Here is a 144,179-nt window from a genome sequence, read left to right on the forward strand (position 1 = left end):
ACTGCAGTGTCATACACAAAATCAATTGTGAGCAGAAAGCATGGTTTAAAAAAATAATAGTTAGTTGAGGTAGGGCCTAAATGTGACCTGGATGTGTCAATGAAATCTAGAATTGTGGTGTCTGTGTTGTCTCCAGTTAATTCAATGACATTTGTATTTTTTACTTTAGAGGATGTAACGTGGCATTTATCTTTTTCTTTTCTTTTCTTTTCTTTTCTTTTCTTTTCTTTTCTTTTCTTTTCTTTTCTTTTCTTTTCTTTTCTTTTCTTTTCTTTTCTTTTCTTTTCTTTTCTTTTCTTTGCAAGTCAGGTATTGCTGATATTGGACTTTCAATCTATTTGGAATAAGTGAGGTAAAGCTTAAAGAATGATCGATATTTTTACTATCAGACTGGTTAATATAATTGGCCAAAAAAAAGCAACAAACCTTCAGGCACATAAGCCCTTCTTCCTGAGATACAGAAAAGGATTTGGGGACCTAAGAGTGTCTCATTTTTTTCTTTTCTTCCTAATATGAAGAGGTGTAGCAAGTCATTGCCTCTTCGGATACCTGGCCTCACTTATATCCTTAGGCCATCAGGCTATGGGCTAAGCACAGGCCAATTCTACCCCCTGATCAGTGCTTGGAGGGTGACGCTGCTGGGTGATCAGGCTTTCCTTTTGTTCCTCTCCTGGCAAATAGCTTTGGGATACAAATCATAGAAAAATTTAGCAGCAAAGTAATGAAGTAACAGAGCAGGAAGCTGATATTCGACATGTTTGGCAGGGGAGGGATATTTTCCAGGCATCTTTCATCCTTTCTTCCTCAGTGCACTGCTTGTCTTCACCAGTAGTTTTCCCTACTCCCTTGGACTCCTTCCAGCCCCTTTTAAGCCACCACCACTATTACAGAGCCCAAGCCCTTTTCTGGGTGGCAGCACTAGCAGTGACAGCAGATGAAGTGTCTGGGATATAGTTATTCCTACTTGGCATGTTCATCTTACCTCCTTGTCACTGACTCTGCTGGACAACCTCAGAAACTGGTGTAAGGCTGCAGCCAGAATTGTCCTCAATCCACTCATTTCTGGCATAATTCCCACTTCATCTTCCCAACCCCATTCGTGGCATTGGTCACTGCTGAGTGCAGAGTGCCCTCCGAGCTGCGGTCATTAAGCCAGGGTCATGCTGCATGCTTCAAGTGTAAGGTTAGGAAGATGCATAATGTTTTGTAAGATGGGAACCTAGAAGGAATTTCAAAGAAGTGAATGCAGGCAAGTGACCAGGAATTACTATCCTAGATATGTTACAGCTTGAAAACAAAGAAGCCTGAATAATAACCAGTGACATGCTGCATGCAGTTTTTAAATGACCAGGATGGTGTAAGTCCCCACTGCTAATACCTCCTTCCACCTCTATTCCCCCTGAACACACACACACACATGCACATGCACACATGTACACATACATACCTACATTTATAATCCCATTTGATTTACTACTAGTATGTCTTTTGGGAAAGATCTTCCCCCAAAAGGCTCAAGATCTGATACTCTGCATTTGTTGAGAGTTGACAAGCTCCAAAACAATCTGCTACATGAGTGAGTCACGTTGCCCTAGAATACAGTTATGAACTCGATACCCTATCCAGAAATGAGACCACAGTGAAATGAGGTGATGTGCTGTTTATGTGAAAGAATATTTGTACTAGATACCTGTTTTGTTTTGTTTTGGTTTTTTTACTTTATAATCAGTCTTAATAGATCATTATCAGGCTAAAGTAAACCTCTTAAATGCTCAATTTGTGTGCGTGTAAATGAAGCTATGCAGAAAGACCTCAGGACAGAATGAAGTTTATGAGATTGTAAGCAAGCTCTATTTATAAAACTGTTTGGAAATGAAACAAAGAGTTGTTCATGGCTCGCTGTATACACACCATCATCTCTAACAAGCAGCCTGGGACACTGTACATTTGGGATTTCCTAGTTCAGAAGGCTGGAAATATACAGACCAGCATTTCAATACAAACAGTGATTTTCTGGCAAGTAGTCTGATTTTAAAATATACTGGAATAGAATAGATGGGAAGCGTAAAAGAATAGCGCATTTACTTCAGTTTGTGTCAGGAAGCAAATGTTAGTGAGAAAATCCATGTTGTGTTTTAACAGATCTGTGTCTCTGTTTTTTCGGCTGCAGTGTCTGGTGGATATTGGAGATTACTGGGAGTGTTTTGCAGTTTCTTTCAGAATTCCAGGCCTGACTCCACTGTAGTTACCAAGCACTAAGTAAAATACTGTATGTTTATCACTCGATCTTCATGGGATCATAGAATCATTTAGGTTGGAGAAGACCTCTAAGATCACCATGTCTAACCATAAACCTAGCACTGCCAAGTCTACCACTAAACCATGTCCCGAAGCATCATATATACATATCTTTTGAATACCTCCGGGGCGGTGACTCAACTCCTTCCCTGGGCAGCCTGTTCCAATTCCTCACAACCCTTCCAGTGAGGAAATTTTTCCTAAAATCTAACCTAAACCTCCCCTGTAGCATTGCATGGGGTTCTTGTGCCCCAAGTGCAGGACCCAGCACTTAGCCTTGTTGAACCTCAAACTGTTGGCCTTTGCCCATTCATCCAGCCTATTCAGATCCCTCTGCAGAGCCCTCCCGCCCTTAAGCAGATCAATGCTCCTGCCCAACTTGGTGTCCTCTGCAAACTTACTGAAGGGTGTAATTAATCCCCTTGTCCAGATAATTGATAATGATATTTGTGTTCTTGTGTACATGCATAAATTTGTTGATAGAGAATTTCTGTCAGAAATTAACATTCAGAGGATCCAAGCAATGTTTCTTTGTAGAATACCAGTAGCTGTGCATTATAGTCACTGTTTCTTTCATTTTGTTTATATGGAGTGGATCATATAATATTTAAAAGAAGGTAATTGGACTAATTTTTTATTTGTGGTCTTGAGGAGTAATGTGCAAGTCTTTCTGGGCATTAATCTGCCTTGTTAATATCCATTCTTTCAGCCCTGAGAAATTTTTTGCCTGGTTCCATATTTATAAGCTGAGCAACACTACAGTGCCTCTGTGACAGCAGGATCTGATGAGGAAAATTATCAAAATAAGACATTCTGGTGACACAGTTATTTTTGTCTTTATAGTTTGCACCTGTTGAACTGTTGGCGAAAATTCAGTTATGATTCAAATTAGAAAAAAAAAAAAATATGTGCCACAGATGTAGCTTGGTGGGGCTGGGGCTAAGGGGTTGGGAACAAAGAAGACTGGTATTTAACCTTTAGAAATTGTATTCTAGCTTACATAAAGCATCCTTTAGCCTCCCATTTAACTTTTATAGATGTCTTTATTAGTAGGCATGCTCTTTGGAAAAATCCCAGGAAGTGCTCCTGCTGGGTCTCCCCAGCTGCCCCAAGGTACCGATCCCCTCAGCTGCATGCAAGGGGTGAAGCACAACCTCGCTTCCCCAAAATTACTGTCCCACATCGTGGTTGTTCAGAAACTGCCCGGGATGTCAAAAGGTGTTGGACCAGGACAGCGAGGTCTGGAGCCAAATCTCTCTCAGCTGCGGATGCAGTGGCACAAAGGAAAAAGCAGGAGGGATGTCCTCACCGCTTCTTCGCAAATGGTCGGATATGTTGCCTTCTATACAGCAATGCAAACTGAACACAAAGCTAGAGGCTTGTTGCACAATAAATGAAGCTTGCCATATATCCTAAAAATTATGGCTTTTTCACTTTGGCAAACAGAATGCAGACACTCTTATTATAAGCTGAATAATTATTTCTATTAAAAAATAGAAAACTTTTCATCTGAGTGGATAAATTGCACCTCATGACTGCAAAAAATGCAGTTTCTGTCTTAAGACAATATTTTGGGGGGGGGGGGGGGGGGTTCCTCTCATTAGCTGGCATGTTGCACCATGCAAACTGTTTGAGCAAATTTTTAATTAGGTAAATAGAGCATTAGTGTTAGAGCAAGAAGGGTTGGTCAAGCAATCATGACTCAAGACAATCTCTGAGACACTCTGACTAGAAAGGAAATACAGCTTTGTGTGGGTGAATGAAAAATGAGACCTTTTATATGCATTATTATTTATTGTTCTATTCGAAGTTTGGATAACAATTGTAAACCGCATGTGTGCATGTATGTGCATGGACTTAGAATAAATAGTTAATGAAATCTGGAGCACAAATCTGGGTACAAATGTCTTTGCTGATCTCCTTCTATATATGTATATATATATATATAATGGACCCAGCCAAAACACAATCCCCAGGTTTTCCAGACCTGGATCTAAATCCAAATGTCGTGGCTCATGCCCACCCCTACTTCTTTTCAAGGAACTCATTCATCAGTGGTGTGGACATTTCCCTGGACTTTATTTTAGCTGCCAGAGATTTTTTGGCATTTTATAATACAACTAATTGCAGTGCATGTGAGCCCCAAGGAATGAAGACGCTTCTCTGCTTTAAAATTAGTAGCTGTGACTGTCAATGTGACATGCAGAAATATTCTGGAGGGCAGATAGAAAACTTGATGAGAGTTTCCAAGGCCACACAACAGAGTGCTGACTTTTTCAACTCAACAAATATAGTTTTTCAAAATACTTGCCTTCCTTTTATTCCTATGGGGCACTGCAACTAAAAGAAGTAGAGCTCGCAATTTTTGGACTGAACCACTTAATTTCCCCTCTGATGAGCTTTCATCTCACTCTTACTGCACAAAGCTATTCTCTTCCTGGCTGCTTTGAATATTGGTTCCTTGGCTAATAAAATTTTACAAGTGATTTTGAAAACAAACAATACTATATTATCCTTTTTTTTTTTTTTTTTAACTCATGAAATAAACGTTCCATCAAAGAGACTTTTATGTTTCACAGTGGCAGTTCTCAAATGACCATCATGGTATCATGTTCAAAACCGGGCACGGTCCATTTTTACAGTAGATTTACTCAATCACAGTTACTAATCGGATTAGTACTGCTTTTATGTCTGACAAATTTTTAAAAGTTGGGGGTCATTAAAGCACTTGCATATAAAGAGCTTGTGGTGCTGCGTTGTGTTTTTCTAGTTAACCATTTCTGCTTTGAAACAAATCAGACAAACTTTTTTTATTTATTTTTTAATGCATATAGAAGCTAAGTTGTTCTTGTAGATTTCAGTGCCACCAAGCATTTAAATCCATCACCACTGAGCAAAGCACATGCTCATGTATTCAGTTAAGAAAGAATATCCACTTAAACAATAGGAGAAGGCTGAGTGCTAGGGAAGGACTCATACATGCTACTACCCAAAGGGAAAATATTTCCTCACACCTTGATCTTCCTCCTTGATCATATGCAAGACCTAACCCTTACCATCCATACGAGTCACAGATTTCAATATTATTCTCTCATGATTGATCAAGTTGTTCAAAATTCTAATAAAAACATTACAGTTAGAATTGGCAGTCATGACACTGCCAGTGATTTTGTTAAGGACTTAAGAGGAAAATACCTGCACCTCCAAAGGGAGAATTGGCCACCAAAAGGCTAAGTTTTTCTCAGGAGGCTGAACTCTAAAAAAGTCAGGGGGTTGTTCCATATCTTGTGCACATATAATGCAGGCCTTGTTTGGATGCTAAGTGTGTATCTCCTTCTACTTTGGCTGTTCTTAGAAATTGCACAGGAAAACGAGAAACATTTTACTCATAAGACTATAGGAGGGTCCAATGTACTCCAGCAGAAAGTTAGTTTAAGGCTCAAGCAGAATCAATCCTGTCTGAAAGAGAAAGCAGACAAAGCAGATAAAAAGGGTAGAAAATGAAATTTAATCTTTTATTTCTACTGGAAATTCCCTCCTGGATTAGGGGGAAGAAAGCAGGGGGCGTGTGATAACCATTAAATAACTATTGCAGCATTAAAACGGTAGGAGTGGTTCTGAATGGCTCATTGCTGAACAGGCAGAAATAGGATGTAAAATTTGTAAAGGATCTAGAAAATATCCCAGGTGTCATACAACACCCAAAGCAACTAACAGGATCTGCTTTTTTTGAAAGTCAACTCTATTTTAGTTTGAAAAGACTGTTACCAAAAGGATGTCTTGCTAAAATCACCACAGATGCTGATATCTGCAAATGGTTCCGCTGCTGCCTCCCCTATATGCATGCAAAAAAGTAACTTTCATACAGCTGTTATGCTATATGCTAGAAAGCCTCTACTTGCTTTATTTCATTAAGTCTGGAGTGTATGAGCAAAGATTAGATTTCTTAATGGATAAAGAAAAATAGTATTTTTTTAACATGAATCAATTATACCCATAGATTTTCAGGAGAAATGAATGTAATAGAATATGAAATAGCTAAAATATATATATATAGTCTATTTTTGTATATACTCTCCATAAATACTAACATTACAAGAAAGTGAACAGGTTAGTATCAGCCAAGCACGAGTCAGGAAATGATCAAATTAAATTTACACAGTGAAGCTTAGATTTTGTCCCCTGTGTATGTGCATTGCTGTGGGATCTGTGACATTAATATATGTAATTTTTCCAAGCAATAAAGTTCAGTACCATATATCTACTACAGAGTAGTACTCTGTACAACAGAGTCCAGCTGTCTGTGTGCCAACTCCCTCTTTTGGGAGAGAAGAATGAAATAAAGATAAAACCTAAAAACAAAAACCTTGTCCCCTCCACACGACTGCAAAGCTCTGTTGAGCTGTAGAGTAACAACAGTATGGGAATATAAATCTATCTAGCTGTTTGTTAACAGAGCTAAGAGCTAGTCTGAGGTGGAGATTGTTAATGCAAGTCTTTCTCCTTTTTGTGTTCAGGGAGGAGTTTCGTCTCCCAGTGGAAAGCAGGAGAGGAGTGTTTCCTTTGTTCTACCCAAAATCATTAGCTTCTCAAGAGTCTCAGAGATTAACAACCCCTGATAAACCCTGCACTGGGACTGTGCAACTATTGTTAATTCCTCAGCACCTCACAAATTAGCACAAATAAGCTATTCAGAGCAACACACTGACAGAGTCAATCAATTTATTATTAATATGCCTATTATATTAATATGTCTATTAACATAAGGCTGCTACTGTGAAAACACAGTTGACAGAATAATATGTATGATATGAATAAACCTAAGAAAGTATTCTAGTGACATTAAGACTCAATAAATTTTTGGCATTCCTCGGTGGTAATGATTGAATTAACATACTGTGACTAGAAGAACAAACTGACCCAAATGAGTAGCCCATAATCTGGGGCATGTTGAGAAACACTAATAGAACTACTGAAGATTCAGAAACTCTTACATAGGGGCATGAAGAGTAAGTTCCACACAGAAAGCCACCAAAATTATAGTCTTCTGTAAGCCAGGCCATCTTAAATTTCCAGAGTAATCAATAGAGACCTAGTGAATACAGTCAATAAAGCGAAATGAGAAATTCAGTTTATCCTAAGCTAGACAACTAAAAGAGGCATTCAGTTTCCTAAAGAGAGGTGTCTAGGGCCATTTGAGATGCTTTAGGTTACCCACAACAGAACCACATGAGGCTGGGCACAAGATCTATGCCCTTCAAGAACAACAAGTAGTTGCCAGAAGAAATATCCTGGGGCATCAAGAAAGTCACTAGATGTATGTGATTAGGCAGCTGAATCCCATCTGTACTGGATAGTCAGCTGAAGAGCTTCCTAATGACAGACAGCTAGTGCACATATACATTCACTCCTAAATTTAGGTAGACACCTAAACCCTACATGTTGTGTCAGTTCCATAGTTCCTAGCTATGAGACGGATGAGTGCATGGAACACTGAGAGCAGAGCATAGGACAGTCTTAGGAGGAGTTCCTTGCTGAACACCATACAGTGATGATCCTCAGAGAAGAAAAACATTAAAAGTGCTGACATACTGGTAATGGCATTTTATGTGTTCTCTTGGCATGTAGTTAGTCCCACTGTCACAGTATGTTTATTCTTCTTATGGGAAAATAAAATAAAATAAAATAAAATAAAATAAAATAAAATAAAATAAAATAAAATACAGATCCCCAAGGCTTTGACAAGAAGACACTCCTAGTATTTATTCATTTCCACAAATAGATGTAGTAAAACTTTTGCCAATAAAAGTTCACAATAAAGATAGTCGAACAATATGGGGAGAAAGAATTACCATAGGGAGGCCACAGTTCCAGGTTCATTTGCTAGGCTTCCTTTAACGTGGACCATCAAGCCCTACAGTAGCACAACATTTCTCCCATCGGCAGGTCAGGAGGAAAGGCGTATTTCATGCTCACGTTGCTGACCCAGACCTCTGGCCAAAAGAGAGTGATATTGATGTGCTCTGGAGCAGGTTTATCTGACTCTTAATCAGAGCGCCATTAGCCTGACACAAGGGTCAAAGTAGAGAGTATAAAATGCACTGATATAGGAGGATAGAGAGTCTGTGGCACTTCCTCTAATTATTTTTATTACCGTGTTGGACTTCAAAACAGCAGCTTAGGAAAAGAAATGGCAAGGTAAAACCCTGACCCCACTGAGAGCAATGGGAATTTTATTATTGACCTCACTGTGACAAAACCTGATTTTTCCCTAAGTTTAAAGAGTAGGTATTTGTTTTAAGAATATTAGTATTGCGAGACAGACAGGGATTTCAGTGAGACTGAGAAACTTCCTGGTGATTTTCAGTGCAAACCAGAGACCGTCAAATCCAAAAACTTGGTTTCTCTCTTTCCTGCTGGGTATGATTCGCTAGTATCTGTCAGGGCCCTGATTGCACTAATTGGCTTTAATTGCCCAGGCCAGCCTCACCTGGAACCTGGAAACTGCCTATGGGCCCAATAATTATTGGGTGGTTTTCCTGGATAGATAGTGAGCCTGTGTTGTAGGTAGCTTTCTTTCCATCTTCTGGATAGGCATCAGACCTATGCTGTAGTCCTGTTTGTGGTCCTTCATCCAGTGTTCCTGAATGGTGTCTCTAGCTGGACAATGAACCTAATCATTACTTTGTTGTTTGTTTTTTTTTAGAGACTGTCATTTGACAGTTTGTGATCATTATCACCAACACAACCCTGTTCAGTTACTGTGTGACTGTACCCAGTTAGAAGGTTCACCCCATGCTCCTGGCTGGTCTTTTCGTGTAGCGCACTTCTGTTCCTGCTGCTCTCTGGTAACGTTCCTCTCCAAAATGAAGCACCCAGTGGAAGGTGATGCTACTGAAAGTGGAAACCCCATGCTAGTAAGAAATCCCTTATTCATGAAGGAAAACATGTTAAAGAAAAATATTGTTCAAGTCTTTCCATTTCTGCTCTGTTAATGTTTTATTAAACTGCATTATTGATAGGGCCAGTGGCCTCTTCTATTACTTCAGAGAGAAAATTAAAACTGAAGACTCCTAACGTACTTTCACTAGACTAGTGATAACTTTCTATATATATAACTTTCTATATATATATATATATATATCGCACTAGACTAGTGATAACTTTCTATATATATAACTTTCTATATATATATATCGGAATTAACTGTTATCTGGAAGCCTTTGGTGACAACAAATTCATTTTATAAATTGAGTCATATTGTTGGCCACTTTTCTTACTTAGATCAATAAGCCTTATTTTTGCTGCTTACCTCATTTTTAACAACAAAACAATTATGCCTCAGAAAATACAGAGGTTTGGGGAAAACAAATAAACTTTACAGGAAACAGCTGCATCAGCAGGCAGACATGCTCCTTGTCAGAGTGTTATTTGTTATGCTTTACCATTTAAAGAATTTCAAAAATAAATGTGCATGGAGGGATGAAAGTGTGTAGCAGAAAACTGATAATTGGCTACGGAGGTTCTTCACTATTCCTGTAGGCTAACAATTACAAATCCAGGTCAGTAGACTCCAATCTATTTCAACATTGCTGCTTTTTAAATTAGTTGACTTAGTGAGTGACTCCACTATTCCATGGAGTATATCTGCCTTTAGAGGCTTGTACACTCTTCCTGAGTTTGTAGTAGTCTACATCTGCCTAACTCTTTCTTGTATGCACGTGTCAGTGCTCTGAAGACACTCACGTGTATAAATCCATAAAAGTCTTTTCTTCAAGTCTATGAAAGCTTCTCAGGTACGGTTCTATTGAAGGTGAGCTACTATTTCATCATTGTCAGCCCATAGTTCCCAGGGCTTCTCTTATTTCCTTTATGTACATCAGAGCAATATTTAATTTATTAATTACAGTCTATTTTGCCCAGCTCTTCTAAGCGGCCTTAGAAAATGCATAACCAGAATTCAGATAAACACCTCCAGATTCTGGCTTATATTCAATGTAAATATAGGAGGGAGCCTAGTTCAAAGGAGAAATCAACTACAGAATTCCTGGGTTATCTGCCAGGAATGTTCATGATGGTGGGGATGCAAGAGATGGTTGGGCAGTTCAAGGAGCGCCTTAAAAGTACACCACAAGGGTGGCAGCTTGATCCCAATGTAAGTTTGAACCACCCTTTGCCATGAATGCATCAGAGACTCCAGTTCTGAATGACAGGCAAGAGCAGAAGTAGTGTGTGTGCTACGTGTGTGTTTGTGTGTTCAGCCTGGAGAAGAGAAGGCTCTGGGGAGGCCTTACAGCTGCCTTCCATGGGCCTACAGGAAAGCTGGGGAGGGACTCTTTGTTAGGAAGTGTACTGACAGAACAAGGGGGAATGGCTTTAAACTAAAAGAGGGCAGATTTAGATTGGATATCAGGAAGAAATTCTTTACTGTGGGGGTGGTGAGGCAGTGGCACAGGTTGCCCCATCCCTGGAGGTGTTCAAGGCCAGGCTGGATGGGGCTTCGGGCAGCCTGGTCTGGTGGGAAGTGTCCCTGCCCATGGCAGGGGGTTGGAATTATATTATCTTTAAGGTCCCTTCCAATCCGAACAAGGTTCTAAAACAACTATTGTTACAGAGGATACTACAGAAAATGGAAGACTTAATTTTCAGGAAGGGAGGAAGAGGCACCAGTTATGTAATTCCTCCACTCACCATTGCTACAGCCACTTTTGATCAAAGCATTCCATGAGATGAAACTACATATGTAACAAACAACAACAATGGCCTGTTTTCTAGGGAAGGCAAGAGTAGCCATTGTTGCTTCTCTGCTGATCTTTTTAATTTCCATTTCCTTAATATGATACCATGAAAGTTAGATTCAGTAGTGTCAGTTCATTAATTGGAACTGAAGTATTCAAGCCACTGTATTTTTTCCTTAGGAGAAAAGAATAATAATTGTTTGGTTGTTTGCTTTTTTTTGCCATCTTTTTAACACTGACAGTGTATTCACTACCACTGTAGGTGGTAGTGTGATATCTTAGCTGTCCTTAAAGCTGCTAGCATGCCTGTAAGAATCCATTCCTATTAATATTTTAAAGTAATTATTAACAAATTACAACTGCATGCTTAAGATATAGATTTCTGTATATGCAGTTTTCTGCCACAGTGCAACACAGCATATCAAAGTCTGGACTATAAATTCCAATAGCTACCTTATATGAAAAAAACAGTGACAGTGCTCAGTCTCCAGGTCCTGTTCTACTATACCCTATGCTTGTACAGTACTGCAAGTAAGGGCGTCTTATACTGGAGAGGAAATGGGACAAGTTCCTGACAAAACCATCTATATGTAATAAGCCCTTAAAGAATTCCTCTTCTGTATCTTTTACCCAGTGGCTGAGTAAACTCGTACAATCTTTTTAACATCCACTGTATTTTATGGCAAGATGTTTCACAGAATAGAAAAGTCTCTCCTTTTGTTTTGAAAATGGCACATCTGTTTTATTTAATGTCTTCATGTTCTCCTATCATAAGAGATAGGCAAATAGGGAGTGGTTATTTGCTTTTCCATGTCAGAAGCAATTTTATAGACCTATAGTATATTATCTTTCAGTTCACTCTAGTCAGAAGTTTTGATATAGTCTGTTCTTTTGTGTGAACATTGTAATATATCTTTGGCTGTGCTCATCTCCCTGTAGGTATATTTTGCAATCACACTGTATTTTTCTGAGATGAGAAATAAGAACAGTATTTGAGGTCAGCACACTGCAGAGATGTAGAATCACATAATATTCGTGCAATATTCGTGCAAAAACAGTCCCTTCACAAAAAGATTGAGAAATAAAATGTTATGCCAGTTTCAAGTTCAAGTGCAGTTCTTCTGGTTTAAAGGGAGGCCAGACCTACAATTCATCTACCTAGGCAGGGGGTTTACTCGGTAACACAGTAATCTTAAACAACCATCACTTAAATGATTATTCTGTTCAAACAACTGATCTGTGCTTGATCATACCAAAGCCAAGCCTTGGGTAACAGAGGACTGAAACATCCTTCTCTAATAATCCAGAGATGCTTACATAACCCTAGAATAACTCTCTAATTTTTCAGGTAAATCAATATCCTTCAACCTGTATTTATGTACTGAACCTTTATGCTTAGCTAAGGTTGCGTTCAAGCCCCATGAGTCAAGTACCTCACTAGAACCTTGCTGCCTTCTTGTTTGTGGCAGTGAAATTCTCATCTGGGGTAACGAGATATTTAACCACAGAATCAAGACAAAATAAACTAATAATTCCTTATTTCACACTAACTGACATAAGTAATACTGATGCTACTTGCCAGATAGAAACTCTTCTACTAGTTTTTAACATTCAGGTTCATGCTACCTAATGTTTTTTCAGGCTAACGTTAATTAAATGAAGAGTCTGACTTGATAGGACTGTGTGGGTTGAAAACTTCCATTACTTGTGTTGTAAACTTTTGTGAATAAAAAGAGAAACTCTACCCCTGGCATTGTCAGCCTCCCATCTTTGTACACCAGAAAAAAAAAAATATATATATATATATACACACATATATCCCTGACAGTTAGAGGGGGAGTAGGGAATAGAATCACGATCCAAAATGTTACTTTAAAAGTCTGTGAAAATTTCATCCCTTTTACTACATTCCTTTCTTTAATAATCACTTAGTCAGCTAAGTCTCCAAAATGGAGAATACTTTCTTCACTGACTGAACTTCTGACATTATTACCATGCAAGGAAATCATTACACCATGCCCCAATGCCTATTTGAAAGATTGCAAAGTCTTTTTGGTAATTCTGCTAAGAATGTGTTTCTAATGGAAACTGTTTTCCAAATGAAAATAGTGTCTAGATAAAGACAGTCAACTGCATAATGAATGTTATAACTGCTGATTAATAGTTTACGCATGAAGTAGATTAGTTGGTAGGCAACAGAGCAAGGATGACAAGGAAGACTTAGGAAAATGAAAAGCAGCCCCCACACTTATGGTTGCTTATAGAGTAAACAAAACTGCCCCTCCCAGCACAGCAATAACCATCTGTTTTCATAACATATATGAATATCTTGTGGTACTTCCTGCTGTTCTGGTTAGTATCATGTTTGCTTTGTCTGTACACCAGAAGACAGACACTGGCAGAGATGCTCTTTTTGCAGTCAGCTGTATTGCCTAGAGTAAAGGGGGGTGGAGGGGGATATGTAAAAGACTTAAGCTAAAACTAGCACAGATCATCCCAAGCTGTGGGAACGAATGGCTAAGTTAAAAAGAGGCCAGTGATTCTGGATTTACTGACTCAATATAGTATATCTGCGTGGATCAGTGAAGCACTGTGGGGGTATTTTAGCTGAAGCCTGGAAGCCCTTATTTATACACAGCACTGTACCCCAGCAAACAAACTCTCTGAGTCCCAGGGGTTCGCTATCCATCTCTCTGCAGTGTGCTTCTTAATGGCCCCCTTTGCAGGGGATTTAGAGCTCGTCTCCATGCCCCTGCCTTCACAGTGCAGTCAGTCTGCAGCTCCTGTGGACACTTTCCATTTGTGGAAACAATGAAGGTGTGAATATTTGACCTTACTTCATAGGTATGGGAACAGCAATCTTCGAAAGGATTCTGTGGTATTGGAACAATGTTTAGACCACAATTTTTCACAACATATACATGAGGAAGACTACAACAGGTATTTTTATTAATATTTAGGTGTTGAAAACTTTGCAAAAGGTATATGTCTTTCTGGAAATTGGGTCCATATTATGTTTTCAAATCTTACTGAAAGATGCTAAGTACTGTAGCCTGCTTCTGGGCTGCAATGATATTTCAAGGTCTGTTTGTTTGGTTGGTTGGTTGGTTGGTTGGTTTTCATGCTGTGCTTCTTCCTTTTTTCTTTTTTTTTTTTTTTTTTTCCCCGGGTTCTCCCAGCTCAAAATGACATTTTGAGAGGATATTTTTCGCATGATAGTCTCTGGCAATGAGGAAGTGTACGTAAGAATTGCATTTCTTCGTATTTCCTGGTTAATCGAAACATATGTGATTGTTATGTGATCAGAATGATTTTTTTTCAAAGACTGAATTTTTTCTTTTCTGTTGTTAAGTAAATTCCTCAGATATCATCCTGTTATGGCTGTAACATACAACAATGTTCCTGGCTTGGGAGCCATGTTGCTATCTGAAAATGCTTCCTCTTAACTTGTCACCAGTACCCTTCCAAGATCATTGTTGCCAAAATGAGTTTTTTCAAATGTTCCTATTTTTGTTTTGTTTGCTGACCTGCAGTTGACTCGATGCCACTTGTGTCCGTCCAGATGCAGCGTGCTAATTTCTGAATGTCACAGCTGGCTGTGCCTTGAGGTTCAGATGACAGAAGACAACCCCTCTTAGCTGGGGAGAATTCAGATGGATATGAAAGAAGGTGGCAGGACAGATGAAGAGCTTTGTTTCTGTTCAGATAAGCCACTAATTCGACCACACCTGCAAATGAGTGCGGCTCTAAGAATAGCAGGCAGGACTAACTAGCATGTCCCAACACAGTACACCTTATCTCATCTTTACTTACTGATGCCCCAAGTCAGCTGACAGGAACCCCATGAAGCCCAACAAGAGGAAGTGCACAACCCTGCACCTGGGGAGAAACAACCCCAGGCAAGTTGGAAAGCAGCCTGGCAGGAAAGGCCCTGGGAATCCCGGTGGACACCGACATGAGTCAGCAACGTGCCCTTGCTGCTGAGGTGGGTAACGGTATCCTGGGCTGCATGAGGTACAGTGCTGCCAGGTGTTCCCTTCCCCCCTGCTCAGCACTGGTGAGGCCACACCTGGCATACTGCTTCCAGTTCGGGCTGCCCAGTACCTGAAGTGGACAGCCACTAAGGGGGTGAGGGGACTGGAGCACCTCTCCTGTGAGGAGAGGCTGAGAGCCAGGACTGCTCAGCCTGCAGGAGAGAAAGATGGTGCAGGGGAAATACCCCATCAGTGTCTATAAATAAGTGAAAGGAAGGTGCAAAACAGATGGAGCCAGGCTCTGTTCAGTGGTGCCTGTGGGCAGGACAAGAGACAATGGGCACAAACCGGCACACTTTCCCCCTGCACGGGAGTGAGGCTTCTGCCATGTCCATAGCCACCAGAGAAGGTCTAGTGGAGGCTGAGCTGGAACAGGGGCTCTAGGCTGGGACTGGGCAGGGACTAACCTGCCTCTTCCTTCTCTTTCCCATATTCCTATGTATTTCTTAGGCTATATACAAAATCATGCTGCCATTTGGTCTCCCTATGTATGGGCTGTCTGGGTATTACACAAAGGTGCTTATCAATGGACAGTAGCAGCAGCAGAGAACTCCTGAAGCAGCACCAGGTAGGACCTCAGAAAATAGAGAAGTGAGAATGGACAAAGGGACAAGCTATAGGCAATTTTCTTCTGCAATTTTTCTAACTGCTTGCCATTTCAAGGTATACCTTGATATAAGATGGATGTTGTATTTGTATTATCAAGCTGTGCTCATGCTGCTATATGATAGAGCAGTGGTGAATTACACCTGCTGAGAACCTGCTTCTAGAGCAAGTAGTAGGAAACTGTAACTGCTGTTAATGAATGGCTGTGACCTTTAAGGCCTGCTGGTGGAGATCCCAGTCTTCCAAAAATTATGAAACAGGTTTTTTTTGTTTTTTTTTTTTTGTTTGTTTGTTTGTTTGTTTTAACATGGTACCATCCTGAGTTGAGTGGTTTATTTCACTGAGCAACATCCATTAGCTTGCTGAGATTAGCTACAGCAAACCATATCAGTAACTATGGGTTCTCTCTAATCTGCTAAGAAAAAAAATAATAATAAAGTCAGCTAGAGATCTTAAATATGTAGAATTTTTTGCTCAGTGCATGGCTTTCTGACACATACATAAGCTACCACTGGCACAATATTAATGGGACTCCTGTGAACAGCAAATAAACCATTGCTTTGACAATCATGTGTTTGCACATTTTATTAATAAAAGGAAGCTGTAAATGGAAGGCTTAGTATTTTGGTGGGATTCTGTTTAAGTGGTTGAGCTGAAAACTTGCCTCATCCTTTCCCAAGATACCCAAGCATAGTTAGCCATATAACAGCAAACAAAGGGCCATCCTTCTTACATGTGGAGTGTGTTAACTGCTGAACTTCAGAGGCCCAGCCATGTTTGGTGGGCTGAAAAGTTATTGCCCATGACAAGGCCAGTGAGTTATTCCTTTTATTCTCTCATGCACAAGCCCTCATTACCAAAAAATATTACTTGAGCTTGTTTTGTTTTTTTCTTTCTGAGGAAAGTCACGCCCAGCTGCTTTAATTATAATGCTAAGTACATACATATAAACATTATTTCTTTGGCTGGGAGAACATAAGCTAGAGGGGGCTTTGGAGCTTTTCATTTTTCAAAGAAAGACATAAATTAGTTACTGATAGCTACAATTGTTGCTGCAGACTGATTATAATTATAGGCATTAAATCACTAATTATAACTTGATATTTGCTTTTTACACACAGTAGTTTGAAACTTCCATGCTTATTTATTTTTATAAAATTCACCAGAATTTTTAAGAGAATAGTAGAAGTAGACAGTAAACTTGAAAAATAACTTTGCTTATATTATGCTTTTTTTAAAAAGCTGTTGATTATGATAAGTGGTTGCCAGAGCCCAAGCTCTTTAGCTTATGCAGATTCTGATATTTTCATTTAAGAATTTGTTATTAAGAGACTTTTTCTATGCTGTGGCATGTCTTCCCCTGTGTCTGTGTAACTGTCTTTTAGCTTTGCAAGCTGTTTAGGTCACACTTGGTTGAGATCATGTAGTTGGTGCCATGGTGGAGAACCAAGGGCAAATTCTCTAAGGTTAAATTCCTTTTAATTTTTTTCCTCAGCTGAGAAAATATGACAGGGTAATATCATCAATTTATGCCTAAGCAAAACCTAGTAAAAGTTAATACTCATTTAACTTTAAAATACTTGATGGTTCTTTATTACCGTGGAAACATTAAGACTAAGTTTCCAAGGAAGGTTGCCTATTTCAACATTATCTTCAGAAATGGTGTGAAGGATTTAATGAGGCAATCTGAAATACTAAATACAACCCATTATGCAGAAGCAGCAGGTGAGATTCAAGGGATCTCAGAAAAGTCTGTCTATAGGAGAAAGATGTACTCCCATCATTCAGTTTTAAGCTTTTCAATAGTAAAAATAATCAACTGATATCCCTATGCTCCTTATGTAGACAACTTGCTGACAATTTACTGCAGTTCTGCTATTTGTAGTAGAGCTACGAAGAGTAAGTTATGTCACCTAACTTTACCCACCTAAACTGTGCCCTTTCAAAGCTAGTGGTCAACAACTCCTCTGTAGTTAATGAGAAAGGGCTTTTCTAAAGGAGGTTGATCCAATCTTAGACAGGTGGCAGGGTAGACAAAATGACTGTCATTTGGGTGTGGTTTTTCTCTATGTAGAGGACCCAAGACAACTTAATGTCCAAACTGAATTAGCCATCTATGGCAGAAAACAGAAATCCCAGCCTACAACCAGCATCACCCCGATAATGCTGCTGCATGCTTGTGACTGGCAAATCAGTACACAGCTATGTGAGGCAGTGCTGTGCTGCTTTGGATTGCAGACAAAAGCAAATGAGAGTTGAATAAGATTTACCCTTTTAATTCTAAGTTTGGGAATGACTTTAGCACTGCAAAACAACCTAGAACAGCATAGAAGAGACCTGCAGTATGTAATCTTCTCGGGTTCAGTTGTACCTGACACCCTTATCCAGAGCCCAGATTACAAAAGTACTTGTTCTTCTTACTATGCATTTTCATTCAGTTCAAACAGTAGAAGACCCGATGGTTAACAAAACTATCAACAGAATACAGTCTCTGTATTGGCATACACAGCATAACATAAACCAGGTAAATTCAGTTTTCAGATGAATAATGTTCACTAAAGATGTAGTGGTCACTGGTTCTATGTCCAGGTGGAAGCCGCTGATGAGCAGTGTCCCTCAGGGTTCTGTCTTGGGACTGGTGCTTTTCAATATCTTCATCAATGGCATAGATTATGGGATTGAGTGCACCCTCAGCAAGTTTGCAGATGACACCAAGCTGAGTGGTGCAGTTGATGCAACAGAAGGAGGTGGTGCCGTTCAAAGGGACCTGGACAGGCTGGAGAAGTGGGCCCACATGAACCGTGTGAGGTTCAGCAAGTCCAAGTGCAAGGTGTTGCACCTGGGTCAGGGCAATCCCAGACATGAGCACAGGCTGGGAGAAGAACTCACCGAGTTCTCTCGCCCTGCAGAGAAGGACATGGGGGTTGTGGTGGATGAAAAGCTCAACATGAGCCAGCAATGCGTGCTTAAAGCCCAGAAGGCCAACTGTGTCCTGGGCTGCATCAAGAGAGGTGTGACCAGCAGGTTGAGGGAGGTGACTGTCCCCCTCTGCTCTGCCCTAGTGAGGCTGTACCTGGAGTGCTGCATCCAAGTCTGGGGCCACCAGCACAAGAAATGTGTGGACATGTTAGAACGAGTCCAGAAGAAGGCTACAAAGATGATCAGAGGGCTGGAGCAATTCTCCTATGAGGAAAGGCTGAGAGAGCTCATCAAGTTCAGCCTGAAGAAGAGAAGGCTCTGGGGAAACCTCATCGCGGCCTTTCAGTACTTAAAGGGGTCCTATAAAAAGGATGGAAAAAGACTCTTTACTCAGGTAGATAATGATAGGACAAGGGGGAGATGACCTTAAACTAAGAGGACAGACTTAGATTAGACATTAGGAGGAAATTCTTCACTGTAAGGGTGATGAGGTACTGGCACAGGTTGCCCAGAGAAGCTGTGGATGCTCCATCCCTGGAGGTGTTCAAGGCCAGGCTGGATGGGGCTTTGAACAACCTGACCTAGTGGGTGGCATCCCTGCCTATGACAGAGGGTTTGGAGTTAGATGGTCTTTAAGGTCCCTTTCAACCTAAGCCATTCTATGATTAAAAAGACAAAAGCTGGAATTATCATGTAAAATAGGAATATAGCACGTGGGCATAAGTAATGTATGTGATATATTCAGCAGCACTAGACTACTGCAGAATTGTTGGTGCTGCATTTCAGGGGGGAAATGGATCAACTGGCAGAGAAAGCAGCAGGAAGGACTGGCAGTCTAGAAGATAAGATGTACACAATTAAGTGGCTTTGTGTTTTTGGCACTTAGAGAAGCCTGAGAATGTGATAATGATCTTATATATAAATATGTAAAATACTGTTTTTCAGAAGAAGGAAACCGTCTGCTCTGCAAGGCAGGGAGGGCAACAAGGGGCTCAGACTGCAGTAAAGAGTCTGGACATAGCAGGTTTCTGGCCAACAAGGCTGTGAAGATCTGTGAGAGATTGCCTGGGATGTTGTATTTTTCAGAACAAGTTAGAAAGTTTCTGCCAGGAATGACACAGTAGTGTTCCTCTAAGACAAACAAACTACAGTATGACATCTGAGGTCCCTTTCTGCTCTGTTACAGTACAACAGACATTAAGTTTGATCTAGTATGTGGAGTGTGCTATGTGGAAAAAGATTGAAAAGCGCTAGCTCAAACTGTCTCGCTTTTCTGTCTTCCTCACCATCATCATGCATTCATCTTTGCAAGTGACCTTCAAACCTGTAGCTTTGTCATTTACTTTCTCTATCACAGCAACCAGGAATTGTCCAGGGACATTTATACCTTGATTCTCAGCAGTTGACCTACTCCCAAATGGGTAAACATCTCTTTTCCAAGATGTCTCTAGGCCGCCGTTTAAAAAAAAAAAAAAAAAAAAAAAACTGTGCTTAATCAAAGAGACTTAAGATCACTTATAAGTGTTGAGAAGGCAAATTACAAAAGGGCTTTACTACCAACTTTTTGTTTTATTTGTGTTCCAATAGATATACATTCTTCCACGTATTGTCATCCTGGACTTCTGGACAAAGAGACAGTAATAGTAACAATAATAGCAATAAAGATCAAAACCTCTTACTGAGATTAGCAAAATCAATTAAATGAGAGTTTCCGAGGCATGAAAGTACCTCAGAATGTGCCTTACTATTCTTTCTCACTCTGCTCTACTATTTACAGCTGTATGCACTCAAAAAATAAAAAGTTAACTGAAAACAGAAACAGATATATAACCCAGAATCAACATGTAATCACCAGAAGGCCAGTGCAGTTTGTAGATTCAACAGGTGTTAACAGGTTAAGGTAAGTTTAAAACATCATTGCTTATCCCACCAAGGTACGTATATCACTAAACTAATGAATGTAAGACCTCCACAGTGGGGATCTTCACCATGACTCCTATTTGTTATATGCTAGATAATTGGAGGCAAAATATTTTATTTTTTTCTGGTGACGATGCATCCCAATGGGCCATCTTTACTTCACTCATATATCACTTGTACAGCCCAGTTACTTTGCTATTCTGTTAAAAATCTGTAAATTAAAGCTAAAGTTCTAGGAAATACAGAAGAGCACAGAGAGACAGAACAGGAAAATTCTTCAGCTGGAATGAATGACAAGTACATGTACTGGCTCAGGTTCAGACAAGATAAGTTGTTTAACCTCCAGAAGCTTATCTTTTTTCAGAAAAATATGTACATGGCAAAAATTTTGGGCAGACTATAGGCAATTCTAAAACCAGCTACCTTTGAGATGTTTGCATGCTTCTACACTACATAATAAAAATGAGAGCTCTTAGCTTTGAAACAGTCTTTGAGATGTAAAACTCTACGGTAAAAAGAGAGCTGACACTTTAATATATAAATATACAAAGGTTAATGTCTGGGCTCTGGACTTTTAGGAAGAAGTATGCATACTCCGAGTAACAAGCAAGAGGTGGGACTCAGCACTCTGAAGGGTTAAAGTGAACTTTAGTCTTCCACTGATCACCCTCTGGTACTGTGTCTTCATAAATTTCCTCCATTTATGGAGTGTTTTTGATGGCAGGCAATTCTTTGTTGAAAGTTAAGTGCTCTTTTATATGAATAAATAAAGAAGGCTTTGGTTTGAATGAATACATTATTTTGACAAATGTTTATTGGAAACCCAATTATGGCTTCATAAATCAGTGCTATCTGTGCTACATCAGGTGAGCTCACCAATGCCATCAAATGGCACATTGAATATTAGTAGGATAATTAAAACAATTCTGTTGAATGTTGTCCCTCTTACCCAGGTCTGACAGTAGTCAAAACAGGAAGAAACTGTTTATTATTTTTATTTAACTTATTAAAATACTTCTTGTAAGATGTAATGGACATACAAAACAAAACAAAACAAAAAGAAAAAAAAACATTTGTTTTCAATTTGCAGTTAGATTAAAATGACAAGGTCAGGCACAATGCATGAGCTGAGTGGCAGCTGAAGTTTAAGAGTAGTCAGGGAACAGAAAGAACATATAAAAATCTATTGTTTGAACTTTACACCTAGGTGAAGTGGGGGTTTGTTTGTTTTGTCTGAAGTGGCCTGTGATGGTATGAAATGTGTCTATAATCAATTCATATGCTTCCCTGCATCTCCCACCCCCTGCTACAGTGGGTTAGAATGACCAAATGAGTGAGAACCCATTTTCATAACTATAATCAAGAGAGTATCTTCAACAAGAAAGAGAGGATGTTTGAATTGGGGGAAAAAAATAGAAGTCTACAAGTTAAGAAGGGGACAAGCTAACAGGAATTCACTTCTCTTGAAGGCTCTCTGACTGATGGCAAAACAGAGAGGTTCACAGTATCTGTGGCAGGGTACTGAAGATCTGCTTAAGCTTTATGAAAATAATCTATGTGACTTCCCAAAGGATCCATTCCAAGATTTAGAATAAGGCTGAATTTATATCCACTAGAATTTACTGGCATAAAATGGGAAATGAAACTTAAGTAATTAGGTTTGTGTGTGTTTGTATTAGTGTAATATAAAGAGCCACAGATGCCTTTGTTGCCAACTCATCTTCCATGTAGCTTTCTTCTTCCATAGCACAGAAGAGGGAATGATAAGACATAAGAAGAAAGCAAAAGGAGAACAACAAAAGGCAGCACAATATGCAGTTTTTCTCTCATGAAAGAAAATGAGGGCTAAGAGTTGGGCAGAGATACAACAAAGAAATACTTTTAGTTGGAATTTGTCAGTTCGGTGAGAGGAAAAGAAAAAAAAAAAAGTCATCAAAACAAATTTGTTTTGTTTCACCAGAAACTAATCTTCCTCCAGCACAACTCACGCTCCAGATTCCTGGCATCTGGCAGGCAGGCAGACAACCTGGAGGCCCTGGGGCTGAAAGTCCGATGCTCAGGCTTCTCAGAAGCTCATATTTCCCCAGAGATCTGCTTCCAAGATAATGTGCAAAGTTTGAGGTCTTCTTCCAAATAATAGTTAGAAAAAAAAAATGTAATTTTCTTCAAGATAGAGATAATACTCTTCCACCCTGCCTTCCCCTAGTCCCTTCTCAGGATTTCAGATGAACAAACAATGAAAGTGTAGGAAGCAATAAAGGGATTTTAGTCTTGAATATTTAGGATCCTATTTTCTCATAGAAAACTGAGAGTATATTCAGTCTAAAACCATGCATTTTACTGCCAAAAGCACCAGCACCAGTAATAAATACACTGTAGATAAAGGAGAACTTGGGACTATCATGATGTATAAAGAAGGATGGAGCCTTGTGCTCTTTCTCTTATTTTTGTAGCCTTTGCAAGGCAAATAAATCTTTTTTTTTTTTTTGCCAGAGTAAAGAGAAATAAAATGCTCTTTTATGTACTCATTTGAGGAAAAATATTGCTCAAGTCTCATGGATTGTGCTTTTTTTTTTTTTAAATCTCTTTCTCATGGATTGTGATTTTTTTCTCTACCTTCTGGACTGATATCCTAGTCACCCCTAGTGGAAATGAGGGATTTTAGAAGTAAATTCTTCTTACTATATTGTTTTTTCTCATGTATGCTCAGAAAGACAGACCATGAAGTCCAAGCTATGCACCTAGCAATTAATTTCCTTGAGTGGGATTAAGGAGATGTAAATGATGATTGGTTTGGTGAAGAGAAGTGTGGAAGCAATCGGTTTGACAATGCACCAGGAAAGAAGCACATTCAGAAAATTCACTGAGCTCTGCTCAGGCTAGAAGGGTAACAATCAAAAGGTGGTCTGCAGTCCGTGGACTTGACACAAAAGGCACAGAAATCAGCTCTTCAGCAACCTATCAACCAGAGCATCAGCCCTTCCCCCAAAGTGTCAGGGATGTTTGCTGTCAATCAATAATGCTAACAGATTTTGTTCCTGGCAAAGTTTATCAGCTGTGCTTATCTCTAGTCTCTTTTCTCAAGCCCCATTTCCTCCCTTTGCCTGTGGCTATTCTAGTTGCAAATGTGAATTATTGGAAGAGAAAAGAAGGAGAAAGAAGGAGGCCCACTTTCCGTAACTCAGCTGTAAAACCAGCAGCTCTGAAAGACTCTTCACTTTAGGTTTTGATTCTGATGAAATAGTGGCTATGAATTTTATTTTATTGTACAGCATTTACTGCTGTTGATTTAGCATTTGAAAATTGGACTGAAATGCTGTCTAGTTTCACTCTTGCCTTCTATCAAAAAGTTTTGATGCACAAACTGGTTATTCCATAACTTCTCAGCCCTACTCACTGTCACCTCCTGCAAGTGTAATGTATGAAAAAGAACAGTTGGTGCCCTTTCCACTTTTCTCTAGTGACAAAGACAAAAGAAGCTGTACCACTGCATGCCTAGCCTCCTCTTCTTTCAGTGGAAACCAGCATTTAATTTCTAGAGCTTGAAGGAGAGGAAAGCTTCAAGGAAGATTCTTCCTTTATATCTGAGAATCCTGTTGCTATCAATAAATCATTCAGGCGGCTATTATAATCCAGAACAATAAACTGGCATCACTCCTGAACACAAAAGCATGTGTGAAAGACTGGCAGAACAAAAGCAATAAAGGAGTCATTAAAACACCTAGAAGATAAAGTGCTTTAAAATATCTCCCCAAATTTCCTTGTGGCAAGAGAGTGATTGGACCATAAATCAAAACTATTCTTCTTTAGGGAAAATTTAAGGAAAAGTTAGTGAGTTTTGTAGCTATTCTCATCTAAAGAAAAACTGCAGGTTTTACAGTAATGGGAAAAAGCAGACAGCTAACAGATTTCTGCCCCTGATTATTTCAAATGCACTCCTCTTTCCTTCCAGCAACAATAGTAAGCCTTGTTTTTAACAGAAGCAACACAAACAGAATACACCGGTAATGACAGCTTTCTATACTCTTCATTGCATTATGAAATTCTGAAATCTACCAGCTTCCACATTGTCTCTTGCCTCTGTATCAACTTCATCAAAACGTGTCTGTTGTTTGCAATAAACAGTGGGATGAAAGAGCCTGTAATAAACAACAAGAAAAATAATACCTAACACCAGACTGAGAATAGTTAAGATGCCCACAATTGTAAAATGTATTTCCTTGACAACAGAGGGTTTCCAAACCCAATATACAAGCAAAATGCCTACAGTTACAACTGTGTGAGTAGCATAATAAATAGAAATGGGAACTTTTGTTTTTCTCCCCTTTATGTTAAAAAAGGTAAAAAGTAGGATGATTCCAACAACAGTTCTGTACAGATATTCCATCTCCTTAGACTTGCAAAATGTTGTATGTTGTTTCAAAGTCCAGGCAAAGCCACAGCTCCAAAGAAGTATCAGCAGAATTACAGAACTTCTAGCACTTAGTAGAGTGACCAGTGAAATACTGAGTATCCAAGAAGTGATGGTAAGCAATTTATAGAAGAGATACACCAACTTGGAAAGTACATGAAATCTGTCTTTATCAGGCAGAGATTTTCGTAATGATATCTGATAATCAACCGTTGAAAAGGAGATACCACAGAAAGACATAATAATGGCGGCATCTAAACAAAACAAAAGGATAACTGTTAGACCTAATAAATATATTTATTTTACATTACAATTTTTGACATTTTGGACAAGTTCAGGCTTTGTTTGCGCTTTCCTTGTACCTACTTGATATTTCCTCCATGTTCCTGAACAAGTCACCTTAATTTTAAGGCTCAGTTTAGTTACCTAAATCTAGGCATCTATTGCCATTTGGGATCTCTTGCTGTTGCTGTTTTCACCAAAGTTGTGTACATGGGTGACTTAGAACCTCCCAAGGTGTTGCAAAAAAAGACCATGAAAACATAGGTTTCAGAAACTGATATTGAGGCTGGGATGTTTATAATGTAGGTACCTATAACTGAGACTTGACCCTTCACATGGTCATATTTAAGATGAGGTTCATCTAACCATTGTATCTGAGTACTTATCAACTCCATGAAAAAACACTAGACAACGATGTAGGTTTCTCCATTTGGTTAGATAAAATCCAGCCGTGAGCAGGTCAATGTCTTGCCCATACTGCTGCTAGTTTCAGAGCTGAAAATAGTGTACCTGCTCTCTTGCTTCTGAGAGTTAAACCAATATCTCTTCCTCATATGGCATTCTGCAGTGCTGGCATATCCTTTTTTTTATGACTCTGTCCCTTACCTGTAAAGTGTGGATGAGGGTAGTGACCAAGTCACAGGGCTGCTCTTGATACATTACCAATTTCAAGATGTCCAGTTAGCCATTTTAAAAGAACTGTAATTATGTGCACACTAATGGTTCCGAAATGCATACGCTAATGACATTCAACAGCTTATTCTCAAATGATGTACCATGCTTATATTAATGACTTGGTACAGTGAAACCTTCTTCCCATGAATTTAGCAGAATGGATCATCTACTAGACAGAAATTATAACTAGATGCAAAGCAATTATACAACACAGTGTGTGTTTTCCAAGGTACATTTAAATTTTTATACAACAACATCAGTTATATCTTTTGGTAAAAGACTCAACTTTCAAATCATAGAGAAAGAAAGACTCACATTGAGAGAAATTATGGTTGTTGTGTTCCATGAGTACATAAATCTGGACAAAAAGCTGTGGTGTGGTCTCCAGAAAAGTCTTGAATATCCTGAGCATGTTAATATCAGTCATTACATCAATGGCTTGTTTTTGAATGAAGTTGGGATGGTCTGTTTCTGATACATCTCCACTGCTCTTTTGTTTAAATGCGGCTTGGCAGCCATACTTCAAAGCAAACCAATACCTATTGAAAAGAGAGACTTGATTAGGCAGTGTTTTTTGAAAGCACGACTCTATAAAGTTATATAGGCTAACAAAGACTTTTCCCATTTCATTTTGATTCAATTTTTTTCTTTGAATGTAGTCCAGCACCTTCTGCTAAGATAAAATCTAGTCTGGTATCTGTCTGGTATCAGTGATATCAGATTATCGTTTATGCCCACTGATACTGATGCAATGTAAAAACTACTAGAAGAGAATGAGACTTGCCTGAATAAAGATTACAAGTGTTATTTTGTTAGTTTTTTATTTCTTGAAAGGTAACACATTTCTGAAAATTCCCTCAGCATCTCTTCTCAGTCTCTATGAGATACTCATTTACCTTTTTTCTATCCTTTTAAGGGAATTAGTGAATATCCAGCTGTGAATATCCAACTCCATATAAGACTATAACCCCCAAGGATAGCAACTGATGAACTGCAAACATACAACAGGATTTTTGAAAAAAAAAAGTCACTCAAATGTTCTTTTCTAAATACTCAGGAAGACTTTAATTTCAGAAAATTTATTTCAAGACACAGATCTCCTGGGACTACAGATTCTTTTATCTGAGTAATTTTACAAGAACAAGCTATTTCCCTTAGCAAATGAGCGCACCTGAATGACTTTTAGAACAGTTATGGTTTATTTTCAATTAAGACTAAATTAAAATTTCCTCTAAAAGAGCAGAAAATGTGAAGATACACAGAATTAGTTAGTGAGTTGGCTGTGATGCATTATGTCTAGTAAAGAACTTTTTCTGATCAGGATGTCTCTAATGCCATGCTTAGAGATAAATAATCTCTAGCTTTTATTCCCATTTTCAAGGCCTTTGCTTCAGGCCTGAAGGAGGACATAGCACCTCACAAGGAAGAGAACAAATAAGTTTTAATCAAAAACCATTTTGATAGCTAAGAGAGGAACTAGCTTTTGTTCATGGTAATTTTTACAAGCCTTGTTTAGGAAAACAGGACCAGAACTACAGCTGCTGCAAATTATGGTATTTCTACTGTCCCTCATGGACTCACACACACACTAAGCCATGGGGAATTCTGTGGTTCATTGCACTAGTGCTTTGGAAACCAAGGGCAGTATGTAATGCTCTGTCTATAGTAGATGAAATTGAGGCAACTCCACAGGAACAGATTCTCACAGCTAACGAACTCTTGCCAGCTGAACTGTTCTCATCCTGAAGCAAAGCAACGCTTGCTCTCTTCTGCCAGTTACCTCATTTCAAGTGGTTAGTAGCACTGGCTGTGAAGGTTGTAGACTAGACCTCGTAACTGAAGCACTGTAATAGTCACTGCCATTGCTAGTAATAGGACATAAGCTTTGTACTGACTTTGCAAGGCCTCAGGACTCATGCTTGTCAGGCTTGTTCTGTTTGAAGTTTTCTTGACTTGCCTGCAATTTTGTTTTACTTGTTTTAGCTACACCAACCTTGGTTTAGCTTGTATTTTTCACAGGAAATTAATACTACTACTACTAATAATAATAATTAATAATAATAATAATAATAAATCTAATAGAACAGTTGGCTCTTTTGTTTGTTTTTGTGTGGTCCAGTCATACTTTCATATGGGTTACAGTTACAAGCAGATACTCTATCTTGAATGATATATACATTACTAACATGATGACATGGAACCATGGAATCATTAAGGTTGGAAAAGACCCCCAAGATCATCTAGTCCAATCATCCCCCTACCACCAATAGACATGTCAGAGTACAGGCAAGTATAGAGAGTGGAGTAATATAGAGAAATATAATTCTGGTTTGATAGCAGAGGCCCTGAGATGCAGTGCAGAATAGTAATGCATAGCATGGCTTGGCATTGGAGACAACAAGGCTGTAAACTACTCATTAAAGCTCACATTCTGAAGTGCTGACCTAGTGACAGATGAAAGTGGTTTTAGGGGTAAAAAAGACAGCAACAGCATCTAACATGAGTAAAAGGAACCATAGGTACTAAATTTTGATGCATAATAAGCTGCAGATAAATTAAGAGAAAGCAAAGTCCAAATGCAAATATCCAAAAAAGTCCCAAAGAGAGTCCTAGCGTGAAGAAGCCATCAACATGAACCTCATATTCCTTCCAACAAGACTCCAGAAACTGATAACTGTAACGCCCCCTTACACCAGAATGAAACTGCTGAGCTCAGAGGAGCAGAGGACAGGTGAGCAAAACAACAGGAAAGGGAATAGGAAGCAAGAAATATGTATAACAACTCTAAATGGATTACTACTACTGAAACTTTTTATGCATAGAAGCATTTTTTCATATCTAGTAATAAATGGATGCAGACTAATAATGATTCTTGGAATAAACTACGGAGATTTTAATTATATAATAATTTATTGGCTTTACAAGTAATATATTTGCCCATAAATAGAGTTTTGAGCCTAACAGCCTTCAGACATCACTTTCAACCTTATTTCTGCCTTTGCATTTCCCAGATCACTTGAGCTTTTAATATTCTTCTCCAATGAACCCATTTGGGCTACATCCAACAACAAAAGCCATCCTTCCTCAAGAAAATTCACTGTTATTCAGCCAACTTTTCTAACATCATAAACATTGCTAAAGGTCTTCCCTCTTGACAGAAGAATTTAGTCATCTAGATTATGAAGACTGCATCATTCATTAGGATTTGTTTTTAGGAGAAATCAAGCAGAACATCACAGACCATCACTAAGTTATCTCACACATTTATGCAAGTCTGCAAACATGCAGGCTGAGAAAGTCAAGGCCCTATGCCCTTAGCCTGGCCCCTACTTCCATTCCTTGAGGCTGCATCCTAGATGACTTCAAGATTCATGCTAAAGTGCTGTAGATTCCCAATTCCCTGGTTGTTCACAGGAAAATATACACTATGAATCCCATGAAACCTGTGCAGTTGCATTTCCTTTATATAGAAAACTGTGCGCAGGAGATCATTTGACACCCCGATCTCATCCCAATTTGGCACTGAAACACAGTCCCCTTTGCTTACTGCTCGGACAGTAAGCTCAGCTCGGTACCTCAGTATTGAGTACTCAGTACCTCAGCTTCCTGGAGAAGCTCAGACAGATTCCTGGTTCCTCCAGATGTTAGAAGTTTAACACCTTCATCATCTTTAAAGACCAAATCCCTTGACCCCAAGGGACACGGTGACAGGGGCCTTTCTGCTGCTACAAGTGAAAGAGTCAGGATTTGCAGGTCCTGGGTTAAGTGCATACTAGAGGAATCATGATTTATTTCCTGGAATATTAAGCGTGTTATATGTAAAAGCGAGAATGTCCAGGCTTGCAACCTGGAAGCATCAGCAGAAGGCGTGGGGCAGTTATGCCACTACTGAGGAGCCTTAGAGGAAGATCTTTTGTCCTTCTCCTAACAGAGACTCTACAGACTGCAGCCCTGACACTCAGGCTGCACACTGATTCCATGAGCTGGCTCTAAATCCATTATTTACTCCCAAAGGAAACTGTTTTCTAGTTTTATGCTTTTGTGTATTTATTTTACTGTTTTCTGAGTAATCTCCCATAAGCAAAGAACTAAACTGCTTGGCAAGCCATCTATAGCTTTTTCAGTTTATAAAACAATTAGGATACCAAAGCATCTGGTTCTTGCATTGGAGATGTAAACATCTGGAGAGTTTATAATGTTTTCAAGAAAAAACAGTTGGGTAGACCAATCTGTTAGTTGTCCGTGGACTCATTCACCAGAGCCTGTGTTTGGCCAAGCAGCAAGAAGTGGAAACCAGCTGCATAAATTTTGAGCTGCAGAGCTCACAGCTGAGAGAGCAAATGATATGAAAGGCAAAGAGCAGACACATTGTAAAAGGAATATTTCAGTTGGATGCACACCTGAAATCACCTGTCAGTTTTCAGAAGTGTATTCCTTCTAAGCCTAGCATGGTATACTAGGTTTCTATTGTTATAAGAAGGTATTCTATAGTATTTTTCACTAGCAGTAGTTACTTTGGTTAGTCTGCTTCTGACTGAATATTGTATAAAATACATTATTTTTTCTATAAAAGTCCAAATATTTCCATGGCTTTTTAACTACTTAAGCAAGACGGTATTCCCTGAGCTCCACATATCTCTGTTACTCACTATAGTTCATTGTGACAGATCTTTCATTTTATAAGGATATTTTGAGCTTATATTCCCATACCCAACTGCCCATTTGGTACGCAATATTTTAGGAAGGACCTATAGTCAACTTTTAGGCTTAGCATTGGACTAGTGCATTCAAAGCCACAGGAAGAGTTCATTTTGTACTAAGGGACAGGTCAGGCTTCAATATTCTCCATTTTTCATGACCACAGCTCACCTAAACACTGCACCTGCCCTGAACCCATCATCACTTTATTCCTACATTAATATATCTATTGCCATAGTAGCGTTTTGTTCCAATATTCACAAATTGGAAAAAAAAAAAGTAAAAAAAAGTTGTTAAAACTATTTCAACTGGAATAAAAAATGTATTAATTAAAAATATTTGATTGATTACATACTTTAGATAGAGGTGTGTCTTCAACTCAGGGTGAGATGGGTATGGTTGTGTGTCAATAGTACAGACAGATATAGGGTTGCCATTTACTTTTCCCTCTCTAAACTCATTAAAGACTTTTTTCATTTATTAAATATACAAACTACTTGGAAGACAAAAGAACGAAAAATGATTTCTTTACAACTCTAATTGTCATATGCAAACAGTAAAGAATTATCAGTGTTTCTAAATATCATATTCACTTTGATAGGGGAAAGAAAAAAAAATAAAAAGTTTCCTGCCCTTGTAGTGTTGCTTTGTGGAGAACAGATGTTAGGACTCCTTGTTATAAACACTCATTTAAGCACAGATCAGGCGTCTCTGTTCTTGAGCTGCTGCTACAGTTTCCTCATCATTTCTTAAGGGATGAAGTTTCCTTGTATTCTCCTGTAACATTAGGAAGGCTTAGGCTCTCTAAATGTGACAGGAAATTCACAAATGTGACAGCTACTTGCTTTTGTTATTTCATGGCTTCAAACACCACGGGCAAGCTGTCTTGCCAGTGCTTCCATGTCACCTGCTTCCTCTTAAAATTTCCACTGCAGTCCCTGTACTACGGTACACATCCCATCTCACCAAACTGCGCTGATGAGGATTTGGGTGCCGGTTGGAAAGTCATAGTTCCATGGAAGGAGAGAGTGAGAGAGACCTGGCAGCAACAATTGTCCCTTCTGAATTCTGGTCAGGCAGTCACAGTTCGCAGAACTATATAAATCCTTAATCAAAGGAATTTTCTTCTCTGCTGCACATTAAACCTAATCTAAGTATCAAAAGGCTTGGATTAAGTCCAGGAAACTGATGTGACTATTTCAATACCTCAGGGCAGAAAAGTTTTGTTAAGAAAAAGTGAGCAAGTACATATTACTCTATGACTTCTAACTCACTTAAGTAGCATTACAAACCTTCCACTTTAATTAATTCTGTACCTCACTGACGACTTATCTTAAATACCTTCCTAATTACTTTGTCTTGGGGATCTTCTTGTTGTACACAACATTGCTGGAGGCACATTACCAGCTTCAGTCTTCGTTTTTGATCCACTCTTAATTTGGGTGTGGTTTACCACATGCTAAAGCTGTACAAATATAACTGGACATCATCTATCTCGACTACATTTTTCTCATCACTTTTATTTTTTTCTTTTTTATTTTTTTTTATGTCATGGAATAATACGTTTAACAGAGCACTTGCATTTGCTCTGATGTCTCATGTATTTAGAATTCATCTTTAAAAATATGCAAAAAAAATCTTTTTTATCTGCTTCTTTTTAAAGAAGTAGGGCATCTTGATCCTTCCTTTAAGCATCAAGAGGCACAATAGCAACTTTCACTATCACAACAGTAGCTGCCTCTATGGTCTGCTATTCTGACAGAGAAGTTTATTACTTGCTAAAATTTAGTCTTCCTCAAGTGTTCTTGACTGATGTTGCAAACTTCTACAAGTCAGTGAATTCATACGGGCCACATGAAAATGTTCCTTTTTTCCACATTCACTGACTGCGTTATCTTCTTAACGTCAGTTGTTATGCTGCAGCCTGTTCTTAACTCTACTGACATCTGTGAGACCCATCTAAATGGGTCACGATTAAAATAAATTTAGTCAGCATGGCTAATATATACTTTAACACCTAAATTTTGTCTTTAAAAGCTACTTTCAGAGAATAACATTTCATATAAAACATAGCTATTATATATGGAATAATTTAAAATTTTCTTTTTATTTATATAATATTATGTATTATTTATAATATTTCTATATTTTATGTGTATATGTATTATGTTCATATATGTATGCACATGTGATTTCAATATTTATTACTTAGCACTGACAGTGTGATTACAAAACCGGAAGAAAGGAAAGGAGGAAGGGAGGGAGGGAGGAAGGAAGCTTGGAAGGAAAGAGCGAGTTTGGTAAGGTGTATTCACATCTTCCAATTTCAGGCATTCTAAGTTCTCTGGCTGAGTCAGTATTTACTGGTTAGGTCCCTGCTTCCCTCTTTGGTGGCTGGGGAAGATGACAACCTGGGGAAGTTCACCTTAATAATTGTGACCTGACTTCTGACAATATCTGTTTTGACTGTATTGACTATAGAAATAAACCTGGGAGACCCATTGTCTAAATTTTCTGGATGACCAAGAAGGAGGGCAGGAAGGAAGTGCACATGAATACACCTAAGAAAACAAATGTTATATACTTCCTATTGAAGTATATAACAGCAGATGATCAGCTACAAGCACAGGTGTCAGCTTGCTGTTATCATCTTATACTTTACTGTATGCATTATCACACTGATGAATTTTGAGGAGTGGCTCAAAGAGTTTTGTAATTTCTATATATCAAATTGGATTTTTTTTTCCAACTGTAAGCAGAAGCACAGGAGAAAACATTATTTGTGCAATAAAGAACAGGTGACCAAGATGGCTACACTGACTCTGCAAAGGGCAAAATTACATTTACTAGATAACAAGCCACTAAGAGAAGATGGGGTTAATTGTGGGAAGGACATTTTGGAAATTATAGAAATTCATGGTAAGATGTATTCATTGGAAAGTGTAAGAATTAATCTATTAAAAATGTGTGTGTAGAGGTAGTATTTTGAACAGATGCAGCTTTTTAGTCAAGATTACATAACCAAGAGTTGCAGATGATCAGAATTTGGATCTGAATCCTAAAATTTCGCGTTTAAAGGAGAGGTCTTAAAGATAGGCACAAATCAGCAGGAGATTTTAGGGGAAACCTGGGTGTGTAACACCAAGCCAGAATTACAGTCTGATACAGATTACAGAGAATGATGTCATGGTAGAGAAAGAGGAAGAAGGGAGGCTTACCATATGACACTGTAGTTTCTGGCTTAACATTTATCATCAGTTATCAGAAACTGAGGTCAGGGCTTGAATTTTCTTTGTAAGAAAAAAATCTCAGAGGGGCAGCTTTGTAAGCTGCAACATAAGGATGGCACTCCCAGCCAAACCTGAAGATGACAAGACTTGGAGGTGGACAAAAAGGAGCAGGCCACAGTGGGCACAGAGATATCCCCTCTAAAAGGCAGAATATGGTAGTGTCCCTGTGGCTGGGTCTTTATAAACATCACTTGAACCAACCTATGTCCATGGATTTGAATATAAAACCATTCGTGAAAGTGAACAGAGATTTTTTTTTTCCTTCAAAATATTGTATTTTAAGATTTTCTACTGCCTGACATCAGAAAGATAAAACCTGGCAGTAAATACTCCTCTGTGAAGTCTAAGACTTTAGAATTGTAAGAGGAGTAGCAGAAAAGCAAAGCTGTTGGACAAAAGGAAAAAAATATATATATTTTATATAAAAAGTTAATTTTTAAAGTTAAAGTTAATTTTAAAGTTAAAACTTTATATATAAAGTTTTATATATAAAGTTAATTGTTGTATGTAGAAACTTCATCATTTTCCTTAATCCATGATAATATAAGATGAATTAAATATGTATACTAGAGGATTTTTTACATTGGCATAAATATAGGAAGTTAAAAGAGGCATTTTAAATAAGCATTTTATTAAATGCCTCCGAGGAGTCTATATCTGCTCAGGTTTATTGAATGTTACTTACACAAAATAATGAAAATTCAGGTCCTTAGGACTTTTTATCAAAATCTTTCAAATCAGTTTTACAATAAAAGTAAAATCTTAGCAAAAATGATCTCTATAATGATAATTTTACAGTAACACCACCACAGAAGCTAAAGAAAGAATGTTAAACATATGGTATCTTAAACTACTCCTGGACATACACCTGTCAGGAAACAAAGGTGCCTGTCACCATTAACTCAGTCCCTGCAGTAAGTATTCTTACTTAGTATTGAACTATTCATTTCTTTCCCAAATTCTGGTGGTTTTCTAAGTTTTATTAGACTTTTGAATTCACATATTACCTCTTACTTCAGCTATGTAACTTACTCCAGCTAATGTAACCACACAAATTATCTTCCTAACATCACTTTAAAAACCTACATTTCTTTATCAGGTACAAGAGTATTCCTCTGTAAAGAAATCTTATTAAAATATGACCTATCAAAAGGCTGATGAATCAAATAGAATATTATTAATAGGTCAAATGAAAAAGAAAAAAATCTACATTACCATCAAAACCTGGCATAATTTACCCCTGGCATAAGCAGACAAAATTCACTCACTTATGTGGAGTAGTTATTGTTAATACCAGCAGTGTCCCTGAAGCCATATTAACATCATAACCTGGCACTGGAATTTCTTAGTAAACTGGCCAAAAGCAGTATGATTTCTCATTTTAAAATAAAATAAAATAAAATAAAATAAAATAAAATAAAATAAAATAAAATAAAATAATAAAGTGCTTACCTTATAAAAATTCCACAGTGAAAGAAATGAACCAGAAAAATCCATTTGAGCTTCTCAGGATCAGGACCTTCACAGTCATTTTTAAACCACTGATAACTGAATATCTGAGTTACTAGTGATGAAAGACATCTAAAACTGATTATCAATATAGCCCAAGTATATTGTCCCTGATAGAAATATTTACTGGCTACCCAGAGATCCACTCCAATATCAACTACATAAATTATAATTCCACCAACTAAAAAAATAAAATTCTCCTTGGTATATTTCATCATGTGTTAGATTGTTGCTGTTGTCATTCTGTCCTCATTTCACGCGAAGAAAGTCGGATTAAATCTAAATGCTTTCTTACAACAGAGTCTTCTTCCTGGTGGTAACACCTGTTCATTGTCCTTTACGAAAAAAAAAAAAAAAAAAAGTTGCATATTTTTATCATGGAAAGATGAATAAAAACAAAAGGACTTCCATTTTTCTGTGTTCTTGATTTAAATATTAAACTAACTTCATTGACGCATGTCTATTCTGGAAAAATAATTAAATTTAAATTGTCTTTTAAACTGGTGCAGTCATTCTTCATTATGGGTTCCCGAACCTAAGAAGAAAAAGGAAGATCATCAGTAATAATAATATATTTTTAAATTATCATACAGCAATTTTCATGACCATTTAAACAAGCAAGTACAAAACGCAGAATGTACTGAGACATCTGTGAAGAATCAGTGCCAGAGAAGCTGTACCTCTGAACCTCCTGAGGGCGGTCCCTCTCCCAACCATGGCGATTCTTCTCCTTCTCAAGAAGCCACTGAGACAATTTTGAACAGTAGCAAGATACTAAGAAACAAGCTTACCTCTACTAGTTTTTTAAAACCAGTTTATGGGGGGGAAAAAAAAAAAAGTGACTCCTTCTGAGAACTTTAACTTCTGAGTGACTCCCTCACTGTGCACAAAAGGCTGAGGGAACTCCTGTCTTGCGTACACACCACTGTATCAGAGTATGCGTCATTAGGTCACTTTCAGCTGGGTTACTGGGCTTGTGTGCATACCTCTTGTCGTTTTACTTTCCGAGTTTGTTCGTCCCAATGCAGCAATGCAGTGCTGAATTGGATTGCAGTTCTCCTGCTAAAGAGACTTGGAAGGACTCAGGCCTGCTGCAGTCTACACCTCTTTGATAAACATCTCCCAAGCTGTGTGAGTAGTAGCTACACACAGATAACCTAATCACACTAGCTGCTGCAGATGGAATTTGTTCACAGTCCAAACTATGTTTAGATTGCCTAACATAGTAAGGGTCCTTTTCAGACCTGTGATATTTGGCGGGTGCTACAATGAAGTACATCTTTGTCTCGTTCAGTTCCACCGTTGCTAAGCTGTGAACATTAGAACCACACCATCCACTGTTTTGTTTGCATTTCTGAGGAAAAATTCTGCTGGCAGCAATCCCAAAGAATGACATGGAGGACATGCCAAAGCACCAGGTTTGGGGTGCCGCCTCCACCAAAGAGCATCAGGCAGTACCCTGAGAACAGCTGCGCCCAGGCAGACAGGGCAGGGCGGGCAGGGGCAGGCCTCGTGGAGTTTTGTTAGTTCAGGTACTCTGCCCCTGAAGAATGAAATGACACAATCAGTTAATATCACACGAACCTTTGGAAACGTAACGACTATTCTAAGCTTCTGTTGACTGGGCTTGTCTACACTCTGAACAAGGTACAAATGCAAAAAGGGAACCTAAGCTCTTGATTTCCTAAAGAAGACAGTAAGGACACTACAGCCTAAATAGGTGCTAGGTCTCTAAACATTATATTTCCTACTTAGTTTTCGTGTCCTGGCCCAGAAGAGGTCAGTCAGGTCAGGTGATATCACAGCTGGAATCCTTTCATTGTCCTCTCCTATCCTCTCAAAAAATAAAGCAAAACAAAAACAACAACAACAACAACAACACTAGTCTTTTTCAAATCACTAATGCAACTTACAGTCAGATTCTGGGAACTGAACTTCAGCATAAACTGAACTTTGTCTTTATGAATGTTTCTTAATCTGCAAACTTGCGTATGAATCAGCCTACGAGTTGATAAGCAGTGTTCTTTCAAGAAAATTCCAAAGAAAACTATTTACTCCACGTAAGAACATGTCATTCTGCAACTTGATATACCACCTTTTTGCCTTTTTGTGACAAGAACATTATGAATGGTTTTTAGAACGGATTCAAAAAAAAAAAAAAAAGCCTTGATTCACTATTTGACTGTTGTAGAAAACACAACAGTAAAAGGTAAGTCAATGACTGGATTCAAACACTATAAGGTTCATATTTAATAAGTAATACTGTACTGGACATTGAGTGGCAGAAAATAGCCTCTAATTTTGAACCTGGCATGAATAACTAGGGTAATTGGATTTCTCTGTCTTTACAACCTCCCTATGCTTCTGTGACTGAACACTTCGCAAACAGGAGTTATCTTATTGCCTTATTACCCCTAATGAGAATGGAAGTTTTACGGGCTCCATCCAGATGCTGAAACAACTGCATGGAGAGTAGCTGAGAGCCAGGTGATTTCTACCTCTGACACACAACCTGTCCAAGCAGCTGCCGTGCTGTCTGTCTCCAGTCGTGTCTGGTGGCACAGAAAGCCATCAGGTAAGCTGAGACTTATACAGAGACTCGCAAATCTGTATCCCCCAAAGTGCAGTCCAATGTCTTAATTCCAAGACCAAACACAAATGCCCGTTCACAGGTGCATATGAAATCTCTGTTAAAGATCTCAGCCCCTAATATCCCCTACATTTTGTCCATGACATCACTTCAAAGAGCAGCATGGTCTCATGCACCAGGTGGGGTACAATTAAGTGCTACTGGAGAGAACGCCTTGTATCATTGTATCATTCACAGTTATCTGGTCCCCGTCTTATAAAACATACGATATCTCACATGACAGGACTGAGAAAGGTATATTGTCTGTAAGCCAACATAAATATAAGCATGTTCTAAAAACTAAAATAATTTTACAGAATCAGTTTGTGGTAAAGCAGAATCAACAAAATGTTATTAACTAGACTTACCATTCTCATGATCCTTTTCAAACACTATTACAAAATGTAGACTTACCTTAATACTGGCCCTGGATAAGTAGATTTTTTACTTTAAAAACTGTAGATTTGTATATTCACAGGTTTTCCATCCACACTTTTATACGACTTGCAATCCAAGAAAAGTTTAAGGGCTACTGACATAACACAAACAGAAACTAAAACGATATGCAAAGCATGTGACACAGTTAATGATTTGCTACCTGTCAAGAACTGTTATTCTTTTGAATATATTATAAAAATTCTATTCTAAAAGGTAGGTTTAGAAGTCCCTGTCTATGTTTGATGCATTATAAAATTTTCTTCAATAAATTTATTTCACTCCTTATTCCTTAGAGGGAAAAAAATGAAACAATGTACCACTGTCCTCCTGTGTGTGTATATATATATGTATGTGTGTGCACGTGTATGCATGTTCAAACTTAAAAATTAGTTTGTTACACCTCTTGAGCAAAAGCCAATACATATTTATGGAACCTTATAGGCATATATGTGTGTCTTTATATGTATATGTTTATATATGTATGTATATAAATATTTGTACATACATTTATGTATCTCAAAGCCTTATGGAAAAAAATAGCTATAGTTAAAAGATATATTAAAATACACCTTAAAATATTTTTGAAAAGCTTTTTTGTGCAATGATATGTGAAGAGACTGCATGTGTCCAGGGACAAGTGATTAAAATTGTTTTCCTCTGGTAAAACTGCAGGTGTTTGCAAGAGTCTGTTCCAGCTGTGCTATCGTTTCTCAACACAACTTTCCTGCTACTGAGAAAATCCAGAGCATGTTTAAAAGAGCTGCAGGGTATGATGAGCAGGGGTTGGGATTAAGCCTCTCTGACTGTGCTGCATGGGATGATACAAGCCCTCAGCAAGAGCAGTCTATAGCTCTTCTAGATCTTAGGACAGGAGATATAATCCTATTAGTGTCTTCATAGGAAACATAAGAACATCTCTTGTCCTGTTTTGTACTCCCTCCTCTATATAGATTAGAAACATCCTAGTCCTAAGTGGTTTTTGCAGTGCCTGAAATTTATTACAATTTTCAGGTCAGCACTTTAAGAATGGAACCTGTGGATCGAGAAATTTTTCCAAAGCTAAAAAAAAAAAAACAGTGGCTGAACCCTAAGCAGTACAGCAAAATTCCTGGTTCAATTGTGGGACGATGCATTATCCATAACTGCCTTCTGAAAAACTGTTCATATATATATGTATATAAATATTTGTATGTACATTTATGTAGCTCAAAGATTTATGACAAAAAATAAAATAAAATAAAATTACCTGTAGTTAAAAATAAGCATGGAGAGAAGGGTCACGGGCCAGCAGGAGAGCACCTGAAGAGCAGCACTCCAGCCAGTAAGGCAGCTTCATCAGGGGCCCAACTCAAATATCTCAATGCTAACGCACATAGCACGGGGAATAAACAAGAGGAGTTAGAAATGTACGCATGCCTCCAGGGCTATGGCCTCATTGGTATCGTGGAGATGTGGCGGGGTGGTTCCCATGACTGGAGTGCTGGAATGGAAGGATATAAGCTCTTTAGGATGGACAGACAGGAGAGACGTGGAGGGGCATCACCCTCTGTGTCAGTGAGCAGCTGGAGTGCATGGAGCTCTGCCTGCGGATGGACGAGGAGCTGACAGAGAGCTGATGGGTCAGGAGTAAAGGGAGGGCAGGGACAAGTGACATTACAGTGGGGTCTGATACAGGCCACCTGACCGGGAAGACCAAGCAGATGAGGTCCTCTATAGGCAGATAGAAACAGAAGAAAAATAAACTACAATATAATAGTATATATAATAACAATAACAATATAATTCTCTGGTAGAATTTACCTTTGGTGGACAATATTTCCTTCAACATTGGACTAAGCTTTTCCAGCAAATTGAAAGTCAAAATATGATGCCAGCATAAACCCATGTAATCTTTCCCAAAAAAATACAGTGATACATCACACCCATTTCTTGTATTCCCCCTGGCCTTGCATAAAAAACACCGGAAGGCAGTGGACCACTGTTCTTCGTAACCTTCACTTCACTGGGAGCTCAATCGATGAGACTATAAAAGTAGCTGCAGACAAGACAAGGCTGTGGCAACCCATCTGTGGACTACACTACCTACATTTAGCAGTTTTTACCAAGACCACCCTTCTCTATGAGTCTGGGACAGATGTGAAGAGCAGGTGACCTCCAGTAAACATAGATTTCTTTTAAAGTCTGAAAAATGTCCAGTGATCTAAGTCAATTATTACTATCATTCTTTTAAGTATGAAAGAATTTTTGGTCATCTGAGATATGCATTCTCTCAGAATCATAAAAATATACATAATTTTGTGGCATAGCATTAAATACATTATATAATGAGTTTGTTATGTAGTTTTAAATTCTTATAATTCCATCTCAGCTTTTTAAAATTTGTAAGAGGATTTGCAAGCTGTTTGCCCAAATGGTGACTAAGCTCCTGGGGCTTTAAGGGAAGACGTCTTAAATCAGCCAAGTCACACACTCACTGCTGTGACCTTTGCTATTATTAAATAAATGACACAAACTCTATACTACAGAGAGAGAAAAAGAGAAAGAGGTTTACGCATCTGATCCTTGGACTGCAAATCAAGAAACTCGTGAGCTAAATTACTGCCTGGATGATTTATTTGTTTTCTAGCGATTGAAGAAAGCCATTTAAGAAAGCACATCTCTACATTGTGACAAAGCTCCTATGGTATTCAGTACACATCTTTATTTGCTTCTAAATGGAGATGGAAGGACCTTTTTTCTCTGCTTTAATTAGTGTTAATGGGACATCGGATAGTGTATCTTTCGAATAGCTGACTTTTTTTCAGGCATCAGAAACTAAGATCCTCACTAATACTAGCATAGAAATAAACAGGATGAAATGATAACCTGAAACAAACAAACAAACAACAACAACAAAAACAGGATTTCTGGAAATTTGTTGTGTAACAAACATGTAAAAAAAAAAAAATGTAACTCTTTACATTTGATATTTAAGCTTTGCAGTCAATGAATGTTTTTGCTGCTGGTATTAATGGATGTTACAGGATTTAATGCATGGCTCGAAAGAGTATATTGGTTGAGGACTTCACTTCAGTATGATAGCTTCCCCTGTTTCTCTATAAGTTACTCCAATATTGTACAATTTACCAGCAGTTTTCTATCACCACTGCTAATTTGTATGCTGCTACAGCAGAACCTTCAGTCACCTATCCAGTGAACACAAAAGTTGAAACTGTATGGAGTACTTACGCTCTGAGCAGCATTAACATATAGATTTTTAGGAGAATCTCACAGAATTATGGAACAGCTGAGGTTGGAAGGGACCTCTGGAGGCCATCTGGTCCAAACCCCTGCTTGAGCAGGGCCACCCAGAGCAGGTTGCCCAGCACCATGTCCAGGCAGCTTTCGAAGATCTCCAAGGAGGGAGACTCCACAGCCTCTCCGGGCAACCTGTTTCAGTGCTCTGTCTCCCACACAGTAAAGTGCTGCCTTGTGTTCAGAGGGAACCTCCTGTGTTCCAGTTTGTTCCCATTGCCTTTTGTCCTGTTCCTGGGCACCACTGAACAGAACCTGGTCCTCTTTGCACCCTCTCTTCAGTTATCTATACGCATTGCTGAGATCTCCCTGAGCTGCCCCTCCTGCAGACTGAGCAGTCCCAGCTCTCTCAGACTTTCCTCTCACAGGAGAGGTGCTCCAGTCCCTTCATCATCCCCCCTAATAATCTCCAACAAGCCAGCTGGCCACTGGCTTTCTACACGTTCTACACAATGCTGACAGGCAATGTAGGCATCATCTCATGGCCTACATCCCCCCCATGCAAAATGTCCTTTGCTTCTATTTGGTTTAAGGTCTTTTTACTTATCTCTACCAGGTATTAAGCATAAAAGCATAGTGAAACTCAAAGAAAAATACTACAAGTACCAAGAAAGAGATACACATCTTCCTAAAAATATGTTTTATAAATAGCAGTGAGGTGTATTAAAATACCATGAAAATCTAACAACCAAAATTCTTCTCAATAAGACTTTCAGACACCACTGCCTATGAAGATGATATAACTATCTCAAAAATTGTTCTTTGTACTACTATTCAGTTGATTCAATTACCACAGAATTACATGCTTGTGCTTAGATCTATTAGACTGTTCCACAGCCACAGTGGAAAAGCATTTATTCTCAAGTAGTGTGCCTGAAAGGGGAGAAAGACAAGTGCCAGGACTCAAAGATTTCTTGAGTGCTGAAAATATAAACAGTGGCATTGCGGGATTTCCAAAATTACCATACTGCGTTTCATGTATCTAATCGTTGTAGAAAATTAATCGTACACCAAATAACATATTGTATATCACCAGCAATCTCATTTGAGGTTTATTGAAACACAGCTTTTTATTATACTTTATTTATTCATTTATTTATTTATTCTGGCTAGTCTAACATTATCTGCTTCAGAATATTTTTCCCCTCAAAAATTTGTATTAATAGCGTAAAACAACTTAACCAAAATAACAACTTGAGGCAATGCACTCATATTTCTTTGTACCACATTAGAGAGTGTAATAGCAAGACTTTCAGTATGTCCCTATTATCCTCTGTTTTATAAGAAACATCAAACTTTAAACCGGTGAGCTTGTGCAGGAAATGAAGATGACAAACAAGGAACTTGGAATTAATTCTCCAAAGGCACCCACTGCTGCCACCTACAGACGAAACAAATTCAGAGCTCCTCCCCAATAATAGAAAATTTATTTTACTACACCATATTAATTAATAGTAGTAAGTATTCCCCAGGCAACAGGTCTACACTTCCCCCAAAAAAATCTTTATTAATACAAAAACAAATCTGTGATGCTAAAAATAACTGGTAACTTACTACTTCTCAGTTATCAATTATATGTAAAACTTCAGGTAAATCATTTTAGAAATCTTCCTAACATTTTCAGAATTTTCTTAGAAATAGAAAACCACTGAAATACTCAATTTAGTTTTGCTTAGCTAGTACCTTCATTTAACAGCACAGCAACTGGACTTTACCTAGTGAGTGAAAATGAGTTGAATGTATCATCAAACCAGTATACACATGTGCTGCAAAATCAGCACAATAGAGTACCTCAGGACTGAGTAAGTTCAGATCTAGTCATGATTTCTTATAAAGCAATAGACTAGGAAGTTATATGGAAGATACTGAAATATTGTGTATAAGGGTGTCTTTTTTATTCTGGTAGCACACATACACAGAAAAAGGCCTCTTTCCTTCAACATAAAGCATCCTTTTCTGCTGTCTCTATTTCATGATTTGATGAGCCTGAAAATAAAATAAAATAAAATAAAATAAAATAAAATAAAATAAAATAAAATAAAATAAAATAAAATAAAATAAAATAAAATAAATAAAAGCAACATTTGGTGAGGAATAATTCAGATAAACCAAAGAGCTCGGCTTGAAGGCCTAAAGATAGGGATGTCCAGTATCTGCACTGTGGTTCGGTTGCTGTCTATGGCTTTTCTGATGGCTAGCAATTAACAACTGCAATCAAAGTCCATGCCCAGGAGCAGATATTTTTAATTGCTGCATGATATAGGCCTGCACAACATGCTGTCAGCAAGCCTCTTGTGCATCACAAAACAAATTGGCTGAACGGGTGACGGCAAAGTAATGCATACTGTTTGTGTAGCTGAAGGGCTGGTTAGCACTTTTAAGTGTACCACCATGCAGCTAAGTTAGCACTGATGAAGCGACCTAGAGGCAAGCACACTGTTGGTGCTTGGACAGTGAAGATGCAGTGCTGCTGTCTGACCTGGCAGCTGAAGGGCACCATATGTTCTCCGACCTTGTAGGACTGCTGGAAATCTTGGGTTGTGCGCTGACACTAGCAAGTGCAGCATGGCGAGGCAGGTAGCTGGGCCTGCCTCCACTGCCTCCCTGCCAGGTGCCATCCCCTGCCTCCCTGCTGCCCAGGAAGCCAAATACGTCAGGCGGATCTGTGGCAGACTGAGAACTTGCTATGGGAAGAGGAGAGACATTACATTACAGTGGGAAACACCAGTTTGTCATAGATGGGAAGGTGCAGACCTTTATTAGCATGTTGAAGCCTTTAATAGCTAATCTCCGGGCATGTATTGCATGTTACTTGCCCACATTAGGGTATAAGCACACCAAAAAATAAATAAACTTTGAAGTTTCATGAAGTTATGAAGTTCTGTTGAAGCCATGAAGCTTTGTTTTTCAGTTCCATGCCACATTCTGAGTTGTTTGTATCTCATAATACTTTTGGAAGTTTGCCTCTCAAGATTGCATTTGAGGATATGCACCTCTTCAGAAAGCACAAGGAATCTGTCCTCTTCTGCCCATGCAAATCCTAGAAATGGCCCCAGATCACATTTATTTTCATATAATGAGAACTTAAGAACCATTTAAGTGAAAAGAAAAAAAAAGTGACCATGAAACACTTTTTTGTTTTGTATCTTTATTATCACTTTAAAATGTACATTATTTATAGATAATATATTATTTACCTCTACGTGTTTTAACTATTATATTCTAGGTAATATATAGAATCATTTATATGTATAAACAACCAGATAATGTTTGAAAGCAAACCTTGAAATTGGTGACATTGGTAGTAGGGTGATGGTTGGACCAGATGATGGTTGGATCAGATGATCTTGAAGGTCTTTTCCAACCTTAATGATTCTACGATTGTGTGAATATTGTTAAAGGTGCCTATGTTAATATTAGCTGCATTAATTTCAGGTTCATTTTTCTTTATCCTTCTTTTGCAGGTACTTCAAGGAGAGAACACGTGTGCTGGAATGTCTCTAAGAATGCCAGTTGAAAAGCAATTCATCAGGAGTTTCAGAGAAGGCGCTACGTATCTGAATAGGTGAATTGCAGCGTGTGTTGCAGAAGGTTATTTGCAAACATGACATTACTATTTGTATGACAAGGACGAAGTTTCACAGAAACGCCGAATGGCAGAGGTGGGAAGGGACCTCTGGGGGCCATCTGATCCAAACGGCCGGCTCAAGCAGGGCCACCCAGAGCAGGTTGCCCAGCCGCATGTCCCACAGGTGACTTTAGAAGATCTCCAAGGTGCAGACTCCACAACCTCTCCGCTTCCAGAGTCACCACCACGAAGCCAGCGGACGCCGGGCTCCCCTCAGGGCCGTCCCAGGGCCCTGCGGAGGGCGGAGCGCGGGCCGGGAGGCGGTGCAGGGAGCCCAGCGGCTTCCGCCTCGCCGGTGTCGCCGGCCGGGTAGCCTTCGGTGCCCGTGAGGGGAACGGGGCCGGGCCGGGGGTGGCGGTGGCGGTGGCCGTGGCGGTGGGGTGGGGAGGGGATCGTCGCGGCGGAGATGGTGTCGCTGCTGCCGCGCATCGAGCGGCTCTCGTCGCGCGTGGTGCGGGTGCTGGGCTGCAACCCGGGGCCCATGACTCTGCAGGGCACCAACACCTACCTGGTGGGCACCGGGCACAGGTAACGGCACCGATCCGACGGCGGGGGAAGGGGACGGGGACGGGGCGGCGGCGACTGCCGCCGCCCCGTCCCCGTCCCCTTCCCCCGCCCGCTTTGGGGCCCGTGCGCTGCCTCCGGGGAGGGAGACGACGAGAAGGGGGAGCCGCCATCGGGCTTGTTCCCCGCTCCCTGACGACCTTTTAAAGAATAAAAATTAAAAATTTTAATAAAAAAATACCATTTTCGGAACCGGGCTCCCGGTGTCGAGGTCTCGGCGAGCCACCCTTAGGCTGAGGGGGAGTGGGCGGGCGGCTTGCCACAGGCCTCGGCACTCCCCGTTGGCACAAAACTGGTCAGAGGGCACAAAATTGTGGGTTTGTGGACCAGAACTCTGAGCCCCTTTGTAAACGGTGCTGTCATGAGGCAAAATGTTATAGAGGAAAGAGTCTTGGATATATTGTTTTGTGTGTGAAAGGATAAACCTTACCTCTCAAGTATAGCAAGTCTCAAACCCTACCTGTCAAATATAGCAAGTTTCCCATTAAGGAATATAAAATTTGAAAGTTTAGCAGGTTTGGAAAAAAATATATATATAATATATCTAAATATATATAATACATTATATACATACACAAATATATATATATATATAAGCTGAGGGAAGCCTGCCTTCCTGGACTCCACACAGTTCTGTGTGGAGTGACCCAAGCATCTATATCCTCCTGATGCCAACCTGATCCCAATAAATGAGTGCAGAGCTCCCCGGTTTTGCCTGCATTAAGCTAGACCAAATCTAGCAAAACATTGCCTTGATTATGGTGGGTGGGTTGGTAGCTGAGCTGCGCCTAAAAGCAGGGTTCGAATGGTGGCGCGCTCAATTAATTTGAAAAGATGCTGGAGCCAAGATGGTTCTGTGTTAGTGGTGGAATTAAACTGTAATCTGATAATTCATAAGGACTGAGAATTAAAATAATGTTAAGTGGCTTTTAACTGGTTTAATGATTAAAAACTCGTAGTAAAATTTAGCTGGAGATACCCATTATTACCACAGTTATATGCAATGTCATTATTTTGTTTGTTTGTTTAACATGATTTAACTCATATGAATACTCTGAATTCTCTGTGTTCTTTTGTGTGTTTTCTCTTTTTTTTTTTTTTTGGTCCATATGTAGAAGAATCCTTATTGACACTGGAGAGCCAGCTGTTCCTGAATACATTGGCTGTTTAAAACAGGCACTGTCCGAGTTTAACATCTCAATTCAAGAAATTTTAGTGACACACTGGCATCATGATCATACTGGTGGAATACCTGATATCTGCAAAAACATCCCTGGTGGTAGGCCAGAGATTTTATATATTGTTGAATATATGTTAGGTATGTGGCAAGAGACAAGTTTTGTATAGCTCTTCTATGTGCATCAGCTGGATTATTCTTCTGGAATATCCATGTAAACCACATGTAATTTAACAGAACTATTGTAAAGTGTAGAATGAGAGCAGTGAATAATTTGAGTATCACAGTTGAAATACTACATTTTTTTCTTCAACACCTGTGAATAACATCATAGTGAATTTTTCTTACAAGTAAATAATAAACAGTTTATACGTTATTAAAAGATGTGAGAAAAGCTTGATAGTCTCTACATTGACAGTAGAGAAAAATAGAAAAAAAGTTCCTTTCCAGACTGACAGTAGTGACAAATTGACTATTACTTTTACTTGTGTACGTCAATAAATAATCTCTGAAAAAGAAATATGAATAACTGCTATTTCATACAGAAGACCATAAGAAATTGCTGACAAGTTCTTAGGCCTCAAAACACTTGGAGAAGATAGGGACGTTTACAGATAAGTTCTGATGTAAAATGTGCATTGTGTGTTGATAAGCAGTAAGAGACATTTCTCTTTTGATATCTGAGAAGAGAATAAGCAATAAGAATAATGCAGCTCATCTTAGTTCTGTTGGACTTTGTCACTGGCTTTTGTAAAGTTGTAAAGTCATCGGGTGTTGTAAAGTTGCCAGATGCACGTCTTCAGAGAAGCCTGGGCACTACTGGAAACAACATAGGTGTCTGTGAGAATTTTGATCCTGTCAGCTCCTGAGTGTGACAGTAAAGACTTGCAAGGGATATAACTGCCTGGTTTCTAGGTTGCCATCCATACCAAGGCATTCAAAACATAAACATTTCAGAATGATAGACACTGAGGGAAGTTTCAGGGCAAAAAGGCTCCATCCGATGTTAAATAAACGTTGAATAGTGCTTCTGTGACTCATAATGTAGAGCTTGAGCAACGGAGTCTTAGTGCTGTTCCAGAGACTTATTTTTTGGCTCTTGATGAGTCAGGAAGGAACAACATTTGCAAAATGTAATAATTATTGGATTTTTTTTTTTTTACTAATTTCACTCGTGCTTTTTCATCTTCAAAATTGCTGCTGGTACAGAGTACAGTATATCAGATTTAGAGTACAGTAGTAAGACTTCACTACTCTGTAACTCCAGAAGGTTGTTTAATAAACATAAAATTACTGTTCAGAATTCCTTGCTTCAAGTTTAGCAGTGTAATAGTGTGTAATGATTAATGGTACATCTACAAAGAGTAAAAGTAATTCTGTGGAGTTAACTTCGTTAGCGACAAATTTAAAATACGAACCATTATTTTCTTTGCTTCCTTTAAACAGACTCTGAATATCGCATCTGTAAGCTTCCTCGTGTCCCTGACCGTGAAGAAATAATAGGAGAAGGAAGACATAAATATTCATATCTTAAAGATGGGGATATGATACAGACAGAGGGAGCCACGCTCAGGTAAACACTAATTTCTGCAGCTTTGCTCAATCACCTTTTTCTTCAGAATTCTGGCACATATATGTATCTTAACTTTTAATGATTGGTAATCCATACATCTGATCCTGTCAACATTTACTCTTGTAGGCTTCCTATCCTGATCCAGGAGGATATGCTTACCCAAAGAAATTGTTCTAATGAATGGGTATTATCAGGAATCAGCCTTTAGTCTTTGGCCACGCCAGAGAAGTTAAGAACATTTCCCTTGAAAAATAATTCCTTAGGAAAAAATCATACAGGATTTTATGTAATTTCTCATTACTCAAGTAGTCATGATGTAAAATTAATACCTTTGGGGATGTTTATGTTGTAAAGATGGATAAGGTAAAATATTTCCAAAGGAGACATTAAAAAAAGTAATATTTAACATTAAAATGTTAAATTTGAATCCTTTTACCTGTCAGGTTCTTGCAGGGTACCAGTTGGGAGAAAATTCTTCCCAGGGAGCACATTGCCTGTCTTGTTTGCATGAATGAGTCTGAAACGAATCCCACCCTCTGTCACACAGGCATCAAAAAAAATCATTGATCATTCTGTCTCCAGAATTCTTTCATCAACAAGGCATTACTCTTCTCAGGACAAATTTTGCTTGTTTTCTTCAGTTTAGATGTGAATCATATTCCACTTGCAGAATATTTATTTTTTTTAAGTTTAAAATAAAATACACAGAGTGGGCATAGAAATATTGAAGACATAACTACCGTAAGTGTTTGGACATAATCAACTTACAGATGGAAAACAATTTGACTCCAAGCAAGGCGGGGGTGATATATTTTGGTGTTTGCAGTTACGCAACCAAATTTTACGCTTGGTTAAAAGCAAATAATCTCAACTGGTTGTTTAATCGGTACTTTAAGGATAGATGTCCATCCCATTGGTTCTAAAATAACAATATCTGCATGTTACATTTCATGTTGCAGTTAGCAACCTTCAAGTTTTAAAGGAGGTGTGCCAGGGTGCATTGGGTTCCTTTTTGTTTGTTTTTAACAAGTTAATAATGAAATTTCCAGGTGAAGTTTCATAAGGAACTGGAAGATACCACCTCCCACAAAGGCAAGGTGTAACCTATCAAACTGATTTTATGTTGCCTCAGCAGGGCAACATACTCACATATTTTCTGCTGAACACCATGTTCCGTAAGAGCTGGGAGTCGTTGCAACAGACAGTGGTGTACCACTGGTCTCCCAGCCCTGCACTGACTTGGCTGGGTGCTGTTTAGCCATGGCTTGTACACCGTGCTTGGCACCAGCTCTGTAAGTTCATAGTCACTGTTTTGATGCAGTGAATTTGATTGATTCTATTGAATTTTAGCAGTGATGCTGGTCTAAGTTGCATGTTTTCAGCTTGAATCAGAAGGCCTTCTGTCTTTTGAAAACTTGTAGCGCAAGGACACTGCAGTGCAGCTCCATAGCAGCTCGGGTATACTATACACGAATAAACTGGTGATCTCTAACGCGGTATTCATTCAAGTCGGGGGGTCCTAAGTCCATACCTTTCAGATGTTTCATGACTTGCACATAGAACAGCTAAAAGACCACAGTTCCTCGTATTTTAAGGTTCTACTCCACTGTGTCATGGGGCCTTCAGGGTAAAGTAAGTTTTGGGAGACAGAATTTTATTTGGTTTGGGTCCAGTAGTACACAGTGAATTTCCAAAAGAATTAACAACATCACCCTTACCCTCTTTTGCCAGGTACAATATATATGTCATGAACTTTACACTTCTCAATCTAGAAATAACGTGATTTTTTTCTTTCTTAAAGTATCAGAGTAAAGCCCTCTGTACCACAATTTTTACATGATTAGCAAGTTACCTTAATGTACTTTTATTATGATGTGTCATGTAATTCAGCGTATATTAGTGATGATGAAAACGGACTGTAATTAGACAAAATGATATCCTGTTTACATTGACCTTCTGAGTACTACACTTTTTCAGACTTTCAGTCTGACTTTCTTGGTACTATACTTTTTCTCATTCTTGTTGTAGGCTACTCTGTTGGTGTATCATTTTATCATTATTTGTTTCTACCTTCTGAAAATGAAGCTAGAATTTCTGTATGACTGGTATATGAAAAACTTACACTTTTGTTGTTCTTCTTCTTTAAACAGAGTTTTACATACGCCTGGGCACACTGATGACCATATGATTTTACATCTAGAAGAAGAAAATGCTATATTTTCTGGTGACTGTATATTAGGGGAAGGAACAACAGTAATTGAAGACCTGTATGATTACATGAAAACTTTGAAAAGGCTATTACAAATGAAGCCAGATTTAATATATCCAGGTTAGTTGTTCTATTTTTAACTGCTATATATTACTATATAAATTGTATCTCCTCTAAGAACCTGAGAACTCTTACTACGTCAAACATCATTATTAGTGTCACAACTACGGTTCATTACTTAATGTGCTGCTAGCACTAAGCTATGCTGACTTAATGGCATGAAGTTTTGTAAGACTTACAAATCTTTCAGTGATAGATGTCTTTCTTTCCTGTGGTTTCTCCCGCTGAGGGTGAACCTTGCACTTCTGTATTAAAATTTAATAAAAAATTCTGTATTAAAATTTACTGCCGTTAAAGACAACAAAAAATCCTTTTACAAATACATCAACGCGAAACGGAGGACTAGGGAGAATCTCCATCCTTTACTGGATGCGAGGGGAAACCTAGTTACTAAGGATGAGGAAAAGGCTGAGGTGCTTAATGCCGCCTTTGCCTCAGTCTTTAGCGGCAATACCGGTTGTTCTCCGGACACCCAGTGCCCTGAGCTGGTGGAAGGGGATGGGGAGCTGGATGTGGCCTTCGCTATCCATGAGGAAATGGTTGGCGACCTGCTACGGAGCTTGGATGTGCGCAAGTCGATGGGGCCGGATGGGATCCACCCAAGGGTACTGAGAGAACTGGCGGAGGAGCTGGCTGAGCCGCTTTCCATCATTTATCGGCAGTCCTGGCTATCGGGGGAGGTCCCGGTTGACTGGCGGCTAGCCAATGTGACGCCTATCTATAAGAAGGGCCGCAGGGCAGACCCGGGGAACTATAGGCCTGTCAGTTTGACCTCAGTGCCGGGGAAGCTCATGGAGCAGATTATCTTGAGGGTCATCACGCGGCACTTGCAGGGCAAGCAGGCGATCAGGCCCAGTCAGCATGGGTTTATGAAAGGCAGGTCCTGCTTGACGAACCTGATCTCCTTCTATGACCAAGTGACGCGCTTGGTGGATGAGGGAAAGGCTGTGGACGTGGTCTACCTTGACCTCAGTAAGGCTTTTGACACCGTTCCCCACAACATTCTCCTCAAGAAACTGGCTGCTCGGGGCTTGGACTGGCGTACGCTTCGCTGGGTTAGAAACTGGCTGGATGGCCGGGCCCAGAGAGTTGTGGTGAATGGAGTCAAATCTGGTTGGAGGCCGGTCACTAGTGGAGTCCCCCAGGGCTCGGTACTGGGGCCGGTCCTCTTTAATATCTTTATCGATGATCTGGATGAGGGCGTCCAGTGCACCCTCAGTAAGTTTGTAGATGACACCAAGCTAAGTGCGTGTGTCGATCTGCTCGAGGGCAGGAAGGCTCTGCAGGAGGATCTGGATAGGCTGGAGCGATGGGCTGGGGTCAACTGCATGAAGTTCAACAAGGCCAAGTGCCGGGTCCTGCACCTGGGCTGCAACAACCCCAAGCAGAGCTACAGGCTGGGAGATGAGTGGCTGGAAAGCTGCCTGGCCGAGAAGGACCTGGGAGTATTGGTGGATAGTCGGCTGAATATGAGCCAGCAGTGTGCTCAGGTGGCCAAGAAGGCCAACGGCATCCTGGCCTGTATAAGAAGCAGTGTGGCCAGCAGGTCGAGGGAAGTGATTGTGCCCCTGTACTCGGCTCTGGTGAGGCCGCACCTCGAGTACTGTGTTCAGTTTTGGGCCCCTCGCTACAGGAAGGACATGGAGGTGCTAGAGAGAGTCCAGAGAAGGGCGACCAAGCTTGTGAGGGGTCTGGAGAACAAGTCTTACGAGGAGCGGCTGAGGGAGCTGGGCTTGTTCAGCCTGGAGAAGAGGAGGCTCAGGGGAGACCTCATCGCTCTCTACAGTTACCTTAAAGGAGGCTGTAGAGAGGTGGGGGTTGGTCTATTCTCCCACGTGCCTGGTGACAGGACGAGGGGGAATGGGCTAAAGTTGCGACAGGGGAGTTTTAGGTTGGATGTTAGGAAGTACTTCTTTACCGAAAGGGTTATTAAGCATTGGAACGGGCTGCCCAGGGAGGTGGTGGAGTCACCATCCCTGGAGGTCTTTAAAAGACGTTTAGATGTAGAGCTTAGGGATATGGTTTAGTGGAGTACTTAGTGTTAGGTCGGAGGTCGGACTCGATGATCTTGAGGTCTCTTCCAACCTAGAGAAATCTGTGAGAATCTGTGAGAAAAGCATACAGAGGCCAGGATCTTTTACTGTAGGAACCATAGAGAAAATTGGGTTTACTTTTATTAAACTATCCATGACCCTTAATGTTAGCCTGGAAGAGAAAAATAATACTTGTTCTTTTGGTCCTCCGCAGCCCTAAGTACGCTGCCAATGTGGGTAGCTTTTGTTAATAATGTTTGTGGTAGTGTTCGTAGTAGTAGTTAGTAGTAATAGTGTAGTTAGAAGTAGCAATGTTAGTTTTTTAGTTGTGTTAGTAATGTCTTTGAGAGAGAGGTCTGTCCTTTGCAACACAGATTAATCACAAATTCATCTTGGGAGGCTGCAGAACTGTCAAATGGTTATCTTAGTTAATGACTTAGCTCAAATTTGAACAAGAGCCAAGAGGTCGAACATCATGTTCTAAAAATAAATTGCTGATTCATTCGGTCTGTGACATTGCTTTTCATTTTTTCTTCTTATCTCCCCCAAACCTTGGGAATGCATTTAATTTTCATATAAGCCATGTGTCTATTTGACAAGATTGGATTTTAAGAATTCATTATGTAACTAAGGTTTAAGCTCCTCATTTTCTTTTCAGAACTACATCTCAGGATTTTTTCAGACCTTTTCCATTTCATCTTTTTCAACTAGCCATTCTGAGTGACTCTCTATTCTCATTTCCGTCTTCCTCCATTAACCATCTATGTTTAACCTACATTGCTGAATCTCTTTTGTGTTCGTTTTTAAAATATACTTCTTCTGAAGTAGGTGTTCTTTAAGGGCTTTAAGATCTAAGATCATAAAAATGCTTAGTTTTTTTTTTTTAAATGCTATTTAAGAAAAATACCATTCTATGTATTCCATGGATGTGGAGGCTGACACAGAAATAGTATTTATAGTAATTGACTAAACTAGCAGTAAAACTAAGAATATTTTAGCCTCCTGAATCTCAATCTATTGATGAATGAAATGTTCTGCTTTCTTAAATATCTGGAAAGCATAATCTGTTCCTTTATTTGATTACTGTCTTCCAAAACCCTATATCCCAAATTCTTCTTGGTTTATCGGTTTTATCTGCTGCCTTTCACTTCTTCTTAGTCATTATTTATCTAGATTACACATTCACCAAGGTTGAATATTTGTCCCACTTATCTGTAACTGTTGGCTACGCTGTTGTACATGTGTTCATGCTGTACTTGCAGTTAGGAAGACGGTAGGACATTGTGCATTTCCCTTGATAAGTAGCTAAGCGTTGAGATGGTTTGTAGCTAGCTTTGTTTCTTTATCCATGCATCACAACATGTACATACAATTGTGTAAAAGATAACTACTACCAAGTCAAAACAATTGTTTATGTGATTGGTATGTACTACAATAAAATAATAACTATAGCAGAATGCAGTTTGTTTTACCAGTCCATTCTATATAACCTCAATACTTTAATCTTTTTACAGTTTTAGATCTTCATAATTCTTGTATTGTCTCTTTTCCCTGTCCATGCTTTAGCACTGACATTGCAGTCTGAGAAATAAACGTAAGAGAGCATGAATTTTTACAACAAGGTGATTGCTGGCTAGGTGTTAGTAGCAGAATTGGCCAATCCTTCCCTTTTCATGTTTTGTTTGGCTGTTTGTTGTTTGTTTGTTTTTGTTTCTAATTGAATGTGGAAATTACTTCTGGCAAAGTACTCATTGCAGTCTATTTTCCTGCTCATAGTTAAGAATCTTTGGGAAGAGAAAAGGGTGTTTTAGCCGCCAGAGGGCTCCCTAACCTGTAATAATAAACAGTGTTACTTGATAATACAGAAAAAAATGGTAGTTAGGAGTCTGTGCAAGATTTCATGAGCCAATTATTTTCTTCACTTTTATTCTTTGTGTTTTAATTTCTCCTGTGTAAACTTAGAGAACCTGTGTGTCTTCACAGGGTGCTATAAGAATAAATACTTGCTGTTTGTGATCACCTGAAATATACAGAGGTCTCAAATAATATGAAGCTGTCTGATGCAACATCTAAGTTAATATTGGAAAGATGGTTGTATTTTAAAAGATCTGTTTAAAATTCTCAGAAAAGCTTTAAATATATGTGGATATTAATTTATTTGTGAAATTAACTACACTGCTGTCCCTGAAAAATGACAAAGTGAAAGATCCACATCTAAATTTAGTACAAGCTTTCTGACATAGTTTTAATATCTGTATGTGCATATGAAATGGCAGTAGACCATGTGGCATAGTGAATTCCTAAAGGGTGGATTCATTTGACACTTTTTATTACACAAATATTTAAATCATGAAAAATTGTTTGCTCATTTTCTATAAGCTGCCTGTCCTCAGGCAAAATAAGCCATAAATTAAAATGTCTTGAAGTTAAAAACTCATTTAGTCAGTCAACCCAAAACTATAAGCAAAGAATATAATGATTTTTTAAATATAGTGAATAAAATAAATTGATTTGGATGATACATAATAATTTCTAAAAGACAATTATTTTTACAGTAGTTGCTGTCCTATTCATTTTATAAAAAAAATACTTAGAGTTTAGTCTGGCAGAGATGGAAGTTGCTGCTGCTACTTCAGGTGAGGTGTATGAGGAAAAAACAGGAAACCTTGCTGTAAAAAGCATGTGATAAATATTCATGCAACACTGCAAGTAAATTTGTCCATAGGTGAATCATAAAGTTTAATTTGTGCGCACGTAACTCCCATATCTGAAAAATATTTTGATTTCATCTGTTATTTATTGTATCATGAGGCAGTTTTTCGTTTTCCACAAAGGCTAGTGATTTATCAGTTAAGCCTTATTCTAATTTTATTCAAAGACCTATCAGTATGTTGAATGGTTCTCATCTGCCTCAGTAAGTCCAGGAAAAAGCATGTGCATTTTTTTTATTACCCAGCCAGATCCACAATGATCTATATGTAACCTTTCTTGTGCATCACTTCTTCCTGCCCTGGCATGTTTGGATTGTCTCACTGATTTTTCTTCTTTCTTTTTTTTTTTTAATTATTATTTATTATTTATTTATTATTTATTTATTATATGTACAAACATATGTATGTAGGAGAGTAAAGTATAGCGTGTGAGTGAGTTGTGAAGATCTGTACTGGAAAATTTATCTGTCACAATGTTACTTCCCTCACCTCTGTGTTTGCTGGAGTTAGCTACCCTCCACAACAGGAACAATAGTACAATACAGGAGTCTTTGCCTCACCCATTACTCTGTAGAGACCAGTATCAGTTTAAGTCATCAATATCAATATTCTCTGGAGGGTGTGAGTCAAGCAGAGGTAATATAAAAACCTGATTCTCAAATCTATTGAGTAGTAAACTCCTTTTTCCATTTTTTCTTTATTGACCAATCTTTATCTAGGTCTTTCCTTGCTTTCCGTATACCATTGGAAGTATTCCTTTTCCAAATTCAGACTTTTTAAGATCTTCTAATTCCCCCTTTCCATCTTAATCCTGTTCAAGTGCAGAATGTGATGCAGACACTCAATTTTAGTCTATTTATATGAAAAAAAAAACCTACCGTAGTTTACATAAGAATGAGTCAATTATTCGATAGCATACTTAATTCCAAATGTAAGTAATATTGCTTTGGTATGTGTGTTTCAATTTAGGTCATGGCCCAGTAGTACGTGATGCAAACACTAGAATTCAAGGATACATTTCTCACCGAACTGCTCGTGAAAAGCAAATTCTGGATGTTTTCCAGAAGAATGTTGGAAAATCATTTACATCCTCAGAGCTCCTAAGTTTAGTATACAAGGTAATTCTTGATTAAAAGATTTCAGATTAAACTAAAGAAATTGAGGTTATGTTCATAAAATAGTGTGTGACAGCCTAAGTATTTGAGTGAATATCATGGTGCCTTTTTAAAAAGAAGAAGAAAAAAGCTTTAAAAGATTTCTGCTTGTTCAAAATGCACGTGACTGCCTTGGATTGGGACCGACATGATTCTTAAAAATTTCTTATTTCACTATTTAGATGGTCCTAAATTCTGTCTCGTAGGACCAAACAAAAATACAGTTTTAGTGTTTTGTCCCAAGCAGAAATTACGAGATGACTGTTAATTGTTGATATGTCAAAGGGTGTTTGGAGACAGATTGGTTGGAACATTTGCTTCCTAATTCATCAGCCTACACTTTCACAGAGATGGATATTGCTCTCAGAAGTCGGGTAGATTTGGGCATCGTTAGACAGGCAAAAAAGTCATTGTTTGCAACTTCATTCCTCATGTAACCTCAGTAATTTGAACATGTGGTGTGGGGATTGTCCCTTCTAGCAAATAGAGTTCAGAGAGATGCAGCATTAGCTTCAGAAGATGTCATAGTTGACAATGGCTGTGGTGTGTGAACAGGTCTATAACAGCTTCACAACTCGTTTTTTCATGGTTCTACTAATTCCCAGATTCCAAAGAAGTGACTACAAGTCACACTGAACATTTTGAAGTGCTGATGTACCATTATCTGTGGCTGTCTAGCTCCTGCAGTTTTCCTGCTTGAAATACTGCAGTTTTTAAGTACATAGCCATTCACGTGTTTCTGTAAATCAAAAACCATTTTTCCTGTCATTATCAGATAAGAGTTTTTTTTCAGTACTACTAAAGCTTTAATGTAAAAAAGGTATAATCTGTCAGAACTTTTTAAAGATTTGCAATTTACTGAGACAGTTTTCTAAGGATTTCTTCTGACAGACTCGTGTAATTTGGAGAAGAACTTTTGTAATTTTCAAAAAGGAGTTTTTACTTAGATTATGCTGGAGAAAGGAATTTTGAGAAATATTGTTCATTGTTACTTACTCAGCACTGAAATTTTTTAAGATACACTTTGTCCTCCTGAAACTGTTTGCTTACTGATTTACAAATACTAACTGTTAAAGGACTTTTAAACTCATGCAAGTAGTATCATGAAATAGAAGTAATATAGGTATCTGGAGAAAGGCCTCTTTAAATTTGTCATTAAAACCTGTGGAAAAATGCTCAGCTACACCAACAACCCAGTGCAGACTAAGTTCAGTAGAACACAGTCTTTGAGTTGGCCAAAGTCTGTATAGTACAAGTGCATGATGCAAAAAATAAGAACAGTAAACAAAAATGTCTTATTAGGCTACTAGTTTAAATGGTGCAAAATTGGTTTACACATTCCATGCTTTTGTCGCTGTAAAACTAACTGAATGTTCAACATAGTAATTCAGAAGAGGAAAATCTATGTTAATAAGCCACGATTTCCATATATTGAAAAAAATCATTGGGCGATATTGAAAGATATTTAAACAAGTACAAAACTCATATTTGTATTCCCCTTAGGACATTCCTGAAAATTTACTGCTAGCAGCAGAAAAAAACCTCCTAGTCCACTTGAAGAAGTTGGAAAAAGAAGGAAAAGTGTGTAAGTTGTGGGTAGTGGGGTTTAAAGACAGTCATTTTCATTTTGATTTTCTGTGTAATGTTTGTTGTGTCCTGGTTGGGGGGAGCAGGAAGAGACAGAATCTAATTAATAATATAAATAAGATTAAATTAGTGTCTTCTAACTACACCTTCTGTTTATTTTAATGATAAATCAGCTGATAGGCTCAGTATTGTTTGAACAATAGAGATTTATTTTTTTTAATAATAATAGTAACATGATTTTTATTCCAAGAAAATAGATTAAAATCGTGCAAGCAGTTATTTTTATCAAAGTTTGGAAAATAATGGTTTTAAGCATACTTTGTAGAGAATGCCATTGACGCTTACCGACATGATGCTGCACCAGCAGTAACTAAATGTGATCTCAGTTGTTGGTTATTGACATACATTATTGAGCCTAGACCTACACGCTTCTCCAACCTGGCTACACAAGATTGCTCCAGGGTATCAGATGCTATGGATTAAACTTATCCCTTCCCTTTCACTGCTGGGGTAGCTCAAGCAGCAACATTTTCTGTTTAGATGAAATAGTGGATAAATTAACTTTCTCTTTACAGGTAGACTTGCAGTCTTTGATACAAAAGACTGTGTGTGTCCATCTTAAACGTTAAGGAATTGATTTGTCTGAGGAAGCTAGTGACTTTCATCTCTTTAAGCCAGTTTTGCTCAGAACAACTTTTTCATGTTTACTGGACAAAAATCACTCAGTTTTCCTCAGAAATCACCTTTGAAATTTGAAGAGACAGCAGATAGGGAGCTTCAGTCAGATAACTGTTCACAAAGTAGCAACAGCTTGAAACAATTATAAAGTTGTAATAACTAGAGGATATACTAATCAGAGGAATTGATTGTGGTTCCTTTAATTAAGTTGGAGGTCCTTGATTTAGCTGCGTACTCCAGCTTTCCCAGAAGCACAAGAATTGCCTTTTAAAGTTTTTTGGTTTGGTTTGGTTTTTAATCTTCAACTTGTGCTCATAGAGAAAGAAGAAAGCAATCTCATCAGAACACTTAGGAGTTTCTTGTGATTATCTCAACAGTGTGGGAACAGTTGCTAACTTTTTCAATACAATCTTAGACCCAGTTCTGTAATACACGCTTAACATCATGTGACCGCTGTTGGTTTTTCAGTTCAAATTAAGGACATCTGTTAAGGAAAACTGATTCTATTGGTTCTGAGCATGTAGCGTAGAAATGCTTGCATACTCACTTTACATGCTCATTTGGCTTTGATACAATGTCCTTACGAGCCAGTCTGAGTTGCAGTATTTCAGGTTTTGTTCTCATTATGGAAGACTTGAGCTGCAGTCATAACACTGTTTGCTTAATTTTCACAAAATATTTTCCCAAAGAAACATGTTGTCAGTGTTGGTAATAAATGTGACAGCCGTATTCCACTGTTACTGGAGAGCTACACCATGCAAATTATGGCCATATGCTGTCTGCTGCAGTCATTAATTCACCACTACATTCTAGGGATTGCAGTTTATGTGGGTACATAACTTTTAAAGCTACAATTAGGAGTGATAACTGCCTTTAATGATTTACTTTTCTCACTTCAAACAGAAAAATAATGCCTTGTATACAGGAGCATGGCACAATACGTGCATTTAACTTTCTCCTATATTTGGATGATTGTCATTGTTTTGCATTTTTAAAAGACCGTTGATGAAGAAAAAGAAATAATTTAACTGTTGCTAATTTAGCAGCACTTTTTTTCTCTCAAGTTCATAAATTTCAGAAAATGTAGCAAGTGCTACCTCAAATTTATTAATAATCTTGAAATGTTAATATCCTGAACTTAAAATAACTGTAGGATTATTAAACCCTTTTTTATTACTCATGCTTTATATCACTAGAAGTTACACTGTGATACAGATAATGTTTATTAGCTTCCATTAAAATTCAGCATTGGCCTGAAGGAGAGTATTTTAATAGAAAAACTGGCGGTGTTTAATTTAAAAAAATGGTATGTACAGAAATGTACACGTGTACAATTAAGGTTGAGATAGTCTAATGTTTATACGCAGCATGTAAGTGTTAATTTGTGAATAATTTGGTCTTTTTTTTCTTAACAGTACGTGATGCATCTCCCAACTTCAGATGGAGAAACAATTTATAACTTACACAAGATTGCTCAAAAACATTCTCAATCTGCACAGTTGCTGCATGAAAAAACAGAAAGATGATTGCAGATGACATGTAAAATAAAAATTAATTCTTCTTTCATTTAAAAAAGTATTAACAATTTTAAAGCAATGTTATAGTCAGTTAAATGATAATTTTCATATTCTACTTTATGGGAATTTAAAAATTTATAGGTACTGAGGTTAATAAAATAGAATGAATGTGAAGAACTGTATGTTACCTCTGTTATAAAATGCCAAGCTTTATCGTTGGTCACAGAAGACAAATAGCAAAGTCTATTATATTATAAACTTAATCAAAGATATAAAAAATCTGTAGTAAAAAGAATAGAAAAGATTTGACACTAAAGTTGTTTTCATTTTCCTGTGCCTTTCAAAAAGTGTCTTTTTAATAATTTACCTGTAAATTCTAAAAAACGTCCAATTTTTATTAACAGGTGGAAATGCTGTTTTTCCTTTTTTTTTTTTTTAATTTATGTGCCTGTGCACATTTTTGCTGGTTACACACTGCAATGTTTTTTAACAAATGCTGAAAGTACTTCCAGACTTCTCTGTTTTCTCAGGCAAACATGATTTCTGTGAAATTCATTCAAAGTATTCATCATTAATTTTAACTACATTACATTTTAAAAAAATGCACAGAGTTAGGACAGACTTAAATTCTATCTTCTAAATTTCATCTAAGAAAGGGATTAAAAAGCTGTGTAAATTGACATACCTATTGTTCACCATATGAGGTTAAGTTTTTCTATCACTTTATAACTAACAAGCTTCAAATTTTGCTATTAACTCCATTTAAACTACAATTATTTTAACTAAAGGTTGTATTTGATTGTAAGATACTGTATAGTGTGTTAAAATGCAGTGTTTGAAGATGAATTTTAACTTAAGGTTCAGTTTTCCATGTAGCTTAAACTTTCAGAATAATGTATAAATATTTGCATTACTTTGTGTATTTAAAATGTGTGAGTTTCTTATGATTTATACACTCTTTTAATGCTGGTCCAACTTAAAAAAATGAGATATGAGATGTTTAAAGGTACCAAAGACAAATTCAAGGAGACAATACCGAAGACAAATTTCAAGGACCGAAGGTCCTTGAAAACCTTTTAAGTCCAGTCCTGAACCTTCATTTGTGCTTGGGTACTTTGAATAGGCATGGCTTAAGAGTTTTCATTATCTTATGAAGTTAATAGCGTTTGCTCTGATATCTGAGCCAGATCCAATATGAAAATATACCCAAGAACAGTGATCCAAAGCTGAAAACATATTCCGAAGTAGTAACCAAACCACTGAAGAGGGGAAGTGTTAGCTTTCTGCTCTATAAAATCACAGAATCACAGAATCATCTAGGTTGGAAGAGACCTCCAAGATATGATGCTTTTTGTAAACTTTCTCCATCTGATTTTCAACCACATCGTGATTTTTGCTTGCTTTCTGTGCAGTGCCATTTTGAAGTCATTTTCAGGTATACTGTTCTTAGTTTTTTCTTCCTTATGTGTTTTCTGTTTAATTTTCCTACTTTCGTATTTTTCATATTTTATTTATATATACATATACATAGTATAAACATAAAATATAAATATATACTTTTGTGTTACTTCTGTATGTTCTGTCTTCTAGTACAAACACTTTATTTTTTCTTCTCCTGCCTCCCACAAACATTGGTTTTTCTCAGTTCTTTTTGGTTTGTTTCTCTCTTCATAATTACTCAGAAGCTTTCATGTAGACTTCTTGCCATTAATAATAATTATTTTTCTGTAGTTACTTCATGAATGTTTGCTTACCCTTTTCATTGCAAGGAATGAAAAGGTAATTATCATCACTTCTTTTTTAAAAAGCTCATTCACATGCTCTGAATTATGACATTTTGCACAGAAATATAAGTGGAATGGTACAGTTTTCTGTCATGAGGGGAAGCTTGAGTACCTACAACCGGAGGCTAATAGCCAGAACCTGATATGAAGTGATGATGTCTCATTACTTTCCCAAGCTAAAGAAGTCTAATGGCAGCCTAAATGTCATTGAACCATTTTCTTCTGTTTTACTGTGTTTCGTTTTAAATACACGGAAACAACTTCAGAATCGAATTAAAGCATCTTTGAAATTTGCAGACAGTGAAGAAAGAGATATGATGCAAATCAGAGAACTACATGTTCCATGCCGTGATGCAGCAAACACCTAAAATTCTCAGACGATGACAGAAATTGCAGTTTAACCAGACTTGACTTGTCATTCATGATCATATATGGTGTCTGAAATTTTAAAAGCAGAGATTGCAGTTACTAAGATGTATATACATATAGTGAAGGATACTTGCAACTGCTATGACATGTTGTAAAAGTCTTAAGACTCCTTGTTGACTGAGATTTTAAGTCAGAAGGAATGTGTATTTAAAAATAGAACAGTAATGTAAGCTATATGCCATGTATGTATAAAAATGGGGATTAGCCTACTTACATCCCTTGCATTTGAGTACACTCATCTGTCCAGAATGCATTAAAAGTTAAGAATAAAAATAAGAGAAGGGGCGAATTCTGTCTGATCAAGATGGAAGGGCAAATGTTGTTCAATGCATTAACTTTATAAACAGCTAGGGACAGAATATTGAAGGAGCACAAATTTGCTTTCCAGCTTTCCTGGCAGCTAGTTTTAAGATACTGTCCTGAGAGACAGAATACAAAAAGGTAGGTTTTTTAGTTTTAAGAGCTAGGAAAGAATTTTGTTAGAAGTTAGAACCCTTTCAGGTTTTCCATTCTGTTTCTTGCTAATTTTATATTTATTGTAAAATGTCATTCTTGGTTATGTTTTTAAGCATATGTGATGATGGAAAGGTTTCCAAATAGGAAGGGCATTGTTCTGTTTGTATCTGTTATTTCTGGAGCAGTAATATGGTTACTACCAAATCCTCTACAGACTTGCAACCTGCAACAGATTTCAGGCTGTCAGGATCTTCTTTCCTAAGTTGTGTGATCATTTTGAAACCTAGTCTTTCAATATACGGAAATCTGGAAAGAAACATGGCAAACATAGACCAGCAACCCCTTGGCAAGAGGCAGACTAAGGACTGACAGGCGACAGTCTCAAGCATTTTAGATCATCACACTTCGCCTAAGGTGCCATAAGAAACATCATATGGCAGAAGAGGGAACTCCAATAGAAGGAAGGCATGGAAAATATTCAGATGAGGCAACAGGTTTCTTTATTTTCTGTTTCAGTAGAGTAATTTATATTACGATAAACACAAAAATGGATTGAAACCAAGAAGATCTTCATGCCTGTGTGACAGGACTGCAGCCGGCCGTTCACAGCATTTGCTGATTACAGCGTGAAAAAACGATGTCCCACCCCAGGCAGTTAGTTAAATCTTGTTTCCTAGGTTCTGTGGACCTAATTTCTTTTAAGGTAGAGTTGAGAAATGGATTCAAGAAAAAAAAAGAATTTTAATTTTTATACCATCTCAATGTGCTTCGCTTCTGCGGTATATTACATCCATAACTGTAGGGTGTGTAATTGAGGATCTACTTTCACATCAGCCGTTCTTGCAATAATGTTCTTCTTGCTTTAGAATTATGAATACTGGTATGGCCAGGAAATTGAGATATTCCTAAGGTATAAAAACATCTTGGTACTGAAATACGAATGCTTGTTCACTTTAGACTTCTTTCTTTCATATATTTAAAAATAAAATGTGAGAGGGGAGGGGAATGTATTCTGTAAATACCCTAGATCATCTCCAGTTAACCAGTATTCCTCTCTCCCTAATTTAATAAATTTATACAGAACCTCTGAGTATCTTCACAGCTAATTTTTATTCATTGCAGTATACCTCTGGCTCTGAAAATTCTTGATTTAATGCTTGAACCTGAGCATAAATCTGTTTTTTGTTGACAAGTGTCATTCAAACTCCTAAGCAACAGCACTGTGTGCCAAGTTAAGAATAATTATTTCTTGCTGTTGCATGTTTTTTGGATTATTTTGATTTTGCTTTTTCCTACATGAAATGTACTGCAGCTGTATATTGTCAATCTGAACAGCTCTCAGAATATAGATTGAGGGATGTTACAGTTTTCAACCTGAGCTTCAGGCTTAGCAGCGAATGATCATTCTAAGATATGTTCTTAATGTTGTTTTCAGGGATCGCCTTTAACCCAGTGAACACTGTCCTCTTCTGCCCATATTGATCACTTCATTCCCTAGTCCCCCTTTATTACTTTGCCTAGTTCTTGCCTTTCCCCAATACCTTGTTTCTTTTTTTTTTTTTTCCTCCTGATTAAGGCAGTTTTGATAAATAAAGAAATTCTGATTGTGGCTCAATGACTAATTCCAAAACCCCCTTGCCACTGAAGTGTCACAGCCACTTAAAAGGTTTGTTTTTGTTTTTTTTTTTTTTCTGCTTTGTTTATTTGTTTTTCTCTTAAAGTTAACGGATGCCAAAGAAAGTCTTTTCCAGGAGGCTCTGAGGCATTTTTGTCCTACTTCTGTTTCTTCATTCCTACACACAGCCCAACATTTGGTCTAGTGTTCTGATGAAAGCAACACAGGAAGTAGACTGGGGAGATATGAGTCTGCTAGCTGGTGTTATGAAGCATTTGAGCTGTTACTTTCTAGGACAACAAACTTAATTTTGTCTCAGGTTTTACATCTAAGAATTGTAAGGGAACAGCCCTTCTAAAGTGTTACTGGGGAAATTAGTATTTAAAAATAAACACTCTAATATGTGTTTATTTTTTAAGAAAAGACTCTAATAAGAGACTTTTTCTTGCTTGAATCTGGGCACATTGCTTTCAAATACAGTGACTACTGTAGCAAACCTGGTAAATTTCTGTTTTTTAGTCTACAAAACATGGAACTGTGAAGTAAAATGGAAAACAAACCAACAGAGTATGATGACAAAGCATGACAGACAACATAAGTTCCACCTAACTTGATGTCATTCATCTCAGTCACATTGCTAGAAATCGACTATTCAAAACATTTTGAACATTATTTCAGAGTTGCATTGTTGGAGTCAGTACTTTCAATGTAAGCATAATAATAAGTGTGTGTATATATATATATATCCATGGGCATCTTTTAATAAAGTTTCAGTCAAACTTTCAAGTGAAATGGAATCATAGAATAAAATCATAGAATCATTTAGGTTGGAAATGACCCTTAAGATCATCAAGTCCAACCATCAACCTAGCACTACCAAGCCCACCAGTAAATCATGTCCCTTAGTGCCACATACACGTCTTAAATATCTCCAGGGGTGATGACTCCACCACTTGCCTGGGAGCCCATTCCAATGCCTACCCAACCATTCCATGAAGAAATTCTTCCTAATATCCAATATTTCTAAATAATTATAAAATTGATCACAGGGACAGTTCTCTCTTTTATAGTCACTTTTTATTCATGAGTTCGTGCATGTCAAAAAGTAGATGCACTGCCTGGTCCTACGCTAACCAGCCAGATCTTCGAGTCACTGGTCCACACGGAAAGAAACCAGTTCATAGACATGGACTGTCTGTGGTGCACACTCGTTCAGCTCTGACGAGGCAAAGCTGTACTGAATAGCTGCACCTTAACATCTTATCAGGATTCGTTAGCTGCTGGCAGCAAAAACCCTCCTGACAATGCTTAAATTCAGCCATAAACGACACCTTTTCTAGAGCTTGATCTCCATATATCCATTGTGAATATCTGTCAGCTGGAAGCTTTAACAAAACTATTATGATGGGGGGGGGGGGGCTGTTGCGTGTTTTCTGCATCTGTGCTGGTTTTTCGTAGATTTGTCTATTTTAGCTCCAGAACAGCTTTCTGGTTTGGGAGTGGGTGGTTTTTTGTTTTATCCACGTCTTACCTCCCTTTTAATGTCTTTTCCCCATTCCCTATTTCCCGTTTAGCTTTTCTGCCCTTCTGCTCGGACAACTTTTCCTGCCCCTGGCTTCCCCGTTGCTGTTACTCGGACCACGCTTGTTATTTCGGGCTGTACGTCAGGACATAAGCAGACGGGACGCCAGGAGCCCGCTGCCCGCTCGCAGCACCCGCCGGCTGTGCCTCAGCTACAGCCGTAACGGACCCAGCGAGCCTAGCCTTCCGCCCGCTCAACTTGCGGCTCGGGAGAGGCCTGACGAGAACACAGCTCGGCGAGAGCCAGGGTGGAGGAAAGCGACCGCAGGTGGGCTCGCAGGACCGGCGGAGCTCGGCCTAGCGCAGCCGGCCGCGCGCCGCGGCCATTTTGTGCGCGGGGCCGGGCCCCCCGCCGCCCTCGGGGGGCTCCGGGCGCCGCCGGGCCTCGGCTCCCCGCCGGCCGGCAGGGGCGCTGGCGGCGGCTGCTCCCTGCGGCCGGGCAGCGGCGGGGCCGCGGCGGGCGGGGCGGGGTGAAGCGGAGCGGCGGCGGCTGCCATTCCCCCGCCGCGCGGCCGCCTCCTCCCCCCCCCCCCGCCTCTTCCTGGCCGCGGCGAGAGGAGCTGCGCTGGCAGCGGGGAGGCGGCGGAGCCCGGCTGCCGGCCCGCCATGGCGATCCGCAAGAAGAGCAACAAGAACCCGCCGGTGCTGAGCCACGAGTTCGTCGTGCAGAACCACGCCGACATCGTGTCCTGCATGGCCATGATCTTCCTGCTGGGGCTCATGTTCGAGGTGAGGCGAGGCGAGGCGCGGGGCGACGCGGCTGCCGTCTGCCCGCCGAGCACACGCCCTGCGGGGGCCGCCGGGACACCCCCGGGGGGCCGCCTGGCCCCCGGCCCCGGCCGTGTGCGGAGCGCGGAGCTCGGAGCCCGGCCGGGCGCCATCCCCGGGAACGCCCCCCTTCACCCGCCTCGGCCGTGCCCCGGCTCCGCGAGGGGGGGGACGAGGCGCGCTCGGTCCCTTCGTGGCGGCGGCGGCGGGGCTACGTGGCACTCGGCCGGGGGAGGGGTGCGCGGCCGCGCTCGGCCCGGGGGGGAAGAGGGAGAAGGGGGTGGAGGGAGCGGGGAGGGGGTGGGGGGGGCGAGGCCCTGCCGCCGCAGCCCATCGCGCTCTTTGTGTGCGCTGCCCCAACGGGCCCCGCCGGAACTACAGCTCCCGTGAGGCCTTGCGGCACACCCCCCGCCCCTCCCGCCAATCCCGCAGGGGGAAGGGAAACGAGCGGTGACGTGTACGTACAGGGCGCGCACACGTGGCTTCCCGCCCCCCCGCCACCCCCAGCCGCGGGGCCGCGCGGCGCCTGACGGGGCCGGCCCAGCGCCGAGAGGCGGCTGGGGGGGAGCTGGGGCTGCCGGGCCCGGCTGGAAGGCGGCCTCGCCTCCATGAAACTTGGTTTAAAATAAATAAATAAATACATCAATAAATAACTAAAACCCCTCGAACTTAGCTTCTGATCCAAACCGACTCTTTTTTAGGTCCTCTCGGTCACCTCTTGAGAGAACCCGCAAGGGGATTTGCCTGTGTGGTTGCCCAGATGTTCTCAGTGGTGGCCTGTCAAAGTCCTACGCGTCCGTTTTCATTCACTTGATACACCAAAAGTCATTTGTTTAAGGGTTGTGGGTGTTTTTTGCTATGGGGATGGTTTTCAGAGTAATTTTATTCGGCCTTTGATGCTGCTCGGCTTTAGAGTGGAGTTGAGTAAAAATAACAACATATGGAAAAGAAAAAACAAGGCACACCAAGAAAGCCATTATGTTTGGGTTTGCTATCAAAAGTCACCACAGACAGACGTTATATAGTGGTTTGTGGGGTCTGAGGTTAGAGACGTGGACTAACCCATTACCATTTATGTATACTTTTGGGTTACTGTATTTACTGCGTTAATGGTAGCGCTGGAAGTTTTGAGTGGGTTAGATATGCTGAGGTTTTCACTTGAGGATGTTTTCTACCCCAGCATAGCAGGGCCATGTGCCTTTGCTGGTACAGATGTGGTGTGGCTTGAAAAGATTGCTGTAATTTTTGAAATGCTTTGATATAGGTCTTGGAAATCACCTGGGGTGGTTAGTGTTGGTATGGTAAGGTACTTCTACTGTCTGACTTGGCCAGCTGAATTAGGACTTGGAGTGGTTGAGAGAGCCTTCAAAGGGCAGTTCATAGTTGACTAATGTTTTGGATTGTCCTCTAGAGGCTCCATCGATGTGTAGGAAGCCCGACGCAGTTACACGAAGTTACACGAAGTGAATGCTCCGCAATGTATTCAAGGATTCACAGAAAATCTGCTGCTTGTTTACAAAGTGCTAGTTTAAAAGATTAAAAAAAGTCTTTTGAATGATAATAAATGCTGGTAGTAATATAATGATTATCTTCAGATACCAAGGTATCCTTCCAAGAATCTTAGAGATGTTTTTTATTAATCCATAAGATGAAGCAGGGATGCTAGGTTTTTATAGCAACGGGAAGCAAATCAGATCATGAACATTGTAAAGCACGGTAATTTTTCCTGCTCTGTTTTGTTTATTCATGCTCTTGGTTGGGATTCACCAAAGATATCATAAAGCAGAAAATTAATTCATGATTACTGACTGCTCTTTGTTTTTGGTTTTGTTTTTTTTTTTGGTGTCATCCCCCTTGGCCAAAAAAGACTTCAGAACAAACATATTTCCCCTCTCTTTCATTCATTCTGATTTTTCTAGCTGTCCCTCATAAAGGGGTGGCATAACTACCGCTAAATTTTATTTTTTTTTGCCAAGGGATCTCCAGGGTCAAGTGCCAGTTGTAGTGAGTTGGCACGCAGCTAGCACAGTTCTTTCTTTATGCCTTTTCTTTCTTGTTCACATTTTTCAAATAACTTACATGTTTAGGAATATGATATTAACCCTCAAAATTTGTCAAAAAGTAATTGTAAGTTTATTCTTGTCCATTGCTGCACACATTGTGGTCTAGGAATTACAGGACATTATACATGCTGTTAATTTAATAATACATTATGCGCTGGATTTTGCAGTGTGTGCTATCATTTTAATGTAGAAAATAGTATTTGTAAGTAGAATTTTTGAAATTATTTCTGTAGAGATCTATAGAGATCATGCAGTCTCTTCTACTGTTAGAAAGTCAAATGAACTGACATGATAATGTGAGCTGATCGTTTTCCTAGGGGAGGACAGATGTGCTGGGGAAGGGTACAGAAACCAGTTTTCAGTTCAATATAACTTATTTCAGTGAGATTTTTATGGCACTTCTGTTTTTTCTTTTTCAGATTACAGCAAAAGCAGCTGTCATTTTTGTTACGCTTCAGTATAATGTTACCATTCCTGCCACAGGTATGCGTCTTGCAGGTGTTTATTCACGAGACAGTGTTCTCAGACATTGTTAGTGTGCTGTATTTTCTAAATTGACAGTAAGATGAATTGCTAAATTTGAATAGATGTTAAGTAAAACTTTTAATGAATCATGTTAGGTAAGATGCGGCTTTTCTGTTGGAATCATCCTTAGTACTAAAACCCAGTCTGACTAGTAGATAAGTTCATGTTAATTCTTATTCTGATTTTGCAAATGATGATTTTTTTTTTTTTTGCTAGTCAATGGAAAGTTGATAGTTTAACATAACTTTATATTCTGCTTTCAGTGCATTTGGGTAAGCTTCCTAAGTGCATTTAAGTTCTCATTTTTATATTGCATTCTTCCAGAATCAGTTTTAGTTTGTGATTTTATGAAGAAGACTATTGTAAATAGATTCTAGTGACCTAGCTCGTGATGGCAGTTTAATCTGACTTGTATTTGTTCAGTTGATGGCAAATGACTTCTGTCTGAAAGGTTTTACCTTAAGAAACAAACTTAGTAGCAATTAAACTGTATCAGTGCCTAACAGTTAACTCTGTTTCTGTCTTTTAGAAGAACAATCTTCAGAAACAATCTCTCTGTATCACTATGGCATCAAAGACTTGGCTACAATTTTCTTTTACATGCTTGTAGCAATAATCATACATGCTATTATTCAGGAGTACGTATTGGATGTAAGTACAAAATATTAATTCCTTTCATCAAGATAATTGTCAGGTTTTTAATTAGACTTTATGACTAACTTAAAAGTAAATTTTTGCGTTAAAACATTAAAGTGGTAAGACAATGCATTGAAACTTTCAGACATTCTAGTGCAGTTAACACCTAAATGCTAAGTACTAGGCCATATAAATAACAATGGATTTTCATTGCAGAAAATAAACAGGAAAATGCACTTTTCAAAAACAAAGCATAGCAAGTTCAATGAGTCTGGGCAACTTAGTGCATTCTACCTTTTCTCCTGTGTTTGGGGCACAAGTATTCTCGTCTCTGTAAGTATGCTTCCTCTTTTGAAATCTCATAATACAAACACAAGTTTCACTTACTTATAATGATAAATAAGTTTTCAGCTTATTTTTTTCTGGTTTTAATATTAAAGCAGGGACAGGTTTCAAAACTCTGGGGTAGTGGTAGTCATAACTAAGTAAAAATTCTGACAGCATTACTGCTGCTCAGTCTGCGTTAATTGGATTTACTGTCAAATGAGTAAAGTAAAACGTGGCTTTTAAAAAAATAATGCTGGCTCATTATTGTAAAAAAAATGTTTAAAAAAAAACATCACACATAGTATTTTGGCAGCTTAGAGTGTGGGTATATAGACAGGTTGCTCTAGGCTCAAGTGAGCGTGTGCTTTCAGATGACATGCCCTTTGGTTAGCGATTGTACATGTATGAGCTTATCCCCAGCTGTAGAGCATTTCTGCCCTCAGAAAAAAAAAAGGGGGGGGAGGGGGTAAGCCATCTTTTGTTCCCACATGCCTGGACACTTTCTGAGAAGTATCTGATTTATCGTAGGCTCCTAAATTATTTTTCCCTGGTAGTAGCAGTAGCCTGTTCTTTAATGCGAAACTTCATTTTCTAATAATAATAGAAATTTAAAATTTTGGGGGAAAAAACTCTGTAACATAACGAGTCCTAAATAAATTTAACTCCCCTTAGTTATGTTCAAAGCTTGTCAGCAGTTTATAAGGGAAGACTTGCAGCTGTAATGATGCTGAAATGATCTCTGTCTCATAAGGACTCTTTTCTTCTTCAATGGGAACTTGATTTGTTTTGTTGCCCTTCTTTTTTTCTTCTCAGATAATACATTTTTGTGTTTTTTATTGTTGTTTATATTTTTGGGGGGTAATATATCAATCTACAGCTTTTACTTATGTGTAGATGTCTCAATACTTGTATGTGTACACATTAAATAAATACATGTATTTATGTGCAGTCATTATTTCTGACCAGGAAGTAACAACATTGTGTAACTTCAAGAGTTTTCATTTTGTTTGTTTGTTTTAGGAGAACTATATATCAGATCCAACCTCTCTGTGGAGGGACTACCCGCACACTCTGATTCCGTAAGGCTTCTTCCTTAAAGGATTGTTGGGGGGAGGAGAGGGGTGTTGTCATTTTAAACTCAGGTTATGTCATATACAATTTGTGTAGAATAAATGATCTAAACTACATTAGTCGCTGGTTGTTTTTTTTTTTTTGCATTGATGGAGAAACGTTATTCTCCTTCAATTTATAGGATTTAGAGTCATCTTTCTGTATGCTTTAAGGAATTTACGTTTTTGCAGGTAATTTAAGGAATTACGTTTTCGCAAGTTTTATTTGTCTTAATTTTTATTATTTGGTATTTAGAAATACTGCTGAGAAGTGAGTTGGCTGGCAACAAGGATCTCTATTTTTCTTTCTTTAGAGACTGATTCAATGTGTTCACAATGAAGTTTCTGAAACATTTTAAGTTCATTAATAAAAAGTAATATTCAATTCTTGCTGTATTGTACAGGTTTCAAATGAAGTTTTTCTACATCTTACAGTTGGCATACTGGTTTCATGCTTTTCCAGAATTGTACTTCCAGAAAACCAAAAAAGTAAGTACAAAATGTAAATGGAGAGAATACCAAACAAAGCAACTCTGGCAGTGGAACGATGCATTGCTTTTGGACTTCCAGAGCATTGTTTTACCCTACATTTCCTACCGTGTTCTTATCTGTGTACTTATGTTTTTCCTTACTGGAATTTTGGATGCCCAGATGTCTAGACGAGAATGCCGATGCTTTCTTCTCAACTAAATCCTGTATTTCTAAATGCAGTAAAATCACTATGTCTGTTGTGTAAATAGAAATTACTGGTCTACCTCATCTACTAGAAGAGTGTGAATTTTCCTTTGAGAAAATAAATCTGAGATTTTTTTTTCCAAACTCTTTTCAAGATTCTTGTAATGAATTGTCTGAATAATCTCATTGAAATACAGAATTGCTTCATGAATCACGATACAGGTGATGAAAATAAGCAGTGAATGATTTGCTAAATCCAAACAATATTAAACACCAGGATTTGTTGTAAATACCACTGTCCTCAGCAGAATTTCTAGATAGTTTTGTGTTGAGGTTTTTGATGGTGGATTTTTACAGCACCTTTGCCACCTGAGAGTTTTCTCTCTTGGATTTCTCAGAATTCAACTGCTAACACTGAGTTTCCTGTAGATTTTTGTAGCATGTCTTTTGCCTACCTTGACTAATTTAAGTAGTCTCTTTGCATGTTCTTTCCTCGGGCTCATTTTCTATGCACAGTTTCCTTTTTAAACTCTTCTCTTGTTGCTCTGTGACTAGACTGAGTCTCTGCTGTCAGAGTTCGGCTTTTTTTCAAGAAAATGAAACGTGTGTTATATAACCATAGGTCTTTGTTTAAGAGCCTAGAGCAGGCTTGGGAAAATAGTAATGAGGTGCTTTGTTTTCATACTGTTCACAAGCAGTATAAACACTGATGTTTTACAGACACTTTAGCTAACGCTCCCATACTGTGTTAGTGATATCTCTACAGTTTGAATTAATACCCAAATGTTGGTTGTTTTTCTGTTTTTGCTTTTAATGTAACTTTAAGAAAGCTGTCAAAAATGCTGTATATTTCACAGTAGTGTTTTGTTGGGTCACTGCTTGGAATTTTAGCCTATATCATTTAGTTGTAAGAGTAATGGTTGATTTATTTTAAGGGTAACGGTTCATTTATTTTATCAAGTTTATAGTTGATATTTCTTTCATCACACTGTAACTTATCTTGGCATCTCTGCCTTATTTTTTCTCTTGAAAGAATTGGCTTCTTTTGCTTAGGTTACTCATCTGCTGACATAAACAGCATGAAAAAAGGGTTCTCAGATCAGCTTTCTGTATGGTAGTGGAGACCTCCACCTGCATTTTTCCAGTAGGCCATAAGTCTCTTGACAATTGTTTAAGCAGGCAGCATGGGCTATTTAAGTGTTGCCTTGGTTCTGAAAAGAGAACACAAAAGGCTTGTACTGGTAGTACTTGGAGAACGTGAGTATTTGTACTGACTACTTTCTAATCTGCCTGATACAACATTTTTTTTGTTGTTTTCTTTCAGATAATTTAAAGGTTTTCATTTGTTTTTATGTACCTCTGTATGTGTGTTGTTAGGTGTTGTCACAAGTGGCGGTTTCATTCTGAGCTTTTGTTGGTTTTGAGGTGGAGTATTACAAAAATAGCATAGATCTTACAAGATTAATTTTTTATTTTATTTTTAATTTACATGTGTACAAGACAAAACTGAACCCCTTACTTGAAGCTCAGGGAATCTTTCAGAAAAATAGGGATTTCTTGAGCACAAATGAATACAACTCTACATACCACTTCAAGAGAAACATTAGATCACAGTGATAGTCCACTTCAGTGATTCTTCTGTTCACAGGTGGTACCTTTTGCTTTCCATACACTGTTCGTTTGTACTTTCTTTCACGTTTCTTTCTCTTTATTACTTAGCTTCTATGAAGCATGTGATTGAATGATGCTGGCTAAAACCTTGAAATTTTTAAAATAGATGTCAACACCTGTAAACCTTTTCATTTTGGTTCATTTTATTTCTGTAGCGATCTTACAGAATCTAATGGGCAAAACTACGTAGAACTAAAGAAGCTTTTTCGAAGATACAATAATACATACCAATGAAGTATTGTAATAGCTAGTACAAATTCAGATAAGTCATATCAAAGATAAAATTGCCCTTCTGAAAAGCATCTTTTTGATGTTTGATGCATCTTCTCACATAACATATGTCTAAGATAGCGCTTACTTACCAATAACACGTGGTAAGTCGTGTGGAATTAGAAGATCTAGGCTGAGTAATTCAGTGGAAGAACAGGCCACATCAAGGTAGCTGGGAAGACAAAAAAAAATTTCCAAGACTAGGAAATAGCCTGTAGTAATGTATAACACTGTAAATTAATGTTTGACATAATTTATAATGTATAATTACTTTTTTTTTCTTGTTAATAGGAGGATATCTTTCGCCAGATTGTCTACATTGGACTTTATCTCTTTCATATTGCTGGAGCCTATCTTCTAAAGTAAGTCAGTTGTAAAGTTTTTGCAGCCTTCAGTCACTGTCTTAAACATCTAACAAAATGTTTGAATGCTTGCTCTATTTGCTTTGATAGTCTGACCCATCTTGGACTTGTTCTTCTGGTATTGCATTACTTCGTTGAATTTCTTTTCCACATATCCCGTCTTTTCTACTTCAGTGATGAAAGATACCAGAAAGGGTAAGTGCTCATTTCCGTCTCACGAGCCTCATGCATTTAACTTACCAGAAGCCAGAATTACAGGGAAATTCATACAGTATTTCCCTAGAAGCCACAGTTCTCCAAACTCATTTTAGTATTTATATCTCTAAAACACCTTTGTTCTTTTTTTTTTTTCACTTATTCACCTATACAAGTAAATGTTCGTAGCTGTATAAATGGAAATCAAGTCTCACACTACTTGAAGAAAAGTTTTCATGTACAGTTCTCATAGGAAAGGCAATAGCATAAGTTGCTAATGCAATCAGTTTTGTAGGAACATGCTCACATTCTAATAGTAATAACAGTCACTTTCTGTGGAGTTGAAAATAATTTTCAGAACATAGTTTTGGCTTGTAGGAAAAAAATGCTAGGCAAAGATTTTCTTTTTCTCTTCGAGTACTGGAAGTCAGGATCAGTTTAGGGTAAGTACAAAACAATGAATTTAGTCAAGTTCTTAATTCTCAGATGAATTCACGTAGTTAAGAATAAATATTTGCATTGTTAGTCCTTGTGGTGGTATGAACAGAAAATTCTTACAGTGTTTGTGGTATTTTTCTTTGTAGATTTTCACTGTGGGCAGTTCTTTTTGTTTTGGGAAGGCTTCTCACCTTGATTCTTTCAGTCCTCACTTTTGGCTTCGGACTGGCAAGAGCAGAAGATCAACAGCTGAATTTCAGTACTGGAAACTTTAACATCCTGGCTGTTAGGTACAATAAACTTGGAATGGTTCTTAAGCATGAGCTATAAACCTGTGTTAAATACGCAATATAAACGGTGTGGTATTAATGCTAGTACTGAATGATTAAGTGTTTTCTTGCACCTAATGGGATCAATAGGTATAGCTTTGGTAACAAGCTTGTAACAAGAAAGTGAATAATTTACACTCCACAGGTGAGAAATCTGTAACTATAACCTATTATTGATCACCTGTCCTTTTAATGAATTAAATACAAACAAAAAAATAACATTGCCAATGTAAGAACATCTACTTATGCATAATCCAGAAAGAATCACTCTAATGCAACTGAGGAACCTGAGTAAAAAAAACAGTTTCAGACGTATAAAAAAACTATATGAGGTACTATTCTACTTTTCTTTCCACTTTGAACAAGATGAACATACTGATAAACTTTTATATCTGGTGTTGTTGTTTTTTTCCCCCTAGAATCAGTGTGCTGGCCTCCATCTGCATGGCTCAAGCATTTATGATGTGGAAGTTTATTAATTTCCAGCTTCGGAGATGGAGAGAACATTCTTCTTCTCAGCCTCAGACAGTGAAAAAGAAGTTTGTAACGGCTAAAGGAAAGACCTCCAGAAAAGAAAGAGGTTTGTATTTTTAGGTTTCCTGTTGCTTTGACTTCTCAAAAAACAACTTCAAGTAACAGAGAGCCTTATCTGATATATGTGCTTAAACTTTTTATGTTTAGCTCTCAGGTGAGACAAGTCAGTTATAAAACAGTATTAGTGAAATTTTTTTTCTATTTAAAAAAAGATGAACGTGAGTCATCTATAATTAAGGGTTTGGTTTTCTCTTCTAATTAACTGAATGAAAGAATTACCATTTCTTCAGTTAATGCAGGATTGGATTTTATTACGTCTAATTTTATTACTTGTGCAAAATGTGTCATGCTTATGACATGCATTTATAAAAAGGGAACAGACACATTTTTAGATGTTTTCATTAATCAGATACTTCTAAATTCTTGCAATGAGTTTCAAGCAAGTTTTTCAGTGCCACTAAACCCAGGTTTTAGGGGAAGGAGGTGGTTTGATGATCCAGTAAATAAGCTTGTTTGACCATCTTTACTAAAAATAAAAATTTGAAGCTTTTTAAAAAAAAAAAATGGGAAGGTAATAACTGCTTACTACTTTAAACCTTAGTATTAATAGCTCTTGGTTTGACCTTTTGATTATGTCAAATTCTTCTTATGAAGAGGGCATGAAAGACAAATAGTCTGCCTTTTCCTCAAAGGAAAATGTGTTCTCTTTAAGTAAATAAGTAGATGTTTCTATTGTGCTGTTAAATTTCTGTTTTGTTAAATGTTAGCTTGAATAGTTTCTGCGCTTTTTTGAAACTGATTCACCACAAAAGATTATTTCCCCATGATCCTTTGCTACCAACTGTTTGTTGCCAACCTGTTCCACTTTTTTGATACATAGAACTTAGTGTATAAAAACAGTTATACTGATCAGAGATAAATTTTCAACCTTTAAGTTTTTCTTTATATTAAAATCACGTGCAGTAGAGTATTTCTGTAGTTTCTTTTGATCGTTTTTTATTAGCACAACTTGGTGATTGGTGTTGTGTTTTTTTACTTTTTACTGCCCAATGCTAACACACAAGTACTTAAGGTGACAGTCTGATTTTTTGTTTGTTTTTGTTTGGTCTTGGTTTGGTTGTGTAGATTTTGAAAATGTTTATATGATACCAATAGAAAAACACGGTTGGACTTTTTATTGAGTGAGCCTGTTTTACTATGTAGTTGTCACACTGAATCTGAGCTTAATGTTTATTAGTCTTACTTTTTTTTTTTGTGAAATTCATTTAAAACTTTTAATAGAAGGATCTGTAAAATGTAAACTTAAATAGCATTTTAATCAGCAAGTTAAAAATGTAGCTTTTAAACCTCTTGAAAATGAAACTTTCATTCATGTAAAACAGTCTTGTTCTGTGTGTGTGTACCTGGATGGATTTTGGGAACCAGGACACAAAATACGTTGCTTTTAGACTGTGCCAAAATCAAGAAGTGACAGTGGAAAAATTCTGATGATGTATGTGGGATACCCAGGCACTTGCTGATTTTTATTCTTTATTTTTACTTGTTTTGACTTAACTGTTCAAAAAAAAATGTGATCTCAGTTGTCTGGCTTGGGTCTGGCTTATCATTTGTAAGCTTTGTAAATCAAGAATAACCCAAACTTTTTGAGACGAATCTGAAGACACAAACTTACAAGGGTAGTGTCATTTACAACCAAATAAAGTTAAACAGATTTGGACTGTTCCTATGGGACTAATTAGACCTGTGACTGGTCTCTTTCTCATGTTTGTTTCTGATTTTTGGTTTATTTTTAATTACTTCTGTTTAGTTGCTTGTTTGCATAAATGGGAGTATTGGGTGTAGTGAGGGAAGAAGGAACATCAGCAGTTGTTTTTGTGTGTTGTGATCTGCAACACACCTGGAGATGGAAAATGTGAATTTAACCAGTTTTTTATATGGACAGGTACAGCAGTTGCTTGAAATCCGAATGATACTGAACAATAAGAGCAGAGATGTAAGCAGCAGGCAGTAGAGCTGACTATGCACTTCTGCTCTTCAGATCTGTTCTGTAAATTTGGTTACTGTCATGCAACAGCTGTGCTTCCATGGGTCATGGTGACATTAAATGAAGAGGATACTTTAATTCACAGTGGTATCATGTTGCTCTGTTTTACTCTGTTGTGTGCATGATGTATCTGTAGATGTTGGGTCATTGTTTTGGCACAAATGTTTGCTGTGAAATAGTCAACAAAGTGGTACCTGCACATACTAAAACTGTTGAGACCTTTTAAGTCGAGAATTGGGATTGAAACAAGAGAGCTACAGCTGCTAACAGGTTCTTCCATTGTGTTCTCAGATGGGTGTCCAGTCTTGTGCTTGAAGTCTTTCCATACTTCTCTCAAATCTAACCATTTAAATATTTTATTCAGAACATAAATGATTTCTATGTTTTTTAAAGTGTATGATTAATTAAACTTTTATTTATACATATATACACATATACAGTTTTCCTACGTATATAAAAAGCTTGTAAAGGTAAGTTAAGGAGTGCAATTTTATCAAGTATTAAAAGAACAAAACAGGTGGGAAAACGGTCAAGACCTATACCAGGGAACTGTATATACTATATGATCCCAAAATTTCATAGGATTGTCTCATCTACAGGTTGAATATTTCTCTTTGTAAGAAAATATCTTCTAAAATATACTACAGCTAATCTTGATTTTCAGTTTAGATGTAATATAATGCAGACATTTCACTATTTGGCCATGTCAGGAAACTGGACTTCAGTTTTCATAGTAAATTTTAAATTCTGAACTTTGTAAAAGCTTCATTATACTATTTTATCATAAAATATGAGATTTAATGAAGGAGATGCATCAGAAAAGAAGTTAACATTGTTTGTGTAGGGCCTACTAAGAAGTAATAATGAAGTGTCTTATTCTACTTGAAAAATACGTATTTTTTATCTTTTTATTTTTTAGAAAATGGAATAAATGGAACAGTGACCTCAAATGGAGCAGACTCGCCTCGCAGCAGGAAGGATAAATCCTCGTAAAACTGGGTTTTATTAAGTTAATTGACTAATGTCCCCAAAGAATCTGCTTTTTACATGGATGGCCCTTCAGCACTAGAGATGTTATAGATTAAAGAAAATACAAATCATGTTTTTTGATTATTGCTATTGTTTTGTGAAACTTTTTTTAAAAGCCATTTTGACTAAGAAAAAAGGTTTATCTTTATCTGTCTACAAACACTTCGGGGGGGTGGGAGGGTCACAACATTTTTTAAATAACATTGACACTTTTTTAAACACTTACTGTGATGATAACTTCACTTAATGAGGATCACTGATGCAATGTATTATTTCTTTCCAGTTTTTGTAATATTGGTGATATATACTGTTTACCAATTTCACTTTTTCCAAGTTCTTCAAGAAGTATTGCAAAATTGAAGTAAAAACTTAGTATGCATTTCAGATATTCTAGCTTTTCGTTAATTACCTTGATTCAAATTCACAGTTCAAATTGGAATTCTAAGACCACACCAGTAAACCTTTTTATTTTGTAGTTATTGGCTACACAATGTCTGCTCTAAGAATTGCCCCATATCATTAAAACAAAACTGAACTAATTGGAAATGTTGCAGAGTCTTATTGCTTGTTGGTTAGAAATATCCTTAAAGGAACAAAAAACCTTTCTGAGATACAGCTTTAGCACTTGAAAATTAGAAGGGAAAGTGCATGTCATTGAAAGTGTTCATTTGAGTAGCACTGCTAACTGCCGTCTGTGCTTTTAAAAGTGTACATATCTTGGAGAATTGGTGTGCGTTGGACCTTCTTTGAAAACTTGTCTTTCTGATTTTAGAGGGTGGAGGTTCTTACAGCGTGTTGTTGTGCTTGTTTTAGGAGGTATTTAATGCTCCGTGAAGAGGGAATTTGTTAGATAAATGGATCAAGTTTTGACAAACATTCCTTTATTCTAACTGCTTTGCTTTGTTTTACCTCTGTTAGGAAATAGTTTGATTTCTCCTATATATATTTTTATGAAAGAATATTTAAAAGCTACAACTTCTTAAAACTGGTTTATTGTGCCCTTTGCTACAGCTGGAAAAATCTTAATTTAAGATTTTTTCCATTATCTGTCCTTCATAACGGTATTAAATGTGAAGCCTTGTCCAGTTGATTTTCCAGTTTAATATGCAGTTAATGTTTTTCCTCTGTATCCTTTTGTAATGGGAATAAATCAACTTGGGAACGAGTTAAAGGTTTTTATTGTCTTAAGAAGTTGCTAAATCAGGCTTTCAAGTTAACCCAAGTATTAGACTGCTTATTGATTGAGTAGGAGTAATTATAAGCAATCAACCTGATAAATAAAATAGTTTAATTAAAACTGTTACTATAGTTTAGTTTATACCCCCAAAAATAATAAATCTGCCTTCTGTATCTTACACGGTTTGGTTGCTTACTATACAGAATAAACATTTCTAGTACAAAATGTTGACTACATGTAACTATCCATTCTTCAATCATATAGTGCTATTTAGAGTTATTACAGTATAATTTATTACATGTTTCAGCTAATTTAAGTCACAGTTCCTGAGTGCTTGCTTCACAGCTCCTGAAGTGGACTTGACAGACAGACTTGCTTAACTTGAGAGCTCTGGGGCAGCATGCCCTGCAATACACCCAGTCTGCTTCAGTAGAAGTAGTTATATCATGTATTGATCTGCAGAAATAAAACTCAAGTAGCACAACTGTGAGTCTATCCGATCTGACCATGAAACTGGAAAATTGGAATTCAGAAATGTTGGGGGAATGGCATACATTAAATACTGCACAAAATCATGTTTCATGTCTGATATTTTCTAACAAAGACCTTCATAGATTCTGTGCCTTGCTCTCTCAAGTTGTACCTTAAGCCAAAAGGGGCAAATATTTAAAGTTCTTGTGTGGTACTTTGACTCTAAATCAGTTTGTTTGTGATATCTGTTTGTCTTGGTGCTGTCAAAATCATAAGGGGTGGAGGAACAAATTGTGAAGGGAGCTTTTAAGGTACTTCTTGAGCTCTTTGAGACATTGGAGACTGATGGTTGTTCCCCTGAGGCAAACTGTTTCCTGTAAAGCTCGTTCTTTGTCACAGGAGTCTTGAAATGTAAACTTAAGGTTCTCTTCCAAAAACTTCAAAAGAGTATATTCCTGCCTGTTAATATTGGCGTTGCTTTTTGTCTCCTGTTGGCCTTATGGATGTTCTTGGCCTTTGAACTTTACAAAAAGAACTTTTATTTCAGCGATGGCTTTATCTTCATCCTTGCCTTATAGGAGTTGATGCTTTGTGCCAAGTAATAGAGAATTATTTCTGTTATTCTAGGATTTGAACAGAGTATTGAACAACAGTTTCTTTGATCTTTTGTTTCATACCTAAAAATCCCTATTTAGAGTTTGGGAGAAGGCATTCCTGACTTCCTGCAGAAGCAATAATTTTTAAATTTTCTTCCTTGGGATGGAAACCCTCGTGAATTTAGAAGATTTTGGGACTTCTATTTCCAATTTATTATTATCTGCTTTGGCATAAGATCATTTTTGTTTACCTGAACAACTGCTTTTGAGTTGCTTAAAATTCTGATTTTCAAATCTTACTGCATTTTGGCTCTTTGCTTGTAATCTGGGGTTCAGTAAGCTGGAAGATTAGTTGGCTAATCATGTTTTCATGATTATGAAATCAGGAAGTTTAGAAATTGAAATGACTGAAGAACTCATTATAATATTCCTATGCCTAATAAAAATTGTGCTTAGGCTGTAGTTATTTATCCTGGTGAATTACTAGGTCCCACAAAAAAAGAAGGCTTTGTCCATGTTCAATGGATTTGAACTGAGTGATTCATAGAGACTGTGGTTAGGGTTTTTATTCTATTTTCTTAAGGGCCCCCTGCCTTGTCAGAATGCTTTCAAGACTTGCAATAGATGATTTAAAGACTCTTTTTTTGGCCCTAAATGTATGTTCAGATTATGTGCCAGGCAGGATTGGTTATCAAAGCCAGGATTTTACTAAGTAATTATATACAACTTCCAAGTACAAACAGGGAATGCAGAGCAGCTGAAATTAGTTTTCAGGTTTTGCTCTTATCTGGACATTTTCTCCTTGTGGCTAGTTTAAAATAAATAAATAAGTAAATGGATTTCTCATGTAAATTATTCAGGAAGATGGCACTTTACAAATACTGCCTTTTGGGTGATCCCATGCTCAAACTTAGGAACAATCAAGAGGTTTGTTGTGCAGAGAAAATGCATAGGCTATGTTGTTACAATATGCTGAAAGTAAATGATGTATGTTGGGATTATGTATTTGGAAATTCGGTAGCTATTAAGCATTTGATATTTTTCCTAAATACTTAGTTTCTTTGAAAATTTTAGTTGTGTTAATAGAATTGCATTATCCAGAATTCTAGTAAGTAGTGTGTACAAGTAATAAGATACAAGTAATAAGACTTCTGTAAAAAGGGTTAATGTACATCTCCAGTCCTTTTGCTCCTCGCAAATATCCAAGTAACCGCTCCTGAAGCGGTTTTGTTGAGGGCAAAATTTGATGTTGGAGGGAAGGGAGCCATTCTCATGGCTGCGCTAAACTGAAAATAACGTAGGTTGCTGCCAAAAAACGGGATCCTGTCCCTTCCCTTTTTCTAGCACAAGCCCGTCTGGTTGCACAGTCAGCTTGATCAGGGAGCTGGTGCAGCTGAAACCTGACATTTTTGCTTGGTTGCTTCTCTACTGGATTAGTTGCCTGATAGTAATCCTGGAGGTACACGAGTATTTATATATAAGCAAGAAGAAAAGATGCCGGGAATACGTGCATCAAGGCAACTACACCCCTTTCAACTGCACTTTTGGTGGTTGAAAATGACAGTAGATTACACTATGTGTAAAAGATGGGAGACCTTATTGAAGGCCTTCCAGTTTTCAGTACTAGAAGGAAACTGGGCCATCTGGTAGCTCTGGCATGCCAAACTGTTAAAGTATTTATGGGCTCTTTTGCCAGGTATTGTGGCGAGGGGGAAATAATCAGTATTCTCTGTTGAAATGCTATTTATCTGTCTCAGCTTCTGTTTTTCCAAGCAGCAGAAGGTGGTACTGGTAATGTAGAAATAGGAATTCTGAAAACATAGTTTCTCTCGGATCAAGGACCAAGATTGCTTTCCTTAACAGCCCGGAAGCTACAGCTTCTGTTTACGTGAACGCTTTATGTATTGAAGTAGGTCTTCCAGAGAGCTTTGCAAGAATTGCATTGTATTTCTACGTAGGTATGTGGGAGGGAGGGTTATTCAGTTTCTCTAGGTTTATTTTTCTATTCTCAAAAAGTTGGCTAGTCGATTTTTAGGTCGTACTTCGGTTTTGTTCCATTTGTGACTCAGCCCTTTGGACCTGCATTGTAGACAGTAGGGATCAGCAAGATCAGTAGGCACTCTTGTCCATGTTGGTCGTTGCTGGCCTAATGATCTGTGTGGAAAACTTCGGTATTGAAGGGACTTGAACACCACCAGGTAGAGACGGTCATTACATCTGTAACATTTACAGGCACGCTGAGAGTCTGCATGCAGGGCACGCTGCATTCTGGTGGATGGTAGTTTAACGCCTGCAGGCTGTGGTGACTTACTAGTCATCTTGTTATGCAAGTGCTTAGATTATTCCTTGGGCTGGGTATAACAACGTCCAACAAAATTAAGGCTTTGGGGGAAAACCTAGGAGAGATCCTTTGGAAAGAATAGGACTCTTCGAAGGACTGACATCTGCTATCGTCTGTTCATTGTATATGACTTTCTCACACTGTTAGACGTGGATTATCTTTAGATCACTAGATTAGTTTGTGCTTGTTTGTTTTGGTTGTTGTTGGGGTTTTTTTGTTTGATTTGTTTGTTCCCCTGTAGGTTGTTGTGATGGATCTCTGGGAGGGGGTATACCCTCTTCTCATTGCTGTCCCCTTCTTTCACTGCTCCCTGAACTACTCAATTTTGGATCCTAGTTCTGTACACATTAAGGAATTTGGCGTACTTTTCAGAACTAAAATAGAAGCAGTGCCTGAGTATTTCTGGAGCAGACATGCAAGGAGAAAGCAGCACATCAAAGCAATATATAGGGTGTCACCAGAACCCATTTAATGGGACCTGAAACTCTTTAAGATGAATACATTTTGATACAACTTGTATTTCAAGTGAGGTGTTTGAATATAGCTCACATTCAGCTAGCAAGTGCCTTTCTGTCAGTGAAACGGAACTGCTGTTAGCATCCACAACTGCCGGTTCCCCTTCTGTGAATGATGGATGAGGAGTCCTGGGCTGCAGCTGCAGTAGGCTTCTGTCTGCCTCTTAGAGAAGTTCTTTTGATGTTGACAAGAAGAAAGTCAACAACTCCTTTTTCAGGTTTAAAAAGAAAAAAACAATGTGCTACCTAGTTTTGAATCTAAGACATTTGCTCTTGATCTCTTGCTATGTGTCCTGTCACTTTTATTTTGGGTACCTGCAAATACTTTATTTTTATCCGTCTCGAGACTGGCAAACTTGTGATGTGAGTGCCAGAAATGACAACTCCTTTCCTTCTTATGCTTGAAACTTTTTTGCAGAATCGGAGCATCTAAGGTGTAGCTGTATAATTTGATAGCTCGTCAGTATTCATTTTTTCTCCTTATTTATTGTGGTTAATGTTTAAGGTCAGGCACAATCACACAGCACAATGCAGTTGTCATTTCTTCGTTCCCCACACAAGAATGTTATGCAATTTGATATACTGGGGGTGGAGGGTTGCTGAGTCCTGACTGTTCTAGGAGAAATTGATATTCCTGGATGTTTTCGTTAGTCTCAAAGTTTTCCTTATTGCCATTCACTATTGTTGTGTCTCATGGCACTTAGTATTTCTAGATTGTAGTTTTGCTGTACACAACAAAGATATTGGGAAATTATGGTCAAGGACGTTGATCTTTGTCTGTGACTTCTTATGTCGATTATAAATGTTGAAGAATGTATCTTGCATTGTAATGAACAGCTTAAAAAAATCAGTCGGTGGTGATGGGAATACTGTAACAGGGTAGGAATTTCAGCTCTTGAACTTCAGGCAAGAAGCCAAGCCAAAACTATCTTGTGTTCTCACGCAGGTGATTCCTCCTCTTTGTTTCTTAGATTCATCATTACCTTTGTTTTGTTTATTTAGATTGTAAGTTCTTTGTGGCAAGGGTTGTCTTTTGTGTGTGTGTGTGTGTGTACCCAGGCCGATAAGGTCTGGGGCCCCAATCTGTGGAAGCTGTAATAAGCAATCACCTTGTTATCGTTTTCCTGGATATCATAATAAAAAGTATCTAATTAAAACTGTGCTCGAATAGTCTGTTCCAGAAATGGAGGCTTGCTGACAGTCAAGCAGCATCAGTACCAGAGAGAGACTTATGGTCAAAGACAAAGACAGTGTTCTTTGTGAGGATACTCACTTCAACCAATGAACACAGCCAGGAAACCATGGACTGTCCCATAGCTCAGGCTGGAGCTTGCACAAAGTGTATCAGGCATTCAAGGTTGAATTTCTCACCTTTTGTCGACTTGAGAAACTGCATTGGTCCTCCCTCATAGGAAGGTGCAGCTTGTTTGCTGTAATGCTTGTGCAGGGCTTTGTGTCCTCTGAGTAGCACTTCCAACCTTGGGAAGGGAACCACGAACTTAGGGAGAGAACACCAACAGCTGTTCTGGGAAGTTTCCATTGTGGTCTGGGAGCTTACAAGTCAAATTCAAATGTCTCCGCTCTCTTCAGCTAAGCAACTTCTAAAGCCTTTGTAGGCTTCAGGTTCACTGATATGGAAGAATAAAATTTCATCCAATCCTAAAAATAGCCTCTACGTTCACCCCATTGGTGGTCTAGGCAAGGTGGTAGGGAACTGAGTACCTTAACCTGAGTGAAGGGAAAGTCAAAGTGCTTGGAGAAAATGCGTGCCACAAATGTTACCTTTGAATGGGTTTGATCCTTACATGGTGGAGTCCAGAGTCAAGGAACTCTGATTCAAATCAAGATAAATCAGAGATTTTCTCCTGAAGAACTGTTTAGCTATTTTTAAATCCTGCATTTGTAACTTGTAAATCCTCTAATTAATTGAAAGAAAATGTTAATTGGAGATTAGTCATCGATGAAGACACATCTGGTTCTTGGGTTCATTACAATTAGGTCAATTATAATTGACACACTTGTAGCTTAAAAAGAAATTGTGTTAGAAAATCAATGGAAAAAAAAAAACATAATTTTAAGAACCACAGCTACTATAGGGATGGATGTAGCTGTAAGATCACTAATTCAACCACACTTGGTGAGGACTGGCAGATAACGTACATAAATGGCAGCTAGGAAGACTAACAAGTCCTGCCTTTCCCCCGCTGCTCTGCAATATCATCGTCTTGCCCCTCTCAGGATGATCTAGCAAACACTGATGGGAAGTGGAGCAGATGCAGTCTTAGGAGCCAAATCATGTAATGAGTTTGGGATGTTGGGAAAAAACAGCCACTAGAGGCCACCACAATCTTTCTGGCAGCTGTGTTTAAACTTGGGTATCCAGTAGCCAGCAAAAAAAAATAACTGAAGGCCCATGTTTTTGCTGCCTTTTCAGCAAAAAATACTTTTTTCTTCTTTTAAGTAGCATCTCTGCTGTAACTTAGTTCAACGTTCTGTTTTCTAAATTAGACACAACTCCTTGTAGCTCTGGATCTTGCTGCTGATGTAATAGTAGTAGTAATAATAATAATAAAATTCTGCAGGCCTTAGAAGATAACCTAATATGGATGGAAGCTATTTCATGGCTTATGTTTGAGAGAGCAAAGTATAGCTCTTCAGTATCAAAGCTTTATTTTATTCCAAAGCTTCAACATCTTCGATTAAAAACAACGTTGAGAATGCACTGCAAACCTTAAGTTAGATCTGCTGGCTGTGGGTAGTTTTGCAGGCAAGCACACAGTGCTGTGGCAGATGCTGATTCCTTTGCTTAATGCTTGTGTAAAATAAATAACAGAAGACCTGTTCTCCAGGAATTTTTGATGCTTCCAACACATTATTGTTAGAGGATTTTATAAAATTGTTTCCTGCATTGAACTTTCTGTTTTTATCTGCTGATAGGAGACCCTTGTTTAGTGAGAGCATTGCTTGTGGACATCTCCTTTTAGATGCTGCAGGAGCCATATGAGAACTCTGCCTGCAGCAGTTAAAGTAACTTCAGAGAAAAAAATGCATTAAACATTGCAGCTTATAGCTTTTGACTTTGCTCATACAGAAAGGTCTTGTTTCTTCAGCGTATGCCCCTTTCATGTAGAAGAAAGGAGCTTGGGGTGATATTGGCAAAATGTATGCAATATATTCATTTTTGTTAGTACTTTTTGGGTAGTTTTACCCTAGTCTGCTAAAAAAAAAAAAAAAAATGCAATAAATAATGCACTGGCTTTAGCTGTTCTGGGCCCTGGTAGGATTGCTTTTGCTGCTGGAAACTGTTGCAGAGCAGGATAATTTAGCCTTGGAAGAATAATAAGAAATATGGCTCTCCTTCAGGAATGTCTTGGGATTTTGGTGGAGTCTGGGCAAAAGTTTCCTGAACATCTGGATTTGGGAAGTCCTGGTAAGAGATGGCAAACTAGCTGAATCATGTTATTAGCTGCGAGTGTGCTTTGATTTGAAATTCATTAAATTGCCAGCGACAGGTTGAGTGACCAGCCTGATCCCCAGCTTGGTACTGCTACACTGCCCTCCAAGACAGAAGTGCAAAAAGTCCATTTGTGTGGCTCTGCTTCAAGGTAAACGCATTGGAAAATGGGTCGCAAGACACGCAGTGCTTACACGGAGAAGGTAGGATGTCAAGCACTCTCCTTTTACTCTGGCTATTGCTTTTTAGATGAATGTCTGCATTCAGGCTCACTGGAATGAAGCGGGAGCCAGGAGCTGTGGTTATGCTGGAAACAGTTGATTCCCTCGGGACTTGAACCCCTACCCCACTTCCTAACCCCCAAGCCATCCCCACTTCAAGAGCCGAAAGGATTTGAAATGGAAACGTTTTAATTTATAGTGATAAACACAGCTCAGCAGCATGGGGGCTATTATGAGCCTCTAACTGAACAGAGTATGCCCCACCCTGGAGAGAATGATGTAAATCATCCTAATTCTTGGCACCGGTATTTAAATTTTGTTCATAGCATGCCATAAAAATAATAATAAAAAAAAAAATCAGACACTGTAAACTGTGCTGTCAAGACAACTCTCAGCTTTCTAGAGGAAAATTTTTAGAAGGCAAAGTATAGTTTTTAGATGTGACATGAACAGTGCCATATTCCTCATGACCCTCTTTGCTCTTGCTTTCTTGCTCTCCCCTCTTCCCCTTCTCTGCCCCGGAAGCCAGTGAAGTCATGAGAAGGAGCTGCTGCGAGGCTGAGAGAAACTACGGTTAACCCTGGAGGTTCCTCTTACGGGGGGGCCCCGCAGACTTCTTGTCTCCACAGCTGTAAAGCTCCTTTGCAGAGAGTCGCAGTCCCGAACAAACCCAGAAGCCCACGTGCTCTGGGGTCTTGCCTTCATGGTTCTTTAGGGAAGGAGCGTAATACTGAGAGCACTGTCATCCTTTTTCATCCACCCAGTTTCTGGCAGTCATCAGCTCAGGGACTTCTGAAGCATCCGGTTGCATCAAGACTTCTATTATTTCTTGTTTTTATAGCCACCAATGGAAGAATTCTACATGCATTTGTATAATCCCTCTTGAACCCATTTAAACACTTGGCATCCACAACACTCAATAAGTTACACAATTTAACCATGCCTTGTTTGGAAAATGTATTTCCTTTGGCTTGGTTTTTAAACCTGATGATTTCCTTGTGTGAGTCTCAAGTAGTGAATAATCATTCCCTCTTCATCTCTCTCATACTACACATGACTTCAGAGACCTCTCTGTTTGAAGCCTGAGGGTTCCCAATCTATAGAGTGAGTTGGTGGGGATTTTTTTTTGTGTGGAGTCACAACTATTTTGTACATCTGATTATCTATCTGTGCTACATTTATGTAGGTTTCCTAGATCACCTAAATGCTTCTCCCCTCCCCAGCCCCACCCCTGCTTTTATCTTATTTGAATTTTGGGGGGAAATAGCTCCTAACAGTTCATCCCCTCGTAGATATGTATATAACTTTAACTGCATTTTTATGATAAGTATTTTACATTTCTTTGCTGTTTTTGTTACATATGTTTGCATGTTAGTTGCACGGTTATATTCCTAGACCAATTAGACATTAAGAGTTTCATTTTAGGACATTGATCAGTGGTATAATAGTGCCTAACAAGGAAATTAAACAGTAACTTGTCAACTTTGAAGAAAGACGCTTACCCCTGAACACAGCCTGGTCTTCCTTGGCCATGTTCCCTCCCTGCTGGCATGTTGGTTTTGTTTGTAGCTTAGTGCCTGGACAGGGGTTGTTCTCTGTTGCTGTTATTCCTGGTGCTATTAAAACATTTTTCGAATGATTCAGGAAAATGCTTGTAAACACAGCCTTTGTATGCAAATATGTGATTGAATATTGCATTCCTGACTTCTTTATAAGCATCATCAGAGCTGAGTTTCATCCTGCTTTAGGCCAGAAGGAATCAAATCAAAGGTCTGTCATACCACTCTTTTTATTTTAAGTTCTGCTCTCAGAATAGGCCTCTCAACCATGATGTTTTGTGTGTGTTCATCTAGAACCTGACACCAATTGTACAACCTACAAATATTTGAAAGAAAAATATGACCCTCAAAGACAAGAATCAAGAAAGTGTGTATTCCTGAAAAACTTAGGATCAGATACTTGAATTACAAAAGGAAAGAGTCTTAAGACGGTCATAAAAACCTTAGTTCTGCAGTATTTCAATAGCAAACAGTGGAAGAGTCAAAGGTCTGTGATCATGAGTTCTGAGAAAAGACGGTGGAACAAATTAACCCTACTGGCAGGAATGCTGCTAGCTTGCCCTGGTTGCCAGGAGTAGCTTGGGTTTCTTTCAGTGGAGGTCAGCTTATTCTTAAAGAGTCATAACTAATCACAAGCCGTAATTTTAGAAAGAGAAATCTTCAAGATAGACCTACTTCACTAATTGTTATGCCATTGTTGTGGTTTAACCCAGCAGGCAGCTGAGCACCACCCAGCTGCCTGCTCACTGTCACCATGTGGGATGGGGGAGAGAATTGGGAAAGTAAAAGTGCAAGAGCTCATGGGCTGAGGTAAAGACAGTTCATTAGGCAAAGCAAAAGCCATGCACGCAAGCAAAGCCAAGGCAGGAATCCATTCACTGCTACCCATCGGCAGGCAGGTGTTCAGCCACTTCCAGGAGAGCAGGGCTCAGCACATGCAATGGTTTCTTGGGAAGACAAACGCCATCACTCTGAATGTCCCCCCATTCGTTCTTATTTACCCTAGCTTTTTTTTTTTTTTTTTTTTTCCTGAACACTATGTCACATGGTGTTGGACATCCCTTTGGTCACTGCAGTCAGCTCTCCTGACTGTGTCCCCTCCCAGCTCCCTGTGCACCCCCAGCCTCCTCGCTGGCAGGGCACCACGAGGAGATGAAAAGTCCTTGGCTCTGTGTAAGCACTGCTCAGCAGCAACTAAAACATCAGTGTTATCACCACTATTTTAATCAAAAATCCCAAACACAGCATCGTATAAGCCTCAATTCCAGCCAAAACCATGACAGCCATTTTGTTGCACCCTTTATTCCATATTATTAGTAGCTTATCTTTGTCCATGGTAATTTTGCAGAAAGCAAAGTTGTTCTCTTGCAGTGTGGAGCTGTCTCCTGGAGCTCTCAGCAGTATGGTTTGATCACCCCAACATTGGTTTTCTAATGACTTCAGCTTCTGAGGACAACTTATAATTTCATATCAAATAGTTGCTGCATAGTTACGAAGTTAACTTGAAAACAGTGATGAGTTAACTTCTGTTCCTGAATCTGTCTTTTTTGTGATCCTCGGGGTAGCTATTTTAAACGTCCTATCTGCTTCTCTTTAAACAGTGGATCGTATTTAGCTCACATAGGTACTGGGATGCTGACTCAATCACTTATGTATGCCTTCCATCCAAGGATCTCAGTGACCTACAAATGTGTTTTATCTGCTGTGCCTTGCAGTTGCTGTTTTAAAGAGAAATGGTGATGTCTTGGGCTCTTCATGGCCAGGTGATTCAGTTTCGTGGGGAAGGCTGTTTCCTCATAAAAGACTGTCTGTAACTTCAAAAGCAGTTTTGCTTATTTTTCTACTCCAAACACACTGTATGATGACAACAAGCTGCTGTGCCATAGTGCTTTGGATTTTCCATGCTTCCAACTCAAAGTCCTTTGACCTGGATATCTAAAAATAGCTTAAAACAGCATGTATACTTCAGAATAGCTAAAGGCTCAGGACTCCTAACTAAGCAAGATGTTACAGAAGATGATCCATGTATTAGAGACAGGGAGGGCTGTAGGGGAAATACAGTTCTCTTCTTACAGCAGAAGAACTGGAGCTGATGGTCCAAATGTTTCCGTGGTACCATGGGGAGTCAAGCCTGAATTCCAGTTCAATGTGTGAAATTGTTGGACCTTTCCTCCTCCGACCACTGCCTGTGTACGTTGGAAGCGCTGCAGTAGATGCATTGCTAAAATTTGTCTGTAGTCAGAAGATATGTTGATACTTATATTTATTTAAAAAATAAAATAAAATAAAGAACTAAAAAGGAGAACTGAAGAAGGCCTGGGGTTTGAGAGGCCTTCTGATAAGCAAGCCATTGAGACTGTGGAGTGCCAGCTTTTAGATGAGCTTGCAAGAGACTACAACAGAAAGAAGAACTTTGTTCTGGAGGTCACATGCCTACGAGGGAGCTGCTGACTTTTCAGCTCAGCCTCCGAGGTACAGTATAGCCATTTATACCACTCCAGAAAGTGTCCCCAGAGGAACGAATACTTTTACTTTTTTATTTTTTCCCCCCACCCTGGCACACGGTCACTCTTCCTTGCCTGCAGCTCTGAGCGATGTTTGTATCTGGGCCTGTAATTTGGTGTGGTTTGGGACTTCCAAGTTCTACAGAAACCCTACAGTTTTTGGCAGCAGCACAGTTGCCAAGCAGCTGGCTCTTTTGATCTCAGTTCAGACTGCAAATGAAAATTTCATCTAAAACCTGAATACCTGCGTTCCACGGAACAGTCAGACTCTTGATTGCCTCTTCCTCCCTCCCAAACACGAGCACAGTTGAGTAACTCCACAATGGATGACTATGCTTCCAGCAGTGTCTGGAGGACTATAAATAGGCTTAAATAAATGCACGCAAGGATCCAGCGTATTGTCTGAAGGATCTAAAATTAGATTCTTCCAATGTTTGTGCATCAGTCTTCCTTTGCTGCAATAAAATGAGTTTCTTTCCAAAGTATCTGAGCTTGAATTATAGTTTCTTAATAATGGGGGAGGGCAGGGAGACAAGTTGAAAGGAACTCCTGAAGCGATTGTTCTAGTTTTCTTAAAAGAACATAATGGCTTGAACAAAATCAGCTACAGCCACTACTGAGGAAAAAAAGCAGCTGCAAGTTCCTGGAAAGTATGGACTTACATCCTTATATTTAGTTTCCAAAATATCAACTTTATGCTCTATTTTTTGTTTCAAGGACATTTGCACCTCAAATACTACAAATGTTTTGAAAAAGGTTTGCAGAAGGTGGGGTGGAAAAATCCCAGAATGCATGTTTGCTTTTTTTGTCTGTGATTAAATGACATTGTATGTCCTATGTTCAAGGTATTTTCTTTCTTGGTCTCTAACCATTCTTTGCAACAAATATAACAGTAGCTATGTATTCTAGATAAATTTGAATGTTTCCTGATATCAGCTGGAAATATCTGAGTTAGCTGTTAGTCCTGTGAATAACCATATTACTCACTCTATACGATGAAATAATACTCTCTTGTTCAAATAAATTACTATTGAGTTAAAAGAGAATGTAAATATTAGTAATTCCATAGTCTTCTATTCCCATCTTCATACTGCAATATTTTGGGGGGAATTTATTGTACAATAATATTTCATATAGAAATGCTAATATACTTGGTGCTTTATATAAATTTTTATTTGTTAGCAATGGAAGCACAGACAATAATTCATTTTTCTGTTGATGAAATTGCAACTTCACTAGAAAGTAGTACTGTTTATTTTATTCTTGTTTTTGTCCCCTCTGAGGGACCCATTTATGCAAGTTTATTGTGCACATATGCTTAAACAAGGGTCCACTGCATTGAAACAAAACAAAAGGCATCCTCTGGTTTGCTATCAAGCTAGAAACCAGGAAAGAGGAGTGGGCTTCAAGGCATTATAGTGCATTGGCACGTCTCTGTTAAACAACACTAGTAACACATCCCATCTCTACTTACGCTTTGTAAGGACTGTGTCATTCTGTTGTATGTTGGACTTACAATGGCTATTCAAGTGTGCCAAAAAATAAATTGTTGAGTCTATCGAGCAACCGAAATCTTGAAATGACCACAGAAAAAGTTTTGTATAGAATTGTGCACAACCCCAGAAAAGAGGTTTATGGGTGTGTGTTTGATCTTGTGAAGGAATCCAGTAGTTTCACATCTTTAATTTCCAAGTAAGTCTGTCAGTTTAACTCTTTGTTACCTAAAGCACAGCAATTCAGTATGAGTTTGTATATGATGAGCTTGCCCCTGTTGTTTGGAGCTGTACATTTATGAATATCAAATCCCTGGTAAGTTTTCTTTTCTGGTTGTATCATCTCTTTGAGGGAGATAAATTTCTGTAGCCTTTTAACATAGAGAAAATGGATGAAATTGTATATCGAATATAAACTTTGTGCATGGTGTATTATTTTACTCATACTTTGCATGTGTGAACATGTCTGTGACTGTGCATTAGGATACAAGTTTAGGTGAAGAATTATTTTTTAATGAACTTTCTTGAAAAGATTTAAAGTACCCCTAAGTTAGCAGTAGTTAGTTATAACCACAAGAGGGAGTGATGTTTAGCAACATGGCTTTAACTAGAAGGGGTTAGCATTTATTTACAAGGTTAAAAGTCTTCATTTTCAGTTCCTATCGTTATTCTATCTTCATTTTTCTATGTCTCTTGGCAAAATGCCTGAAAAAGAGAATGTTAAGTAAAAAGCATGAAATGTAACGTAGTTGATGATGAACCTCCAACTATGTCGACTTTCACCTGAAAATTGCAAAGTGTTCTTGAACAGGATGTATCCATTGTACCTTGGTTAATCTGTGCCTAACCTGTAGCCTGCATGATATACCACTTCTGACAGAGTATTCCTGCAGCAGAGTTGGAAACTGTAGTCACATCTCCCCATTCTCCAGTGCTATGCTTTTCTTTCCAATTCTCTTCTGCTGTCTTGGAGGCAGCAATTGGAAATATAATTTTATTTTATAATTTACTCAGCAGCAAATGAGTTCAGAAAGGAAATGATTGCCTCTTGCTGCTCCAGGCTTCTGGTGCATTTTTTTCCATGTTTTTTTACCCCTAAAATATTCTAGTTAATCTACTACAAAGTTTAAGTCCTGTACACAGGCCACCTTACTAGGTGTCTCCTGAACTGGGATACAAACAGTTACAGAGGTGCTGAAAGGAGTAATGAAGGTGTCAGCTTACCCACACCAGCTACAAACCAATGAATCCACATTCAGTTGTAGAAAAAAAGTTACAAAATAATGCAAAATTGGAGCCTCAGGTCAAAAGCAGCTGGTTGCTGTGGAGAGCTGTTGGAGATGTAAACCTTGGAAAAGAAAAGGCAAGAGCAATGGAGAAAGGAGTGGAAAGGAGAATGGAATAGCCAACGGTTAGATAGAAGTCTTTTGTTGTTCATTTCAAGGTCCCATGGTGAGAACCCAGCTGAGAGGTCTCATGTCCCCATCAGCATCGCTGTTGAAGGGAGAATAGGTGAGCCATGAGGGTTGGGAAGTGGGAAGTGAGCTCAAGCTGGTCCCAGAATCCTCACATCTTGAAGGTATGACCCAATGACAATGTGCATTTGCAGCCCAGAGAGCCAACCGTATCCTGGGCTGTATCACAAGAGGCATGGCCAGCAGGTTGAGGGAGGTGATTGTCTCCCTCTGCTCTGCTCTTGTGAGACCTTACCTGGAGTGCTGCGTTCAGCTCTGGGGCCCCCAGCACAAGAAGGACATGGACATATTAGGGCAAGTCCAGAGGAGGGCCACGAGGATGATCAAAATGCTGGGACACCTCTCCTATGAAGACAGGCTGAGGGAGTTGGGGTTGTTCAGCCTGGAGAAGAGAAGGCTCCAGGGAGACCTTACAGCAGCCTTCCAGTACCTAAAGGGGGCCTACAGGAAAGCTGGGGAGAGGGACTCTGTGTCAGGGGCTGTAGTGATAGGACAAGGGGGGAATGGCTTTAAACTAAAAAAAAGTAGATTTAGACTAGGTGGTAGGAGGAAGTTTTTCACTCAGAGGGTGGTGAGGCCCTGGCACAGGCTGCCCAGAGAAGCTGTGGATGCCCCATCCCTGGAGGTGTTCAAGGCCAGGCTGGGTGGGGCTTTGGGCATCCTGGTCTGGTGGGAGGTGTCCCTGCCCATGGCAGGGGGGTTGGAACTGGGTGGCCTTTAAGGTCCCTTCCAACCCAAACCATTCTGTTATTATGCCTTTTTGACTATAAATGGCTGCTACAGGTCTGGGTTAGGTGACCACTCACTAGCTGCTTAATACAAAAATCTATGTGGTCTGGCAGCAGATAGGGATATGGTTTAACAGAAACCTCTTTGTTGTCACTGTGTACCCATCCCAGTTCCACCTAAATGGTTCAATGCTTGACTTATCAAGTGAAAAAGGTTTAAGTAAAGTTTAAAGGTGTGTTACAAATGACTGAGTATGGCATTCTTGTGCTTCATTTTTCTTTCTAGGCCATTTTCCGTTTTGTTTTCATGCAGAGGCTATCAGATTTTTGGTTGGTTGGGTTTTGTTTGTTTGTTTTGTTGGATTGCTTTTTCTGCTGAGATCTGGTCTGTAATACTTAAATATTGCTCACTTAATATCATCCTTGTCACTGTTCATGGGTTCTCTTCTCCACTAGAAATGAGAAACAACATGTTTGCAGCCCTATAGCTGCAGCAGCTCCTGCTGGCATGGTGCTGCCTGGGGACACACAGTAGCGTCCTCTTCCTTGGGAGGTACTGGGTCTTTCTTGAAGGGTAGAGAGAAGGGCCCAGGCATCTTGGCTTAGGGCTTTTTGTTTTGTGGGTTCTTATGTGTATGCCTAACAGTGCTCTACGCTCCTCCCAAGATTTCAAAGGTTGCATAGGCATATAAGAACAGAAGTTGGCCACAGGTTATTTCTTCATTATGGGGGAAGTGGTGTTTTTTGTTTGGGTGGTTGGTCGGTTGGTTTGTAGGGGAGCGTCTAAAGAAACCATGAGGGTATATTTGTCTGAAAGCTGGGTTTTAACTATAACAACATATCTCAATTTGTTGTTTGTGAGCTTGTGGTATTAAGGCTGCTGCTTTCCTGCTATAAAAGACGAACACAATGACTGAATTTTATACTTTAGCCATGTTTGGAATATGAAATGATGAGGAAAAAATGCACCTTTGGCAATATTCATGGGGTAAGTGAAGCTGTAGATGGTAGATTAGGCTAGAGGATTCAGTGGAAGTTTAAGTATTTGCGTATGATAAAATTGGCGGCTGTAGAGAGTTTTATTACAGGGTTTGATCTCTGCTATAATAAGAGTATGAGCCTGGAAACATAAAATGGACCTTTCCCATGAACAAAGCTCTATGTGCATTTTTGACAGCCAACATGACCAAAAATTTGGAACCTACCAATGGGTGTATCCCGGAGAAGTCTCTTTTGTAATACAACCAGAAATGTGCTTTAAATCGGAAGGAGTGTGCAGTTTGGGTCTGTTTGTCTTTACATAGATATGGTAGAGAAACTTGGCGTTAGTTTTTTTTTAAAAAAAAAAGCTTTGTACAAAAGCCATTTTTTATTTCTATTACTAGCTGTTTTGCTGATTAGTTATTTTCCCTGCATCATTTCTCATGGAAATGTGGTGGCTTAACAGACATGAGGTTACTTCTGTTGCTGTTCTCTCTTTTTCAAACCATTTGTAAGAAACTAAATTGTACTGGCAAATTGTCCCATAGATTTTTCTGAAAACACAGATTCCCTCCATCATTGTTAGAGGCATCATATTGTGGCTTTCATTCTCATAACAAAGGCAGTGGTAAGGAGAAAAAAAGAAGTGAAGCAGCTCTCCTAATTGACTATTACAGTATTATAGTAATGTTTGTTGAATGAATATGCTGGTTTCTAAAAAGTTAAAGGCAGGCTAGACCTTAACATTTGTGTTTTTCTCTACAAAATACTAGCTTTGATTCACAAACACACAACTAGAAATTTCATAACAGTGTTATTTGGAGAATGTGGAAAGGTGGAAAGCTGTTTTAGAAATGTTTAAGCATTTTAGCAAATATAAATGAGGACTGTTTCTAGTATGCGAGTCAAGAAACAGAGCAAGAAGAAATCAATGCTGAGGTACAGGTAATGATAACTAAGTTTGAATTTGGTTAGGAAAATCAAATATTGCAGGTGCAGCATTTGACCCCCCTGGAAAAAAAAAAATGAGTGACAGGCAAGAGAGAGCTTATGTTAGTACTCAGAGGAAATTCTGGTTTGCTTTGGAGATGCTGATTAGCATGATCAGAGCAGTGCCTTGGTGGAGGAGGGGATCTTTCAAGCTAAGCTTTGCCAGTCCCGTGACTGTAAGTGTTTCTGTTGGGCCTAGACATCCTCTTTTCTCTTGTTTGTGTGAGATGACATAACAAATGGATTAAAAACTTATTTCATAATATTCCTCGTGTTACTAAAATGCTGCTGTGAAGTGCACAACCTTATTCCTTTTCGTAGTGAAAGATTTTCAGCAGTGCTTGGTTAGTTGCTGCTAATGAGACATCACACACATAAAGATAATAACAAACCAATGTTTGCTGAAAAGCTTAGAAAAACAAATTCTTTGTATTTACAACAGCACTTCTAATTCCAACAGAGCGTGGGGATCTTTAGTCTCAGAAGGGTTATTCCACTGCTGACTGAATCACAGCCACTTCTGCTCGAAAGAGCAGTATCAGTTTGACAACTCAGAGCTCTCTTGCACAACAGCTTCGAGCAGGAAGCGGAGCCAATAGCCATCTTGGAGGAAGCAGAGCGTAGTTACCCAAACTGGAATCTGGCCAGGGATTCAGGCTAGGCTATCTTTCAGAGATGTGTGTGCCAATAACTCCCTTAAAGAAAGGGAGTTTTCTTTTTTTTTTTTCTTTCTTTCTTTTTTTTTTTTTCCCTTCACCCAGAAGTCATCCAGTATCTCACTTCTTGGTCTCCTTCTGTAAATTCTGTTTCTAAAAACACTTTACTTGAAACTATTTTTTAAAATACCATTGATCTAAAAATAGTGCTTGTAATAAAAAAAAAAAAAATGTGATTTTTTAAATTTACTTTTTCCCAGCCAGTAGATACTTCTGGACACTTTAGATATGTTGTTCAAGTGTCAGTTCGATGTTTTGCCGACTCCATTATTTATCTGCTTTAGTACTGTGATGATCCTAACTGATCTCCAGTTACTGTTCAAAAGCACATCAAATGAAGTCGCCCTTATCTCTGTTCCTAGACAAGGAAAAGCTTTAAGAAATTGTATGAATGTTTGATAGTTTTGTCCGTTTTATCCTTGTTCCAGACTTCTACGTTCCCAAGTATATAATCTTACTCTATGTGTTTACAACACAAAGCAACAAATAATTGCTGATAGGCCTCAGAATATCCCCATTGGCTTGGAGACTGAACTTCTTCCACACATGAAGAACCTGTAGTACCTCAAAATGCAACTTACCCAGGATATATCTGGGAATTTAACAAAGACTTACGTTTTATCACTACAGTAAACTTCCTTCTTGTTCTTCTCTTTCCTTCTATCTTTATTTCCTTCCCTATTGGGTCTCAGTTTGAGTCCCCATATGAGATCTTATATTTGATAGGATTCTTTACCTAGGATTCCTTAGGAAATCAGTATAGCTACATGGCTTCGAGATAATATTTTTTTTCTGGAGTTTTCCAGTTGTATAAGGTTTCCCAGATCTTCTAAAGTTCAAAATGGTGGAAAGTTTACTCTATACAGAATACAAATTTACCAAAAAAAAAAAAAAAATCCTTCTTAGCATCTCAAAGCACTTAGTGCAAAGCTGAAACATTTCCACAAATTCTTATACTTGTTCTCGCATTGTTGTATTCTTTTTGAGAACCAGATCCAGCTTTTTAAACCTCCACCTTTTTGCTGCATCCTTCATTTCTGCAGAGACACCCTACTTAGGTAACTTTTCACTTATAGTAAAACAGCCCACATTTCTGTGCTCTGCATCAGCCTCTCTCAAGAGGAGATGTTAATAAATAGAGATACAAGGGGGTAAAATATTATTCTCTCTCTTTCATTTTAGGTTCTTTTTAATTTCTGTTGATCAACTTACATTCCAGAATGTCAAGAATATTGAGAAAAGTAGACTGATATGACCTTTCAAACTGTATTAAACTGAATAAAACAGTCCTGTTTAGTCACAATAATGAAATTTCAAGCTGATGAGTGTTTTAACTTTTGGTAGAGAGGCAGATGAGGGCTTTGTACCTCTTCAGAGTCCAGCTGTCAGCAAGGTGATGGAAAGGCACTTGTCCTCTGCACTGCATCTGACTCGAAGAATGACCTATGCATAAAAATTATTTAATTATATGTTCCTATACCTGACAAAGCTGTAGTTGGTAACAGTGATGCCTATTGCTCCCAGCTGCAATTGGGTGTTCTCTGATGCTGAACAATGACATGTTATGTCTTAAAGATGCTGGAAATGGGACTCACAGGCCACAGACTTCAGAAACTTGCAGAGAACTTTTGAATGTCTTCATTTTTGTCACAATTCTTGACACCAGCTGCCTTTGAGTTGCCTGTCTGTTATACTAAATGCCAAGAGAGCTTCTTTATTGTTTCTTTTAGGGCTTCAACTTGGATTCACAGAAAAATGCACTCAAAATCAGTAATGATTTTTGAAATGTTTGAATCTTTGCAAAGCATTTGGAGCTCATTAGCAGAAAAGCAGTAGAAGCAACTGTGAAAGTATTAGGAAACAGTATTGTGTAAAATACAAAGCATTTGGCTAGGGTAGAGATTCTAGCTGTGCCATTCACTTGGTATATGTTCTCAGTCACCTTTCTTTTTGTTACCTACTGTACAAAATAGGGATTTTTCACTCCTTCAAGGTATCAGAAATTATATATATTTTTTAATTTAAGACTAGTAACAGGGTCACCCAATAGACTTCAGCGACCTTTGACCAGCTTATACTTGACTGGAGTCTGGAGGCATCTGTGACCCCAGATGTTAAAAGACCATCCACAGTGAGTGGATCAGGTTGTATTCATTATGCCAAAGATGGAGGTTCACACTGTTCACAGAGAGTCCAGTGTCAGATCTGTTGCATATGCACGGACATGTTTAGTAGTGTAATTCACCTACATGCATCCAACCCCTTCCCTACAAAAGCAACCTGTTGCTAATACAGGAAACCTCTATCCTCTATGCTTTTCATGTGTCATAACATTTTGGTCATGTACTGTGAAATCATGTAATATTTGCTATGTCTGGAAGGCCTATTAGGGATGACCACTCTCTTTGAATTGGTGCCTGGGCTCTAGATTCCAACAAACCTTCTCCTTAAGATGGCACTGCTTAGCTAAGGAGCGTACATAGCCATGCTAGGGCTAATTTTCACAGCAGGACTTCATGGCCCTTGCCTCAGTTATGCTGCTAACTGAGAAGAACCATAGCTCTTCTACAGTCCTATGCCATGCTTTCATTCAAAAGTGTTGCTTGTTTGTTTGTTTTTATTTTGCTTTCATCCTACGTTTTGTAGTGTTTCATTTTGCTTTTCATTTGTGATGGGTCTGTTTTTATATTTTCGTATATTACACATTTTATACACAAACACACTCGGGTTATTGTATGGTTCTATATATGTACCCACTGCTTTCTGGGTCCTTTTTGGATACATCCAAGTCAGAGTTATGATGTAATTTTGGGGTTTGGTTTGTTTGCTTGGTTTCTTTATGAAGCTTTTGCATCACATATGAATAGTACTATTTAAAAGATATTGCAGCTATGAATCAGGAAAGATTTTGTTCAGAATGATGCAGAGAATTTCTCTGAAATGTCTCATTGATAATTTTTTTGTGAAGCCATCAGGTTTTGTTTCTTTTTGAAAAAATGCTTATCAGAACAAAAGCACCATTTTCCCATTAATGATTGTTTACATTGGATTTTATATACTGCAGATTTACTATCTTTAGCCTAGTAGAAATTTTCTTATAAACAACAAGTATCTGTAAGTATGTTTAGGTATAAATTTAGGTAAAACATATTTAAATACATATACTTTTTTCTTTTAACAAAATAGCTCTGTATTTCTTGAGATAAGGGGCTGCTTTTGCCAAGGGACTGTTTTTTGCAACTTGTAAAAGTCATTACCCTATTGGCTTCAGTCAAGATGGCCAAGTGCAACATGCAGAATTGCTGTTCTGTGGAAATGTATTTATTTTTCCAAGAGGTGATTGTGGCTCCCAAAATAGCTGCAGTATGACTGTGTAGGAAATTTTAGATTTGCCAGTCTTGGCACTATCCTTTAAACAATTTGTTTCCTCCTGCACATTACCTCAATAGTATCTTTAAAAATAATATATCTTATGCAGTCACAAGGGTGGTTGGAGCCATTCTTGTTTCATGGTGAACATCCAGTTTTCAGTGAAATAAGCTGTTCTGCACTCTATGTTGTATGCAAGCTTTCACTTGCATTTGTTATCACTTCCCCGGATTAGTCAGTAGATATTATAACAGAAAGTAAGAAATGAGGTGTTTATTTTCTCCAGTACTTGGGGGAAGGGAGGAACAACAGGAAATTAAAGCTTAATGCGTATTTTTACTTCTGTTTTAGGACTAATATTATTCATATAGTGGGTAGTGCAAATTGGGCTTGATTGCTTTTATACTAATACTTTCAATGTATGTTTTCAGCCAAAAAGACACTGACAGGTGTAGAGCATGGGTAGAAGTTTTGTCTGAAAATGAGGGGGAAATCTCAAAGCACTCGTTGGTAACTTGGAGAAGAAATATGTTACAGGCACATTGCATCACAACTGAAGCATCAGAAATGCAGAGAAGGCAGAAGAAAAGCTAATGCAAACAAGCTGAAGTACAGAAGGGTGTACCTGAGGCGTGTCAGCAATTAGTGCTGCCCCTCCTCGCAGCTCTGATTAAGGTTGTGTTCATGCGTGTGAATCCTGACTAATTCACACTTTTGATTAAAGACGTGTTGTACGGTTGTTGTTTTTTTCCTTCCTACGGAATGCTCTCGTTAAACGTTTCCCTCTGTGGGTCTCTTGTGTGGGCTGTCTCCTGGTAAGATGCTCATCTTCGAAAAGTTACTGCATCCTTCATGCCTTGTGGGACTGAAGCCAAGGTGCCCTCTGAAGATGATGTATCCCTTGTCCTGTCAGGGGACGAAAAGGGAAGATGAAAAATAGATTAAAAGAAGCAGTGGCTGTCTTCAGGAAGGCCGGTCAGCGGCCTCAGACCAGCTGAGAACAATCAGACAGGACAGACATTCAGGGAGGGGGGCATTCCTCGCTGGGGTCCCTTCGAGAGCCCTACTTACCAGGACTTCGCCAAGGGTGAACTTTTCAGGTTGGAGACCAGAGGGGCAGGAGGAGTTGTCTGCACCGTCGTCTTCAGGTGCAGCCTGCTCGAGAGGTTTTGGTGCTTTCCTGTTTTATAAGGAATCTGTGAGCTGCTCCGACACAAGCCCTTGGGACAGGGTGAGGGGGATGCCGTGTGATGCCTTCTGCAAGGTCTCATTTCAGAAAAGCATTTTACCTCACGGTCTGCTTAACCCACTGTTCTTCTCAGAAATAAAGTAATCGGCCCAATGTTACTCTCAGAAAATGACTTCTGGTCCCGAAGGATTACTTCCTTCATTTGGGAAGAAGATTTGTAATTGAGATACCGCAAAATTTAAGTTGCTGCTTTATGGATGAGTTGGTGTGTACATTTGTTTGTGGATGGCCTTTGTAATGCCTCATAAAGACAGACAAGTCTTCAAGTGTACATAAACCCGAATGCCTTCTACCTTTCTTTCTCTCTAGTTTTAATGCTGTGTTGTCTAATATAGTGAGTGAGTTATGGTAATTAGAAATAGAAAAACCCTTTAAAAGAATCCTGAAGGCCTGACTTATTTTTATATCAATAAAGCTTCTGTAATTTCTTGGCTGTCTTATAGCTTCAGAGAAAATTCAGAGTACCAGCAGAGTAAGTGTAGTGTGGGAGGGGTTCAGCTGAAGCATAAATTAACTGTATTTCATTTCCCCTTAATAAAGAATTTCAGTTTTTCCACAGCTAACTGTATAATCAATTTGCTCCCCTGCTGGCTTGCTAACTTGCTGTTGGCTTTGCTTCAATAATATCAAGCCTGTAATGAGGGAAATGGGAGGCTCTAATCACACTGAGGAGAAATAAGCTACTGTGATATAACGTGGAGTTTAGCTGTGCAGAATTTTGCTGCCTCTTTTATCACTGAAGAGCTCAAATACGTTTCCCCCCATGCTCGCCTTACTTTGCAGACTAAAAAGCAGTGTACTCCTCCAGACTCATTAATCATATTTCACTGATTGGATGACATTAAATACTTAAATCCTATTCAGTTTTCTGCAGCCTTGAGCTTGCTCATTCTTCTCGGTAAAGTTTTATCTTTAACTGTACTTCGTAGCCGGGGTACATTGCAGCCGTGCTTTTCTGCATTAGTAAATGTGACATAATTTTGTTTCTTTCTGCTGTAAAATACTTACTCAAAGTATACTTTAATTGTAACATTATTGTACCACAAGTCTGGGAGAGATTATAGAGGGGAAAAAAAATACAGTATAATAACTGCTGAGTTTGTTTTTCCTGCCTTCACCATGCCTAGAAATTATACCCTGTGTTATGGGTTTGTTCAGTTACTCACTTGCAATTCCACATTTTTTTCCAACACTTTGGATATACAAGACACAAGTTAAACATACAAGATAAACAAAGATTATCTTTAGTCACAGTATCGCCAGACAAAAGGCTCTTCTGAGCTCACAGTCCCCACCCCTACATTTCTATTTCTGCTCTTCATTCTAAATGCTCTATTTCCAGTTGCAGATAATATGCCTGGCAGAACTGTGCAAAAAAGAAAAGTCTTTGTGTCAAATTTAATGCACGAGGTTTTATGTTGTTGTTTGTCTTCAGCATTTGGGGGGAATGACTTGCTTGGGATTTTTTTTAAATTATTATTTATTTATATATATATTTATGCTGTCAGTGCAGGGGGAAATAGTTGGGGGGAGGAGATGGGGTTAAAGTTCAATTTTAGTTTTCTGCGTCATTTGGTCTCATTTTGAATTGTGGCCATGTGATCAGGCAGCATTCAGTGCAATGAGAGGCAGCGTGGGGGAGGCTGAGCCAGTGTCAGAAAAGCTTAGAAGCGAAGTAAAGATCATGAGTTAAAGTCAGATTTTATTTAGTTTTCTGCTTTTTTTTTCTGATTATGAATATAGAATTACAGTTCATAAACAAGTTCTTGTTGCTTCCCATGATGTTTTGGAATCTTCTGTGTTCAGAATCCTGATGAAAAAAAAGAACTTTTTTATTGCACAGCAGCAAAATAAAGGTCAACGTCGCTGCAGAGATAACTGAGTATTTTCTATGTCATTGAACAGTGCATGGTAAAGTCATCATTCCTAAATATGTGCGCTGGTTATGATAAAAGTTTAAAGAACAAAGTGATGTAAGTGTACACAATTAGGAAAACAATCTTGCTTTGATTTATAAACACAGTGGAGCTTGCCACTGATTCTATCGATGCAGTGTATATAACAGTGCACAAGGTGGTCATTTTGTGAGAGGAAAAGGATCAGAACTAATAAAGCCCACACATCACTGTCGTGAATGTGTGATTTTCAACAACTGCCGTACTTTGTGTACATACAAGGGGGTATTTGAATGTATGGGTGCATGCTCAGATATCAGGATGCTGCAAGTAGGTGGAGTGCCTCCCTGCCTTCTTACTGCTTCAGAGTCAGAGGACCATGCTGTCGCCCATGGTGCCAAAGCTCTGGTTATTCTACTGCTGTTTTGGGGCCATACTCATTAAATACAGCTCAAAAATACAACTCAAAAGAAATTCTCCTGGCTGCAGACTGGCGGGGAGGAGTCCTAGAGGTGCTGTTCAGCAGTGAGCAGCAGCTGAAAGTGCAGTTGTAGGAACGAGCTAAGTAAATGTACTGATTTTGAATATCACTGACAACAGCCAGAGGAAGAGGTTACAAGGAGTGAACGATGCTGGATGTGTGATGCCGAATCTTCTCTGATACTGCTTTGTGTGCAGGCCGGATAGAGCACACCCAGTCACAGCTTTACTTTGTTCTGTAGTTGGAGCCAAAGATTTACAGGGCATGCAAGTCTTTCAGTCTTGGATCAAAAGACAGAGTTGCATTGCCTTTTGATTAATTCTTATGATTCATGGTTTTCAAATCTGAGTGTGTAAAATTAAGAATGAGAAGCATGCTGTTTTGTTTTTAGCACTTCAGAAATAAAAAAGAATCAGTTACTGATGAAGTTTTATGTTTCTTATGTATAAAGAAGACTGGTTCACTTCACATCATGACTATAAAGTTTCAGAGAATAACAGAAGAAGCAATCACTTTTGTAAGGAAAAACTGCACACAGATCTTACGAAGACTTTACCAGTTGTTGCTCTAATATTTATTACAAACCAGGCCAGAAATTATCAGTGATCAAGGAAGTTGTCAGTAGCATCCATTACTTTAAGCGCTGGTTGAAAGAGAAGAGATGGAAAGCCTTGAAACAGAGATAGGGACAGTGCAATTTAAAGGAAGCTTTTGTGGGATGAGGAAGTACCAACGTCTACTGGTAGCAGTGCTCTCTGTTAAACAGTGAAGTTTGTGGCTTTCTACTTCAGATGATTTAACCTGATTTGAGTATCAGCTTTTGGACTGACACATTTTTAAAATGTTGGTCAGAATTCTTGTGAAATATGCAGATAATGAGTTCCTCAGTCCTCGTGATGAATACAGTTCATGAAATAATTTGAGAATTATTGAGAGCACATATTTCTGAAAGGAAGCTGCCTGCCTTCTTCTTTCAGACCTGGGCTCTGTTGTTGTGACTGATGAAGATATCATGTGGCAGGAGGCTTTTGCAAAATGAAGCCTTTCTCACTGGGACCAGCACAGAGAACCACAACTCATTTCTAATTTACTACTGTTATTCTACAAAAGGCTTTGAATTGCTTCTGGCCAGAATGAATTGACTCAATCAAGAAATGTCCCCATTGCCAAGCCCCTTCTCCATTTTCCAGTATCGTGTTTTATTTAATGTTTCCAAACATTCACTCTCATAACATTTTTGAAGGGGAAATTCAAAACTTGTTGACATGCTTTCCTTGCAACCTTTTTTTTCTTTTTCTACCCTTCATTCCAGTTCATTCCAATCTATGCCAGTGTGCTGCTGTCTTCTGGGAGTGAGAACTGAACCAGATTTAGCTAGGGAAAGTAGCTTTTGCTGCTCTGTTAGAAGACAAACTCCACAGCAGCAGCCTGAGTTTCACATTCTTGTATGTGATGCTGCATCCAGTTGTGAAGTCTTCTCCAAACTGCTGCCTACTGTCATCAAAAGGGGTGCCCTGGTATGCCTGTCTTCACCAGCTTTTACCCTCCCCTCACAGGACTTTGCCTGTGTTCTCCCTGCAATAATTTTCAAAGATTGATATTGCATTTTCTTTGAGTGTTTTTGTCCTCTCTCCCCTCCCCCCCCCCCCACTATCTCTGTTCCTTGTAATATCAGAACCTCCTATTTTAGTATTACCTGATAGGATTAACAACATGTTCTGCAGTTTTGTTAATGAAGATACTAAAAGAGATTAAACCAATTTCATAAACCTCCTGAAGCTTAGAGAGAACTAAATGCACTCAAATAATCACTGCTTACCTTTCTGATTTTAAAAGATGGCTTTGGATGACTTTCAAGCCCTGCAAAGCAGTTTGAAGTCATTCTTTAAGCAAGACTGAGAAGATACATTACTGACCTTCATGCGAATCTGCTATTGCAGGAAGACAACTTGTTTAGGCACTACAGCTGTTCCTTCCATTTTTGAAGCATTTTAAATGAGACTGTATCATCAATTTTGTTTAAATAATTTCTTTCATGTTTATTAGGCCTCTTGCTACATCTTATTCAGAAAAAATCATTTTCTCTTCTGATCTGATACCTTGCAAGGAAAATCAAAGCACCTAAGCATTTCCTGTGTGAGGTTACTCATGACAAGTATCACAAAGGTACTTTAAAGGGTAAAAGTTCTTCAGAATACACTTTAGTTATTCCTGACTTTTAGTTTAGAAAACAGGCATCCACAGGACCACAGGGCCAGACTCAAAATAACTTACTTTTTTCTCTTTTTTTTTTTTCTTTTCTTTTTTTTTTTTCTTCTGGAAAATAGCCTTGAAATTATTTTTTTGTTTGTTTGTTGTTTTGGTTTGGTTTTTATGTTATTTTATCACCATGCTTGAAGCATTTTCTTATTGTGTCTTTCCTACATTACCAGGTACTTTTAAAGCTTCTCAAAGGATTACCTACACTTTTCTGGCTGAAAAATAAAGAGCTTTGTAATGGTAGCAATAAAAGTATAACATTTAGCACTTTCTAGTTTTAGAGTGTTCTAGAGAAATTAAAACCCCACTATGCCCTGTGCTATTAGTATGAATAGCACCAAGACAGAACTTCCTCAGTGTTACACAGAGATACGGTTAGATTGTTGGATTTAGATCTGTTGGGCATTTCTGACTTTTAGTTAGGTCCTTTCCTGAAACAGTTAATATGTTTGACACTGTTTGGTTTGTCAGTAGTTATTCTGCCAATTGATGCACTGGGGAGGTTGTTTCTCATTTTCATAAATAAGTTGGATATTTTTCTTCAGAACTTTATCAGACAGGATGCTGCATTTTAGTTTGTATTTTGAGGATGTGTGACCTATCTGTTAATAGTCATTTTTGGACATTGTGCAGTATTCTGTGTTTGCTCAAAATTTTCACTGGAGTCAGCCAGAATATGCATCAGACTTTGTGAGGTTATCTATTTCCTGAAGGTATTTTCAGGCCACAGTTTTATCAGATTGCCAGTTATTCTATGTGCCCCAGTTTTTGTGGAAACATTGGAGGGGACCTGATTTTCAGAAGGCATTGAGGACAGCAGAACAGACCACATTAAAGTTTCAACTATTCTGAAATTACCAGCTGTTAAATCTTGGACATTACTAGATTCATTTCCCTAGATCATACTCTGTACTTTGCATATAATCTATCATAAAAATAGTAAACATTTTTTCTTGCTATATATTTGCTGTAGAAAGATTTAATTTAAGGAATTTCAACTGATTTATAATTCCTTTGTTTTACTGGATTTATAACAATTTCAACTGCATTAAAAATATGTAGACATCAATTTTAAATCCCTCCCTCAAATAATTTTCTTTTCTGTTTATTGTAATCTATTATTTGTAACTTTGTTTTTATGATTTCCTTGGTATTCTTGTGGAGAAACCGGAGTTGTTACGGTCCCACTATGTTTCCTCTTACATTCACTTGTTCATATCAACTTTTTTTTATTTTTCATAGGAAATCAAAATATTTTCACTAATCCCCCAAAGAGAACTTGCCTTCCTCCTCTACTGCTTTCTACACAGTGCCTTTTTTTTTTTTTTTATTAGTGGGGGTGGGGGGTGGTTTGCTTTTTGAAAAGTATTTAAAGTAGGTACAATTCTTTCTTTGACTTTCATCCTTGGAGAAATGGTTTCTTGATCAATTTCTACTGAAATGAAACATACATATCACAAAATTTTTGCTTAGAAAAAATAAAGATCTGTTTTGTGTCTCCAGATATGTTGTAGTATTTTAGTGAAGTGCTTGGAGAACTATTTTTTGTTTCTTGATGTAAGTAAACCCACGCTTAGATTTATTTTTTTTTCCCTCCATCATTTTGTCCATCTTGAAGGATATCTCAGCTTTCCATGTGAAGTTTCTATATTCCTTCCCCAGCTAACATAAGAAAAATGTGTTGTTTACTTTAAAAGATTTCAAAGTCTGGACAAGTTAAGATAGGGAGACACAAATCTGTTTGCATGACAATATTATACTACAGGCTTGTATATTCTTCTCTTCATCAGAAATGGGATTATGGCACGAGTATACAGGATTTCTTATCCATATAATTTGAAGGCAGGAAATATTAAAATAAACTATATACTCAATTTGCAGCTTGTCTTAGGGAGGAAATTGGGATACGACTGGGTAAAATACAGATTGCAGCCTAGCATCAAAAAATGTGGATTTGCAGAAATAGAATGATTACATAATGTTCTCTGTCATTTTCTTTCAGTAACATTGAATAAAATTACCTTACCATTTATCTTAGTAAATGTTAGGTTCCCGAACAAACCTACATAAACACAAATTTTTGTATCTCTTAATAAAACTGAAGAGACTTAACTAACTATATTCTTAGTGAAACATCTATGTCTTAATCCATGCAATCAAATTAATTAAGGAATTAAAGTTTAGAGAAAACAGCTATTACTTTGTGGAAAACTCACTCCTACAAACAGGATTAGTATTTTGTTAATTTTATTTTTTTTTTAGAACATTGAAGGCCTAATTTTTAAAGGTGCTGAACCTCTTCTAATTAGCTTGTCAGTGAATTAATTGCCTATGGAAGCTATTCTGTTGAGATATCAGGAAATTACAAATTGGGCTTTGCAGCTGCAGGCCCTGTCCTACTGCCTGGGGCCTGGCAGTCACAGACCTGCTTCCCTCAGGCTCGCTTTGAGCCTGTTCTCTTTTTCTACAAAAACTCAAAATGGGGCCTGTTGGTGCTGACTCCCAGCCTGCACCTCCTGGGCGTGCTGCCTGTTATCTGAAGCTGTCTGGCTCCCGATAAGCTGTGCTGCCCATGGGAAGCAGGTTTTTTGTTCTTTTGTTGCCATCAGCTGGGGTTTTTTCTTTCCTTTTTCCTCACACCTGTTTGATGCCCAAGAAAATTTCCATGGAAGAATGTCTTTTGCAAAAATATTCAGAGTTTGTGTTATTTTGGGGTTGTTCCTTCACTGTACTGTTGTTTTCAAGTGTCAGTAGAGCAAAAGCTATTATTTTGTGTTTTTTTTTTTTTTTCCTGGTTGGAGGCTGCGGGCTGACCCTGGTGGGCTCTGCCACACTGTGCAGCACAGGACAGGGCTCAGCAGTACCAGAAACCCCCCCAGGCCTCCTGTGCTTCCTTTCCCAGTTGTCTTGGGAAGCCAACACCTCCTCCTGACCACCCTTGTTTAAGATGGGAGAAAAAGAAACTTCTCTGTGGAAAAGGGAGGCTTGCTTTTTTTTTTTTTTAAAAAAAAAAAAGGCAATGAAAGAGGAAACAAAGAGCAAGAGAAGATCAGTTGCAGGCAAGAAGAGCATCTGGGGCAAAGGGCTATGTGCAGAAGGCACGTGCTGCTAGAAACCACGCAGATCTCCTGCTGCAAACCTAGGAGGTGTCAGCTTGTGCCTCTCCTGACCCCCTCACCCCAGCGGTAAATGAGATCTTGCTATTCTGGCTGAGCAGTCCAAAGCAGTCAATTTGCTCTCTGGAAGTCAAGTGTCTGCATTGCTTTTGCTCACCATTAAAATTGCACTGGGAATTATAGTTTATGTCCACTTGGAATATTTGTTTTACATCATATTTTTCTTCACAAATTTGAAAAGTCCTTTTCCTCAGCAGCTACGGATGTGCCTGACTTACACCTGCGTCGGGAACCCTCCAGTCCGTGGGCGTTTGGATGTGAGGGCAGGTCTTCATTTCTGGTGTACAAAATGTACCAAGAAACTATCAAATAGTACAGATGTAACAGGTTTTTTAATAAAGTTGAAAACTTAGTCTGTTTACAGAGTTTTAAGCCTTCAGTTTGGAACTGATACATTGCAAGCTGTTTGGTCTCCATTACTTTGCTTGGAGAAGCATTTTCTCTAGTGTATTATTTATATTTAAAGCCAGCAAAAAGTAGCAGTATCAATAGGAACAGCTTGCAATGCAGAAAGAGGAATGATATCAGCTGGAAAAAGCACAGAGTATAGCCAGGGAAAGGTTGTCTGTGGTCTTGTTTTAACAGTTTATGACTCTTCTTGCTTTATATAATCGATGTCAGTGTTGCAGATCCATACTTATGAATGAGGAAAGAAGAGGAGAACATAAGGCATCCATATAAAAAGGAGCTGACGTGGTGTTTTGATGCAGATTTCTACCCACCTGTGTGTGAACCAGTTACACCAGAACTACAATGTTCTTTTTTTTTTTTCCCCCTAAGTGGTAGCTGTGATTTGAGGTAGGGCGAGGTCCCTTTCTGCTTGCATTTAGAATAATGTTTGTATTTACAAAACACAATATAGAGTTGAATCTTCAGAATATTGTTTCTCCTAGCATTTTTTTTTTTTTACTTTAAATCATGTAATATTTCAATATAGATTCTATCCTCATTGCAATCTGCACAGTATTTTCTAATGTTTTTTGTATTTGGTCTTGGAGGAACGTACAAACTTTGGGATGTCATTGCTGCAGGTAAAGAGATATTTCCATGCCTTTACTATTCAGGAGCTTCATTTATTTTTAGCAAGAACCTTTTTCACTTGCTCTGAAGTAGCAATTCAGTCATGATTTGGTTATAGATTAAGGGATATCAAGTATGTACATTTCCGTGTTTAAGAAACAACCTGATTTTCAGTTTCACCTCTATTTGCATTTAATTTCCAGATTTTCTTACTCCATTCACCAAACTGGCATTTTGTATGTAAAGAGGAGAAATTATCTCTTGAAAGTATTCTTGTTTATTAGAATTTTATCTTCACAGAAGTATGCATAGCTTTATCTTTTCCTCATTTAGTTTCTATTGCTTTGACTTCAGCATGTTTAATTCCAATGAGTACAAATAATTACAGCTGGTGATTTTATAGATGACATGTCTACAATTTGTATATAGGCACATCTCTAGATATAATGCATTATATTACAACTAATTAATATAGGTTTTAAAAGCAATTCTGAGTTGTGGTCAGATGAAATTCCAAGTGTTTAAATAGTCTGCTTCTAGAAAATAAATAGTGTTATTTGGGAAAGATTCTTACATTACTTCTTCATTCCACAGTTTGGGGTTTGCAGGCTTACTTGATTTTCTTGTTTGAGTCATGTGAATTAGGAAGCCTTACTTGAAGTAGGCAAGCCTACTCCTTGCTCATGCTGTCCATGGTATCCTTGGTTGTCATTGACTTTTTCTACTATTAGACAGAGTAGTGGGATAGTACTTGGGAAATAAGCTGAACATAAGCTGGAATATAAGAATGGTGACTATGGGTTGTATCAAGGACTGTTTACATTCGTCTGTTCTCATATAACAATCAAACTGCAATTTATTTCTAAATAGTTGCATAGGCTACCTGGCCTTTAAACAGAAATGCATTACTTCTCTAACCAACATATTTTCTTGTTCTACAAAAATTTGTGAGTCTTTACAAATAAGGTATCAGTGAAGTGCTAAGAAACAGGCACTGAGGAATTTAATACCATTTAAAGTAATGAATATTATAATGAGCAATTCTTCCATAGAAAAGGGATATAAAACTTTTAATAGGGTATATGTAATATTTTACTTAGTTATTATAGGTAGTTTATAAACTAAAATACATTTTGTCATAAAACTGCATGAATGTAAGACAGTACTGAAAACAATGTGCTCTGTATTTATCAATAAGTATATAACAAAAGGAAATGCTATATTTGCAAATACTGATGCAATCAAATTTATACACAAGTTATACACAATGCTTTCCCTGATTACTACTCATTCAATGTATCACAATATAAGGTTACTTCTTTAACGCTATTGTTAGAATAAAATTAAAGACTTTATCAAAGCAGTAGGGGATATGATTTAAGGGATTTCTGAAAAAGCTTTTTCTATTTCAAATATGTTTCCCTCAAAATTAGAAATATTGTATAAATGCCAAAGTGTTGGATGGATTTGTTTTTTTTCATTGATGACTTTCATTTTAACAACAAAAGAAAGATTAGAAGGATCTACAAAAACAAGCATGAAGAAAATGGTCTTTAAATATATATATAGGTAGCAAGTTCAACTGAAGGCATGTTTGCAAGGCATGTTGTATTGTGCATGATTCTCTCTTGTAAAAACTAGCTAGAACCAGACTCAACAGCTTTACACAAACGCATTTCAATTTCTATCTCCGAATATCTTAAATAGACTCCTGATTAGCAAGGTACTTAGGCATGCAAGTAGTCTCAGTGAGTATCCCCGGCAAAGCTAAATATATTTGCCAAATCACTTACCTAAGGGTGTCTCCTGAATTTTTTGAATTGTTGCGTTGTTTACCCTGCTCTAGTTTCTCCCAAGAGTGACTCAACAACAGTTAAACAGCTGGTATAGTATGACACCTCTCTATCATACCAAAACCTGTACTTGGCCAAGTTTTCATTGTTCCTTTTAGCTTTGGTTTCTAGGTGCAGGGTAGGGATGGGGTTTGTAGGTTATTTTTATTATTATTATTACTATTGCTATAAATAATAATAAAAATACTTTTTTTTTTCTTATTTCTTATCTTGTATTTAGCTTGTAATGTTTGGTCAGGTAAGAACTGTTTACAACAAATTTGTGCAGTCCTCTTGCAAAATGGGATCTCATTCAACAGCTGACTCTCCCAATCCCTACAACAGCACAAGTTTAGTTCCCAGTTTTAACTTACAGTTAATTGAGCATGGCCTGTTAAAATAAACTAAAATGAAATACCTGACCAAATGTGACCGTCTCAGTTTCATAAGCATAAATAGAATCTTTCTCCTGTGTTGGAGTTTTTTTGTTTGTTTTCCTACAAATCATACTGTGTTACATAAGGCTATCATAAGACAGTACTGAGACTTGTTTGTAGTTAAAAGTAAAGAATGATTCTCTGATATCCATGATGCTGATCTGTAGAAATACTACTAAAAGAGAAACAAACACATGTGCACTTGTCTCTGAAAAATTCAGGCAGATTCAGTATGCACAAACCATACCAATGTTATTTGCTTATTATGCTTTGATTTAGAGTTTGGATTTTGCTGAAAAGTACAGACAGTTGTGCTCAAAAAGCCTCTCTTAGGTTTTCCTTTAAGATATTTTTTAAATAACTTGATGAGGTCTTCAGTCGGAGTGCCATTTATCAATATAATCTCCGTAATAATGTATTAAACTACGTTTTTAAATTTGGGGGTTAGGATGATAGGTCTGATCTCTGAACAAGAGTCAGCAATGCCATGTTCTCAGGGACTTGGACAGAACAAAAGCATCCAGAGATGTGCAAAAAAACATACAGCCTGCATGGCAAATGGAATAATGCTTGCAGTGCCAGTAAGGTCTCGGACCAAGTGGGATGTTCACTGTCAAGAAATGTGTCTTCTCTGCACCAACTGTAAAAAGTCCATAGGACTGCAGCTTGAATGCCCAGGGACCCACAGAAATGAGAGCTGGAAGGAGCTGGGATTCTCAGCGTAGAAAAAGACTCAGAAAGAAACACAGCAGCAGTTCTGCATACAGGTGAGAACCAGTAAGTAAAGAGATGTGGAAAAAAATCTCATCTCCATACCTATGGTAGATATGAGCTGAAGATAAAGGCTTAACAAGCAGCAGGAGAAACCAAGTCGAAGCTTTAGAAAAACTAGTTGTGTGGAGCAGAGCAATGCCGTAGCTGGGAGGCTGCGATGTCTTCATCACAGGTCATCAAGAACAGGTTAGACCAATGTCTTAGCAGTGAGATAGGTGCTGATAGTCCTGCTTTAAAGGAGGGGGTGGACACAGATGACCTCTCGACCTCTTTCTGCCTCATGATCTTGTTGTTTCTCTTTTTTTCTGGATACAGGGTATATATTTAACCCAACGGGCTGCATTTAAACTAAGAGGGAATGTGATAGTTTTCTATATAGAAATAAAATTCCTCCTCATACTTTGGTACTCTCTGATGTAAAAAAATGAACACCTTTGGCTCAGCTCAGTCTGTCTTTTTTTTTTTTCTTCCCTGCTTTGGTAAGCATAAGGCTGAGGCAGTTGAATGTACTTAGAATGTATTAAGGACAATTGGTTTTGGAAGCCTGCATCCCAGGAAGCACAGCAAATGTAACTGTCTCGTCAAATGTGCTTTACTTCTCCACTGCAGGATCTTTCTTAATTATGAGAATCAAAATGCAGAGTGGAAAGCTTAGGGTGCAGCTGGTTTTCTGAAACGGATAGCATGGAAAGGACAGCAAAAGATGGGAGAGAGCTTTATGCTACTTGTCCTCCTAATGTTAGGGCTACAGTGGCTCTTGCGAAATATTTGTTGATTTAAACACTGCAAGCAGAACTATTGATAGAGCCCATTACCTTAGCTGTCAGATTGGAGTCACTAAACAATTGTAAGGTTGAGTTGGTTAAGTTACATGTAAGTATGCGCATTGTTACAAATTGTGCTTTTCTATTTATTTTTTTTCCGTGCATTTGCATCATCTTTCAAGCAGCTAATCAAGCATGAATTACCTTACTGCAGGTACAAGCAGTAAGTTATTTATCCATTTATCTTAGCTCTTTTTCTCTTTTTAATTCATTTTTATGAAACAATTTAAGGTTCTTTTTTTTTTCATATATTATGATGAGTACTAAAATATATTTGAGAACTTAACAGGGAATAATCTTCCACCTTCATTTTTGCCTTTGCTAACCTTACTGTTTCCTGATGGACCCTATTTAAGAGGTACCTAACAGCCACATGTAATAACAACAAAAGCAATACCTCTAACTACAAAAACAAACAGATGTGAGCATGTACTATAGCAGTGTAGCAGCTTCAGAAATGTGAACTATCTTATACTGATCAAGAGGTGCCTACTTAAATGCATAGGAAGGCTAGAGCAATAGCTCTGAGACTAGTTCTTGTGAGATGTTAATTCTGACGACCAGTGATTATTTAAAAGCCAATCCTATTAAATTTTCTTCCTGATAAAAGAAAGCAGAAGGAAAATCATAGAACTGCTTGTTATACTGTGAGCAATGTGTCATCTTCATCCTACAGGTGGAGGAATTACGTGGTAGTAGTATCTGCTCCTGAAGCCCATAAGTGGAGGAAGCCAGTTTAAGGAGACCACCAGAGCTGTCAGGCACACAAAAGTCAGCAAATCCAAAGAGCTGCCTCGGGAAGGAAAGGAAGGATGTCCAAAACCAATCACGGAAATCTTCAACTTGTTGGTCTGCACTCTCTGTCTCACTCTTTAGGAATGACTGTTTCCCATCCCTGATGCCTTCATCTGGTGAGTCAGATGAGGCTGATGCTAACCAGCTTTCAAGAGGGCAAGCCATTAGGCTGAAATGGAGGTAGTTCAGGAAATGGGACTACATACTGCTACGTAGTATGAGAAACTCAGGGACATTTTTTTCCTCCTAATTTTTTGTTAGATTAAAACAATTCCATGCTAAAACTTGGTTATTCTGGAGTTTAGTGTTGGAAATCAAACTAGGAGTCGAGCTAGGGAGTTGTGCCAGGCTCTTTATATTTCCTTCTTTATACTTTCTGGACTTTATTTCAGTTAAGTGTTTGTAAGATCAAACTTCCGTGCTATCTGTAAATCAAAATGTTATTTGTGGTCTCAAGTTTGGAAAGCCATTTAACTGGTTCTGTGACTAAATCACTGTCATCTCCATCTTGATTTAATCTCTTTCATAATGGCATTAAGAACTGCAGTACAGAGAGGCAGATCTTAAGTCTGCTGCATGAAATGTGCTACTTGTACAGACATGCTGAGTTTTTGCCAGTTAAAAACATGCTTCACCACCCCTCTGTTTTTTTATGTCTTCTGCAGTCTAATTACATGAGCTAGTAAACTTACATGTGTACATATCTCCAGGTTTACACAGTAAGTGACCAATGGAGAACATAGATAGATCATCCTCAGTGTGTAATCAGCTTAATAGTGAATTTAGAAAGTGCATTCAACATCAAAGATGTAGGGTTACTTAGACCCTACATGCATGATAGTTGTAGTTTAGAAGGAAAACATTATAATGTGTTTGATCAGTGATGAGAAGTAATAGTTAAATATGAATTAATAAAGTTACCTTAAAATAAGTTTTCTGAGGACATCCAAAATAGAGCCAACAAAGGGTGTGTCTAGGGGTGACATGAACGTTCAAGCGTTCATGTCACCTTGTTAATGTTTGGGTGTCTTTTAAGAAGTTTTAGTTCTGCCTTTCCTCAGCAATGTATTTTATTATCAAGTTCTTGTGAAAATAGGAAATTGTATATATTAAAGCACAGGAATGCAAGGGAGGAAGGCAGTGTTACACAATTCTAAATAAAAGATAAATTAACATGTTCAGCCACGTAATTACAAGGGGAAGAGGACCTTGCTCTCTAAGCAGCAAAAACATAATGAAACACTTGTAGCTTTATTTCTTATGTGTAGCTCAGTTATACCCCTTAGTGTGGGTGCTTGACAGCTGTTTACTTTCTTGATTAAAGTCTGACTATAGGGGTGAGCTGGGCTTTTTTTCATCCTCACTAGAAAGAAAGGCAACATCTTTTGAATAGACTACATGAATATGCAGAATATGTCAGGGCATCTGTATTGTTGAGCACATGTTGCAGGATGGGAGAGTCTGAGAATAAAAGACTAGAAAAAACAAAGATAAAAGGGAAAATAAGGGCAAAAGGAAAAATATTAGAGAATATTCTCTGGAAAAGTTAGGAGAGAAGTGTGAAATAAAGCATAGAAGCAAAAATAATTGTTTCCCACAAAAAGTATCACAGAGTCACAGAATTCCCAAGGCTGGAAGGGACATCTAGGGGTGTCTCCCACACGAGCAGGGTCACCCCGAGCTGTGTGTCCAGGAGTGCCCAGCCAACAGAGAAAAGCAACCCCTTTTTTCATGGCTGGGATTTTGTACCAACTGCTCAGCGATCCCATCACAACGCACAAGAAGAAATTTAGGGGCAGATTTTGTTTGGTCCAGCTCTTATTGCGGTCATGATTGCTATGTGTAGCTGAAGGAAAGAGACGCAAACAAATGGGCTAGGTAAATGCAGGTCCAGCAATGTAAAAGTACGAGGTTGGTTTTTTTGTATGATATTACAATACAAGGATGATATATACACTTGCCATAGCAGTTGAGCTTTAGTTATACATGTATATTTCCCTCAGGTGAATATTATTTTGTCTTAGTCAAAACTACTAAAAAAAAGTAGTATGAATAAAACAAGAGTAATTTATTCTAGTACAAAAATATTTGTATAAATATTGATTAAAATTCTAATACACTACACATTTATAATTTTCATAGGTAGACTAGCTAACCCAGATTTTTTTTTATAATACCTCTCTTCAAAGAGTGTTGGCTTAACAAATTCAGGACACTTTATAAGATAAAATTGATCTTGATTGATTTATTGTTTGAAAAAGTTTGGAGATTTTCAAGATTATCTGATGAAAAAATACAAACATGAAACAAACTTCTGTATTAACAACACCTCAAAAGGCAACAAAATATTTGATTAAACACTTTTAAAAATTACATTTTTATTATTTGATGTGGGAAGATGATGTCTAAAGTTTTTCTAAGAGAAAAAAAGTCTTATTTTTAATTTTAACACATAAGGACTATGCACCTATGATAAGTTCCTCACTACAACCTCGTAATTAAGTCAGTGTTTCAATGCATCATATGAAAATAAATCCCAAGTCTCATTAGGGAAGCTGAGCGTAGATGCTTTAAAAGAACATAGCACCATTTAAATCGATGTGTGACTTTGAAAGGGGAGCTTTTGGTAAAGGGATGATGGAAGGAGCATAATCAGAGGTGGTTTGGGGATGGGATGCCAGGTCAGAGTGTCACAGTGACTGTAACCATAAGGTATGAGTACCATGCCAGGTGCGCGTACAGCATACCTTTCCATGGTCATGGTGTCTGGGAGAAGCACTTAGTGGCTCAAAAAAGGCAAATGTTGCCTCCATCTACAAGGAGGAAGATGTAGGGGACTACCAGACAGCCTGACCTTAGTCTGTGGGAGGATTAGGCAGGTGATAGGGGACAGGCAGTAAGCCAAAATCTGCCTGACCAACCCAACTGCTTTCTGTAACAAGAAGGGATGGACATTTTATGTGGAGAAGGGGAGAGCAGGGGATGTCATTTACCTTGGCTTCAGTAAGACTTTTGCCACAATGACTTGCAGACCTTATTTAACGACACTGGAAAGGTAAGAACTAGATGAGAGGAAGATTTGGTGTAAAATTGGCTGGACCCTTAGGCTCAAGGGTTGTGATCCAGTAGCAAATCCAGCTGTTGGCTGGAATCTTGGGGCTGAAACTGTGTGACATCATTGTCAGTGACCTCAGTGATGAGATGAAGTGTACCCATGGCAAGTTTGCAGTTGACGACAGACTGGGGAGGTGTGGTGAGCACACTGGAGGGACATCAGCAGACTGGAGAAAAGGGCTGGCAGGAACTTCTCAAATTCTGACAAATGGTGGTACAGCATCCTCAAACTGGGATGGAGTAAGTGTCCACGTTATGAGCTGGGGGACTGAGTAGGTAGAAAACAGCTTTGCAAAAAGGGATTTGTAGGTGAGCAACAACCCAGCCAACAGTGTGCGATTGCAACAAAGGCCAATGGCCATAATAACAAGAGCAATATTCCCATCCGTGGAGTATGTGTGAGATTGCATCTGGACTACTGCGTCCTCCTTTGAGGTCTTGAGTACATAAAAGGCATTGACATAAAAAGGCAAATCCAGCAAAGTGCTGCCAAGTTGGTGAGGTGGCTGGAGCAAATGGCATGCAAGTAGCAATTGAGAGGGTTGGGTTGTTCGGTCTTATGGAGGGAATGCAGATGGGAATTTTGTTGTTCTCCTCAGTTATCTAATGGGCAGGTATAAAGAAGATGGAGCCTTCTTGGAAGGTCACAGTTGCCTTTTAACTGTGAGAGGTAACAGACACAAGCTGGAAAATACTTGTTAGATATAAAGGAAAAAAACAAAACAAAACAAAAACCAACTACCACCACCAATAACAAAAACAAACAAACAAAAAACCACAGAAACCTCACAAGTGTGGTCAAACACTGGAACAGGTTGCTTAGAGGTGCTGTGCAATCTCCTTCCTTAGAGACAGAAAAACTTGGCTGGATATGACACTGGGAAAGCTGGTATAACTTCAAAATTGGCCCTACGTGGAGCTGAGGGTTCAGCCAAAAGATCTTGACAGGTCCCCCTCACCCTAAAGAGGGTGAAGATCTTATAGCAGATTTACCTGATTTAAAATTTCATTTTAATTTCTTTGTGGATTTGAGTTAGGTATATACAATATTTCTCTCTCTATATATATATTGATGTCATAAAGACCATATCTAAGTCGTCTTGGGAATGTTAATAAGTGGGGACTCAGTTCTCCATAAAGGTGGGCAGAGTGAATATACAGGGTAAATGCAGCTGCTCATGGAAAAAAAAAATTGTACACCAACAGCTGCTCTACATATAGCCCTGATGCCAGCAGGTGCACATAAACCCCTCTTTGTTACGTGTTAAAGCTGGAGATGGAGCTTTATGAGACAGCAGCCATACCTAAGTGGCTTACCAATTTCATGAGCATTCAACAAATTGTTAATTGCCTTTCACCTGATGGAAGAGTAACTTTCTAGCTTATTTGAAAAGCAGGCAAGAACATTTCTGTGTATGTTAGTTTTACTCACAGTACCCTGGGTGCCAAATTTTGTAGAAATTCACCGGGGGGAAGGAGGGGGGGAATAATTAAAAAAAATGAAAACATATGTTTATTCTGATCAGTGAAACACTACTACACTGAGATTCTCTTTTTTTTTTTTTCTTATTGATCTGGGGGAAAAAAAAAGTTATGATGAGGGAATTTAAGCAAACTTCACTGAAAATTCAAAGGAATTAAAAGCTTCTGTCTGTGTTAAGTTTCACACCAGGAAAGGTTTGCAGATCACAGTGAATAATCAAGTGACTGTACAATGTGATGCTGTGAACAAAATAGCCAGCAAGGTTAGAAGTCTAAGTGGGAGGAGGATGAACATGGGAGGATGACAGAATGCATATATTGCTCTTGTTTAAAACTGGAGAAGCTTCTTGTGAAAAGCGAAACCCATCTCCACTCAGCTTAATGCAGCACTGGTGCAATACATTGGAGGAGATTCAAAGAAGAGCCATAAAGCTGAATAAAATCCAGCACTGAATTGTGTTTAGTGAATCCATTTCCCTCTGGAAGATGACGCTTTCCCTTTAAAGAACAGCAATTAGGAATAACATAATTCCTGGCCTTTGCACACAGTGATATTTGTGACCAGGGTTTTGTATTCTGGCCTTAGATGACAAAACGTGTTTGCTCATGAGTTAGCAGCTTATAACAAATTTCAGAGGATCTGAACATGTGTGTATGTAGTTAAATCCCCTCTCTCACCCAGTTTGACAAGGACTCTTAGCTGCTTCAGACTCAGGGGTTTTCTCAATGCTGAGCCCATAAACTTTGCGGTAGGTGGGCAATCTGTTGTGTTTGTACCGCAGCAAGGTAAAAGGCCTGCCTTGCTCTTCCTGGTGGATTCAGGTAATAATTTAATGAGGACTTTTGGTTACGTTGAAGGATGTGTGGGGTTGGGAAAAATTAAAATTAAAAAAAATTAAAAAAAAAATTAAAATTACCTGTGCAATTCTAAATTGGACTGCTTATGGTCATAGTATCAAAGACACTATTTTTTTCCCAGCGGACCACTGCTTCATTTCGCATAGGGGAATGAATGAATCATGACCGTGAGGTAAATGAGATTATTGCCTGTATAACAGTGAGCTTATTTGCTACAGAAATTTGCACAGATATAACAAATGAGACCAGAGGAAAAGCTCTGTCTCTTTGCCGCAGGTTTTCTTCCACATACAAGCTGCTCTCATTTGCCATGTTATTTCAAGGTAATATTCTGACTTCTCTGCACTTCAGCCAGAACAGCCCTTCGATCTCTTTGCTGCCTGCCTGTCTACGGGCATGGTGGAAGAGCTTTCTGCAAACACAAGAGTTTCTCTGCCTGAGCACGACTGATGGGCAGGGACATTCCCAAGGGTTGTCCTCTCCAGCTGCAGCAGGCCAGCACTGGAGCATGCCCACTTGGGGTGATGCCAAAAGCACTCCCCTAAGAGGGTGGCATTTAGGGTAGGTAGGATCTCTCATTAATTTAGCAGCAAAGCTAAGCATATGTGAATTATCCCCTCCATCCCCCCAGCTTTCTAATGACTAAATTCAAGCAGACTTCTGATGGCCATCCCCACCATACCCAAGTTCATTCTCCAGAAAAGGAAAATATTAGAAGTTTTCAGTGGACTGAGGAGACGAGCAGGGCAGAAGGTTTGCCTTAAATTTGTTTTGAGACACAGCTGAACTATTGTTACTAAATGAAAGAAAAAAAGCAAAACAAACAAACACAAAAATGAGTCAGACGAGCATAGGGAAACATACGCAGCACAGGTACTACAGCAAAATGTAACCACCTGAAAAACAAGGATTATGATAAAAAAAAGTATCAGAATATCTGCTGAGTTAGCCATACTATCAGTAACAATGTATAATGCCTGGATAACTGCAGAAAAACTTAGGGCTACATATTCATGTGAGAAAACATTAGAAATAACAATTGTTAGAGCCTGCAGAGAATAACTCGCCATTAGTGATACTTGTGAAAACGTAAGGCTGATCTTTTAAGATAGGATTTCTGCATAACGGCTTAGCCTGCAGAACTAAAGGGCAATGTTTAACAGCCATCCTTCGGCCCTCAATAATTTTTAACTCGCATCTCCCCATCCTGCGAGAGTCGGTGCTGCTGCGCGGTTGCGCGGCGGTGCCACAATTTGCACGCAACGTGTTTTCCTTTTTTTTTTTTTTATTTTTATTTTTATTTTGTTTGGGGGAGTGGGGGGGAAATAAGACCGCCCCCTTCTTTTTGGTGAAGATGGGCCCCTAAAAGGGAAGCGCCCCAGTCCCGCAGCGGGCTGCATTTAAAGACTCGCCCTGTGAGGGCGAAGGACTTTTTTTTTTTTTTTTTCCTCCTCTTTTCCTTTCTTCCCCCCTCCCTCCCCTTTTTCCCCTTCCCCCCCCCCCCCCCCGGTGGGTGCAGGGCTGGGGGGAGCGGGGCTGCCATTGTCCCCGGGGGCGGGCAGCGGGACAGCCCCGCGGCCCGGGGGGACATCGGCCGGGGGTGGCGGCGCCTCGGTGCCGCCCGGCCCGGCTCGGCTCGGCCCGGCTCGGCCTCCCCCAGCTCGGGGCCCGGCCGCTGCCGCCGTGCCCGGGGGCAGGGGGGGGGAGTGCCTTGTGCCTCCCCCCGCCTCCTCCCCGTCCAGCCCTCCTCTGGGTAGAAGGGGAGGAGGAGGAGGAGGAGGAGGAGGAGGGCGAGTGGTGGGAGGGTCTCTGCATTGAAATAAACAAGCAGGCAGTTATTAAAACGGGAACATGGCGGCCGCAGCCCCAGCTTCAGCTTCGGCTTACAAAGCGAAGGTCAGCGCCGCCGGCGGCCGCGGGGGACGCCGCTGACCCCGGTACCGGCTCCCGCACGCCCCCCTCGGCCCCGGCTCGGCGGGGGGGGGTGTGCCCCGGCCCCCCCCCACGCCTCCCCGACGGGCACCGGGGGCCGCCCGGGGCCGCGGAGGGACGGCGGTGGCGGGCGGCTTCCCCCGCGCTGACGCCGGCCGAGGGGAGCGGGGGGGTTATGGGGGGGGGGAACCGGGCGGGGGTCGCGGCCCCCTCGGCGGGGAGGTGAAGGGGAAGAGGGGCTGCGGGGCCGCCCCTCGCGGGGGCATCGCGCGCGCACACCCCCTTTTTTTAGGGGGGGGGAGGTAGTGCCCCGGGACGCCCCCCCCCCCCGTTGTGGGGGGGGTCGAGGGGTGCTTGCACCGCACCCTGCCGCCGCCGGGCCGGGGGGGGTCGCTTCGCTGCGGCCAGGCCGGCCGGAGGTGGGGAGCCGCCTCTCCGCGGCTGCCGGGGGGAGAAAGTGGGGGGAAGGCAGGGGGCGCCGCGGGGGGGCGCGGGCATCCGCCGGCGGAGGGCATGGGGCAGAGCGGGGCGAGGGGGGGGATTTCAGAGGGGTGTTGAGGATCCCCCCCCTCCCCCCCCACACACACACAGGAAACTTGCAGGGAGGGTCTCTCCGTCCCCGCTGACAAAAGGGCTGATTTGGGGAGCAGGGCGGTGTTCGCCCCCTCCCCTTCCCCCGGCTGACAACGGCTCGGGGCCGAGCCGGCCGCCCCCTTCCCTTTTCCCTTCCCCATCCCGGCTGGGCTCTGCTCGGCTCCTCCAGGTGCCCTCTGCCCTTCCCGGTGGGCCGGGGAGCGCGGGGGGAAGGAGGGGGCAAAGCGGGCAACTTCTGCGAACTTTCTGCGCGGGGGCTGCGCCTGCGTGTGCGCGCCGCGCCGGGCCGGGCCGAGCCGAACCGGGGCCGGGCCGAGCCGAGCCGAGCCGCGGAGGCTCCGCGTTCGCGCAGCCCCGGGGCGGCCGCCGCCTCCCGGGAGGGGTGGGTGGGGTGGGGGCCCGGCCGCCGCAGTGCCGTGTGGCTGCGTGTGTGCGCGGGGCGGGGAGGACGAGGACGAGGAGGAGGAGGAGGAGGAGGAGGGATGGCAGCCGGCTGGGCGCGGGGTCCCCGTGCGGGCGGGGCGGGCGGCGCCGCGCTCACCGCGGGGCTGCAAGGACGGGGGGGCCGCGGCGGTGGTGGCAGCGCCGGGAGCGGGGCCCCACGCTTTTGGGGCGGGGGGGAGGGGGGGGGAGAGGTGCCCCAAGCCCTCCTCCCCCCGCGCAGCGCGGTTGTTGCGCCCCTCCCCGCGCCGCGGGGGCGCTGCGGGCCCCCCGCTGCCGCCGCGCTCCTCGGGGGCCGCCGGGCGCGGAGTAACCGCGGAGTAACCGCGGTGTAACCGGAGCCGCGGGGTCCGAGCTGGTCTCACCCTCGCTACTCGCCTCCGAAGTGCGTGTGTGCAGCCCGCTGTCTGAACGCACTTGTAATTTAGCCAGGAAACAGCCTCCTTGTGAAGGGAGGCCGGCTTGCTTGTTGGGCAATAATCGATTGCTGGGTTTTCTTCGTATGCTTGTATTTTATTTCGGGGTAGTCGGTTCGGTTGTAAAGCCTATTCACCTGCTTCCTGCAATATTTTTATGCTGTTTAAGAATAGTTTGAGCTCAGCGTATTGTGTCTGCCTATGACAGTTACGGCAAAGCTCTATTGCCACTGTAAATAAGTAGGCAGTTTAAGGCTGCCACTCTTTTTACTTAAAGCATTTTTTTTTTTGGTGGTTGTTCTTACTTCGCTGCCATTGTGGCTGACGGCAGTCATTTGTTTTCATCCCGTTGGGTTTTTATGTGCTGAAGTATGAAATCAACTCTGGCCGGTTAATTTCCTCGCTTCTTACAACCTGATAGTGGCGTTGGGCCACCTGGTGGGCTCCTCTCGTGGGGGATCCCTCCAAGAGGCCGCCTGGGCAGGGGGAGCTGCTGATCCACTGTGCTGGGCACTCGCAGAGAAATGGCAGCGTTGGGTGCCCTCGAGAACCTCATACTGAAGCTGTTATTCCCCAAAGCGACGTTCTTGTTCCCTTATGAACAGTGTAAGACCCCTGTGAATGAAAACTGGCCGTTTTTACCACAGATTGTGTAGGTCCTGCACCTCCTACGTAGTTTTCAGAACATTTGCTTGTTGACGTCAGCAGTGGTGTCATAAATAGGGTACATCAGGCTCATGCAAATTTGCGCATACATGTGTTTGCAGGCACGTGTGGACACCCATGAATTTGTGTTCCTTACTTTGACGTTTCTAATATAGCCCTCAAGTAGCTGTATTACACTGTAACACAGAAGTTGGCTGCAGTCTGTCATGGGAGATAAAGATGTAAATTTGCCCCCCTGCCCTCCCTAGGTTATTCCCCAAGTTTACAAGAGGTGCTGTGGTAAGCTTAATGTCCATTTGTGATCCGGGGTCTTGAGCAAAATACTCAGTCATGGAATCAACCCTCAGAAATATTCAGAACAGCTTTAAAAAGAATGGTTGATCTTAAATGTCATACAAATATTTGAAGAATCATGTAATTTTCAGTATGTTTGTATCTCATTTTGGTGAGCATTATGTAATAAATGCCTGACAAAGGTGGTGTAATTATGTCTTTCTTTTTTCAGCCGGCAAGTTCTTTTATTTCACGTAAAAGCTGAAGGTTTCTCAACTTTATATTTTCTCAAGCTTGTGGTCTTTACTAGCAAAAGGATCCATATACTACACTGATACTTCATGAGTATCTCTGTAGTTTCTGAAGATGCTTTTTTTGCAAGATGTGTAGCTCTTCTTGTGTTCCTCTTTGTGTGTCCTGGTGGTGTCAGTGCTATATTCGAAACTCAAGACATTTGAGGAAGGAATACATTATTCCTATCAAGAATGATACTGTTGGAATAAGACAGTTCAGTTTTAAGTTCTTAAACCATAGCTACATAATTTGAGAGTGAAAATGTTCAAAGATCGTTCCCCTTGGACAAAAATGGGAAAGTATTAGGGATTTGTTCACGTAGGAAGTAGCGTATTGTATTAAACTGAAGCCATGAAGTCAAGATTAATTATTTAGGAATATTTGTGTTTTTATAATCCTTTAGGATGCAGCTTGCTCACTGTAAGTCTGCAAGACTCTGTCATGAGAATGAAAGTGTTGACACTTCCCTCCATCGCTGAAAGAGAGTAAGAGCTAGTCCATCTGCAGAGAGCACAGGTTTTTCAGCAGGAAGAACAAAGTCATTGGGAAAGACAGCTGCTGCTACAATGCCCACAGTCTTCTGGTCTTTCCCTTTGTTGCTGATGTCACTGTCTTATTGGCAAAATCTGGGGCTCAGCGTTGAGCCTGAGTTTTGGTAGCACCTGAAATGAGAATTGTGGAAATTGCAGAGGCTTGTGAGACTTAAAGCCTTGAGGATGCTGTCAGCTCATTGAAGAGAAAAAGCTGAGCGTGAGACTGGTGCCAAATTCAAGTATAAATGTAACTCTCTTTGTCTGCTCAGTACTAATTGTGCGCTGAAGAAAGGCAATACTGAGCTAATGCTGTTTCTGCCAAATTCATTTTTTGTATGTTTGCTGTGCTTAGCCTCTCTAAACAATGCAATTTGTATTCAAGTACGTATAAAGTATTTAACAAATTCCACACGTTTTCTTTAGAATTCTTACCTACATTAAAACGTTCGGTATTCATTTATTTCTGTGTTTGGCTTCTGGCTTCTGAGGCCAAAGGTGAGATGTGTTGTTACACGGTATATACCCTTGTGTGTGACTTAGCATTTTAAACTAAGGACAGAGTAATGTTGATATTTACTTTTGTAGAAGGTGTATTACAGCATCCATTCATGCACTCGTTTTCTACTGTTAGCTAATTTAGTTACAGATGGCTACTCTGGCAGGATCCCTTATTTTTATTTTTAAATAAGGTGAAGTTCAGTGCACTACTTTATTTGTGTTAGTTGTTAAAACATTCTCATGCTCCTGGTGGCAGATAAAGACAAATCTGTCAATGTAATGCTGAGAGCAAGGGAGGCGGAGAGGGAGAAACAGGGAGGGACTGGGGGGGGGGGGGGAACCCTCCTGAGCATATGGAGACATCCAGAAAAAGATGTGCATCGTCAGCTGTGATTCCATTGTGTGCTTGCAGACAAGAGCTGAGCTTTTCTTCTCCTGGGAATTTAAACCTTACAGAAGTATTCTTTGACTTTTACCCGTCAGGGTAATCGAGCTTAGATAACGTGCGCTTCACATGTTTATTATAGATAGTATTTTGATAATATTTGTAAGATTTCAGGGGAAACGTGAAACATAAGGAATCCTGCTCTGTGTTGGAGTTGCAGTTTGAGCAGGCGTGCATATAGGTGAAATGGTAACTTTGAGTAGTAAGAATAATTTGTAATGTTACATCAGTGGTTACATATTACTAAAGCAGCTTACCAGTTCTGAGGCTAATAGTTTGTCAGCAGTATTTGCATTATGCAAACACTCCCTATTTTTAATGATTCAATAGCTTAGCCTCTTCAAAATATACCAAGTAGAAATGGGACATGGAAAATGACAGCTTGCATAGTTTAATCAATTTAGGGTGCAGCATTTAATAAAATAAAAAATCCAAGCTAAAACAAACAAACAAAAAACAACACCACAAATCATCATGGTGTATTTTTAAATAAGGGCTTAAGCAAACAAACAAAAAAATCCCAAACAAAACAATTTTGTCAGTGTAGTGATGTGAGTATTCAGAAATAGTATTAACATTAATTTACATAATGAAAAAAACTGAGTGGAAGAAATTCATTTTCTTCTGCTCAGTCCTACATTTACTTATTACCTAGAACAGTGTTTCCTTTCCTGAGCATTTAGAATACTTCTGCTGCTTTATAAAATTACTTGGGGTTGATGAATAGCTCAAAAAATACATCTTGAATGTGGTGGATTCACTGCATTACATTTTGTTAATATTTATGATTTTTCAATCTTGTTCTATGGAAATAAGATGTTATTCAAGTTAAGTGTAATAGAAATTTTACTTAGTTTTATGGAAATAATACAGGCACGATTCCTATGGAAAGTGTATGGTCACTGGGGTGCTTGGCTTTTTGAAGTTTGAAATTAGTTCATTAATTTAAATGTCTAAAGCTATACAACAACACATTAACAATACACTTTTTTTTTTCTTCTGCAGCTGCATCATTATACCATTTGAAGTCTTGCATTTCCTTAAATGGCTTCCATAACAATCTCCCATTAATACAGTTACTGGCATATATTATTCTTTCTTTGCTCTCATTTTCACAGCTATAACTGATAGTAAATCTCACTCTTTCTGTGAGTGTGCTCTGATTAGAGTTTTCAGGAGCCTTTTTGTAATATGCTTCTGCTTTTTGCAGGTAACATGCAGCGCCCTCTCTGCAAATCCTAATTACATTTTTTTCTTTTTTAACTTGAAGTTACTCCTTGTTTAGAAAGGATAACGTAACATGGGCTATTTTAGCAAAATATATGGAAACTATTAATGTATTAATGAAAGGGCAGGGAGTTTAGGCGACAAATTAAAGACATCTACTGAAAATGTTAATTTATCCATAAATCTCAGGTAGTACAGGTCACGTGAGCTTCTACGGGGGGGGGATCCTTGGATATAGTGAGATCATATATCTGATGTAGTGATGACTGAGTGTTGCTATTTTGATGCTTTTTTAGTGAGCTATGTAAGACATATTGTTGCTCTTTGGTAGGATTTATAGTGGACATATCACAATTGGCTGCTTTATTGGCTGCCTCAGTGGAAAAGTCTGGGATTGAAGAATGGGGATGGAAAGTGAAATAACATTTTACTTGTTAGGTCAGGATTATTATGGAATCTTATTCTGTCCATGTGGTAATTCATCTGTGTGTGAACAGATTTAGTTTTTCATCGCTGTCAGTATTGATCTCTAACGAGCCTTACAAATGGATTTTGAAGAAAATTACTACAATTAAAAACAATGTAGTTTGTCACTTATTTGTACGTCACTGATTATGTAGGAAGTACTAAATTGCATTTAAAAAGAAAACTTTATGAGGGAGGAGGAAGTTCTGCCTATGAATAAATTTGATAGTATATACTGAAACTTTTATTACAGCTAGTTTATGAACTTACAAATTCATCACACACCTGTGTGACAGAATCAAATTTAAAAATAAATAAAGTTAAGGTCATATGCTTTTCGTACCCGTGCAAATGAGAGTTCAGACATCACCTGGTTTACACTGGAGATTACTTTCCATCACAGTCCTTCCATCCTGTTTTGAGTTTGCCAGGTAGCTCTTTGGTTTCCATCCTGTAGTGTTTCTACAGTAATGTCAGGGCTTGCAGACCAACCACTGAGGTTATTCCCAGAAATAAATGCAATTATCTTCAACTAATTTCACTTGCGGCCCTTATACAAATTTGTACCTTGGTCTCCAGAGATACGAGTGATGTCCTCTTCCTTTCCTATCAATTTCTTAGAACAGTTTCATAGAGTAGGAAGATTGTGAGCTTATACAGGTGAATACATTATTTACTTTACCTAATTTTCATTGCAGTTTCAAGGAGAATACTTCTTCTTCAAGTCAAGTCTTCATATTCTTTTTTTAAGAAATCAGAATTTAAAACCAGGATTATGTGATTTCATTTTAGTAGGACTAGGATACTTGTTGCCTTTATTTTATTTATTTATTTTTTTTTGTAAGTCAACCTGTTGATACTTTACTGGCTCTAAAATGCAGCTCTAATAACATAGTTTAAAGCTTTTTTTTTTTTTAAGGATCACAGCTTACTTTGATACCAAGATACTGCATTTCTAGTGAGGCCTCAGAATGTTTTCTTGCTATGGTTTTTCATGAAATTAACGTTAACTGACAATGACGTCACTTTAAAGACCATTTCTTAACATAAGAGTGAGGGAATCTGAAGATTGTATGTATGTGATCAAAAAATACATTCACTAGGCTTGCATGTATTAAATAAAGGTCTATTCTACATATGTCTGAAAGTGGTTGTCTTGCACTCCCTTCTTTTTAGCTAAACTGTAGTTTGTAGCGTTGATATTTTGTTCTCTTCACAACTTAGAGTCTTTATGGGGCAAGGAGTTAACATATCTTACACTGCTACAGGTAGCTGGAATACAGATGTCCATTTGCACTGTAAAAGAAAGAAATTATTGTGAATGAATGGAAAATAAACATGCAAAGTGTCTTGAAGTCAGGATGTTATTTTGGGCCCTATCAGTTGCACTTAGTTATTATGTTTGCCTTTTAAAAGTTTTCTTTTACTCTTCAGTCTATGGAAGATTGAACGGTGGCGTTGGAAAGCTACAAGTGTGAAGAATAGAAACTATAATATTCCATTTTTATATCATAGCTAATGCTTATAATTTGTACACATTTTAAGGCAGAGGCTCTTTCATCATGTAGGTCTTTGTTTGAGGCCTATATGCAGGCCTTTGAGCACCACTGTTAAAAGTATATTACTGTGAAAGCTGGCTTTGTGCAAGGGTGGTTTCTCTTCGGTTTTCAGGGGCATCGCAAGAACCTTCTGATTCTTGTGGGTATGATTTGCGTGGAATAGGTACTAGCAGTGCCTTGTTCCAGTGTTGCTTTTACTTTGTATTTCAGAAAGGGCTTTGAGAAAGGAAAATAAGGACTAATAGATAACTTCAGTGTGCAGTGTTCATCAGTTTTCCTTACTGATAATCCAGTTTAATTAGAAGTATAAATCTGGAATATACCATGTGTTTGGGTACATCAAGCTTATCACTGGTTTATGTACAATTTAAGACTTTTACTTAAAAAGAAACACTTTGTTAGCAGTTTTTTGAAGATAGTATTTAACCTATGAAACTATCATGTATTGTCTTGGTTTTCAGACAGCCCTATCGTTATCATTTAAAATGTTATACAAATAGAAAAAAATGAAAAGGGCAAGTTTTGCTGATCTTTCATCATTGTGGCACTGTGCCCAGTGAGCTGTAGAGTAGCCACTGGGAATCGCGTTACTCATGTGCAGACACTGAGCAGTGATATTGGAAGGCCACATAGATCAGGAGGTGAGGACCCCAAAATAAATTAGCAGGAGGAACACACCAGCCGTGCTTGTTGAGACAAGATGGTACTTGAGTGGTGCCCATTCTCCTTTGCTGGTGTGCAGCAGTTGAAAAGACGGGCATGATGAGGAGGATTCAGCCCTTCTAGAGTTGGGAGATGAATGGAAAACAATTCTGTCTACACAGACATTCTTGTTGTTATTGCAATCCTATGGCAAAGGGCCATCCCACCATGGCTGGGGCTGAAGCCCTCACTCTCTGCCTTTGGCCCAAAGGGCACCCAGTGGCTATGCCTCATCATCTGCTTGGGCAGTGGCTTCTCCTTACTGAATCCCTCTGAACTGCAGGTGTCTGGCAGAAATTGTAATTCCTGCTAAAATGCTAAATGATCTGGTGTTTTACTTTATAATTTCACTCCAAGACATGACCGTGTTTTGCATGAATGAGGGCCAACTCCAAGGCCAAAATTAAAATTAATAAAAAAAAAAGTGGTTTGTAGACCTTGTATAATTCTTAGGTATTCCTGAGAGAGTAATGTTTTCAGATCTTCTGTGTATGTATTTTATACAAAAATACTTTTTTTATTAGTGGGTCCTCTGAATAGTCTGTTACTGTAGTGATATCCTGCCTGAACTAGAAAAAATTCAGCAGGTCTTATTTGAAGTTTTCTTGTGAGATGGTGATATTGACAGAAATCATATAGTTGTCTAGAAATCCCACTTTTCTCAAGGTGTAATTAGTGCTTTTTGTTGATGACACGTAGCTTATCTTCCATTATCTTTATGTTCTGCCCTTTTGTTAGTCAGAAAGAGAAATTAGAGAACTTTTTGGTAGCTTGCTTGGATACATTTGACATAAAGTACTTGTCTGACTTAAAAACAAAAGTCCAGGTATAATATTTTTGTGGACAGTGTCATTTTAATATTGCCCACCTCCTCTTCTTTCTTGAAGAAATGCACGTTACTTTGTGATGCTTGTCTTCTGCTCTTCTGGCATCTTAAGTTCGGTACTAATGAAGAGAGATTTGTTGTTGTTTGTTGGTTGTCCACAGATACTCATCATTCAAGTCAGAGGTCTTGTAAGTGGAGATTCAGAGAAGAAACATGCTTCTACACATACAATTTTTAAAAATGTTTGAGAAGCATTTTATAAAAATATCAGTTTCTCCTTTTTAGAGATTTGAAACTCATAAGTTACAAAGTCAGCCAGCCAAGCAGTCAACCAAAAAAGGAACCAACCACTTTCACAGAGAGTTCCCACAGATTCTTTTGTGAAAACAAGGACTATATACCATGTAAATTAATTTAAACATCTTAGTTGCTATCACTGCAAATTTGCAGGAGGTAGCAGGTAAAGAGGAAGCTGTGTGCCTGGAGTGATTGTGTAACTAGAAGGAGATTGTTGTTATGTCTGGAAAAAGAGATAATGTTCTGCAACATACATAATGTTTCCCTCACGATGTTATGCTTAAAAGTGAGATGTGCTAACCATTATATTTTCATTTTTCTTTGCCTGTCTAAAAACAAAAAAAAACTAATATTTTTCTCAATTTTGTTCACAGCGTACTTGAGATACATCTGAGTGTTGGGGTCCCTCACGCACACAGCATCTAGAACTCCCTGCCTGCCTCGCTGAGTCTCGGTGAGTTCTCCGTCATGTTTAATTAGACCGCCTTACAGTTTTATCTCCGTTGCTGAGGAATTTGATGTGAGACATCTTAAAGTGATTGTGTGGATACAGCAGAACAAACCCTGGTTTTAAGTAATGTGTGATGTTACAGTCAGGAAATATGAACATTTTAGAGACTTTCAACAATTATGCTCAAACTGGTTATGAAAGCAGGGAGCTTGCTTTAGCTCCAGGACCAGGAATGGGACTCTGTTCTGCGAAGGCTGAAGGGGAAAATGTGATGCTTCTGCACATGAAGTTTGTTTGATACTTCATCCTTTTACTAAGGAACTGGTGTTTTTCCAATGTGCTGATTATGGTCTGTCTTTCTGTGAAGGTTGAGTATGAAGTAATACAAGCTTTTCCGTCCAACTATCTGCACTAATAAATTACTTAAATTGAGGGCTGAAATAGGTATAATGACACTGATGACTTAAACTGCTTGTTGCTCAAGAATTACTGTCTGATGGCTCCATCAGGCAGTGCTGTGCCTGTTTAACTCTGCTCACAAGAAGGGATAATACCACTGAGAATTAGAAAACAGGACCCCTGTGGATTGTTTAAATGCAGACTAATAATAGTTTGGTAGTGCAGTGAAAGAAAGTAGAATATAAATGCTGTGTTTTTATTTTAGGTATGTTTAATATATCAATATACTCACTTGGTATAAATCTTTTACAAATACGCATTTGAGATTTTATGTGAGAACCTTTTCAGGGTACTCATGAATAAATGTTGTCTTTTAGCACATAGAGTGACTTATTAAGGTCAGAAATATGTATTTTTGAGGCTTGCACACTAAATATAGAGGTGGGGAATGAGCCAACTAAGAAGGGTTTGGGTTTTTTTGGGCATAGCTGTTTATACAATGCCAGCCATTTACGGGTAAAATTATGTATGTCTACATCAAGTATCATTTCCTCTTTCGTTAATTACATTGAGATTTTTTTTCTTGCAAAGTAACAATGCTTTTCTTTAAACTGAAATGAGATTTAAGAAGCTTTTCAGTGCTTCTGTTTTTCTGCCTTTTTCCTTGGCTGTTCTAATAATAAAAATTTGCAGTTCATTGCATTCAATAGACTTCATAATACTGGTTGAATAGTTTGTTTATATATTAACTTGAAAATGTTGTGCCATGTAGATGTTATTTATTACTTAGTTACACTTATTGCTTACACTATATTTATTTACACTACTTACTTGAGATGCACAATGATCACAATGTGTACATGCAGGTTTTCTCAATAATAAGCTATTTTTGTGACCATTTAAATTAATTTCTTAAAAAGAAGAAAGTAAGAATCTCAAAATATGTTGTTGATTTTTTCTTTTTCTATTGAATAAAAGACTCATAATAGAATGAGTTAGGTATGAATAATAAAGAAAGAAAAATGTCACTGCCAAAATTCCCCATAGAGAACATGAAATTTTGTTGTCAAATTGATAGCATGTTTGTTTTCATTTCAGTTGTCTTGATTGCAATTTTCTATCAAACAGAGAATGCATTAGGTTAAGACTGAAAAAGGTAAATATTCAAATAAAAAGCAATTTACATATAATTGCCTTTTTTCCTAATTAATTACCGTGAGTGGGGAAAAAAAAACTTTCTTTTGCTCAGTGCTGCTAAATTCTGCACCAAAATTCCAAATTCATTTAGTTGATACAGTGACAGAAAGTAATATGGTACTTTTGCAGATACTAAATAAAACATAGTTGCTGTGTATGAAAAGCTCAAAGCTTTTAATATGAGCAACTAAGAGATAAATATTTGTATGTGAAGCCTGTGGTTATAACAGTGAGGAAGAAAACAGTGTTAAAAAAAAAAAAAAAGTTCCATGAAAGGATTTGAAGCCAAGGATGAACCTGGAAATAGAGAGGCAGCTCTCCAAAAATAATATCCTAATGTTCTAAAATGGATAGTTACCCACGTGTTCACACGATAGTTAAGGGAAAGAGAATTGCATAAGATATGGAGTATCTTCAAACTTTGGTTCCTTTGAGTCCTCAGAAGTGTTAACATTGACTTCTGAATTCCTGGGATCTCAGTCCTATTTTTTGATTTATTCAGAGTTTCACATTCTCCGGTGCAATATCAGAGAGAAATTATATTAATTTATATTAACTATTAATGTCTGAACTTAGAAAATGTTTACAAGTATCTTAAGTGTGGGAGACAGAGGGATTTGGCCAACCTCTTTTCAGTGGTTTGTGGGGACAGGACAAGGGGCAATGGCCACAAAATGGAGCACAGGCAGTTCCGCACCAACATGTGAAAGAAATTCTTCATGGCGACGGAGCACTGGAACAGGCTGCCCAGGGAGGTTGTGGAGTCTCCTTCTCTGGAGATATTTAAGGCCCGTCTGGGTGCCTACCTGGGCAGCCTGCTCTAGGGAACCTGCTTTGGCAGGGGGGTTGGACTCGATCTATTGAGGTCCCTTCCAACCCCTACAACTCTGTGATTCTGTGAAAAGATATACCAGCTGGAATCTCCTGAGAAATTCTGTCCTCAGCTTTTGATATGAGCTGCCTGTGGAATAAATGTTGTGTTTGACTGTGTGTTGTGGGACTGTAACACGATTGCGTGCATTCAGCCTCTCTGCCACTGCAGTAAGCTTTGCATCAAGTGAAACTACTGCTTAATACTGGATGGATATATTCTGAATATAATGTAGCGCATAAGAGTTTGAGTCCTGGACTGGTTCAACAGCTTTAGAGTATATATACATAAGCATGTAGAAATAATGTAAATGCTAGAATTTGTGACTACACCCTTGGAAATCTGGTGGTTAGGGTCATACAAGATAGCTGCTGTGCCCTACCAGAAGGGTGTGCAGTTAGAGACAGTCAGACTTTAGTTTTTAAACAAACCACCCAGATAAAAATACTAACCTTAGTTCCTAATTTAAAGGTTTTCTGACAGAAAACGTCTTCTGTCTCTTTCTCCTTTTCTTTCTGCTTGAAATGGTTTCTTTTGCAGTGAATGTTTCTCAGGGGGAAAAAAAGAAAAAAAAGAATGCAGAGTAGAGGAATCTCACTTTTCTGTCACTCTTGATGAGAGTCTGTTTCAATCCAACTTTGTAGTGATTTCATTGGCATTTGTGTTGTAGTTAGTGTCAAGTGTGATGCATGGAAAATATTTCTGTTTGTTATGAGTTGTAGTATTCCTTGTTGCTCACAGCAGTCATCGATAAAATTCTGACAGATGTCCCACTTTTGACTGTGTCCTCCTAATATGTGTAAAGGGAGTGCTGTCAGAAAACACAGTGTAAGACTGAAAATAAAAGTACCTTATGTTGAAGCAAGTTTTAAGAGCGTTCACTGTTAGCTTGAAGATGCATGTGAGGCAAGATTACAGTAGGTTCCATGTATGAAATATAAATAAAAGTGTGAGAGAGAGAGAGAGAGAGAGATCACTTCTATCAAAATGCAAAGTTGTGCTGGGATAGAGCCCACCAAGAGCTCAGGAGTGAGTTCACAACACCTTAACTCCTATAGGGTCTGTATTTCTGAAATACTTGAAGTAAAATAGTTATTGATCACAGAAATAGAAATTTTTTTGACTTAGGTCTTCTCATTTGAAGGGGAATCTATGAGGCAGTTTTAACCTAGTTTGAATTGGTTTGTGCTAAATAAAGAGAATGTGGTCACATTTCTTAGACCTCAAAACTGAGGAACTCTGTTTTGCATGAAATATGATCAGATTTTTCTGTTTTCAGTCACTCCTGCTCAGTAGCAACAGTTAACATGAATTGCCTATAAAGATGCCTGTAAAAGTAGATGCTTGATTATAGTGAATTTAATGCAGTCAGGGTTAAAATGATACTGCTAATCTGAGAGCAAACTTTCTGTGTGGGTGGTACAGTGAGAATGTTCCACAGACGTAGAGAAATGAGCATCTATTAAGATTTATTAAATTGACCCATATATTATTATTAATTCCTTCCTTGAATTACAAATGGAGATTATGGAAATCCTTGGTTTTTATTGTGTGGGAGAGTTGAAATTTACACAAATACACTATATTGCATTTCCTTTAAAATTAGTGAAAACAGGATTATAGAGAAATCTCATCATCCTTGCAACTAGCAGATCTAGATTTGTTAATAATGAAAGCAGATTAAAAGTACTCTAATAGTTTTGAGGCCACAATGTTCAAATTCATTTTAAGTCTGAAGTAAACTGTCCTTAAATATGTAAAACTCATTAATTGCTGTGAATGGACTTAAATGGAGTGCTCTGTCAATGAACTTCTTACTAAGCTGATAGAACCAAACTTCATATATCAAGGACTGTTGAAAACACTATCATTCAATTGATTGAAATTTGCCTTTTCTAGCTATATCCAGGAAGATTATTTCTAACACTTCAGTTTCAGTGAGATATATAAAAAATATTTAGGAAATGAGATTGCTAACTCAATTTTATTCACTTCTTAAATATTGGTTTTGACTTAGTAATGGGCTTTGGTAAGATTTTTTTCATTTCTTACCTTGATAGGAACGTTTTTATGTGGGCAAAGGTATAGTGTATATGCATTTGCAGAAGGAATAGCTGTCATTATTGTCTGTGGAAAATCAATATATATTTTAAATATAGATTGATGACATTGTACCACTGGTATTGGAGCCTGAGAATTCTAAAGGGGTCAAGAACAGGACAACTGAGCACTTGCATCATCAAAGAAGATGAGATGCATTTACTCGGTCAAATTTTCCTCTGGGCTTTCCTTTAGCCCCTGAATTGGGAAGAGTGAAATATTTACCCAGCTCAGCTCTTGACAGCAAATAGTATTAATTAAATACAGGGCTTGAAAATGACACTGGTATTTCGGATTAAGGCCAGTAGATTTTGCCTTGGCTTTCTGGAAATTGAATTCCAGTAGTCTGTTTATTTGACAGCATTATAGTACAATAATTTGAGGTTCATGGATATTTCTGTACATTAAAGTGGGTGAATTTTTATCATGCCATGATGCTGGGATGTTAAATTCTGAAGACTTATGTGACGAGAATAGTAAGCAAATTTGCAGCTGGTTAATATAAAGTGTGGCACACTGTTTCTATCTGATTAATTTACCTTTATATTAACTGGATTGGCAAGAAATTGTAATTTTTAAATAAACTTCGGATGTTGAAAAATTCAGTCTCAGATAAGTTACAGATTTTAAGTTTAATGTTATTAAGTTGGTTTAGAAATATCTCTTAAACTATGCATAGCTTGATAAGACACCTTATCTTAACAATTTGGAAAGAGAAAAGTTATTGGAATATTTTCCTCCCCCAGAAAGGACAGCCATTTGTGGTTACCTGGCTACATAGAGATCAGATTTTAGTATATGTGTCTAGTAACTTATGATCCAGATTCTTCCTCTTTTTCATTATCTGTGCTTTTGTTCCTTCAGTAGTCCCAGTTCAATAAACTAAAGTGTTCAGTATACACCAAGCTCCATATCTTTCAAAGTGACAGCAATAGGCAATCTAGGAACATTTAAAATTAGAATTGAGAAGAGAGTTAGTTTTATAGTGGGTATCGCAAATCAGTTCATCCTTGAGGGAGACTGCAGTAATGTCATACTGAGTTAAAATGTTTCCATTCGTGCTCTTCCAGTATATTTTTCTTTTGCTTATATTCTGATAGTTTCATGTAAACTTTGAATCATCATCTTTACAAGTAACCCGTTGAACTGAAGATCCATTTTTGCTTCGGGTTCCTTTGTCCTTTAATCTCTAGGCACTTATTTCACAGTCATAAAAGAGTGAGATGTCTTCATTTTTATTTTTTAGTCCAGGGTGTAAGCTTGACTCTAACTGTACTGTGTGGTGGCAAAGTTAGTAGTACTTTAAAATGGGATTGAAACATCTGTATTTCTCTGAAGGTAGGTGGCCAACATGTATTAAATTTCACTTGGGTTAATTTTTATGGCCTTCCAGTTTTCAGACTCTTTTTTTTGCTTGGCTTCTCTTGACAAATCCTGCTTAGCTCTATTTGTATTGCTCGGTACAGCTGAAGAGACTCATGAAAAAACTTTTCCTGTCAGGAATTGTGGTATGTAACTTCCTGAATATATCCTACAGTGGAATAAGTTTTGTGTGTGTCTGATGATACATGAAGTTTCATGCATGACTACCAGTGTTTAAAATATTCCTCGTCCATGACTGTGATTCTGGTCTTGCATTCCGTATGAGCCTGCTCTTTCGTTGTTATTCAAGTTCACAGATCCTGAGCTGCACTGAAATATCTAGGGGATCAATACATGTGAGTCTATTGTATAACACTTATGATTGCCATACTTACAACATACTTGACACAAATACACAAAAGGGGAGAAAAAACAACACAATAGGCCATTTTATATGAAACAGCCCATGCTATTCTGCTGCTGTCATACACCGAGTGTGCTATCACCACTATTGTATACCACAGGTGATGTGCTACAACATGAATTGTCAAATGAATTATGTTCTGTTAATTTTCTGCTTTCACTGATTAGCGTCAGATATGCTGTGTGTACAGCATACCTGTATAGTACTAATTTATTTCTGGATATCAGCATAGAATCACATACATGGTGCTCAGGTCCTGTTTTAAGTATTGTGGATATTATTTAAAATACAGAAAGAAAAGAAGTGTAGCAGCCTGCTGATGATAAACTTGATTCCAGTAACATCAGTTTACAAACTTGCCTCCTACTTAGTTTTCCTCTTACCTCCTTCTTTAGTCCATTTCTGAGCTGTTTCCTTCTGCCCCCAGCTTCCCGGAGAAGTGTTTTGCACGTCATCTTCTGATATAGCATGGTAACGCTTTGGGATAGCCCATGCTCGTTTGTCTGGCCAAAGCTCCCAGGCAGCAGCGCAGGCGGAGGGATGCTGTGGACCAGGAGAGCTTGATCCATGTAACACTCTAATAGGAGTTGGAGTGTTTGTGTGTGTATTTATTGATCTGTCTATCTGACATAGCCTGTGCTCTGGTTCGGGGGGAGGCGGATGGTCCATCTGCTCCCTGCGGCCTGGCCCCGTTCCCCAGGTGCTGCTCCCCTGTCCAGTTGCAGCAGGCCAGGCTCTGGCCGGCTGCCAGTGTTTTACAGCTGTGGGAGGTGGCTCCTGGTGCAACCTGTGTTATCCGGCGAGGCTGCAGGGCCTGGGGAGCCCTGTCCTGTGCCCTCATGCACACACGGGCACCGACAGGCCCGGGTGCAGGGCTGTGCTCGTCCTCGGTTGCCAAAGGGGGAGAGGCGGGAGGGCGAACTGCTGCATGCTGCCTCGTTCTGAGCACACAACAAGATGGAGGCACGATGCTCCTGATTCCCATTTGAGCCTCCAGCCTCCTGGGAGATTGCTTCCCCCTCCGGGCTGCTGAATATTTTATTGGGTGGAGCTTTCTATCTCTGCCTCTGAAACAATTTTGCTTTTTACTGTTGCTTAAATACATTGTTGAAGAACTGGATTTCAGCTGGGAGCGCCCTGCCTGCTGCGTGTGCCTTGCAGTAAAGACAGAAGTTTCTTCACTTTCCCACTTCCATTTATTTAATTTATTTATATGCTACCTATCAGGTTGTCTTCTCAGGCAAGGTACTGCAAAGGAAGCTAAGGTGTACATTTACAGATATATTTAGCAATTAAATCCCCTTGTGGTTGCTATTAATGCTTTGAGATGGCTTACCCTACTTTGACATGAAGTAAGCTTTCTGAAACAAGGGCATTTTTACTGATGAATTGAGGATTTGTGCAACTTGAAACAGTTTAAAATGTGTTGTTTTTTTCTTTCATTTTCCTGTTCAGGGGCTAAAATGAAAAATCCATTCTAGGCACAGCTCTGTTTCTCATATCAGAGAGATCTTTGTCCATAAGTAAATGGATACATTTGACTATAAACATAAAATAGAAAATAACTTTTCCCATGGTTGTCACTACTTATGCCATCTTTTTTCCAAATTATTTGATTAGGCAAGTGTGAAGGATTTTTGCCATGTAAAATTGATCAATTCTTGAAAACCTGAAAAGATCAAAATGCAACATTTTTATATCTCTTAGCATTAGAGAAAATGAGAAGTGAAAATGTGAACTGTGTACAGCAAGTCTCTCAAAGGTAAAAATACACTCTTAAAAATTTAAAGCATTAAGTGATTATTTTGTATTATGGTTGAAAAGGCCATATTCCATCATATTGCTTAGTGTTGACGTGACTTTGGGACTGTCTGACTTTAGCTTTAGTGTTTGTGGTAAAATTTTCATAGTGATCTGTGTTCTGTTCTGTTACACTTATGTAAATGATTTCTGTTGCAGTTACATTGAAATCGCTGTGAAAGAAAGGTAGCATCCCTTAGCCATAGAATTTCCTCATGGAAGGAGGCGCACTTTTTTTTTTCCCTCCAATCTAAGAAGGGGAAATGAGGGTGACTTACATAAAGATTGAGCCAACTACTAATACATGGGAGATGAAAATGTAAAATCCAATGTTGGGTAAAACATTTTTCTGGTAATTGAAGATTTTTCTGAAAAAAAAAAAAGGAAAGGGCATGAGCTGAGTGTACAGAAGATATCATGTTTCTGTTTTTTAACTGATTTTGCTTACTGCTGACAGGGAAGGAAGTCAGTAACAGGCAGCTTATTTTCTTGTATGGACAACATCTTGTGGAGCAGAGGAGAAACAATGAATTAATGCAACATGGTTTTGTGTGAGTGCATACCTGGAGCAACACGTTTTTTATTAATATTTTAATAATTGAACATTTGTTTGCATGTTTGTTTCTATATTGTAATTTGTACGGATTGTATTACCAGTTTTTCATTCTGTCTTGCTGCTTCGTTCAGGATATCAGGTAACTTTAGCCATCCTTACGCCATGCTGATGGGCTCTTTGTGTGAAGCATCTGTTATTCTATTTATCGCATTGAATAGTTAACTTTTTATTTTATCTTTAATTCAAGTCAAGTATCAGCTCTGAAAATATTTTTGTACTTTGAACAACTATTTTAGTTAATCAACAGATGTGCATAAGGTAGCTGGAACCATTTGTAGAATCTGGGGGCTTCATTTCATCCTTGAACAGGTTCTGTGATGGAAATTTTGTGATAGTCATGCCCATGGGAATTATGGTGTATGGGTAACAACAGGAATGGAGTTATTCCCTGGCCACATGCTAGAGAGCTGGGAATTTACTCTTCAGTGTCATGTTGACGAGATGTTCTCTAAAGAAGTCACTGAGCTTGAGGTGAAGTGTCATCTCTTCAGTTTCTTATTGTAAAATGGGCTCGATCCAGATTTTCTCCATATGCAGAATGTGCAAGTTCATTGTTTGTGGCCTAAATAAAAATGTTTTTCATTTCCTCATAGGAATAAAATGTCTACTATCTACATGTGTTGTGATTTATTAATGAAGTTGTAAGAACTGCTGTTGAAGCAATGGCCTTTTGCTATTTTATTAAACAAAAATCAACTTAAATTGTTTTGAGTTACAGCATTTTTGTCTGCTTATGTTAGGAGATAAAACTGAATATTGACTTAGTTTTTAATTCTTCCTCTGTGAAACATGAAGCTATCTCTGTGAATGGTGATGATGGAGTTACTCTTTGAAATTCTAATTTAACACTTCAGTAATGGGTCAAGCTTTCTCTGAATCCTCTGTGGGATTATTTGATTTGCTGTCTGGTTAACCTCAAGGAAAATGGGATGTCTTTAAATTACAAGAGGTGCTTGCTATCACCTTATAATGGAGCCACATGGGAGAATTGGTTGTTTTAAATTAGGAATGTCACCTGATGACTAAGGAATTATATGAATGGGTCTTATTTTTAAGATCTACCTCGAGGTTGAAAGCTGCAATTTTATTTATTTTAATTTTTTAGTTATGATCAAATGTATCATTGGAAATTGATATAATTGAGAGAGAAGTTGAAAATATCTTATGTACCTAAGAGGGTGATGGGGTTAGGGTTTTAGTGTCTCTTTTGTCTTCAGCATTATTTATGCATGGGCAAGTTTGTCTTTTCAGCTTCTCCTGTTTGCATACATGTTTTATGCCCCCAACAAGAGGAATCGTTATTTTTTTCCATAACAAAATTGATTGTTAAATTCACGTGACAGGAACCTAAGGGGGAAGTTCTGCTTTTTACAAGTAGACAAAGAAGCAGCTTGAATATTTTGCAAGTTCATGCATGTAATGTTTAGCCTGCCCAAAGCCTTGAAAATAAACTTTCAAAGAACTGAAATAAAG

At 38.9% G+C, this 144,179-nt stretch overlaps 4 protein-coding genes across 11 annotated transcripts in view; 3 read left to right on the forward strand and 1 right to left on the reverse strand.

Annotated features, from left to right (window-relative positions):
- Positions 1–24,538: 24,538 nt before the first annotated feature.
- Positions 24,539–38,711, reverse strand: XKR9 (XK related 9). The gene is made up of 4 exons (XM_083821816.1): positions 38,424–38,711; positions 35,324–35,915; positions 26,199–26,422; positions 24,539–25,180 (listed from the first exon to the last, which is right to left on the reverse strand). The coding sequence occupies exons 2-4, from the start codon at positions 35,596–35,598 to the stop codon at positions 24,543–24,545; spliced, it is 1,137 nt and encodes a 378-aa protein (XP_083677942.1). The 5' UTR covers positions 35,599–35,915; positions 38,424–38,711; the 3' UTR covers positions 24,539–24,542.
- Positions 38,712–45,613: 6,902 nt separating this feature from the next.
- On the forward strand, positions 45,614–61,621 carry LACTB2 (lactamase beta 2). Of its 2 annotated transcripts, none has more exons than XM_083823280.1 (7): positions 45,614–45,897; positions 47,049–47,212; positions 48,557–48,683; positions 50,834–51,012; positions 56,726–56,874; positions 58,414–58,495; positions 60,591–61,621. In XM_083823280.1, the coding sequence occupies exons 1-7, from the start codon at positions 45,776–45,778 to the stop codon at positions 60,632–60,634; spliced, it is 867 nt and encodes a 288-aa protein (XP_083679406.1). In that variant the 5' UTR covers positions 45,614–45,775; the 3' UTR covers positions 60,635–61,621. The 2 variants fall into 2 exon arrangements, with proteins under 2 accessions (XP_083679406.1, XP_083679405.1); XM_083823279.1 differs by having other exon boundaries at positions 45,629–45,897; positions 47,049–47,251.
- A 5,398-nt stretch (positions 61,622–67,019) lies between these two features.
- Positions 67,020–80,697, forward strand: TRAM1 (translocation associated membrane protein 1). The gene is made up of 11 exons (XM_083823278.1): positions 67,020–67,286; positions 69,808–69,871; positions 70,443–70,564; positions 70,766–70,882; positions 71,897–71,955; positions 72,390–72,474; positions 74,893–74,963; positions 75,054–75,158; positions 75,743–75,886; positions 76,345–76,505; positions 79,423–80,697. The coding sequence occupies exons 1-11, from the start codon at positions 67,164–67,166 to the stop codon at positions 79,494–79,496; spliced, it is 1,125 nt and encodes a 374-aa protein (XP_083679404.1). The 5' UTR covers positions 67,020–67,163; the 3' UTR covers positions 79,497–80,697.
- Positions 80,698–124,061: 43,364 nt separating this feature from the next.
- NCOA2 (nuclear receptor coactivator 2) overlaps positions 124,062–144,179 on the forward strand; it is a 198,610-nt gene continuing 178,492 nt past the window's right edge. For 3 of the 7 annotated variants that reach the window (XM_083824146.1, XM_083824144.1, XM_083824148.1), the window contains exons 1-2: positions 124,062–124,214; positions 133,861–133,940. The gene's annotated coding sequence lies outside the window, so the exon portion shown is untranslated. Of the gene's footprint in view, positions 124,256–133,860; positions 133,941–144,179 lie in introns of all 7 variants that reach the window. The other 4 variants (XM_083824150.1, XM_083824151.1, XM_083824145.1 and 1 more) reach the window with 2 other exon arrangements.

The sequence above is a fragment of the Anser anser genome, assembly GCF_964211835.1.
Source record: "Anser anser genome assembly, chromosome: 2".
In the NCBI taxonomy this organism is placed as follows: domain Eukaryota; kingdom Metazoa; phylum Chordata; class Aves; order Anseriformes; family Anatidae; genus Anser; species Anser anser.

What these genes read in the sequence shown, in the direction of transcription:
- XKR9 (XM_083821816.1), bottom strand. Translation starts at nt 35,598, where the DNA reads ATGATGAAATATACCAAGGAGAATTTTATTTTTTTAGTTGGTGGAATT. An exon ending in CACTGTGGAATTTTTATAAG is followed by an intron (nt 26,423 to 35,323) that starts GTAAGCACTTTA and finishes TCTTTTCAATAG; the next exon opens with GTATTGGTTTGCTTTGAAGT. An exon ending in CAACCATAATTTCTCTCAAT is followed by an intron (nt 25,181 to 26,198) that starts GTGAGTCTTTCT and finishes TGTTTTGTTTAG; the next exon opens with ATGCCGCCATTATTATGTCT.
- LACTB2 (XM_083823279.1), top strand. Translation starts at nt 45,776, where the DNA reads ATGGTGTCGCTGCTGCCGCGCATCGAGCGGCTCTCGTCGCGCGTGGTG. An exon ending in CTGGTGGGCACCGGGCACAG is followed by an intron (nt 45,898 to 47,048) that starts GTAACGGCACCG and finishes GTCCATATGTAG; the next exon opens with AAGAATCCTTATTGACACTG. An exon ending in ACAGAGGGAGCCACGCTCAG is followed by an intron (nt 48,684 to 50,833) that starts GTAAACACTAAT and finishes TTCTTTAAACAG; the next exon opens with AGTTTTACATACGCCTGGGC.
- TRAM1 (XM_083823278.1), top strand. Translation starts at nt 67,164, where the DNA reads ATGGCGATCCGCAAGAAGAGCAACAAGAACCCGCCGGTGCTGAGCCAC. An exon ending in TTCAGGAGTACGTATTGGAT is followed by an intron (nt 70,565 to 70,765) that starts GTAAGTACAAAA and finishes TTTTCATTGCAG; the next exon opens with AAAATAAACAGGAAAATGCA. An exon ending in GCACAAGTATTCTCGTCTCT is followed by an intron (nt 70,883 to 71,896) that starts GTAAGTATGCTT and finishes TGTTTGTTTTAG; the next exon opens with GAGAACTATATATCAGATCC.